Consider the following 138,537-nt stretch of genomic DNA (forward strand, 5'->3'; position numbering starts at 1 on the left):
GGTGTACGTAGGCAAGATAACCTCACAGATTTCTACTAATAAATACATTCTTAAAGTCTGTACTTGCGTCTTATTCAACTCTCCTTCTACAGAGAATATAAGAGGCTAGCATAAGTAACCTGGAAACTGTCCTAAATTACTCTTCAGTAATTCAAGACATTTGCACAGAAACAGGTTTCCTATTCCCAGACCCATTAACAGAGCATAATAGTGTAGGTTGCGAGCGCACTGGATAGCAAGCGATGCTCCAGAGAAGAGGACTGACACTGCCTCCTGTGCATCAAGCCATCTCCTAGGAAACTAGTATTTAATTCATTATCCAAAAACTATTCCCTCACTTTCCTAGAGGCAGGTTAGCCGCATCGTATTTTTCCTCTCTGTGAGGAGGAATACAATTAAGAGGGAATACACTTTACCTAGCAGCCAAATGCCTCCTTTTGCTATTAATACCATTGCTAGCAGCATTACAGTGTCGTGTTGATAGTACCCTGGATCGTGCTGTACTGTATTGCTGTAATACCGTACTGTAATGTCTTGTGACTTTCGATACTTTTTCTTTCAGCCTGCTGTGCATTTTCTACACAAATGGTTTGTTGATCATTTCTTTTCTTCAAATATTGCCATTCTCCATGCCCAAAGAAACACAGCTTCTTTGCTGTTCTATAAGCTGCAGCATTTTCTGTTATTATATACGAAATTACTACTCTACTAGTCAGTCTCCTACTGACCAGTTTTTGAACCTAAATTTTAGATTTGCTCTGTGAATATTGTTTTGCAGTTTTTTCAAAAAAGGATAACGACATTATTCCCATTTAAGCAACAGTACTGAACTTCAATGCTGAGGAAGTTTCACTTTGTACCAGAATGTGTATTATTTTTGGAAACGTACAATTACCTCTATTGAATTTTGTGTGTATTTTTATTGTAAGACCAAAATTTATTAAATAACAGTAATAAATAAAATGAATAAACAAAACAAGTTATTAAAGTCAAAACTGCAGTACTCAAATAAAATAATTTTATTTTTAGAATACATTGCTGTCTAAACAGTTCTGGAAAGTATATCACACATGTAGGGATGTAACACAGAGCAACGAGTAGCATCCTTTCGTGTTCTGCTAAATAGTCTTTGACCAGTTTCAGAAAAGTTCTGCTGTTCAGAGTGAAACTTGACTTCAGATGAGCAAAACATTTACCATCTGCTTGTCTACGTGCTTGTCCCCAGAGTGCCTATGCATGTGAAGTAATGGATTTACATCTGTAATTTTAATTAAACAGGGCCAGGGCCTGTTCTCTGGTCCTGAGTTAACATGCACAGGCCAGCTACATCAACACTGCTTTGCACGTGGCTTTGTATCTCCTTGACTACATCTCTACTGGTACTGGTTATATCTATACAGTAAACTAAAGAAAACCTAAGCAGTGCCTGAGTGTGGTTTGGAAGTTAAAATGGGGCAGGAATCATTTCCAACACACTGTTTTCAGGACTCCACCCATTTTCCATGAAAAGAGTTTATCTGTGCTGACATGAGCCATGCCATGTCAACTGATGTCATCAGAGGAAGGTTCCTGGCTTGTTTGTTTGTTCCCAGATCCTCCTTCTTGCCCTTCTTGAAGATGGATGTGACATTTTCATGTTTGCTGTCAGCAGAGGTCTTCCCTGATTGCCATGCCGTGTTAAAGAAGACAGAGAAAGGCCTGTCAATGAAATTAGCCCATTCCTTCTGCGTCACTGGATTCATCCCATCCCATGGAGCTGAATTTGCTTCAGAATTCCTTCACTGTATCTTCCTCTGCTATGAGTAGTGGTCATTCTCCCACCCTCTGCTACTAGACCCAAGGACCATGAGAGTAGACCTTACCAGTAAGGACTGTGAGAAAAATGTTATTGAACACTTTTGCCTTTTCTGTGTCCTTTGCCACTAGGCGAGCACATTGAGCAGTAAGCCCACATTTTCCTTAGCATTCCTTCTGCTGCTGCTGTACACTAAAAAACTCTTGTTTTCATTCACAGAACTCACTAGTTTCAGCTCCAGCTAACCTCTGGCTTTCCGAACTCCATCCCTACATGCTTAGACAATGTCTCTACATTCCCTCGTGTAATCCATCCCCATTCCCACCTTTTCTGTATTTTGTTTTCATTTGGCTCAAGACGATGGCAGATCTCCTTTCAGGACTGGATAAGATAAAAATGGTCATAGTTACCTGATGTGAAATGTTTAACCGGTACGAACACTCCTAGTACAAATGTGTTCATCCTTTTTTGAAGAGTTTTTAAGCTAGGTCAGGAATCATCAATTCTCCACAGCTAGCATGAGACTTTAATAAATAAACCATTATATGTTCTTTTTGAATCATCAGAACTACAATAATGTCCTTATTTTTCATCTGGGTACAGCTGGTACTACCAGGTGACCCAGTAGTGTCCAGATCTTGGGTTGATGATGGTTGAACCGTGGCCTACATGTTGCTGATGGAGCTGAAGGGTAAGCAGGGAGCTGTTGGTTACCTCTCCTGTGGATTCCAGATGCAGGTCCTGCAGCGTTCAATATTTATTTCCTGCGGGAACACACTTTGTTTACTTAGTTAGGATGGATTTTCCTAGGAAGAGGAGAAGTGCCTTTGATGTTTTCTGTGACAAGTGTTATGCGCGTTATGTTTGGATTGAGTTTTTAGTTAAATGAAATCAGGCAGTGCAGGTTATAAATCATAGCGGTTATAAATCATAGCAGTTATAAATCAATAAAAGCCGTGAAAGTTAGAACAAACTGCCTTGTTCTTATTCCAAAACGTGGAGTTTAAAAGAAAACCACAGTAGCCTAGAAAACATAAAGAAAGGGAGTTAAAAAAATGGCCAACTTTGAAGAGCTTATTGTGGGAACAGACAAGAAAGAAAAACGTGGGAGGGCAAACAGGAAAAAGAGATGTGCAAACCTTTCTAATGACCCAAAGAAAATCAGTCACGCTGCTGGAAATCAAACTCACGTCTCCTAATTCCAAACCTCGTGTTTTACACACTGGACTTATGCACCTCAGAACTGCAGGACTGTGACCAATGTGACAATGTGGCCTGGTAAAAAAAGAGGCATCCACAAACCTGAGCATTTTAATATATTCTTTACATCTGAAAGTATATTCTTCCCGTGAAGCAGTGGATCGCAGCAGAGCTATGACTATGTGCCCTGTTATTTCAGCTGTTAATCAAAGCCTCTGTTCCCTGTACCGGATACCTATCGAGGGTTGCACACAAGGGAGGCTGCTGGAAAGGCTTGAACAGACGCTGCTCTTAATCAGCACCTATTAAGGCTTCTCCCAAGCTCAGTTTGGCTCCTTGGAACATGGGGGAGTCACTTAGCTAGGTCCAGGTCAGGTGCTCGTAGGGATGACGTTTAAACGTAACACATCATAAGTGCTGGTACAGAAACCCACTGTGCTTCAAGGCAGGCAGCCAACTACCATTGCCAACAGCTCACAGCCCCTCGTGGGAGCTTCCATCTGAGTAAATAAGTGGTATTTATCATGAAAGTGAGGTTATGTCTATACTAATAAATTAGTATTCCAAACACAATTCTCTAGCAATTGCATCAATATTACTTAACTCTTTTACTCTTCAAATCCAGGCACCCGTGTCCAAGCTGTATTTTGATTCACTAGTATAAACCCAGGCATAGTCTGAATGTGTACAACTCCTGTCCATTAGTGGTCCCTGGAAGTTTGATGTAATTTTCAATGAAACCCAAAGAATTATTTGTGTTTGAAGAAAAGCATGTGGTGCAGCATCACATGAATATTTCCTTGGATGCATGAATAAGACTAGACAGATAGACTACTGTAACACAAGGATTTCTGTTATGGAGTACTCCAGTGATGCTCTTAGAGCAAGAGATAGCTTCAGGCCATTCTAAATTATTCTACTTGCTCACAGCCTCAAGGCCTGTTCAAAGCCAGAAAACAGAATTGCAGATATGTGCCAGTGCGTCTAGTTAAGTACAAGGAATTGCCTTTTTCTCCTAGCAGTGCCCATAAAATGCTTCTTTAAAAATCAGGAAAACTTTTAAATGTCTTAAATTAAAGCCATTTGGTTTTGGATCCTATCCAACCATTCCAGAAATTTTTCTTAGGTGACACAAGAGAAGGCATTAAGTTTCTAAGGAGTCACTTGAAAAAATGAGTTTGGCAGTAGTTTCAACTATGAGGAGTACTGTAATCTGTGCTATAATCCACACATTTCTTGCACTTAAATTGCTCCCAGGAAATGAAGGACTGTTATCAAATTAGTTGAACGATTCTAGTTTACCTCTTACAAAGTTGTGAGCCAAATTCACCAGCCATGGGAGGTCTCACCTTATCAAGTGCTGGCACAGATGGAGACGGTGCTGATTTCAGTCGTGTGATTACTTCTGGTAAGTCCTTCTTATAAGGACTATAAGACTTCTTATAAGTCTTTAGCTGATAAAATTTCTAGGGAATATCTTAAGAAGAAAAAAAAAAAAGAAAGCGTCAGCAAAGAAAAAATAGCTCAATTTTAGAGTTAGTTAAACCATTTTAAAAATGGTTTTTTTTTGCCCCTGATTCTTCATTTCCAGAAAGACCCCAGCGTTGTGTTAACAGTCCCATCTTCAATATAAAACAGATAGCTCTAGGCAGTAGAAGGGTATGCATGCTACATTTAGCACACTGAGATTTACTTTCCCTCACTTCACCTTCCCTAAAGCAACGGCCTAGAGAGCCTGAAAAAAGAGCATACTTGCATGGATGCAAGTGACAGGCTTATGTTATATGGAATGAATACAAAAATAAAGCTCTATTTTTCTTTTTTTTTTTTTTTTTTTTTTTTTTTGCGAATGATCATTTATAAGAGACAACAGAGGTTAAAAAAAAAACCCAACAAAACAGGAAAGGAACTCAAAGTGATTATATTTTAGGCTGACAGCAAAAATTCACAACCCACAGTGTTTCTATGTGAGACAATAACATCTCTCCCCAGATTATCGATGCTTAGATAGACCACAGACCAAGATTTAAGGAAGTACCATCGTCTCATGGGAAGCTTAAAAAGTGTTTCTCTTTGAGAAGAGTTTGAAAGGTTTCCAACATCCTGATGGCAGGCACATCTCAGACACAACACTACTCCATTTTATTTGAAAAAAACGCACAATTCTATACATTAGGATACAGGCGCAAACCAGCAAACTATTGGTTAAAAATCAAAGAAAGATCTCACTTAATGTCTCCATGACAAAAGCTATTCAAACTGTCTTCAGTGCCAATGCATGAATCCAGGCACTGGAACTTGAGTGTCCACAATACAAAGTTGTTAAAATTGTTCTTGACCTGGTTTTCAACCACACTCAATAATTCTTCTGCAAAGCAATTCCTGGGAATAGTTCAGGAGGTAGCATAGACAAGGGAATATTCCCAACAGAGTTTATGAATAATAAAACCTCCAGTCTTGGAGACAGTTTAGAACTGTGCCAGGTCTCCTCAGGACAGGAAAATGAACCTGGACATTGTTGCTTTGCTAACACTGATGTAAAGTGACAACATTTTGAGCGTACCACCAATGTAGATTTGTTTTCAAGTATTCTGTCTAGGAACTGGCCTTATCTTCCAGTTGTACTGACATAGAGAAAAATTAGCTTTCAGATCCCTGTGAATACGTAAGCAGCATCTGAGAATAGCAGCTAAAGTAGCTGATAGTTAAGACGCTAGTGTTGGAGGAAAAAAGATCTCCTGATCTCGGGGGATATAACTTCATCATTAAGCTAATGTCATTTAACTATGATAAAAAACAACCCTTGTAATTCTCCCACCTGCAGCAGGATTGTATTTCAAAAAGAAGAATCCAGCAGTAGCACATCTGTTAGCATGTAGTAAATAATTTGCTTTCTCCACTGAGTGACAATTACATATTTGTACAGAACTGATTTCCTAGTCAGCCTAGTGAGAGTTCTGTGATTTCCATTATTCATTACTTTTTTGAGCTGTTAGTCAGCAGACAGGAACTCCCATGACTGCCTCCATTTTGAGAAGAAACGAATGATAAAAATGAGATTCTTCATCCTACACACAAAGGCTGTTTTCCCTGAGCACAAGAGGAACAGGACCTTGCTTTTAGTTTCCTCCAGTCATCTTCTCAGCCAGTTTTGCACCCACAAGAGTTCCCTTAGAACGAGGTGCATGACTTCTTTTCATCCTGCTTTTTTCTCCTCATAGGTATACATTCTTTCAAATAGTCTGCATGTCTCTTCAGTTGCAACCAGTCAAAGGGAAACCTCTCACAAACTGTAGCTCATCTCTGCCCTGGCTCCGATAAGTTCTTTGGGCTAAGGGGAGTTGTCTTCTTAATTTCTATAGCTGTCAATCTGTGAAAGAGTTTTACCTGACGCATGTGTTTAAGACAGAAGAAGGCTGAACTATACGTTGTTTTGTTTAAACTGAGTTTGTTATTGTCTGTTGATCAAAGACCCATTCACAGCAACCAATAAACACCTTCTAGTACAAGAAATATTTATGTGCCATTCATTATTTCCTATGTCATGACGCAAGAAAGCCATTGCAAATTTGATGATAGTTCAATTCAATCAATTTTTCACTTTCTGATGGTTAGAAATTCTTCTGAGGAGCGATGTTTTTCTGGAGGACCAGCAATTACCACTTTTAAAGGACTTGATGATGACCCAGCTCTAGACAGCTTGAATTGTATCCTCAGTAACTCAACAAGAGTTGAACCCACAAGTGACATCAACTAAAAAATCATCTGCGAAATTGAACTTCTCCCTGGAAGCGGATCATTCACACAGTAGCCACATTAGCTACGAACTAGCTTCACAAACTGGCAGCAGACAAACCCTTGGAAACATGTCTGACCCTGAAAGCCATGCAGGAATCTGCCAGTGTGAGATTAAGAATATGAATAATGTCTGGAGCATGGGGACTAGGAAGACCTGAAACTCTCCTGATTTGTGTCTGTCTTAAAAGTTAATAATACTAGCGTTCCCAGTAATCAGAAATTGAATGCAACACAAAACCCATCTCATTGCTTTCATGGTCCTAACTTTGTAGCAATTAGCAAGAAATCCTCTGGGCAGGTAAGTCAGCAAGTCCTTTGGCTCCACAGCGAATGCAGGATACCTGCAGAATGGTGTTGGATGTGTGGCAGAATTGTTTAACCTATATGCCTCTAAAGATAGAACACAGATGCTAGATCCTATTTAATAAATGGTCTCCTCTTGCCATATGCTTTATTATCTATGGCATAATGGACACATTTATCCAAAATAATTTAGATGCTGAACTGAGACATCCAAGTCAGGACTGTCATCGTCCCAGGGTCAGAGTGGAGAGAGAGAGCAAGGCAGAAAAGTCACTAGAGAACCAAAATTTTAGATAGGCTTGTCGGGAAGCCTTCCCTGACCACTGGAGGAACTGGAACAACCTGTGTTTGGAACTTAAGTGTCTTTGTTAATTGCTTAAAGATGGGCAGAAAGAAAGTTCTACCCTAGCGTGAGGCTTGAATGGGTGCCCAATAAATAGAAAGGGTTGTTGTATGTTAAGTCACTTAACTTTGTGAACTGTAATGACTATATCTCGACCTGGACTCGACACACACAACTCAGATCCTCCTCGAAAATAAAGGTGTAACTTTCTAATGTCACTGCCCCAATCTTTGTTTAGGGACATTTACTAAGATATTATATTTCCTATGAGAGTACTGAAGAGAATGTACCTCTGAATTCACTTTAGAAATTTCTGGTTTTCCATCCGGTGCATGAGAGCTGTATTCTCTTCAGTTTAAGCCACAGATACCAATGTAGGATTTTCCTTTTTTTAAATTCTTTATACCTATGTTTAAAAAATTACGTGTTACCTAAGTCTCTTTTTGCATCTTCTGAGATTTAGAACTTTGAGTTAAAGAGCTACAGGCTGCACCTTAAATGCAATTGAATACAAATGTCATCTTTGAAATTAGGTCTAATTTTACTTTTGTATTTTTAAACTAAGATTCTAAACTGCTACAGGCAAACGTCTTTTTCACCTAACTTTTTGATTCTATTACTGCTCACATTTTGAAATTGGCCAGTTACAGTTGACTGTATTAGACATACTTGTTTATTGCAAACATATTCTGCTTTTGAAATATAGCTGAAGTCTTCTACTTCAGACTATTATAATTAGCATACAGGACAAAATAAAAAGATAAGTGTATGTCTTATCATTAATAAACAAACTTAAGGATTGTGATTATATTATGTGTATTAATTCTTTAAAATGTAAAATAATGTATAAGGAATGCCTCTAGCTGGTAACTTGTTCCTCAACTTTATGTTGCTAATACATGGAGGCTAAAAGCTGTTTTGATAGACTATGAGATGTTGCATGTTCTTACTTCCTGATTAGTTTACTGCTATTTTTAATATCAAGGTAAGAATTTGCAATCTGTTCTTCTCAATGTTTTGTCTAGGTTTTATTTAGAAAACATTTCTGATAAGAAATTTAATTGCTAGAAAAGAAATGGCAGCTGAGCAAAAATAAGTGCAGAATTACTCAGAACAAACACAGAAGAAAATGGAAGCGGGTATCTACATGCCTGGGAGGTTTTCATCTTTCTTTTTGTCAGCTACAGTCAACTTGTACTACTCCTCGACCATGAAATAATTCTTACCGTAAGCAGGTGGAGAAAGTGGTCAATAATTTGAGTGCTTTGCACAAATTTAAACATATTCATGGCTGATAATGCATTTGAAAGGATCTGTGATCTGCCAGTTCCCTGGAGGTAAAGCACTACCTACAATGAAAAACTTGTTCTTAAAAAAAAAAAAAAAAAAAGTGCAAGGAAATAAAAATAAAATACGTGCAAACTGAACATTTGGGAAAATAGAAATATGTCCAATATGCCTGCAAACCTGTGATTATTTGTATTCTTTAGATTCCTGCTTGGTTTATCAGCAGAGACAATGCTTTGCACTTAGCCATGCAAATTTTCATATCAAGAAACGGCTGCTGTTCGGATGAAGTACTGGAGGAAAAATAATCCGTTCTGTGCCAACTGCAATGTTTGTTTTGGAGTGTACTTCCCAAAAAGCATGTCATTAGCACAGTGAATTAAAGGTGACACTGAGAGGTAGCTGGCAGGGAATTATGCCCTTTTTTTGTAAAAAAAAAAATAAATAAAATCAACAATAGATATATATATTTACTTCCCTTGATGATTTCAGAAGAATGGTATACAATATAAAGTTAGTAAATAACTGACCTTTTTTGAGAACTAACCAATTTTTTCTGACATGTATTATGCTATTTGACTCTCTTAAATTGGCAAAGTGGCTAAGTGTAGGTTTAATAACACCAAAAGAGAAAGGTTATAATTTTCTTTCTTTCCATTTTCCTGTCCCTTTTTCATATTTAAAATGTATTTTTATGCAAATGCTTCTATTTTGTTCAACTGTAGCTTGGCAAGTCTTGTCCAGGCTAGTAATACATCAGCCCTCCTTAGGGAAAAATCTATTTCTGTGGTTTGAAATAGCTCTCACATACGTAGAACTTGGACCTTGTTCTTTCTTTTATGGTATAATATCTTTAAGAGCACAGATGTGGAACTTGACTCACAACATGAAACCAAGAATCAAATTCTGCTTTCTTTTACATCCAGACATCCCAGGAAAGGCAATAGAATGAATTCCATGAGTGAAAGCAAATTTTATCAGGAGCAACTTGTTTTAGGATGGCATTCTGACCTCGCTGGATTATAGCTGGTCCCTCCTCAGATACAGCTAGCACTTGATGGATCATCTAACTCAATTGACAGAGGCTCATGTATTTTGGGAAGTTCCAGAGCTGACCCCTGCAGCTAGCATACTACTGCGTTGCCCGTAATTAAGTGGGAAGACAAGAATGGCAATAAGTGGCACTATTCAAGTTGTAGTCCATTACCACAGTAAGATGCACACACCCCAGTCTCTGGGAAGGAGGTTCTGCTCTAGCTGTCCATGACTAGACGTATGTGCAATATACTGCAGGCTTTCTTGTACAACTTGAACATAACTACCAACAAGCATTGTTATTGTCCACTCTCGCAGGCACAGCTGCGTGTATGGCTACCATTAGTAAGCGTTCTTGCTTTGAACAGTGATTTCAACAGTCAGTTGCTTACGTTACATGTCATTAAAGGCCACAAAGATGATGCGAGGGCTGGAGCACCTCTCCTATGAAGACAGACTGAGAGAGCTGGGATTGTTCAGCCTGGAGAAGAGAAGGCTCCGGGAAGACCTTATAGCGGCCTTCCAGTACCTGAAGGGGGCCTAAAGGAGGGATGGGGAGGGACTCTTTATCAGGGAGTGGAGCGACAGGACAGGGGGTAACAGTTTTAAACTGAAAGAGAGGAGATTTAGATTAGGTATTAGGAAGAAACTCTTTACTGTAACGGTGGTGAGACACTGGAATGAGACACTGGAACAGGTTGCTCAGGGAAGTTGTAGATGCCCCATCTCTGGCAGTGTTCAAGACAAGGCTTTGAGCAAGCTGGTCTAGTGGAAGGTGTCACTGCCCATGGCAGGGGGGTTGGAACAAGATGATCTTTAAGGTCCCTTCCAATCCAAACTATTCTATGATTCTATGATTACATTACTTATGTGTCTCTAAATGCCACACCCAGGGTTTATAGAGTACGGTGGGAGCAAAACGACAATGCCAAGGCAAGCTAAAGGTCCATCAGATGTGGTATTCTTCTTCAGCTGCTGGCCAGGAAGCAGATAATGCCCAGGAAGAAGATAAGCATACAAGCAGGATATAATGATACTTCCCACAAGTAATCTCCCAGATTCTAGCGATTCTTGAGCTAGAGTATTTGTACTCAATAGCACACTGGGTTTTGTTCCATCATTTTGTTGTTTAATCCTATGTACATCTTCACCATGCACTGCCTGCTCTGAGAAGGATTTCCAAAATTTGACTACTTTTTTTTGTCATGAGGACAATTAATGAACAAAACGCTGGTATTAATTCAGCAATTGCCACTTGGCCACGATAATAATCTGAAAGAGAAAATTTATGCTTTGAATAATGACACCATGGCATGACTGTGTTTGTGTTTGTGTGACTTACTAATGCTTGCAAAAATAAATCAAGTTTATTTCAGCAGTTATCATATTTAGTATAAAAAAGGGAATACATTTCTAACCAGGAGGATTCTTCCAGACGAGCAAAATGGACTACATTTAGTGGCATTCCTTAGTCACTAAAAAGTTCAAATGAACCTGAATTACAAAACTAGGAAGAATCAGTATTCTAGCTAAAAGACCATCTTCATTTAATGAGCCATATATCCAAACCATATGAACTTAACAGTGTGGAAAGAGAGCAATCCCTTTGACCGGGACATCCTGCTCCACCTCTGAGGGGAATGGTAGAATGATATCCTTCCACATAATTACAAAAATTTTGAAGCTACTCTGAGAATGGTTGTGTGTAAATGCCCTGTTTATGTCCCATTTATGTCTATCAGATGTCCACATGTGGTACGGAGCTGTAGGTGGGAACAGAGAAGCTGTGTCTATAAAGTTCCTGTCAGTGTTTCTTTGTAGAAAGGCTGTCAATATTTCCTTATAGAAGAAATACGGTATCGCTGCTAAAGATTTTACCGTCTCTGTGTCAGTAATAGCTATTACTAAAGGATGACATTGGCTAAACCTTGAAAGTATGTGGAACAGTATTATCTGGATATTTTCAACTAATTTCTTTAATATTTATCTCGTATCTCCTTAATGGAATACATTACTGGAGTTAACATCATAAAAACAGGAATTAGAAACAGCAAACCAACAGTCCGTGCACAAAACAGCGATCTGCAATATGTGAAAGTTGTTTCTAAAGATGTTTCTAAATAATAATTTTTCCTAAAGAAATTGAAAAGCTGCCATTTCTGATATTGAGCATACTTTTAGTTTTAAAAAGACTATTTTAGAAAATAAAGGGATGGAAGATCAGCATAACTGGCATATGTAGGAGATAAAAATGGAATTTTGACTAGCAGATAATTTCATAGAACAACTTTTAACTTTATTTAAACTAGACTACTTTTAGCAAGCTTTTTCCCTTCTTTAACGAAACAGCTAGAGAGGAAGAGCAGTTAGGGGTCCATTGGACCTTGAGTATTCAGTACTGGCACAATATTAGACACAAATCATTACAGTTTAGCACATCTTTAAACTATCATTATTGCTAGGGACCTCTTTTGAATTATGCTGGGAAAGACATAATATGGTCAGCTATCATTAGATAAAAAGAAGTTGACATAGCTACTGCTTCAAAGTCCCTTTCTGACATCTAAGTGTTGCCAAACGAGCTGAAATGAATGGTCTGCGGGATTATAGGAGTTCCTGGGGAGTTTAAATTTTGAACAAAGAGACAGAAATGTATTCAACATCTAAAAACATTGATATTACTCTACCTTTTGCTTATCTCAATATAAGTTCTGAGGTTTTTGCTACATATCCTGATCAGCTCACAGTGAGCATTTGATGCTTGCTATTTCAAAAGCAAACTCTATGTTTAACACTACACTTGACATTTTACATCCTTGCTGTGTAACTTTAATGAAGAATGTAGACGTTCATATCCAAAAAAGCAACTTGGAAATCTTGCAGTTCGGAGTTTCCCAGCTTCACTAGGCACGTTCCCAGTCAGTCAGGGCGTTTCCTACAGGATCCAAATCAGGCACCGTGTGTGCTGAGAAGTACCGTAGTATAGAGAGCTAGTTACTCATCTCATCTCTAGCCTCTTCTGTGACCTAGTTGGAGAGTGTTCAGAAAAAGGCTTAATAGCTCCCGGAACCTCACGTAAACTCTAAAATATTGAAAAACTAACCAAGAGGCATAAACAAAAACTCAGAATGTTTTAGAAAGTGTTTTATGACTTCAAACAAATACAAGGTAATGGGCTCTAAAACATTGTCCCGGAGGACACTAATCTTAGCCAACATGTTCTTAACCTTTGAAATATTGTTTAGCTGTGCCCATTTAAAAGATTCTCTTTTACTTAAGATTGCTTTTACTAAGATTGCTTCTGTCTTCGCTGTGGTCACACTGCCTCCTTTCTCTACTGAGCAATTTTTGGTTTGTGAGCATTTTATATTTATTGATTTATTGCTTCATACTCCTTAGGTAGCCACACTGGCCTTAGTTGCCCCCTTCCTTCTTAAAACCTTGTTGAGATCAATTTCAATTAAAGATGGGTTTGTGACATAGAATTGTGATCAGGATCTTGATTAGGCAAAGCTTAGACTGTTTGTGTTCAGGTTTCTGGCTTAGGGACTTAACTCTAACCACATCCACTGAAGCCTGTGTCTTCCACTTAAACCTTGTTCTAAAAACTTGACGCTAGACGAATGGAAATTATCATGCAGCATAAACACCAGATGGAGGGATTTACTAAAAATCATAACTATCAGAGTACTTATTTCACTTGCTGCTTCTTTCAGGGTAGAGAGACTACAGAATGCAATGCCCTTGTGTTTGTTCCTTAAATGCAATGCTCTTGTGTTTGTTCCTTAAATTCAGTATTTCTATTTCTGTAGCCTTATTCCCAGTAACAGTCCAATATGTTAAAAAAACAGTGCTGCTGAGACCCAAAAAATAATATTCCTTTGTTTGGGTGTCATACGTAGGTTATCTTCCTCATCATAGTATAGGACCAGTTCTACTTCTTTGCTGTTTCGCTTGTTTTTCATGGCTTTTGAATGAACATTTTGTTGTTCATTGCAGTTTACAAGATGTAGCTCAGCTTTTTTCATTACACTGTATTTTCTCCCTAGTTCTTTTCTAATATTCTGTATGAAATGGCTTTTCATTGGTGGAGACATGAAGCCTCAATGTGTTTTCCTCTTGATGTGAGCTGCAAGCATCACAAAGTTTTGTATTCGGCTTAAAAGAAATTCCATTTTCCATGTTACAGCTAAGCCTCTGAGGAACCTGACCTCAGCTGACTTTAGCAAGTCTTCTAACAAGAGCAAAATGATATTTTTTTTCTAATAGTGTCATTTTACAGATACAGTTTTGAGCAAAGTAAATTACCAGCTTAAAGCTCACAAGTAACGGTATCTCCAACTTCTATGAAGAGGTGAAGAGGCAAGGGATAGGAATCTGTGACTGGCGGTAGGTAAAAGAAGGATGGAACTTAAAGCACTTTTTGTCAGTTCTGAAAGGTTTGTAACACGGACTCAAACCCTTAGCTACAGATTCCTTCTTGTAAAAAAAGCTTTAGCTTTCTATTTATTTATTTTCCATTCAATTGAATCAGCTTGTGATTACTCTATTTAAGTTTAGTGTCTATCATCAAGTCTTCATTGAAGCTTTCACTACTTCCCAGAACTAAGGCTGAAAGAGGATCAGTTCTCATGACTACATTTTATCATGAATAACTGATGTTCTCCATATTCTTCAAAGTCAAAAGTCCCATAAAGAGTACAAATACTACAGGAATTACCTCTTTAATGAGATTGTAGAGGTGGCTACGCTTTGAAACTTTCTTTTCACTTGAAACTGATCGTATAATAGAATCCAAGCATTTCCTTATAAAATGTGCTTTACTTTTCCAGACTGATTTGAGCCAAACGGATTCTACCTTCCACATTTCATTATTTTTATTCCTTTATAGTTTATCACATTACTAATGCATAGTTTTATACTGTCATCTTTGCTCTCATTTCTGTTTTTCCCAAACGGTGCTTTGGAACACATTATAACAATGTGTGCATATGGTGACACAAGACTTTACTGCTGTAGTGTTGGATTGCTTCAAGGTAATCTTAACATGTATTTACAGTCCTTGATGGCATTTTAATCCCTCCAGCATTCCCCTGTGACAAACTGCAAAGAGCAAAGGAAGTTTCCAGATGGTTAGGAGTTTGGTTTCTGTTACTCCATCTTTGATCCATCTTTGATTTAGGGGAAAAGCACTGGCAATGGCTGCAGGGAATATTGAAACAAGACTAAGGCTGGACATTGAGGTTTTGAGGCCTAAATTAAATTTAAGGACTGAGTGTGACTTTCAGCACTATGTAAGTTGTGGGGTGTTCCTGGGACAGGTTCTCAGACCTGGAGCTCCTGTACATTGCATAGGAATTGTCATGAAGTGTTATGTGTCTAAGAGTCAGATTCACAAGAGAACACAAGCTGAGTAGGGGTAATGCATAAGCTACGCAACAAAAAATGTTGAGATGTTGCCATGGTTTAACCCCAGCGGGCAACTAAGCACCACGCAGCTACTTGCTCACCCCACCTCCCCCTCCAGTTGGGATGGGGAAGAGAATTGGAAGAGTAAAAGTAAGAAAACTTGTGGGTTGAGATAAAGACAGTTTGATAGGCAAAACAAAAGCTGCACATACAGGCAAAGCAAAATAAGGAATTCATTCATTACTTCCCATCAGCAGGCAGGTGTTCAGCCATCTCCAGGAAAGCAGGGATTCATCACATGTAATGGTAACTTGGGAAGACACAACTCTGAACATCACCCCCCCCTTCTTTCTTCTTCTCCCAGCTTTATATTGCTGAAGCATGAAGTCGTATGGTGTGGAATTTTACTTTTGGTCAGTTGGGGTCAGCTGTCACGGCTCCATCCCCTCCCAAGCCCTTGTGCAGCCTCAGCCCTCACTGGTGGGGTAGTGTGAGAAGCAGAAAAGGCCTTGGCTCTGTGTAAGCACTGCTCAGCAGTAACTAAAACATCCCTGTATTATCAACACTGTTTTCAGCACAAATCCAAAAATAGCCCCATACCAGCTACTATGAAGAAAATTAACCCAGCCAAAACCATCACAGATGTGCTTCTGAAATTTGTTTCCCCTTGGGTTTAATTATCTCCCTGGAGCTCTGAGATATGTGTTTAAGTGAAACAGAAATTTAGAGATCAAGTCGTCTTCTGATTCCAGGTGCCTTTAAGTAAAGAAAAACTCATTCTTTGAAAAGGAGGTGAGAGTAGAGCCAACCTTCTTAAATAATGGCCTCAATCATTGTTTCATGGTAAAGTTGCACTGTAGGCCTCCCTCTGTCTGGAGAGGTTTCCATTAGGATTTCTTAACTCCCAGGAGAGAGACATGATCAGTAGGCTAATAAGCTTGACAGATTAGGAGACCGTCCCTGTTGATGCTGCTGTCCTGTGGGGCTAAAGGGAGAAAGCAAGATTCTTAAGATGGAGGAGGCAAGGGAGAGGCCTCTCATTTCAGTTGTTGACATTTCCGAATTTTATATTGAAGAATCTCTAGAAAAATTATGGTAACAGGACTAGACCTCAGATTCCTACATACCTCCCAGCTAACTGCTGGGTTATACAGTCAGGTTCCTTCTTCTGGTACCCACTCTAGTGCCAATGCTCTTGGCTGCTTGTTAACCCGATTGCACTAGGGTGCAGGCAGCAGATGATTTAGGAACTCCCTGGGCGTGGATTTGTGTTCAAATGTGCAGATTTGAACCTCCTTGGGGCACATAGAAACTGGAAGCAAGTTTCTCACTTCAGAGGTATTTCAGTCATCACACTTAACTGGATCAGTGGGATCTACCTCTACTCTTCTGCTACCTTACAAAAAAGTGAGCACTGCTCAGCAGGCAATCACCTTCAGCTAGATAATTAGTGTTCTGACCTCCATTTAGCACTTCCCAGTGCCTTTATGGAGATCTGAAATGTTAAATTTAGCAGCTCTGAATCATCCTGCTAGGTAATCTGGAAAAGATATTCTGAACATGGTCCTAAATCCTATATTTGCACTGTGTTCTAAGAGCTACAACACATTAAATGTTTTGCATAATTTTAAATGGATAAATAAATCATCAAATATTGTATGAAAAACACTGGGAAAATAGTTTTGCATCACACTTGACAAAAATATAATCTTTTGAAAAGACTTATTTGTTGATTCAGTCAATCATCCTTGAGTTTCCTAGGTAATAGTCCATTGATAATATCAAGAATGCAAACTTGCATTCCTTTTACAAAAAACCCTGTAAAATGATAATTAGGTAAAACTTAGTTTAATAGTTACTGATTATCATTTATGGCCAATAGATACATACAATTGGCACATTTGCCTCCAGTGGAGAACTTACTTCTTGCTTAAGCATTTTCCAAACCCTGAACAATAACTGTACTGTCCCAAATGTTCACATTTCACATTCAGGTGCAATCTCTTTCTCAAAATGTGGACTACACAATCACTTACCGAACTAATCCCAGCTCTAGAAACCCTGGAGGAGCAGCAGGGATGGTCAGAAAATAACCAAATTCAAATCTCATGAAAACATTCACAATTATTCTCACATTTGTATTCCTCAGACAGCTTATTTGTCTGTTTGACCATCCTATATTGGATGTGAGGGGAAACATAGTGACAAAGGATGAGGAAAAGTCTGAGGTACTTAATACCTTCTTTGCCTCAGTCTTTAGTAGCAAGACCAGTTGCTCTCCGGGTACCCTGCCCCCTGAGCTGGAAGACAGGGACAGGGAGAAGTATTAACTCCCCATAACCCAAGGGTAAACCACCCTTACAGAGAGAAGCCATAACGTTAGCCCAGTTTTACAAACACAAGTGACATACAAAATAATCCACGTCTTTCACTTATTATTGGCAAGACGCCAACTGGAGAAATGCACCCAGTCCTTGGGCATCACCGTTTAAGAGACCGTGGATCAATCTGGGAAGAGTCAAAGAAGAACCAGAAAATAATTGAAAGTTCTAGAAAATGTGGCCTCTGAAGGAAGATTGAATAAGTTGTTTTGGCTGAGTAAAGCAGATTAGAGGAGACTTTATAACAGCATTCAAGTACACAAAAAGCTACTGCAAAGAAAAGAAGTGAAACATCTATTCCTATTCTTTCTTACTCAGGACAGAACAAGAAACAAGGGCTTTAAGCTATAGCAAGGAAGATTTAGATATTAGGGAAATGTTCTTACAGTAAGGCTAGAGAAGCATTGGAATAGGTATTTTAATAGGGTATGAAATCTCCATCTCTGAATGCTTGTAAAAACAGATTAGATTAATAATCTTATCTGAGCAGCGTGGGGGATAACTGATCATGGGTGGTATTGGCCTAGACAACCTCTCAAGATCCCTTACAGCCCTATTTTATGTTCTTGTTTGTACATCAAATTTTATCAATTAGGAGTATGCATTTAAACCTGAACAATAAGGCATCCCATCTGATAACAACACTTATTCAATGGAGGGACACTTGCATAGCACTAGGTTGTGCTCCCGCTTACAAACTAAATCCACAGCAATTCAGGTCACACTCGGGATCACAGTCTGTGTAAATGCCATTCTGGGATACCTTGTTTAATTGGGCTGAACAAAAATCAATTCCCTCTCATCTAGTAACATAATAAAAAATATGAGTGAATGACAAAGAAGATAAATGCAATGTGGTATTTCCACTAATTTTTGGCTGACCAATCATAAGATTTGCATTTCCATTGCACGAAGTTCAAAAATCCATTGTAACATAACTGACAAAACTACAGAGAAAGTACACAACTTTCTTCCATGTACCTTTCTCTTTCCTTCATCTTGTGACAAGGTAATCTGGTAAGGACAGCTTTAGATCTGATATTCGTATTTACATTTTCTAGGTAGTGTACTTATTCAAGACTTGCCTAGAATAATAAGGATCCGTACTGCTCCTTGACATGCTAACTGTATTGTCTCTTGGTAGGTAAGCAGACAGTTCGACAGACCAATGTGAAAATACACTGAAGAAAATGTATATTGTGGAGGAGTAAACATGCATCCTTGTGATAGAGTGGAGGAGCAAACGTGTATCCTTGTGATAGACACCCTGAACATTGGCAACATTGCCTAATACTCTACAGTACAGGCAGGGTGTTTGTGGATGCAGTATTTGGGAAGACTTTGGCTTCATTGTTAGCTTAGCTTTCAGAACATCTTCCACCTCCTACCCCCAACTCCTCAAGCTCACCATTGGCACAGGGAAGTTTTATAAACCACGTGATAGCTGTGTTTTATTGACCAAAACACTGATCCCACGATATTGATCAATTAGTACACCTCAGTATTCTTAGACTGTTGTGGAACAACTCTGTCTTTCAGAGATAGGACGGGATAAATACTTTCTGTCATAACTTTTTCTCCAAATTAATTAAGAATTAGAATTATATTTCCAAATTAGATGAGAATTCTCCATTCACAAACAACAGAAAGTGTCTCTCTTGTTGCATAAATCGACACTTAAACTACTATGCCTTTATGAGTTCAGGGGATTTAAATAATAGTTCCTACATCCCCATTAAAAAAAAAAAAAAAAAAAGGGAAGAGATCTCCTTCCTCCACAGGGGACACTGCTGTCTTTTTAAAACTCCTGGCAAAATATTGACGTGCCCTTGTATTGGTTGTTTCACTAGGACTATAAGTGTCATGGCAGGGAACTGGGAAGGCGATTTGTTTTAGGACTCCATAGTAAGTGTTTCTGTCCTTGTGGGTTCCAGGGCAGGTACTTTGTGGACTTCAATGTCTTTTAGACTGGGACTCGGCAGTGGCATGTCCTCACTTCTGCACTGGCAATAGGCAAAGGTGGGTGAGGAAAAGGGAAATCTAGGGTAAGATGAGGCTTAAACCAAGTTCAAGGAAGACAGAAGATGGTACACAGAAGTCAATGGCACAAGAGTGCACAAGAAGGTATGAGATGTGTCAAGCTACCTCCTCTATACAGGCCTTCAAATGAATTTCATGCTGAAGCAAGTGCAAATTCTACTTGAATTAAAACCTTAAATTTATCATATTTATGCATTGCATATGCACTTAGAATATTAAATCTGCATGATTTTTCCCTGATGTTAGAAGGAGGCTCCACCTTTTCCCAAGTAAGGGTGGGCAAGAGACCTCCTCCTCTGAAAGAAGCATCAAAAGAGGGAAGATCCCGGGTTTTCTCCCAAGAGTAGGAACTGAGTTTGGAAAGCCTTGGATCTCTTATTTGGGCTTGGATCTGCAGGCAGAGCATACAAAGCTTAAGCCAGCAGCTGAGTAACAGGGGTCAGTGGGATGATCTTTATTCCCCTTAGACTACTACAGGAAACGAAGGAACGACTGTGGTAGAGGTGGTGGCGATTGGAAAAGGGTGTCAAATAGTCAAATGCACTTGGAAAGGAATAATCACATGCACCAGTACAGGCTTGCAGCTGACCAGCTGGAAAGCAGTTTGTCAGAAAAACACTCTGTGGTACCTGGCAGACAGCAAAGTGACCATGAGGCAGCTGACCATAACGCTTCCTTGTGGCAAAGAAAGCCAATGGCATCCTGAGCTACATTAGGATGAGCATTGCCCTTAGGTCTAGGGAGATCACCCTTCCCCTCTGCTTAGCTCTGGTGAGACACATCTGGAGTGCTGTGCCCAGTCCTAGGCTACCCAGTACAGGAGAGATGTGGGTATGCTGCTGTGGGTCCAGTGAGAGCCACAGAGATGACTACGGGACCAGAGCATCTGCTATCCAAGGAAAGGCTGAGAAAGCTGGGATTGTTAAGCAAGGAGAAGATGTATACACATATATCAATGTGTACATCAGAGTAATAAAGAAGATGGAGCCAGACACTTCTCAGTGGTATCAAGGGAAAAAACAAGAGGCAATGGGCATAAATTTGAATATAGGAAATTCCACTTAAACATAGAAAAACCCCTTTTTTACTGGGAGTGTCATCAAACACTGGAGCAGGTTGCCCAGAGATGCTTTGAAGTCTCCATCCTTGGAGATATTCAAAGCCTGATTGGACATGGTCCTGGGTGACCTGCTCTATCTGACCCTGCTTTGAGCAGAGGGTGGGACTGGGTGAACTCTAGAGGACCCCTCCACCCTCAGCAATGGTGTGATTCTGTGCTTCTGTGAATTGCACTCCCTGCCACAAGGGTAATGGCTGCATCTTACGTCTTCATTGTCCAGAATTATCCTTGTAGTTAAGCCAATTTGGAAGGCTGACAGTATGAATTTTCCTCTATTTCTTTGTCTACACAATTTAAAATGTGATGTTTCTTCAGTGAAAATACAGAGAATCGAGGGTTGTGTTCACATGGAGCTTAAAATCTGTGAAGAATCTACTTCAGTTCTCATGACTGCAAGGCATCAGTGCAAGGCATCTTCTTGTCCCACATTCACAGGCGACTTCCATCTAAGACATTCTGGTTTTTAAGTGTTTTGTCTGAGTATGGACTGCTTTTAAACTGGGAGAATGTGACCTCTCACATTTTCCTTTGTGCAGAATTTTCATTTCTTTTAGATCTTATCCATGTTCAGAAGGTAAAATAAACAAGAAGTAGCTGAGGTGACAGAATTTAGTTCTGGCCCAGTGGAATCACTTTTGCAGTGTGTCCTTGCAAAAAGCAAATTACAGAGGCACTATTATTGTTGATATTTGCTCTAAATCCTGCAGGCAGGGAGTTGGTTTCTTAGGTGACTTAGTGGTTTGCTGATCCTCTATCCACGTGTTTCCTAAATTTCAGTAAATTAATTGGGAATCGGTTTCTTGGCAGACCTGGAAAAGGTACTTTATTGTAGAATCTTACAGGCACTATCAGATTGTATAGTTTAGATTTTGCTCATGTCTTTGAACTAGTGTTACCAGATAGATTTTACCAGACCTTTAAAATGTGTCTCATCTCAACATTTAGTTTAATTGCAAGATATTTGTCTTCTTCCCTTCTTTAATAATTGTATGTTTTCATACACCACCTTAAATAGCTTAGTAGTATGATAGTTTTAAAATTTATATAGTTTTAAAATTTATATTCTTAGGAATATCTATCTTTAGGGTGTTTTAGTAGCTTTCTTCCATTGCTGTGGGCCAATAATCTGTGTCTTTTTCATTGCAGAGCTGTTTTTAACTTATCATTATGCGCTAATAATTTAAAAACTAGCTGTTACATACTAATGAATAGGTCATACACAATTTTTCTACAAAAATTGTGATATCTGTTATTCAGCAGCCCACATGCTACGCAAGCTTGTGAATGGGGTTGGACCTTAACTCAGACCGCACTCATGTACCGTTGACTCAAATCCACGCTGAGCTATGGCTAACAGAGATCATATGGATATGGCTACAGTGCCTTTCTTGCTCCTGGAAGGAGATCGTACTAGAGTAAGGATCTCCTGTTAAATGTCAGTGGTTTATCTAAAGAGGTCAGGGGGTTACCAGGGCAGTCGCTGCCACCAGGAAGGCCTTAGGACATGGAGTTCTTCAGCCTTGAGACTCTCCTAACTTATCTGAGCAGGTAAGCAGCAGGTGGGGAGGCAAAATTCACATTTACAGATTATTTATGTAGATCGGAACAAGAGCTGCTGCGCTCAGACAAAGCCAAATTTATGAGGTTTTCTGTTTTGCTATCACTACAAAACTTGCTTTTGTACAAGTTGTAGGAAAGTTGTGTTAATTTGTGGAAATTCCATCAGCAACTTATAATGCTTTTCCCATTTCTTACCAACATTATAGAACTGTGTCTGTTCACGTTTTAATGCTGAGTAATCAAAGAACATATTAGTAACTTAAAATATTGGATTATTCATATTGTTCAGATTACTAGGTAGAGTAATGAATTTTTAGAGACTGAAACACAGACCTTGGTTTAATATGTGTAGATGTGCACAAATACAAATGACAACATAATTTTGCGTGGTAGAAAACAACTTCCACATCCTTACATGCTAACAAACTTAGCAACTGCATAACTCCGACTCTGATTTAATATAAAAATCAATGAAAAATATATAGTACTCTTTCAAATATATTGTATTAGATTTACTACTGCAATATATATAAGGAAAAAAATCAGTATTAAAAATTACAAATCTCAGCAAAACTTTGGAAAGTATTTATATTTTTTAAAGATTAAATAATCTATAGATTAGAAAAGGTGAGTAATAGAGACTTGAGGTATTTTTAGCCAAAGCAACCTTGAAAGAGTGAGTTTCTAAGGGCTGGGGATCCACCTACTATTTGCAGGTAGAGTTTGCAACATCAGCAAGAATGTTCTGATAGTTAATAGTGGCTTAAAGGAGGTCTGCGTAACTCAGAAATACCCACCGCTAAATTCTGCAAGTCTCCTTCCAGTCCATGTCCAGCTCCTGTTTGAACGGGAGAAATACATTCTGTTATAGCTACCAAAGCCTGGAAACTGTTGGTTAAATTTGACTTTTTAGACAGTCATTTTACAAAAGTGTATATCCAGCACAATTCCGAACATCTACCTGTGTTAAGAAGATTACAATCTACATGAGACTGGACTTTGTGGCTGTAGTGGAAAAATGGCATTAAATTTTAGATGCTTGGTGATTAAACAAACTATTGTGCAGCATGTGTAGGTGACACACCATAAACAGATTTGTTTTATATGTATTTACACCCACAGATATAAATATAGATATAGACATAGGTGTAGACGTAGGCATAGGCATAGAGAGATACAGCTGAGGGGGGATTTCCTGGTGATAGCACTTCAGAATTAAAATAGAGAAGGAACACATGCAAAGAAAGAAAGAATTTGCTTCCTTGAAAGAGCTTTAGGGGAAAATTCTTAATTTATGAAGGTCTACTAATTCTTATTTCAGGAAAGTTTATTAATTCAGTGTACTAGCAGGTAGGAGAGGAAAGCAGGCACTTCATTTGCGAGTTTTACAGACCAGATTTATGTAACAAAAAGATAATATAATCCAATCGTTTAAAAGGTAGCTTCTAAATTTTGACTCAAAATTGATCCATTACCAATGAATGGAAATTGACATAGAAAATTTGTGTGCTTTTGCTGTAAATATTTAATCAATATAGACCAAGATCGATGCTAAATTGTTAATATTTAGGAATTAGACTTACTGAAATCATCTGCATTAACAGAAAGGGATTGGGAAAATTAAAGAAATGGGCATTTTGGTCATTGCTTTTGGTTTAATACCAAAATAAATATAAGGGAGAAGCAACACGTCTGATTGATAGTATGTATGAGCAAGAAAGCAACGAGCCAGCAGATGGATGAATCATTGCAGAGGCTCTGATAAAAATACACTGACCTCACTCTGACATTCAATCAAAACCCCAGTCTTATATTGTTTGTATGAATTTATCTTCCAAGTGTGGTAATTAAAAAACAAACCCACCGAAGTAACAGATTGATTTTTATGTGGGGTCGTTAATATCTCTGGTCAACTGATTTGTTGTCTTACGTATTAACATATTAACTCACAGATAACAACTTATAAAAGTTTTTTGTATCTATGCATCATATTAAGAAGTTATTTAGAATAGCATTTAAGTGACTCCTCCAGTGCTACTGAGTTCAACCAGAAAAACAAAGCTAGAAATCCATATCTATTTTAAAAATGGTAAAATACATTCTAAGGAGTTATGAATTGAGGTCTTGGGCCTATTATTTGTCCAAGAATCCCTTGTCAACCTAAGCTCTTGTAAGATAAGCCCATCACATGAAACCTAAAATTCAACACCCCATCTCTGGTACCCCGACACAGGTGCCTCAGGATAGCTGATAAAAAACTACACTCAAATTGAGAAGGTGCCTAAAGCTACCTCAGAAGAAACTCATGGAAGTGAAAACCAACCCCTTTTGGAATTTTGACTATCACACCAGAAATTATTTTGGATCTGTCTACATCAGCAAGTAGGGAAGTCCACTGAGACCCAAATTCATCAAGGGTCCACACTATAAATGTTTCAGAGCACTTTTCCTAGGAGTAGGATATCTTGGTCCCTGTGACTGAATGCTCACTAGTGCCTGGAGCATATCAGTAGCACACCTTCCATTTCTGTTCCACCCAAAACAAATTAATTGTGTGTGTGCATGATGAGAATCAGCAGAGTCAATGAGGAAGCTTCAGAGATTCTCTTGCCAAGTGCATTATCAGTATGCGTGAAAACCCCAATGTAGATTCATCCTTCATCTACTGAGGCGCCACGGAGTCTAGACTCTTCTCTTCAGACAAGTTGTATATATTAATTCTTAAAAAGAGCTGCACAAATGGTGGTGACAGTGCCTATCAGAGTAAAGGGCATGGTTTCCATTTCTTAGATGACATGAAGCAGTAGGCTACATTGTGCTCCTCTGCTCATCTCACCTGCTCTCTGATACACTCAGATATGAGTTATTTTACTGCAGTGGCCCAGCTTTACTGGGGGAGAGCAAAACCCTTCTATAAGGCAATATCCTGGCAAAGAGAAACTCAGAGTTAAAAGATTTCATGCTAAAAGGGCAAGATCTCCCCGTTCTTTGGTGAGTAAAAACAATTCCTCCATCCCAACTTAAGAAAAAATGTCAGAAAATTTATTATTGGAGGAGCCAGATTCTGCGTAAATATGTTAAGGAGTGTTCTTTAATTGCCTGCCATATGGGATCCCTCACTGGTTATAAGCTTTCCTTCACGGTTTCCATGATCCTCGTGGAAAGATGGTACGGGGTGTTTAAGATTGAAAAACTTACAGTGTGCCCCAAACCAAACAAACTAGACACTGAAAATTTCATAGCCAAAGTGACAGAGGCTCTCAATAAGTTCAGGCACTATTGGGTTTGGGTACTGTGAGCAATGTTTTGGACTCCAATTCTGGCTGTAGACATACGCATTTAAATGCTGCTTCTGAAAAAAGTGCGTAGTTTAAATTTATAACAGTTATCTTTTGTGAGAATGAATGACGCGTGAAAAATAAAGAATTAGTTTATAATAAGCAATTTTCTTTGCTTGATATTAGACCTTCTATTGCCAAATATAGCAGGGAGGTACAATTGATTTCTTCACTAAGATTTCGTAACAGCAATAGATGTAGTCAAGTATAACTTCTGTAGCTCAATACGCAGTTCACCTTAACCCATGGTTTAATCCAAGAAGTATCCTCAGAGATGTGAGTTACTTCAGGACCCCAGGACCAACTGAGAGCAACTACTGCAGAATCATCAGTGTGTTGAATATGAACACGTGATCACAACGCATCATCTGCTTCAAAATGTGGCAAATAGAAAATGTATTTTTAATCAGGCAATGAAGGGCAACTTTCATGCTGTTGGACCGTAGTTTAGGAAACTACATTAGGAGATTAGTCACATTCATTTCCCACCTAGTGAAGAGGGAGGTTCCTTCTGAGATTGAGTCAGGGTATGTGTAAATGGGGAAGCCTGAGATTACTTTCAAGTTGGGTCTCTGCTGATCAGAACTGAAGCATGCACAGCGTGCTTTAATCCTGCCTCCCTCAGGAGAGAAACCAGGCCATGCAGACTGACAGACATGGACGTATCTGCTGATGAAGGCCCTAGCTAGGGCTATGTGATGATTCACACTCCAAGATCAGTCTACGCAGGCCCTTCCAGCACCCAGATTAGGTCCCTGGTACTGTTTAGTTCTATTTTTTGATACCTTTAATACTGGGCATGGTCTCTCTCACTTCCCTGAATTTCCTGACTCTTCCCACAATTTTCCTCTTTCTCACCGTCTTTGTGGTGCATGGTTTTCCCCTTCATATCCAGACCCGCAGCCCTCCACTCAGGGTATGGCATGGGAAGTGCAGGAGTGTGCAAATGGAGAGCATGGAGGAAGAATAAACAGAGCATTTTTTGCCAGTTGACTGACACTGGCCTCGTACTGTTGACAATGTCTCTTACAAGGTTATCCTTACAAGGCTGCTTCTCCAGAAAGAGAGAGGATTTTCTCTAGAGGAGTTATGAGTAATGCTGAATAGCCTTAAGGAGACACTTCTTCATTTGCTGAGGATAGAACTTCACTAGAAAGATTAACTCCACTTCAATGAAGTGAGCCTTTTTTCTAATTACCTTCTATTTAAATATGGTAAGTTCTTCAAGTCAGGGTCTTCCTTTCATGTCCATAAGCACCAAAAATACTTGGCAGTAGTAGACTAAATACATATCTAGCTTTTATAATCAATATCATAAGCACAGTTAAACTCTGCTTAGTGTTCTGGACTCATTCCTTTTGAAGCCTGCAAAGAATAGATAGACTTATGGTCCGGCCAACCCATGGAATAAACTCCAAGGGTGTGTGGAAGGAGAGAGAATCTGCTCCTTTAAGGGCGTGTGGTCAAGGACCTTTTCAATGCAGAAAGGGGATAGTAAGAAAAGAAGGAAGCCATAAACAAGAACATACGGAGACACGAGGCTGACAGACAAATGTAATGGAGACAAAGACAAGAAACAAACCTGGTCAGTCACAGTAGAAGCTGCAAGCAAACCTGGACGTTGCAAACCTGAGGGTGGAGGATGATGGAGGGTGGTTGATGGAGCTATGCACACTGATGAGGGAATGTGCAGGGGAAGGGGCAGCAGGGAGAACCGAAGCGGAAACTGACAGGATAAAAGGTGCTGTTTCCATGTAAAATGGGGCCGGTCAAAACGCTTGTCTGATGGAGCCCTGCACATTATCAGCACACTCTGTCCTGTCTTCTTGTTACACCCTTGCTTAACTAGCTCTCTGCGCGATCTCACCCTCTGTCCCGTGTGGGTGAGGGCTGTAAGGACTGAGAACCGGCTACTGGCGGGGCTGGTGTGAGCGCGTATGTCTTTTTGCAGCAAGTACTGAGCTAGACCAGCTGGCAAATGGGGCACCCGTGGGGCGGGTAAGAGAGGGTCTGGGGTCCTGACAGGGGTGTTAAATGGACAGGGGGGCCATGCTGGTACATGGGGGATCTGCGACTGTGTGTGAGCCTGGAGAGTGACATGTGTGTGGCCGCAGCGGTGGCCTCCAGTCTGTGCCAGCCCAAGAGGAGGAGGGATGGGGCTGTCTGTGCTTATCTCTGATGGGAGCCCTCCTGTGCGTAGATGCTGTTGAAGGCAGCACCCTGCCTGTGTAGGCGGCCATGCCTGTGTCCTCTGTGTGTCCTTCATGTCTGGGACCCGTGCTCAGCTTCCCTGATGGATGAACCTGCAAAGGGAGAGGGGCAGCCACGTCCCTCAGCCCGGGCAGGGACCCCAGGGCCCCAGGGCACTAGGCTCGGCTCCAGCGGTCAGGCAGGAGGAAGTCCTGGGCCAGGGTTGCTGGAGGTGGTGGCCACTGCTAACCGCCCTTAGCAATAACCACAGTCAATTTTGTAAGGCAAATTTTTGATCATTAAATCTTCTGTCACTCTATGAGAAATAATTACCCTCCCTTGTGGAAGTAGTTTGAGAAATAAGGGTCAATATTAAGGTGCTCTATAAATTATGTGCATTCAAAATTACTTTTGGAATAAAGTCCTTAACCTTTCCAAGAAACATTAGTCCACATAATTTTTATATTTAGAAATAATTATACAGTGTCATATATGTAAGTAAAAAAAAAAAAGTCATTATTTCTACAATAGATCTAATTACAAAAAAGGTTTTATGGAAAATGGAAATGTCAACCTTTAATTAAGATCATGTTGGACTAAAATTCCAAAATGCCTGTTTAATCAAAAGTAAATATCCCCCAATGCAGTGTATTCTGAGAATTTATAGTAAGATATTATAACCAAAACAGGATAGAAAAGGAAAATTACCACATTTTATAAGATTCATTCACTGTTTTTTCTGGTTTTATTAATATTTTGCTGCAATAAATGTTTGCAAAGATTAAATGATCACATGGAAACATACTTTTTTTCTCTTTGTTCTTTGCTTCTAATTTAATTTCAGAGAACTCGTTTCCAGTTGTCCAGACAAAACAGACCAGAAAAAACCTATAAATCCAGGTGTCAGGATGACTATCTTTCTTAGTGTCTTGGCCTACCTGGTGCTATAGTACTTAAAAGTAGCAGAGAAAGTCCCACATTCATCCTACCAAACACTGAGGACCTCATGAACACATTCTAGATTTTCTCTATAGCTACCTAATCCTACAGAATACAGCAATCGCTTCAAACCTGTATTCTTTTGTGAATGAACTAGTGGACCAAGTCTTTAAGAGCTGATCTTGGAATAAATATATTAATCTTGTCTGTCTTTTTGTTACTTGTTTCTTTATAAAATTCTATATTTTTTCAGTGATTATAGATGCACAGGTACAGAGCACCTTTTTGATACGCAAGGACTGTTGCATGAGAAGTAAAGCAGGGATGTGTGTGTGTAAAGATGTTCTGTGATGGTTGGTCTTCATCAGCACAGCTCTTTAGCACTTCAGGACAGAGTGCAAAGCATCAGGGTCCTGGAAGCACATGAGATATTGTTTAATTGAAAACAGTAGTCAGGAATATCAACACTTCCAGGAAAGATTACCGAAATTTGGAGTTCAGAGTAAAGAACAGGCAAGTATCCAAACTTTAGTTAAAAAATTCTGGACCTTTCATTTCTTAGCACTCTAGAAAATCAGATTGGAGGTATATGAAACTGGGGAGTTGAATCTGAGCAGGACTAGTGAATGTATTAATCTCTACTGGTAAGACTGGCTTTCAAGTATCCCAGGCCCTTAAGACCAGTGGGGAAATCTGTAGCAAGGAAGATTTACTCTTGGAGGAGGAGGGCCAGGTTAGGGAATATTTAATCAAATTGGACATACACAAGTCTATGCGGCCTGATGTGATGCAGCCATGAGTGCTTGAAAGCTGGCCAATGTCATTGTAAGGCTACTCTCAATTGCCTTTGAAATGTCATGGCCATCAGGAGAGGATCCTGAGGACAGGAAGGGAGCACATGCCACTTATCTTCAAGAAGGACAAAAGGGAAGATCTGGGGAACTACAGTCTGGGCAGCCTCACATTGATTCTTTGGGAGGTGACAGAGTGGGCATGTTCAAACATATGAAGGACAAGAAGCTGGTTAAGTCTAGTCAGCATGGATTTACAAAGGGGACATCACACCTGGCAAACATGATAGCCCTTTCAATGAAATGACTAGCTCAGTAGCTGTGGGAAGAGCACTGAATTTTATTTATCATGGTTTTTAAAAAGTTTTTGACAGTGCCTCCCATAACATTCTTTTTGACAAACTAGTGAAGTTTGGCCTTCATAAATGAGGTGAACTGTTAGGCTCAAAGAGATCAAAAAGATCAGCAGCATGATGTCCAGCTGGAGGCCATCACCAGTGGTACCCCAGGGGTCCATACCAGGGCCAGTATTGCTCAACGCTGTCATTGAGCTAGATGATGGACAGAGTGCCTCTTCGGTAAGTTTGCGAATGATACAAAACAGGGAGGAGCATCTGATACACTGGAGAGTTGTGCTGACATGGAGAAGGACTTGGTCAGGCTGGAGAAAGGGGCTGATGTGAACCTCATGAAGTTCAACAGGGGGAAATGTTGAATCCTGCTCTTGCAGAGTGTACTGAACGTAACTGGCAGGGGTTGTTGGGAGGATGGGGCCAGGATCTTTTCAGTGGTGCCCAGCAACAGGACAAGAAGTAATGGGCACAAACTTGAACACAGGAAGTTCCACCTAAACATGAGAAGGAACTTCTTCACTTTGAGGGTGGCAGAGCACTGGCACAGGCTGCCCAGAGAGGTGGTGGAGTCTCCATCTCTGGAGACATTCAAAACCCGCCTGGATGCGTTCCTGTGCCACCTGCTGTAGGTGACCCTGCTCTGGCAGGAGGGTTGGACTAGATGATCTCCAGAGGTCCCTTCCAACCCTACCATTCTGTGCTTCTGTGATTCTGTGGGTTTGGTATCAGGGGGAGGGGCTTCAGTGGTGACCTGTGTAGGAGGAGGTCAAAGGCTGCCCTGTGCTGGTCACAGTTTGTTCCAGACAGCTCAGCAACAGAAAAAGTGGACCCACTGTGTGCCAAAACTAGAAACAATCAGATGACTTTCTTAAATATGTTTTTGCAAAGGCACCATAAAGAGCAGTGACCACTAGGAGACATAAGAAAAGTGCCAGGGCGGGAGGGATCCCAGAGCAGGAAATACACTGGATCAGAGGCAGAAGAGACCCATGAGCTGGAGAAATGCCAGGGATAGAGTCCAATTATCTGGACAGCAGCTTTCTAGAGAAGGTCCTGGGGGTCCTAGTGGGCAACAAATTGACCATGAGCCAGCAATGTGTCCTTGTGGCAAAGACCACCAATGGCATTCTGGGCTACACAGGGAAAAGCATTGTCAGCAGGTCGAGGGAGGGCATCCTTTCCCTCTACTCAGCTCTGGTGAGGCCACATCTGAAGTACTTTATCCAGTCCTGGGCTCTCCAGCAAAAGAAAGATACGGGCATACTGGAACAGGTCCAGTGCAGGACCATGAAGATGGTTATGGGCTAGGAACATCTAACATATGAGGATAGGCTGAGAGAACTGAGGTTTAGCCTGGAGAAGAGAAGGCTGGAGGAGACAGGGACTCTCATCAACATATAGAATTACCTGATGGGAGCATGTAAAAAAGTGGGAGCCAGGCTCTTTTCAGTGGTATTCAGTGAAAGCAATGAGACAAATTGGAATACAGAAAATTCCACTTAAACATAGAAAAAAAATATTACTGTGAGAGTGGTGAAACACTGGAACAAGCTGCCAGAGAGGTAACTCAAAGCCTGACTGGGCATGGCCCTGGTGGTCTACTCTAGCAGACACTGCTTTGAGCTGGACTAAATGATCTCCATAAGTTTCTTCCCAGCTCAATGAGTCTGTAATTCTGCGATTATACAGTTAAAGTTATTAAAAAGGCTGGTTCAGTCATTTTGAAAATGTTTGCAAATTTAGGTTGAATGTGCTGTATGTGATTCTTGCTTCTAGACATAGAAAACAAAATCATCAGAGGATAAGGTAGTAAGGTCACCTTTAATGCAACAGCTTAATTTTAGGAACACTTCCATGACGTGGGAGACCTCTGTTCAGTTTCCTCCTCTGCTAAGGTCTGTTGGAACCTACCATAACCTACCGCACAAGAAATTCTCACGGAAATGTCCTTAGGCTTGATTCTGGGATGCATTGCTCTCACTCTATTTTGCTGGAAGCCTTTCATTTTCAGGTTGTGCTGAAACACTAAGCAATATTGAAATAACTTTGTCAGGCAGTTGTTATGAAAGTCATAAGAAAGGAGCTCCATAACTGAGTTTCATTTCCCATTCCAAAGAGCTTTTTTTCCACAAATAAGAGTCCATAAAGGATGACTGGGGATAATCCACTTGATACTCGTCCCAGTAGAATATTCTGCCAGGAGCTCAAAATGCAAGTTTGGCTCGCCCTCACCGAGAAGGAGTAAAATCCGGATGCCACACATATTGGACAAGTTCTCTGACCACTAGATGGCTATTCAAAAGGAGACTGCTTATATTATCACCATCACTATAGATTTAACTTTCCTTTTGTTTGCTTTTCTGTAAAATGCCGAAGAGGACCAGGACACTTAAAGCAGGTCAGGGATTGGACCACTTTTATTGTCCTTAGCAAGAATGGAGGTCTTGTTTTGGCAAGAAAGGATGAAAACAAGCTTGATGACCTTATTTTAAACTTATTTTTATATACTTGAGTGCTGAGTCAGAGTCAGTCGTGAAGGTAACTATAACCTCAGGCTCTGAGTCTATAAATTGCGTTGAATTCACAGAGAATGAAAAAATGAAAAGAAAAAAAAAAACAACAACAAAACAACCCAAACCACAGACCTGTGATTTTCACTCAAGGTTTGTTGAGTGCTGTGGTCAACTGAAATGCTATTTTTCTTTTATGAAAAAAGTTACAACATATGACTGCCATAGCACTTACAATTATGTTGGCCTTGTGTGGAAGCACTGATGGCAATTCCACTTCCATTGACTATAAATTAATCAGTGCAGAAATTGCTGTTCTTTCTTCCTTCACCAAACTAATTTGGAGAGATACTAACAACAGAACATTATGTACTTTTTGCCTTTCCTTTTCTCTTCCCATCTGATGGCATTTGCTCACAACACAGAGAAACGGATTTTCTATTAGCTTCTGCTAAATACATAAGCTATGAAATACGCTAAAAAAGCCATGAAAATCTTAAAGTGAATACAAAGACAGAAAATGTACGACAACAGAATATATGTTTAATTGTATGTGGGCCTTCAGCGATAAAGAAAAGAAACATCATGGTTGGAGTTGCTGATATTTGGCAAGTAGGTCACACAACTGGAATGATAAAAGCACTGGTTATAAGCATAGACAAAATCAGATTATTTGGTGGAGAAGATTGTATTTTATGTCACAGACACCACTGCTGCATTCAGAAAGATATTGGAAATCTAGTCTTAATTTTTCTATTACTTTTACCATGCCAAAAAAATGCATCAGCATTTAATCACATCCCTCTCAGATTACTGAACCTTTCACTGGATGCCCAGCCTCTTGATAGCTTTCTTTGGAGAAGGGGCAGGCAATCTCCTGCACTGATTGCTTTTTGGGTGTCTGCACTAATTCGAGAAGAGCCAAAGAAATTGGTTTTCAAAAATCCAGTCTTGTTGGAAAGGGACATTTTTATCCTCACCTACAGCCGTTCAAGGCACAAAAAATATCCATAATTTTGAGGTTATTGGAGATACTGGCATCTAGTCTGTAACACAGGGCCCAACGTTCTTCCTTGAGATGATACATATTCATCTTTCACCCTGCATTAGTAAGCATACAGACTGGACATAGCCCTAGAGGGCATACGAGAAATGAAAACAAGGACAGGCCATCAAAGGAGGGTCATAAAAGCGTAACTCGGACATTTAGAGATAAAAGCAGGAAGGTCAAATTTCATCTGCAGATAAAAACTAGCTAGATACATAAAGGATAAGAAGAAAGGACTCGACAAGTGTGCTAGTAATAAAAGAAGATTCGGGGAAAATGTGGTGCCTTTTTGAAGTAGGAAGCACCTTGGCAACAATAGTCTGATCAGCCTCACCTCAGTCCCTGGAAAGGTCTTGGGGCATTGTCTTCTTGCAATCCATTTCCAGTTACTCAAAAGACAAGAAGACAGTAAGGTACCAGCAGCCTGAATTTACCAGCTGCAAACCCTGCTTGATCAACGTGATTGTGAGTAGATTAACAGGTGATGATAAATTAAGGGGCTTGGGTGGAGGACTGAACTGTGGGGCTTTAAGCCAGAGGGAAGTTGAGAAGCTTGAGGGCTGAAGCTTCACAAAGTTCAGCAAAAATAAGTTTTGCTCCTTAATAGTAAGGAGCAGAATAATAATAACCCCATAATAATAATAGGTTAGGGAGAAGCTGCAAGTGTAACAGCCTGCTGAAAAGAATCTGGAGTTTACAGTGGATGTGAGATTGTAAATGTTGCAGTCATACTACGTATATACTGAGATTAAAATGAATCTTTCATCTCTCTTCATGAGGTATAGAAAGGAACAGATCGTGGCTTTGGTCATCTCAATGTGAAAGATATTTATTTCATATCTTGCATTTTTTCATTTCCTGTGAACTTTTCATGTCATTGGACAGGTCAGTAATATTTGTATTAACTTTAAAAAGGTAAGTTATCACCAAAACAGCCATCACTTCTAACTTTGCATTTAATATCCACATAAAAAAATGGGAAACGAATTTAATTTACATATTGAAACATACCTTTAAACTAGGAAACTAAACAGTCTTGAGATTCAAAGCCCAACATAGCACAAGTAGCTGCGCGCATATTATTTATCAAAAGTCTCAGGCTCTCAAGAGGAGGTCTGGACTAGACTAAATCCCAAACTGTGCTCAGGAAGTGCTTGGGGCAGTATTGGCTGGTAAAGACTGCCAGGTGTGGTTGTCACAATTAAATAGTTTAGACAGTTGAGTTGCTGTGCCTGTTCCTTTTACTATGCTACTTAATTTACTAATATAGAAGTAGCAAAAGGGGCTGAGAAGGCCCAGTAAAGAGAACAAATCCTACAAGGCAACATGGCAAAACGAAGCTTTAAAAAAATAATAATAAGAGGTCTGTAGCTCAGTGCTACATCTGAAGTATAAAAGACTTTACATTTTTATATAGAAAAGAAACTTTTACTTATGTTTTACAAATACCAAAAGTGATCTGGCAAGATGAAACACTTTCAGGTCATGACATCATGTGACCCAGACAAATTACACCTAATGGCCTCAAATTCAGGGCCAGCAACAAAGACTTAGCACATATCTGAGCAGCATAGAGTGACTGACAGTATACGCTCACGCTTCAACCCTTGCAAGATGTTCAAAGGACAGTCTTAAAAGAGGGCAGATTCAGAAAAAAGGGATCCTTGTGATGTAAGGCTTGTAAAGCATACTCTATCCAGCTAGCCAGAGAGAAGCTATGGAGGTCACTTGTCCTGGATAATGGGTACTTACCCAGTGTGGGAAACAGAGAAGTTTTTCAGTCCTACAGACGAGAGCGTGAGATGGCACAGCTGCTAGAAGTTGAAGGCAGGGCACTTCCCTGAGGATGAAAATTAAACATTGCAACAGTTCATCAAAAGAGTTGGGGGAACATTAAACTCTCACAGAAATATTGAATTTCATTTTAAAAGCCAGCCATTGATCCATCTCCTGGGAGCAATCCTGTAGTCAGTGCTCAGAGCAAGCCTGCGCAGATCACCATGTGGTCCCATGGCAACATTTGAGTTTCTCTGTGCTGAGCTGCCCCGTAAAATGACGTGACACATCAGACTGGGTCAGAGTCCTCAATGTGTGTCCTGTCGTGCCCTGTGCCCAGATATTGGCCAGGAGCCCAATACCAGCCAGTCTCTCTGGAGGCACAACAGTTAAGACAAGTCCCATCTTGGAGCTACATGTGCTGCTAGTGAGAGCATAGAGGCCAATTCTAGCCTGTTTGAAACACTCTTGGTTTGAGGGCATTATAGGCTTCTTTTGAATTTCCTCCCATCGCTGCCTTCACATTATTCTTTGGACAAAAGGACTTCTCAGCTCAAGAAGCTCCCACTTGTCTTCTACTGCATAACTGCTCAGGTTGCATGTGAAAAACAAGCAACCCCTCCTCCCCCACGCCAACCAAATGCTTTTGCGGAGTTTTTGATGGCTAACTGTTGGCAGGGAATTAAAAATGCCCCTACTGTGGCTGTGAAAAAGAGAGTTAGAGTTAACATTTTAATGATTGCTAAGACCTGACAACAATAAAAGGGGATAATTAGCAATAACTTAAAGAGCAGGCTGTTGTTATAAAATGTAATTCCCAAATCCATTTCTCTCTAGTTCTTTTCTGAAATAATAAATGTTTTCTGGTTGTCCAGGCCTAGGCTTCCTAACAGCCCCCAACACACTGTGGGTGTGCTAGGACATTATTAACACCATAAGCAACCTGTTAGTTAAGGTTCCTAGTGAAGGGGTTTGGGCAAACTCAGAGGTTTTCTCTGTATAGTAGATAGTGTGGATTGACTGACATTGCATAAACTGAAGGCCAGCTAACATACACAGTTCAGTTCTCACCCCCACAAAACCAGAAGGTGGACGCATCTGAACTACCCTGGGCATGATCTACAGCATGTGCTAACTCCTGAGCTGGGCCTGGGACTGCTGGGCCCGGGCCGATGCTGAGAAATTAATGGTGAGGAAAATAGTGCCTTGGTGCTTGTGTCCGTGCACCAGCCCTTTTTAAGGACTAAATGCATGTATAGAGGAAGGCAGGGTATCTCAGCAGAATAACACTAACAGCATGAACACAGGTCTACTAAATTACAGTGCTGCAAAAATATCCGCTGTGGCTTTGGAATTACCTTCTCTGGTTGAAAGCAGAGGGACCAAACTTAAAATGTTATTCTGGACAACAAGCTTATTAAGAGGGAAATATATAGTGTGAGCATAATTTTGGTGCTACCCAGCTGTTTCTTTTGCCTTAGTCTTCCATTCTGTGAGTGCTTGTATGCTAATATAACATCATACAATAGGTCAGAAATAGCTTAAGATCTAACTAGTAAAATTGTATGCCATTACACCAATTTTTGATAATAGATGAAGCCTAGAAACAAGAAAAAGAAACAGAAGGCTGAGCAGAGATTTCATACAAATAGAATCCATGCTGCCATATCAAAACCAAGTAGTAAAATAGGATTTCAGTTCAATTGGTTTGTAAATAAAATAATTGCTGGGATACTGGAAATCTGGGATGTCCAAGTAATTGCATGCCTAAACGAGCAAAGAAAAGGGAAAGGATTCAGGCAAAATAACACGTAAGCAGACCCTGGACAAGGAGATGTGGGAGTCTTGCCACCAGCTGGTCAGTTCTGAAGGAGAAGTGATGCCTTTCACAGACGACGCATGTGAGGAGATAAACTGCAGTTGTCTGGAAAATATGAACAAAACATGCCTGCCCAGAAACACAAGCATCAGAATGCCTTGGGGTGTTTGGATGTATGGCTAGTAGCAAAATTAGACAGGCTTCTTGCCCAGCCTGCCCTAGAAGTTATCAAAAGAAGTGATGACTACATCATTTCCACTTATTATTTGACAATCTTCTCTGATTAAATGAAAGAAATCACCAAAGATGTCAAATTCAAACATACAGTGCTTCAGGGCTATTTATGATTTGTACAAACGCCCTCCCCCAGACAAATAACTTTCTTAAATGCAGAGGACATGCAATGGAGGGGATTTGACAGCTCTAACTAGCTTAAACTCTCGTTAGAGAAAGAGTAGACCTCATTGTTTGACTCTAGACAGCTGCTGAAGTGCAGAAATTTCCTGTAAAGTTTGCAATGCGGCAGAAGGAATGCAAATGTTCGTTGGCGTAAACACATTTTCTCAAAATCCCCCAACTCCCCAGATTTCCAATTCCCTTTTAATCCTTCTAAACTCATTACAGGAAACTACTTTCCCGTGGATCAAAAATCGCAAAAATAAAACCAGAACATCTCTGTGGTTATTTCTGTCTACCTTCCCCAAAGACTAATCAGCCTATGAATACTACACATGTTCATCCCAGACAAAGATATACTTCATCAGCTATCATAAAGATGAAACTCCGTTTGAGATGAAGCTGTCTATGCAGGTATTCAGTCTGAGATGAAGATATCTAAATTAATAGGTGTCTATAGGCACATCAAGTGTCTCATTTCTCATTATAGTCAACGGAGGTATTCTCATTGGCGCAGGGAAAGCAATTCAGCTCATCCTTCAGCAGAGACCTAAAATGAAATTCAGCTTCCTAGGCATTGAATGTCAAGTATCATTTCAGGTGTGGTGCGTATATTCTGTGTCCCTCAGTAGGTATCTTGCACATCCCGACGTGTCTGAACTGCCACTAGGGGATGGCATAGAGGCAGCTGAATCCTGCCCATCATGCTTCGTGAGCTAACTCACTCCATTGGCTGTAACGGAAACTTCAACACGTAGAGCACACCTAGAAACCTAAATGGGAGTCTTGAGCTGAATCCTGCCTCCAAAACCTGTTATGGACCCTCTCTAGGTGACAAGAAGCACATGCTGTACACCAGACTATTTGATATTAGCTGACGTGGGTAGATAAAGTTACATTATTTCAGCAGAGAAATTAAGACTAAGTGAGATGATGCAATTGTGTAAATAAATATGTCTGAGTTGGGGTATATCCCATGTTTTATTTTAGGTGCCAGAGGGTTTCAGAAGCTTGTAGAATGCATAGAGCTGGTGAAGCAGAACAAGGTAGAATAACTCAGGTTGGAGAGATCTCAGGAGTCTATAGTCCCATCTCCTGTAGGGTCGGCTATGAGGTCTGACCAGGTTGCCAAGGCCTTATTCCAGTCAGGTTCTGAAAACCTCCAGGGATGGAGACCGCACAACCTCTTTGGGTAATCTGTTGCAAATGAAACAGAACTCCAAATAGTCCTCATTTACTTTGCGTGTGCCTTTGAGAAAGTTGCTTAGAGGTTAATTTTCAGAAACATGTAGCCATTGCATGCAGTCCTGAAGAGGCTGAATAGGAGGAAGGAAAGGATTCAATCAGATATCCACAGACAATGGCAAATTGCAAGGAGTTCTGCCATAAGTGTCATTAATAAGAACAGTCTGGATACTACGTTCCTATTTCAGGACAAGAGATGAGAACAACCTCACAACAGGCCAAGTTATGTATGGCAAGCGGTACATGAGGCCTGACTCCATCTTTGCCCCACAGTTAAGACTGCACAGAGTCCCATTCCGCTCCTCTCAAGAAATTGGACAGCAGATACAGAAAAGTAATGTGGAATTAGAAGAGTGAGAGAGAGACAAAACTAAAAATGAAACAAAAGCTGTAACCAACAATATTTAAAACGAGCTGAATCTTGGACTCTCTCTAGAGTCAACTAAAGCAATTAATTTAGCAAAGAAGGAACTATACCATAACTGAGCAACATATGTGGGCTTACAGTGATGTCCTCTGTAATGGGAATGTTTATTCTGGAATTACTATGTAATATAGCCATTTCTACTCTTGTTCAAGGAAAAGAACATGCAATTTTTAGAAAGAAAAACTACTGAGAAGACCAAAACTCCAGATTTACATCTTTTATTTGTCTACCAGTACTTTCATGAAGAATATTTAGTCATCTGCAGGTGTATTAGATCTTTTCTATTCACAGTAGGTTTTATTATAGGAGCTTGAAATGCGTTTTCAACAAGGACAGTGACACTTAACCGCTACCAAATGGCTTTCTGATATAGGAATAGCTAGTTCCTGTCTCACCTTATATGTTATGTTTAAATTTGCTCATTTATAAGGGCAGAGAAGTATATGGAAAAAAGTCCCTAGTACCAAGAAATATAGTCAGATACATCAGAGAAAAGAGTATATCCAGATAATGAGTTGTGGAGATGGGTTCCTGAGCAAACAACCAGGGACTTTAGAAGTAATTCAGTCAGTTTGAGAAACAAATTGGTTTGGGCACTTTACACCATTATGTAATGGAAAATTTAATTAAAAATTAAGAAACTTGTCCAACCTTTGTATTTCCTGGCCCTAATTTAGCTAGGTCTGTTACAAAACCTTTCTTTTATGAGGGTAAATTACATTCTGTCTGTGAACTATGGAAACATTTCATTCCCACTTCAGCTGTGGAGACAGAAGCACGGTCACCGTCACCTCTGCTTCACTAATGGCTGTGTGCCAAAGGAACATGGAAAACATAAGAAACTCTAGGCCGCATTCTTTTCTCCTCTGCTACAACACCTTAAAAAATAAAGGAATTCTCTATTTGTAAAGGTGGAGAAATTTTTGCGTAGAGCGTGGAAAATGTCAACATTCATAAGAAATACATTTCTTCTCAGACCCTTAAAATCATTCACAAGTTTTTCAATTCATTAAATCTGATGTTACCACTTGCAGAGTGAGCTACATACGTCCAGATCAGTGTGGAATCAACAGCTATTGGTTCTTAGAGTAGTAATTAACATTCATACTAGAATTCCCATCTGGAAGAATATTGTTGCTGTTTACCATTTGAGATCAGTGGATTTTAAGTTAATTTTTACATGAAATGATACAGTACTTTGCTGCAGGCAATACTGATTCGGTACACTGGAGTTTCTTTAAAACTGTCAATTTCCAGAGCACAGAAAACGGACAAGTAATTGAGATACAAGCAAGCACTGATTTTGGAGATCAGTTCTTGGCTTCATAGCTTGTTAGCTGAAGTAAATGAGGAAGAGTTAAGAGAGAAAAGGGGGATAAGAGCTAGGGATATTAATAATATAATAAATAGCATCTCCTAAACTTAAGTTGACCGCTGTTATATAAAAAAAGCGGCTGGCAAATACAACCAGTCCACAACACAGAATGAGTGTGGAATGGGAAGCCGTTCCCCCAAAAGGCACAGCATCTGTTTTCTTATCATCTGTCCTCAGCTACCAGCCGGAGCAGAGAGGTGCTGCAGCTTGCTTCCCGTCCCTATAATGCTTCTGGGATTGTAAAGGTTTGTGTACTCCTACTATTCCAGCACCCAGGACCTCCCTATCACTGCTGCACTTGCTTTTGTCTCCTTCAGGCTGCTTTTTAGCTCACCCAGACCAGGCCTTATGAGCCAGCAGGGATGACAGGGAGGAAGGGGGATTAGATCTGAGAACCTGACTCATGCGAGAGATTAACAAATAAAAAAGTAAAAAAACTGCTCACTGTGTCTTCCAACAAAAGAATAAGGGCTATAAAATAAAACTAGAGTGTGGCTGACCCCCCTCAAAAATGAAAGTAGTTGTTATCAGTGCAAGTAAAAGTCCCTCTGTGAAAGTGATGAAAAGATGTGAATGCTAAATTTCATATAGCTCATAAAAAATTATTAGATACGTCCAAGGAAGTCCATATGTCGGTGAAGGTTTACTAAATACGAATCCACCTCTTCATAAAGAAAGCTTGAGCTGCAGAGTGCTGAAAGTTCAAAAAGCATCCTGATGTCCCTGTACCCTGGGCATCTCCTGATGGCCGTTGGGGATGATGTGACGCCAGATGGGCTGGTGCAGTCACTCTTTCTGTTCTCACGGTCTGTATTGCCCTTATGTTAAAAATTGCTAACGGGCTTCAGACTCCCTCTCTAATGCTCAGAGAGCTGAGCCCTAATAAGTAGCAGAAGATGAAGAGCAAATACACCTCCTGCTTCTAATTTTGCACTGTAGCTGCCGCAGAGGGGACAGAATGTGGCCCAGCATTTCTCCAGTAAGAATAAGAAAAAGGAAATGAACACTTTGACCAGATAGGTTCTTCTGAAAGCAGTCCACTTCAGTGCTTGCGTGAATACTGATGAACACCAAAATGAGTTTCAGCTGCCTTTTCCTGTGGAAAATATCCTGGGATCTTGTATGGGAATGAAAACAAAGAGATCATAGAAATCATAACTGCGTGCAACTAAGTGAAAAACATTGACTTGGGTTAGGTTAGCTATTCAAACATCTGCATAACACCCTCAAACTCTTTGAATGAAATTTGTTTCTTCAAATATTTTGCTGAATATGTTCAGTAAAGATTTAGGAGTCATATGATGGAGATAGCTAAACCTGAGCACATGCCATCTCAAACGATGACTAAAATGTATCTTGTAAAGCCATTAAAGTCTAACAAATGCAAAAAATCCTACATGGGAAAAAATATATTTATGCAAATGTTCCCCAATAAGATGATTTTGCATAAATAGAACCGATGTAACTGAGGTTTTAAAATTACTGTAGCCCACTGAAGAAATCTTTATACTTTGTAATCCTGTTCCAGTAAACTGGATCATTTTGAGCATATGGACAGTTAGATGTGAGATGCTACTGCATGAATTTAAAGGTCACGGCATCATTGGAAAAGTGATTTCCCAGCAATGTGTCCTGTGCCCTTGACTTTATTATGATTTGTCCATTCTTAATGTTTCTGTTTATCAGTTTGGTATCCTTGCTGGCTACATCGTGCATTTTAAAAGCAAACATTACAAATCAAAGGATGATTCTTTGGAAATGGAAATCTGAAAGTTTGAAAGATTTCCTGCCTAAGAGAAAAAAATCACAAAATATCAATTAAGAGTTATTTCGCTTTTACTGTTTAAATATGTCTGCACATATTTAAGTGTAGGATTAATGAATATTGAATCATTTGGCCTCAATTTTCCGTAACTCTTTCCGTTGTAGAAAAGTATGAGAGCTGTATTGATATAGATATGTCTAATCTCCTGAACAAACAAGTAAAATGGCAATTTTGAGGAGGAAAAAAGTGAGTATTTACACAAAATATAAGAGCATCTTTGTCTCTTGTGTACCTGTATTTTTAAGAATACTGATATTAAAAGTGCATAATGTAACTTGTAAAAATGTCAAACTCTGCAGCTTGTAAGTAAAAAAACAACAAAAACTTATGATATTTGTGCCAGTCTTGAAGAAAAAAAGCAAATGAGGGAAGACAGCAAAGTTATACAGTCACATTTTTATAACAAACAATTTTTATTCTCCAGATACTGTTGGGGTGAAAATTTTAAAGCAAGGTTCATACTTAGTGGTTTTTTGGGAAGAAATCAAATAGTTGCCTTGTAAATCAAGAGAGCTAGTTAAATGCCCCCTACTGCTATTCTAATTGCATATTTTGTAATAAATAGTGTACCAGAGAAGTACTTGCAACTTTTGTTATAAATTGCTGTCAAGAGGTTTTATTGTGCAAACGCAGATATAAACTTTAATGGTTACAATGAGAAGACATTTAATTATGTGGTTATATGGTGGTATCTGCACATTTGTGATTGAACACAAAGCTTAACCGTGTATTTTAGCTGGATGCTTTCATTCTGCAAAGTTGTACGGTTCTTGTTAAAAGATAGTGATGATAAAATGCCTTTGTACATGTTTTATAATGAGGAGTTTAACCTGCAGACAACAAATAGATTGAGTAAGTCACATGCAGAGAGTTTAGAACAGAGGTTTGATCCAACCCTACAGGATCTTTAAACTTTCATAGTCCACATAAATGCAGTGATTGGAGTCCTCCGAAGTGTTTGTGAATGCACTCACTTTGGCTGCTGTAAAGAATAAGGCTGAGGCCGGAGGAATCCATGTGCATAGGCACTAGCAGCTATGTCCTACATATATTGCTTTCAAAGCAACCACAGTCTCTAGAATATAAACTTCTATATTTACAACCACTGTTGCCTAGATGCATGCTGTTTGATCTTTTTTCTTCTGAAGTCTACACAGAAGAATGATATTAAAGGTCCATTATCCAATGTAATTTTGCTTCCCCAGTGGTATTTATGATTGTACTGTTATCTCAGCTGTGTTACTGTAAAATTTGGAATAGCTTCAAGGAAATCAGTGCAATTGCTCCAGATTAATGTTGTTATCACTTATATCCAAATGTTGCTTTTAGTCATGTAAGACATTTAACTTCCTTGCACATTGTCATTTCTATGTAGTGGTGAAAAGAAGCCATTATCAAAATAAAGTAATGCCGTGGAGCCTTGGAATGGTCATGAGACAGAGAAGAGATCAGAAATTGAGACATTAGTTCTGGTGACCCTGACATCTTTGCTAGTCATAAGTAGCTCCATCAAATTCAGGTAAGTAACTAGAAGCAGAGTAAAGCTATTGAGTGGGAGTACTCAGGTGTAGTGCAAGTACTCTGCGGTTGCGTGATCTAACAAACCAAAATTCAGCAAAGTTTCTTCAGAGCTTCCAAAACATTGTGGCTCCAGGGTGATAGAATGCTTAGAGTACAACTTTAAGCATAAGAAAAGGAAAAGCAAGGGGACCACACCACTTCTTAAAGTTAGTCAGGTCCTTAAATCCCTTTTTAATTTGGGAATTACATTTTTACTCTGTGTGCGTACACAGAAGGAATGACATGCAGAATGATAATAAATTAGGTAGGCTTGACTGAACTGCTATACAAAATGCGCTAGGCAGCAGGTGGTAACATTCCTATTTCTGCTTCTGTCTGAGTTTAATGTCAGAAGTTGTACATTACATTTTATTAAGACATTGGACAACTACAGACACGCTCCCAGGCATGCAGGAAAAACATTCTGTAATTTGGATTAGCTCATTGGTATATGAAAGGAATTGGAGATGCTCTGTGGTCTTTTTAAAGCTCAGAAAAAACGTGCAAAATGAAGGCTTTCCTAAGCAGAAAGAAAGGATGAAAGATGAACAACCAGCTAGTTGTATAAGGAGCAGACAGTAATTTCTAGGAAGAAACTGCGTATGAAGAAGCGAGCAGGAAGACTACCACAGAAGTGGGAGATCAAGAGCTATGACTTCATGATACACAGACTAGATTGATGAACTGTCTTGCAGAGTGTGAAAACAGGTAGCTGATGGCCAGAAGACGTTTGTCTTCCATCATAACTACTACAACAGGCAGGTAAAAACCTACCATTCCTTTGTACAATCACAATTCAATTTGCTTTAGGTTTCTCTTCATCCCAGCCTTCAGCATGACATACTTCTATTAACTGGGAAGGAGTGGATTAACTTCTGGGTAAAATGGGAGAAGGTACTTTCAAGGGCTGACTCTATCTCTGTACCCGACTTTTCATGTGACCTTGAACGAGACATTCACAGCCAAATTTTCTTCTTACGCTTTACTCACAGTTTACATTAATTTCCACCTTTCCAGGGATGAACTCATTTGGTCTAAATAGTCTTTTATTTTCTATTAGCTCCATTCATCTTAACTGAGCTATTTACAGTGTAAACTTAACTGCTGCTATGCTGGGCAAAACCGGGCTCTCTGCATTGCAGATTTTCATCCACAAAAATGATGGTAGAAATGGCAATCTGACTCAGGGAGATACAGCAAGACTAATTCATTAGAGCCCTTAAAACGCCTTTCATAAATGAGAAAAACCTCTGGGGAATCTGGTGTTAGGTAGATGCAGTAATAGCCTTTTTGCCTCCTAGGTGGAGCTAAAGCACTTGTCTGCTGTACCTTGGCTTGTGGGATGGAGGAAAGCAAGTAACGTGACAAATATCATTGCCTCCTCTTGCATTTCATGATTAGTATTACCTGCAATCTTACACATTCCTAAGAACGTATTTTACAGAATAATATTTTAAAAAGTTTTGTCTCCATTCTGTAAGGACAATCTTTTGTGAGTGGAAATCAGTCTAAAATTTACAAAGCCTTTTTTAACTTCTCTGCAGCCAGGCAGTGCTTCTCACTGGACGTATGTCTCAGCAAGCGCTGCCAGGTATCCAGTTCAGCTTTCTGGAGAATTAACGTTCATTTTTCTTCCCCCTAGTCCTCATAAAGGATAGAAAAAGGACAGCTGGCCCCAGGATAGAGACTAAATGTACAGTCTAGACGAGACCTTATAAAGGAAGACATGCCACAATGTTGAAAGCAAGAAATTTGAAATTGAAGCCTACAAAAAGAAGAGACCATCCTGAGCTGAGTGTACACACAAAAGCAAAGCAAACCTTGCAGCTTTATTGACTTGCAAACAAACACAACCTAACAAAACCTAGCAAAAAAACCCCACAAGAACAAACGCAACAGTGCCATTCACATACACATTCTGTTGCTGGGAAGGTCATACAATGTTAGGAAAAGGGTATTCTTTTTCAGAGCTCTGGTGAAACTTCAGTTGTCATAAGCACATATATAGGCCTGTATCTATCTGTGCAATTCAGTACCAATCAGTATGCTAATTCATGTAATTTTTACAGTCTTGTTTGTGGTGAACATCAGTATGCAGTGCACTCTGCATGCCCACAGCTTGGGGTGAAATAGACTGAGTGAAAAAATGGAGGAGATGTACCAAAAAAAACGCAGGGTGAAAGTGGAAAGGGAAGAGCCAAAAGCTCTTCCTACTGTACAGAAAGACAAAAGACTTACAATAGATGTGTCCAGAGTCTAAGAACATTAAAAAAAAAATAGGAACACCATACCTAAAGAAGATTTTTCACAGTCCAAGAAGAGAAAGAGGATCAAGAGGTGGCTGGTGACCAGTGCACCAGCTGCAGGCTAGTGTCAACTAGCACCTGGGGAAAAGATCTTGACTATCGGGAAGACAAAGTAGTAAGAGAAACTGCTATAGCAAGTTGGCAAAGCAGAGTCACTACAGAAGAGAAGGTCAGATCCTTTTCTCTGGGTTGCTGAGCTTGTGTCTACGCTTTTGGACTCATGGAACAAACAGATCTGAACTGCAGCCAACTAGGCGCTGCTGGATCTTTATGTCTGGCATCTGGCCTGTCTACATTGCTTGTGATTTGAATGGCACTGATTTATTGCAATATCTTACGGTAGTTTTTAATTATTTAATTTGCTGCTTAAGGTGATTTTTAATTATTTAATTCATGTTTGTTGCCTTATGTTGCTGCATATAATAATCTATGACACTGATCCTGCAATGACTTCCTTATTGGTGTGTCTCTTTTCCACTGTGGATCTGCATAAAGGGTCTATGCATGTGATGCAGGCTGTCCTCACTTCTTTGAATTAAGCAATAATTATCTTTAAAAAATAAGCACTGGAATGTATTTTGATTCAGATTTTTAACTCTCTGATACAAATAACCTGCAATACATTTGAACTAATCTACGGAGATCAGTTTAATGCAGCAGAACAGAGTGGAAATTTATTAATGTGAATGTGCGAATGTGGTATATTTGCTTGGTAATGAGTAGAACATGTAGGACAAGTCATCTGCAAATTGATATGTAGACAAATCTGTGTACCCAGAAGTTCTACTTCCTTAGGGGCTTGCAAAAGCAATCCTTTTTTCAAAATACCTTTAATGCCAAGGGTCTTTGTTTACCCCATCCTTATTCTCCCCTGGGGTTTTTCCCTCTTGTCTATAACAGAATCCATATGTCTTAGAGGAACTAAGATTCTTAAATTATTACTTGATAAAGAAAATCAGATATTTATGTTGTGATACCAACCATATGTTATGGAAACTGGAGTATTCGTAAATCAAGCTCCAGGTTTAAAAACGGACATACGTGATGACACCGTAACTACATATGGACTTATACCAAGTTCTCATAAGACAAAATCTTCTGAACAGGTGTAAAATTCTAAAATTCTGGACTGCCATCTATTTTTATTCTGTATCATACTCTGAATCTGGAAACCAATGAAAAACAGGCTATTTTAATGTTTTTTGAGCCCTGTCATTAGAATATGGTCAGTATGTTCATATAGGTATTAAAATGAGATTTTTTGCCAAGGGCATCATCCCTCCTTGAATTTCCTTGTGTGAGGTTGGAGTGACTGTGTGACACTTTGTTTTGATATGGTACAGCACGTTCTATAGGCATACACATCCTGACCCTGCTCATTCAGAGCACTGTATACAGTATGTTTCACAAGTTTAATAGATATGTTTTAAATCCAGACCAGGTTGCTGTCTGGAAACCGAGGCCACAATTTTCCGTGTAAGAGTCATACCTCAACTCCAGACCTTCTAGTTGAGTAATATTATGCCAGAAAACAGGATCACGTGAAATTCAGGCTCCCTCTCACTATTTCAATGTATTTCCTCCTCCAGGCATGCCTAAGTATTGCAAATACACAATCCTGATTAACAGCCAAATTCCATAACAATTCTCTAGTTTATACACCATGGAGTCCTCTGAGAAGTTACTCATACTCTTCAAAGATGGAAATATCCCATGGCCAATAAAACTTGTTAGTATTTTGTAACTGTGTAGTCTACGTTTTGGCATGGCACACAGTATAAAGCAGATTAAAATAAGAAGCATTACATAAGCCTTTAAAGAATATCTACATCGGCCATATCTTGTCATCTTCCTCTGGCAAAATCACTACTGACGTCTTGGCCAGATTCTCAAACACAGCAAATGCAGTTCCTACCATCTGTTAGACCTCATGCCACAGCAGAGAGAAACTCTGTACCCTCATGTTTACTTCACTTGTCCTTCAAAACATCTATGCTTATGTATGCCCAGATGTTTTCTTTGTTGTTTTAATTTAAATTTAATTTAAATATGCTTTCAGAAAAACATGCGCCTGAAGGATCAGAATCACATTAGTGCATTGCATTCGCTGGAATTCAAACAGTTTACATAAAGAGGGAATTTATCCCTGTGCTTTGACAGAGCTGCCATGGAACCAGTTTGCACTTGGAAGAGGGAGTGTCAAGGCACGTTGAAGGCTTAGCTAAGAAACCAAGCCCATGGTCTAACCCATAGCTGAGCACAGCTGAAAATTAATCTTAATTAGGCTGCAATTACTTTATGACAAGATTTGCATCTCAGTTGATGACAGACGGAAACAAACACGGAACTGATGTCCGGGATCACTGGACTATCCAGTCATCATGGCCCATGGATACAGAGGCTTTGGGACTTACTGCAGCTTCTGTGAACTTGAATGCTGCGGCAATTCCTGATGGAGGGAACAGCAAGAAGAAGGTATTCAGAGGCCTTTCTTCATGACTGTTACTTCAACTGAATCTGTAACAAGTTGACATTTAAGTAAAACACCTGTCTTAATAGGAAAAGATATTCCTCCTGTGCTATTGACTAGCTGTTAGGCACCACTCAGTTTAGCAAGACCTTCAAAGAAGAAAGAAAGTGTGATCCATCGGGAATCCAAACCGGTATGAGAAGCAGAGCAAATAGACAGCATGCAGGGACTGAGACCGCTGGGAATGCTGATGTTACAGATTAAAATGCTGCACAATTTTACGAGCTAGAAATCACTTTGGAACACAGATATGTCCATGGAGGATGGAGATCAGAAAATTAAGTTTTAAAACAGTAAATAATAGCTTTACAGTCTTAAGAATGATGCTCAGAACACTGTAACAGTGCTAAAAATGTCTGATGAAAGAGACAACATAGAGATAATTGGGTGGCTGTTTTGCCTTGTCTTTTAAAACTAAAATCAAGAATGAGGAGAGACAGTAGGTATGCTGCAGAGTTGGGCATTCTGGTATCCACATTAAAGATCAAGGATAAAAACTTGATAATAATGGGCTTGGTCATTTTCGAGGTATATTAGCCCAGCTTCTAGGAGAAGCTGTGGGAAGAAAGTGAGCCTTGCCTCCAAGCATCAAAGGGAATTGGCAGGCAAAGATCAAAACAACGGTCAAAATTATGCTGTTGATAAATGGATAAGGTCAAAAGTGAAAAAAAAATCAGGACTAGGAAACAATAAAACTATATGTATGTAATGAAAAAGAAAAAATTTAGGTCAACCTGAACGTATTTTCTGAATTTTTGGAATTTGTTTTTTATTTTTTAATTAAAGAGGGATTTTCTAAGTGTGACAGGCACAGAGTGTTCATGACTATGCTTTTCAGAATAGGACATTCCCACTAGTTCTCAAGGAAGACAGGCCACTTCATCAAAAACTGCTAAAGGAGAAATGAAGAAATCTTGAATAACCTTTGCTGAATACAAGGAAGAGAATATAATGCCTACCTCAGTACACTATGGGATTCTCTGAAAGACATTCATTAATACACTGCATTATATTTTCATCTGTGTTGAGCAGTTCCAGGCAACCCAACAAAGATGGGATACTTCGAATAGTAATATTTCAAACTCCTCGATTGGCCGGAACCTAAGATACAGTATCATATAAAGTTACTTTCTTCTACCAGCAAAGGGGTGCACTGTGGGTGGAAGAGTGCATCTTTAAGAGGATCCAGACAGTAATACTAGTGGATTTAAGAGCCGACAAGATTTAATGGATGCATATTTCATGGCTAGAGACAATATTATGTCCGAAAAGAAACCAGCAGCTATCTTGTAGTTTGACATGAACACCCATAAAGGGAAAAGTGCAAGGTGTGTGAAGAACACTTTTGTCACCCATAGATGGAAACTTTTCGGACTTGAGAGATCACAGCCTATTTTTTAGAAAAGGTTGGGACAGACCTTTACAGCTGGAAGATCAAGAACTACATGGTTACAATTACAAGCCTCAGAGAGCTAAATCTTGCCAGCAAGAACCGTGATAAGGTATTGATGGCAGATTTTACAAAGTGTAGTGTGATGAAGTTTAGCATGAACTATGGGTGACAGTATATGTTAGTATATCGAAATGGATTTAGTACCAAACAGGAATCACAAAATAACTTATGACCCCCCTGGGCTCCCTAGGAGCATCAATAGTCCAAGCGATGGATTTGAACTGTGTATGCTTTCAGCATCTTGAAAGGTATATGAAGCTCATGAGCTTCCTTCAGGTTCTCATGGTACGACTAATTCTAGTTAGGTTTGACCCCAGGAAATAAGAAAACAATAGAGACTGCAATCAAATAAAGGAATGGAAGGATGTAGAAAGACTGGATCCTGGAGGGAGGTTGCAGGACGGAAGAGGGTGGAAGTGCCACTGTGACACCAATTTGTGTACACAGGGTTGATGGAAACCTACTTGCAGCTACACCACCTTACTTAATTTAGTTTTACAAGCACTGATTCCTCTGATGTTATTATTCCCTATGCAGCATACAAAACAGGAACCATGCTGCCCACATACAGATAGAGGAAAATCTCCCAAAAGTCCAAATAGGATACAAAGATCTGAGACCTGACCCTCATATGGGAAAAGAACTGGATGTGGAAAAACTCATCTTCTTCATTGTGATGGAAGACAATGGTTTCAGAGGTACAGGTATGAAATAAGCCAATGGCTACACAATAAATAAGGCAGGGATCCAGCTCAAATGCTAACATTTTCATAAGTGCCTAAGTGAATATAATACATAAAAAAATCCCAGATTAGCACTGTTTGCTATAGCAATGCTATGCATGTAGGGCAGCAGGGATGTACCAATTATGTCTCAAAACTATTACAGCTGCATTTGCTCCACACTGCATGCCAGCTACTAAATATTTTTTCAGCAGGGCTGGTGCATATTGCCTTCATGCACTTCCAGTCCTGGAGCTGGCTCAGTCACTGTGAGCTTGAACACTCCAACGTGCTGCACAAGCAGACGCCTAACTAGCTTTCAGGACAAAATTTGCATTTTCAAAATCATTGCATTTTTTCTTTAAGAGTTACTGGGACAGACTTTCTCATACCTGTGTCATGTAGGAAACTGCAAAAAATTGTGTTTGAGCAAACTAGTAGATGTATCTATTTCTTTTCAAAAGAAAATGATATTCTGTTTTCATGTAAGATGGTACCGCATCCTCCCATGTTGATCCATTATCAAGAAAGAATCTTATTCCTACCTATTGCCCAATGTAACCATTAGATTTTGGAACATATTTAATGGAATATATATAATAGCAGACTACAGTGATCACGATGATTACAATCTTTGAAAAGGATTTTCAAGCTATCTCCAATCTCTATGCCACAAAACACCGATGTAACATGAGACTAATTGAGCAAAACCTTCAGAAGTCAACAACAACAACATCAAAAGCCCTTCCTAGCTAGGCAATTTGTAGGACAGGGCAGTGTTACACCATAGAAATAGTACACTATATGTACATTCCAGCAACAGAGCCAAACGACATATGTCGTAACCAAATGCTGATTGTCAAGTAAGATACCGTAAGACAGAAAACAAGAAGTAGTCACATGCTAGAGGGATTGAACACCTTGAGACTTTTAAAGAGAGATTATTTTTTAGTCTGTTTTACAATTTTCCCCTGGTATAGCAGAGCAATTAAAGAAATTTTGGATGAATTTCGCTGATGTGTATTGAATTAAAGGGCCTTTCTCACTACTGCATTGGTGATGAGAGAAAATAGGTAAGTAATTTAAGTAAGAGCCACTCGCCATATTGGGACATGTGTCTTTTCTGCCTCAGTGAGCATGTGACTTTGCGAAATGCAGATCTTCAGACTCTTCAGTCTTTGTGGAAACTGCCACATGAGTCCAAATCACTAGTTTGAAGAGAATTCACGTATCTTTTCTTTAGTGGAAATTAAGTTGGTGTAAGGAAGGCAGGAAATGTTGTTCAAACCCATCAGGTGATGGTTAGATACTTCTGCATTGTTCTGATTCTGAAAACTGATCTTCAGACTAGAGTAAAAGAAGACTCGTTATTTCAATGCATCTTTCATATTTTTTCTTAAGTTTCTGTTAAGAATCAGTGTTTCTTTTCTTTCTGTCCATTCTACACATACAAGTGTGTGTGTGTGTGTGTACACATTTGTTTTAACTTTGGAAAACAGGGGTTCACAATAAAAACACCTACAGGTCTCCTCAATTAATTTATTTTCGTCTACCTGAGAAAGCCATATGTTATAATCTACAACACTGTCTAAAATCATCGTATGGCACGAGCTTTTCCTTAGGAAAATTATGGCAACAGTCAAATGGAAATAATTCAAATGAAATTATTAGTACTTCAAATCTGAAAAGTTTTAATTGATTTTTTCCCTACTTTTTTATGAGTAATTGTGACTTTTAATGACTGCTTTTAGAATACGAGAATAGTAATTTAGGAACTGCTAATGCTGTTGTTATGAGCAAAGATCCTGAGGATATTGATCTGGGAGTCTAAACACTGACTTGAGACCCAGGACTATGAACTTTACAGTAAGCATATATGCTACAATCTCCTCTAGATGCGTGTTAAGTTGTACTTTTTTATTTTTCCTAAAATGTTCTTCTGGAGGAGGAAGAGGGAATTATTTCTGATGTGTCTGAAAATACTGTTTGTGCAAAGACGTGGACTTAAGGGTACTGAAGGACACAAGTCCAGGTAAAGGCAAGTGTTTGATACATGTTACCTGCTCAGAACTTTGAGCAACCTGGTCCAAGTGAAAGATGCCCCTGCTGGTGGCAGGGAGGTTGAACTAGATGATCTTAAAAACGTCCTTTCTGACCCAAACTATGATTCAGTGATTTGTGAGAAAAGATCTTTCCAATTCCACGGAAGTTCATTTCCCAAATTTACCTTCGTCTCTGAGTCCACGTTAAGCTTGAATTTGCACACAGTTCCTTCAATTGTTGTATTTTAGGATGACAAGGACATCCTTTTTCACTGTAGTCTTTGCAGTTTACCATTTTGCTTATTATATGCTATGCAAAAAGGTGCACTTATTCTTCCTTAAGTACCCTGAGATAAGAATTAACTTCTGTCTCAAAGTCTACCTCCTAGGACTAGCAACTCCTTTATTCTACCTACAAAAATCGAAACAATCTAATACAAACAGCTATTAAAAGCATCTTTTGCTTTTACTCAGAAGTCTCCTGAAGTTGATGGCATGCTATTTGAATGCCTCTCTTAGCATTTTATATTATAGAATGGACCATTCTATGATTCTGTGACCTTGTTTGAGGTGGCAATCAAGTTAAACTCTAGCTATTTTCTAATCAAAGGGCATTTTCATTCATCTTCTAGCTATCCGTCTGGAAGAAAGGAAGTATTCAAGAATGGGCAAAGAAAGAGCTTATCTAAGACAAGTATATTATAACAAAACAAGTAAAGGAGTTTAGGACTTCAGTCTGCTGTAAAAGACTTCAGTTATCTCCTTTGACTGTCATGGTATCTGGGGAGTCAAACAGAGCAAGACTGTAGACAAAAAAAGACACACAGATAAAGGATATGTCTGAACACCCAGATAAGCCAGGATTCAACCATTTTCCATTTACTATCTCCCGACCTCTCACAGTTTTTTTGCACACAAATTCACAGGTAGGTATAGACATTGAGTCAAATCCAGAGATCTCTGGAAAGTGAGCAGCTGAGAACACTTGGCACCTCATCACATGTCTAATATTGCCTTTTGTAAATAGATGGATCAAGCACAGTCAAGGTCAGTGGCTTTTCTGCTCTTCACAGGCATAATGCTGGTTCCCTAGCACAAGAAGAGCAGAGTCAGTGTATTCAAAGCCTTACAGTGGGTACAGAGGCAGAAGGTATACGAAGCCGAACACATGCTCACATACGAGCGGCAGGACTATTATTACATGGGGCACATCTCTTCCCACCCCTCACTTGTTGACCCCCACAATTTCTATATCAGGACAAAGTGAATTTTCTTACAGGAAAATAATATATTAAGATTTATTTTTTTTTCATGTTATCGTGCTCGTTGTTTAAATTATCTGACAAATGGCCTAGTGAACAAGTTGTATAGTGGTAAGTAGTCTTCATTATCCTTCACATTCACCATTTCAGAGACTTTACTTTAAAAGTCACACTTTATTCTGTTATCAGAAGACAAGAAATGTTACGGCTGCTCTCTGTCTTATCCTCATGGCACACCTTGGCTTGAGTTTTATGGGCTTATGGCGATAAACAAAAATGAAGAACTGTTCAGTGTCTATCTGCATTGTTTCAGAAGTCTTGCTGTTGTATGCTCTCTGTCTTTCCTTTCTATTGGCAGAACTGGAACGAGCTATCATGCCAGATAGGGCAAACCTGTCTCAGATTTTGTTTACTACTTGGAGTACAACTTGCATGAATAATACAGTTTGGGAACTATTTAATTCTAATTAAGGCTGATATTTACACATTCCTGTCTGTGGCAGAACTCAGGATGAACCCACTCAAGAAAACAGCATCTGCCAAGTTCAAGCAGACTTTTAGTAGGAACTAAAACTTTTAATGTTCATGAAGGAATATGTGTTTTCCTGTGGTGTCAGAAAATAAACTCCCTTCTTTAGCGAAGCAGGCCTGCAAGAAGGGGACGATACACATATGCCAGTGAATTACACTTCCTTCATCTGCAGTAGTAAACATGCCTGAGAAGTATTGCAAAGAGATAACTTAGGGCAGATTTCATACCTCATGACTTAATTGAAGGCCTCTTCTTCATTCGACCCTAATCTTACATCTATTTCCATGGAGATGCAGGTTTTGACTGCATTCATCCCTGAATACCTTCCACTCCTTTGTTATTAGGCAGGTGTGCAGCGTGCGAGACAACCACCCCAGACACATTCTGAATGTTCACATTGCTCCAATGAACAGGAGCCTTTCTTGATATTTTGTAAGCTGCACTTTCCGGTGAGTCAGCAGGGAGTATCCTTAAACGGATAGCCATGCCAATAAACAAGAGCCTTGACTTACAGACTTTGTCCGTATAGGGTGTGCCATCTCTGAGGACAGTCTAAGAAAGTTCAGAGTAGATGAATGAAAAATGTAATTCTGGTAAAAGCCCTTTTTAATGATTTTTTTTTTTTTGTTCTGCAGGCAAAACTTCACAGCAACTGTATCCGTCATTACTATAGACTTGTTCTTGATTTTTCCCCTCATTAGAGGTAAATATTTTGTACTAAGAAAGGCTCCAGATCCCACTTTCTGACATGAATATAGAAATCTCCCTGGTAATTTCAGGGTAGATTCAGAAAAGAAATTTTAGAGAAGAAGTGATCAATTCCACTTTGGTATAGTTTGCATTCCCTCAACAGTTTATCTTGCAGATTATTATTAGTTAGTTATTAGACTTTACTGACATTTGTAGTTGAGATCTGAACCAGGTGTTTTTAAGACTGTGATTCAAGGTAAATCAGTACAGCACTTTATAAAAAAGATCAAAGCTGAAACTTTAACAGCATGTACTGAATCTGCATTCAGAAACATGAAGATGTCATTACAGAGCACGCAAAGTTTCCCAAGCAGAAGCCACAAAATGAAGACTCCCAGCACACAATACTTGAATGTATACATTTGTATATACTTAAATGTATACTTAGATGTATACATTTAAGTATAAGAAAATACTGTGTTCACTATTTGTCTTCTTTCCCGCGTGCTGTTTGTAAGAAGTTTTGAAGGGTTAACTACACAGTGAGGAGCATGCAGGGAAAGCACGCACACAAGGAGATGCAGGGAAATGTAGCCGGCTGTTGAACGAAGCCTCAAGACATGAGCAGGACCATTACTTGAGGCAGTTTCCCTGCCTAAAACAACAGGAAGCATCATCTACTGGATATTAATTTTTAACAGCAGACCTTTGAAGTGACTTCAAAGACATCAGGTGACTACAACAGATAGAGGAAGCAAAGGGAGAGGCTGACCCTGTGCCACGGGAGAGGATGGGACACAGGGAGGGGTGGGCTGGGGGTTGCAGACAGGAGCCTGGCCAGCCGGCCCGCTCTCCAACTAACACCATGGGCTAACACAACAGCCCCCCTCCAGGACTGTGCTATTGACTGCTTTCAGGAAATCAGTCCACGCCGGTGTGTTTCATAGAGAAAAATGTTCTTAACTGCTGATGGTCTCCACCTCGTGAGAGCGGCACCCCCTGACTTGCCCTGCTTTGAGGCCACGGGGTGAAGGAAGGATCCCGAGGCTCTCAGGAGTAGTAGGAGAGTCAACCAGGCTTAGAAGAGGCTGCTCATCTCCAGGAACTGCATCTGGGGCTAACTGCGAGTTTTCTGTGAGGGCACATTGATAAAACTCTAGCCAAGAGGAAAAACATTTGTTGGTGTAAGTCCGCAACACATCCTTTACATCCCCTAAAACTTATTCTAAGACATCTTTCCACAGAATATTCTTAACACGCAGTGGAAAGCAAGCAATCATTTCCTTCTGTTTCAGAAAACAAAGTTTAATGCAGCTGCAGTATCGCAGTTGGCAATTGCAGAAACACTGGAGATATAATTAAAGGAATTTTCTGAAGGTTTTATCCATTATCTCACAAACCTATGAAAAATCTTGTTATTAGCATAGTTGGCATTAGCAAGCTGCACTTTTGAAAAAAGCAATGCTTAGAAATTTTAACTGCCCAAATTGTTACTCTGATGTGGCTGGAATATCAATAAGGTGCAAAAAGCCTTTCAGAGCATCTAAAACTAAATCTAAATTAATTTCATTTAACTGACGTGTCAACTAACTTATTTAATTAAAGGACCAGAGAAAAAGAAGAGAAAAAGAGAGAAAGGTCTATCTCATGCAGTTCCAGCACAACGCTATTCATTTTCAACTCAGAACAACAGTGTAAACTTTAAGTACTCATTTATTATTTGATTTCCCTCATGTTGCTTTATTTTGTGCTTGGCTGCATAAGAGAGTTTTTAGGGTGTTTTTTTTCTTTTTGGGCGGGGGGGGTGTCTGTAATCATTTTGTGGAACATCTTTGGTGTTCAGTGGAGCAACAGCGGTTCACATATCACAGGCTGAATAACGCTAAACTAAATCAGGAAACATTAAATCTGTCAAAATAAGACCCCAGGGCAAACTTTGTACCCCACGGAGATGGCTTACATAGACATGGTTTGCAGAGGATAAAACAAAGTTATAAAATGCACAGTGCAGCCTGCACGTTCAACCCGAAGGTTACCATAAATAAATCCTGGGCATCCCTTGAGGATACTCTGAAGGAAGACAGATCGCCATGTGAGAAGAATAGCGACAGCTCCGTGGCAACCCCACAACTGCTCCAGCAGAAGGTACAGCTTCAGGCTCCATGCAGGAAGGGGAGAGCTGAGGTTTCCATCTTTCCTCCCTGCGTTAACACCTTTCTGCCTCTGGTGTCACCTGCTGGGGACATGCCCAAAGCTGGGGGTTGCATGCAGGAGTGGGAATGGGACACACCATGGTGGGCTGCTGCACAAAAGTGCAACGCCTTGAGCTTCATCAGAGCCACAAGAATGCTGGAGAGCCATAAAGCAGCCAGCTCTTTGAAAGTGCCCAAAGTCATGGTGCAACAGAAGAGAGTTGGGATCACAGAAGACAGGCCCAAGTGCTGGCAAGCAGGTGGAAAGGCAGCTCCTTTAGCTTTCCTGATAAACTAGGCTTACAGGATAATTCAGGCTGGAACATCAGGAGATCCCCAGTCCAACCTCCTGCCCAAAGCGGGGCCGGTTGTGGTGTCAGGTCAGGCTGCTGAGGGCTTTATCCACTTGGATCTTGCAAACCCCCAAAGATGCAGATGGCACAACCTCTCTGGGCAACCTGCCCTGCAACTGGGCTGTCCTCTTGGAGAAAAAGTTTCTCCTTAAGTCCTGCTTGAACCTCTCTTGTTTCAGTTTATATCCTTTATCCTTTGTCCTCCTTAATTCACACATGTGTTGTGTATTTATTAACCAGCGGTAACACGGTAACACTGTTCTTTGGAAAGCAAAACAAGGAAGGTTTGATGTTAACACTCAGGCTAAATCTTCCTTCATTAATCTCCATGGTTAATAACTACTTTGTGTCTTTAACCTGTTCCACAGAGCAATGATACCAGAGCTGGGAAGGAAACCTATTTTCCATCTCTAACTGGTTTTTTTTGAGATTTAGAAGGTAAATTCCAGTTCAAAACCAAAGATGAAAAGTGAAATCTTTCTAGTTAAATAAGTTTCAAAATTGTATTTACAAATTCATTCCAGTTGATCACGTTTGGCTGTTGTTTATGTTTACACTTTTGCACATGCACTCTTATTTGAAAGCCAGTGTTCATTTTGAACCGGATGGGCTGGATTTTCCACTTCCAGAATGACTGAACGCAGTGGTCAAGCTGCTTTGGAAATTTTTTCTAAATCTTTTCAAGTTGAAAAAGTCACAGAAATAGCTCACTCTGTAGGGGCAAAATGAAAATTAAATGAAAAAGCTTTAATTTCAGAGCATTGGTGTCTCCTTCCAAAAAACTTTTGGCTAAAAAACCCTGGCCAGATATAGTCTGTGCAGTTTGTATTCAGTCCAGTGATGATCTTTTTTTTTCTTTAAGGATTGATTAGATCTTTTCTTTTCAATTTCAATTACCAAGATGCGAGTTAAGATTTACTTATGCAATTACTGATAAAGATAGAGGTGCATTGGTCTAGCTTAATGGCATGATAAACAACGAAACCAGACAAATAGTAAAACTGATAAATAAAAGCCAAAACCAGTTTGATTTTGAGTATTTCTGAGTATTCTGAGTATTTTGAGTATTCTGAGTATTTCAGTATAGCTACTCAGTTCAAAGTTCTTTAAAGAGTGTCGTAATCAGAGCAGTGCTTAGCACTTGATAAAAATCTCTCTTCCGAAGGGTTTCTTACTGGTTGTCTTAAAATGCATCCCCAGACTTTTGCTGCTTCAATGAACCCTGGGTACAATATGCAGCTCTACAACCAAAAGAAATTTGTTACAAAAAAGGAAAAAGAAACCAAAGTTTCTGATTTTGAAAGAAGCTCCAGACCGATGGTCGCGTTTATCGGTGGTAGCCCAGCTCTTCGCAAGGGCGTGTGGCACGTCGTTGTGTAGTCAAGCTTAGCCTCCGGCTTACAGCCGGTATTTCAATCGCTTGTTCAATTAACGCAGCCACTCCCTCAGCATGGCCCAACAAAAACCTCCTTGAAACATCAGGAGCTGCTGGCAGAGGCTTGGTGATTATTTTTACGTCTTTTGTGAAAGCGTCAGTGGGGAGATGAGCTGTGTCTTCCAGGGGCCGGAGATGCTGGTGTCCCTGCAGAGGTTTACCAGCCCCAGCCGCATCCTGTGTCTCCCAGTGAGACGTCTGCATCCCAGCACAGCTCAGCCCTCCTCACTGCTCAGGTCTCAGTCTCTTCACCAGTCGTTAACAAGAGTACTTTGAATTTGGCCCACCTGGAAGCCACTCCACAGAGGAATCTGCCTCTGTCTGTGGCCAGCGAGAGAACACGTGGCTGGTGAAGGAGTACGGTGAAACCCTTCCTGACTCTGAAGAAGGTGTATATGTCTTCCACCATCCTTTCTGGGTGGTTTGTCCAGGAGGCCCCTTCATCCCGCTCGCTTCCATGGGCAGCACCGGCAGCCTGACTCCCCGCAGCGCAGCGTTTGCTTTGCTCTCGGTGGCAGGGGGAGAAGCAGCCACGTGGATCCCTGGCATTTGTCAGCTCGTTTTCCCATCTTGGCAGAAAATTGAAGGGAAAAAAAGATCAAATAGCAGAGTGGAATTAATCCTCTGAATGTTAGGCGACGTTGCTTAAAAAAGACACAAAGAATTACCCTTTTATTGCCACAGTAGATTTCTTAAAGCAAAATCAAACACGCTAATTTAAGAGCACCATTGAAACTAATACAATGATTGTGGAACAAGTCACGTACAAACCTTCTTAGTTAAAATTTCAAAAAGCCGAAGATATTTATGCAGAGCTGTACTGTTGCAAGTGCTGTAAACTACAGTGACTAACGTTAAAAGAGATTTAGACAGCACAGTTGTTCCCATCTTTTTCACCAGCCTATAAAGTTAGACCCAGCCTATTTAAATAAACCTCGTTGTAAGTTACAGAAGTATTTCAGCCAAATGATGAGGCAGGAGAAACTTATTCAGCACTCTGTCCTAAAGGTTATAATGCATATAACTGAGAAAATTAAAAAATGGATACATTAAGGGGCAATTTAGGATCTCTTACCGGCTAGACGAAAGGAAATGAGCCTGCAGCAGCCAGCTGTACAATGGGCACAGGGGAAGTATCGTGACTTGTTCCTGACAAGATGCAGACAGGTAAATGGAAGATTTTATTTTTTCATTTTTGCAGTGGAGTTACTATGTACTGGGAAGAGCAAAAATGGACCAGAAGCCAGATCAGCAAAAGTGCCATGCGCACAACACCCATTTTATTCACATTGATCCAATTTTTTAAGCCTCAAAAGCCAGCCTGGTTTCTGCCTGGCTGGGAAGTCACCGGAGCCCAGTCAGTTGTCAGTATTACAGTTTTCTGATCACTTAAGTTCTGCTTTTAGTCACCCTAGGGGGCCTGGGTCTTGCTTGCAGAGAGAGAATCATCATCTCTCTAATGTCTATGCCTTTAAAGTTTCACAGTTAAGTTTTACTTCATTTATTGCACCCAAGGTACCTGGCTGGTCCGACTGTGCCTCGTCTGTGTGTGTCCCTGGTTGATGCAGAAGGTTTGCACGAAGCTGAGGGAGAACGAGTAGCTCCTTAGGATTACCCTTGTAAGAGCAGCACGGGTGAAGCTGAGCCATCAGGTAGTACAACAAAGAAGGATGAAAAAGAGGTGCCTGTTGATTGAGGCATTTAGTCAGGGGACTAAATTCTGCTTCTTTATTTTAGCTTAGAGGACAAATGGAAGATACAAAAATGCGGTTGCGTGGCTTGTTTTAGAAATCAAGTTTTAGCTGGCTACAGAAGAAAGCTGTGGAAGAACTGCTGAATCTTAATCTCCCAAGTGTGAGTCCAATCCTTCATTTAAAAATACTGCCCGTCCTGAAAATCTGGACTTGGAACTGCCCTCTCTTGGGTGTAAATCAACATGGAAATTGCCTCAGTGTTATTTAGATGTAGCAGCTGTAGGCTCTAGTATTAGCTGGAAGTAATGAATACATTATTAACTGTGGTTTACAGCAAACAGAATACATTCATTCACACTACTTTTATTTTATGATTCATCTGTAGCTTGTCATCTGTACAGGGAATATGCATCATGCACATGAAAAAAACCCAACCCAAAAGATGTTTGACAAAGTCTGTCATCAGGTTCCTCTTTTCTATACCCTTTCTTCTGACGATCATCCTTTTATGCCTGAATCATCGCCATACTGGAAGCAAATTAATTATATGCTTCCCAAGTATCATTTCATGTAATTGATTACTAGCTAAAGTAAACCTCAAAGAACGCTCCGTTCTTAATTTTGGAAGTCAGTAAGGAACCATGTGCAAAACCAGGGCTATTTATTAATACGCCCTTTATTCTGAGGCATTTTACTACCTTGTCAGATCAAACACACAAACATTAAATATTGATTTGATATTTAATAATATAAATATTTTATATATCTATCTATCTCACGGGATATAATCACTTATCATATGAAGACTGCTATCAAACCAATACCTTGGTACTGAACCTCAGACACTGTGCGTGGCTTAAATGTCAGTTTTGTCATCTCTTCTGTGGTTGTGCCTATACTTTTGCCAACGCAAAAGAACAGAGGTAATCCAAGCAGGCTTTGAGCTGTGGCACTTCAGATGCTTCAGCAACCTAATTATAACTGCAAAATTCGCTGTAGCTTGAACATTTCTCTGGAGTACCATTATGCAGTGATGCTGTTTCTATGCTGTACCCATAAATGCATGGGTAGCAGTGTGGGAAGGAAAGGAATTTCTTTCGGGAAATGAGGGAAAACTGAAGACCAGGTCTTTTATCATCATTGCGTGTGTGAAATTTTCATCAGACAAGGAACACTGTGGACCAGACCTGCTTGAGACTTCTCAGAAGTGCTTACAGGAGTAGAGCTATTAACTCACCGTACTGATAAGGTCAGATTCCTGTTTCTTATGGGTTTATGTCACTTTGTGTTTTCCAATGGAGAAATGACAAATCACACAGCTGGTCCCTTCTCCTGTCTCCTCGACACTTCTCCCTGCCACAGCAGTCTCCTCTCACCTGAAAAGGAACATGAAAAATATCAGTGGGGGGAGACTTTGTCGCTTTTTTCCCTTTCTGGGATATTCAGGAAGACGTCTCAATTTCTCAAGCTGCCTACCTGCCAGTAATAGAAATCTCATTGAGGCCTGGTGTGATCACTCATCAACATCAAGAGAAAAAGATTTTGGGACCAGATTTTCTAACTATTTAACCTGACGGTGCACAAGCCAGAACAGGACGCAAGTCTCCTACCTCTAGATTTGAGCTCCACAGGTAAAATAAGAAAACAGAAATAATTATAGGGAGGATAGGGGATACCTATAGAGTGTTTGAGTAGGAGTTCATCCAGTTGCTGGGAAGAATTAAAAATGCCAGGTGAGGTTCCCCTCCTCTGCACGCTGAGCACTGTGCCGGCGCAGCCGCTGCCTCCCCTCGGCGGTGCTCGGCGTGGGCAACCTCAGCTCTCTGCTCCCGTAAAGAACAGAGGGTTGTGGCTTTTCTGATTTTCTAAGCTTCGTCTTTAAAGGCTAAAGACACAGGTAAGCATAGTGCTCTGTGTGAAATACCAGTCTGGGCTTTACAGTATTTTTAGTTGTCACCTGATTTTGTTCATCACTTCAAAGCACTGCAAATTTGGCTTGCTGCTGGCAGGGAATTAACATATGCCAATGTACATTTTGGCTGCCTGGGGCAGATGGAGGGACTGATATCTCTTTCTCTTCACTGATTCTTTTTTCCATCTAATTAAGAGATTTATAGATGTGCATGCAAGTGTTATGGTATAAATGCTTTGACCCATATTTCCTCTCATATTAAAAAAATGTCTAAAGAGTTCAAGGGCATAATGGCTCTTGCTTCTCAAGTAAGAGGGAAAAAAGTATTCAATTACTCGTGAAGGAACACTCTAAAATATGCCTCATGGTATTCTTCTTTAAACTTGAGGTAGCTAAAGTTTGCAAGGTCATGTCTTTTTGCTTCTATAATTTCGGAACCCAAGGCAATTGTGGTAATGGAGTTATTTAAAATTCAAAGGAAGAGGATTTATTAATTAATAAAAGGTGTTTGATATTGGGGAATGAAAAATTAAGATTTTTTTTTTACAAAAAAAAAAGAAACATATTATTCCTGTTCTGACATATATTTAATTTTTATTTAATTTGTGTATTATTCAGACTTTCTAAGATGTGCCATCTAAAGATGACAATACATTCCTGACATTCTTTTGAAAATAACCTCTCCAAGTTGTCCATGTGACCAAAATTCAGTATGTTATTCCCTAGAAAGATGTCTCCTCTGAAGTGCAGACTCAGGTGTGAATCCATTTCTCTTAGTACATGACCAAAGGCATCGTTTCCAAAATCACACGAGTAATTTGCAGGCTTTACACATTTAAAAGTATTTATCTCTCTCCCTTAAAAATCCGTAAAAATTGAGCATGATGAGTCTTTTCAATATATGCTTGTCTGCAAAATATAAGGATAAGTTCAGATACAGTGCCCAACATCCCCTGCCAAAAAAAATCCCCAAACCCAGAAAATTTGTAATGTCAATGATTTTGAAAATGGGACTTCAATTTAGAAATCCCTGCCATGACTTTTAACATTTTGCTTCAAAGCTGAGCATGAGAGATTTATAATACCTGCTGTTGCTTATTTCTTCCTGTTGCTACTAGGTCAGTACAAGCAGGTGTGTGTCAGAGCTCGTGCAACCCTAGTGTAATGCTCACTCTTTTTGAACAGTGTTTGCTCAAGGAAATGCAAATTAAGTAAATGTTGATTGAATTTAAACTGTCAGCTATCAACTTCATTTACTGCTAATCTCTCAAGGTCATGAGATTAACTTTGCTATTAATAAATGATCTGAAAATAATTCAAACAAATTATTGGCTTGCGAACTGAATAAAATATTGCCTGTTAAGCTAAAGATTAGAGACCGTAAATTTTTATCTACTGAGAAAGTAATCTCTTTTGAATTGTAGATCATTGTTGAATGTATTTGATGTCTTTAGAGCTGATCAAGCTGGAAAATAAGTGTGTGTGGGTATGTATATATCTATATTCATAACCTTCAAAATATTAGCTCTGTAACAAGTGACACTCCTCAGGAAAAATATACTTCAGCATAGATTATATTTTAAAAATCCTCACAGAAGGGTGAATGAAATAATGCAATAAATGGGGAGTTAAACAGAAGTCTATGAAAAGCGGGTTTGAAGACCAGTGTAAGCGGTGCAATATGAGCCCAAAGGTTTTCAGCGGAGAGCTAAAACCAATCTGTAGTGCAGAAGCCCCGGTAGAAGAAAAAGTATGAAGACGTATGAGACACAAAGGTGCCCTCTGGTTTACTCTTATTTTCATTGCTTTCTGCCCTCTGGCCACGTCTGTGGGGTGGGTGGGAAAAAAAGGACAGAAACGCTCCAGGCAAACTTTCATTCTCTTTATAATCTCCTAAAGGTTCAATACTTTATTGTTTGGGTAGTTTTATTGCTTTAAGTCCGCACACTGTGTATGACAAAACCATAAGGGAAGCAAGTTCAAAAAAAGTTAATTTGTGGAACATCCATTCTTGAAATCTGCAGAGGGAGGCACACTTCTGTCTTCAGCTTACGTCTTCCCAGCAAGTGAGAAGGATCCGTGATTTGTGATCCTGCCTCTGCCCAATCATTTGAAGCATCGAAGGACGATGGTGTGATCCCTTGGACAATGAAGAGAGGCTCCACTGTGAGTTCCTTGGCTGAAAAGAGATTGTGTACAGTGACATTTCCCCACAATATTCCGCCCACCACTAGGAATTTGCAGTGCAGGGACTGCCTGAGACGGAGGTGGGTGTCAGTGAAATAACTGAAAACCAGCAGTTTACTTACTTCTAAGTAAGACTTACAGATGTTGTAAGGCTTTTTATGTGGGGTGTGAGAACAAAACCTGCTGACAAACAGACTTCTGATCTTCCCAAATCTCTTTTCCTCCAGCTCTTGTGTGTTTTTCCGCAAACCCTTACCCTGCTCAGAAGAGGAGGAAGAGAGGATATGAATCTTGAGGTGTGCACAACACCTCTACAGCACTTCCCTCGCTGACAGGCTTATCAGTGTGAGAATAAGTATGGCAACCACCTGCTTCCTTGTGGCCTACATTGGTCACTGTAATGCTTGTAATGAAGGAAACTACCACGAGTTTCTGAGACCATCCTGACCCCAAGCTCTGGCTGTCTCATTGACTCGTCTGCTTTCAGACTGAGTCCTCTGCATCACTTGGATGCAGGCATCTGCAGATTTCAACAAACTGTAAGAGCCAACTGTCTGTCCCGCCTTAGAAAGCACTGAGATACCTTTATTTTGAGAAGCAAGTCGAACAGAATAATTGTGAAGACCATCGCTGATGGGTCTGAAACTGGCCATTGCACACAAAAAGTAATGGTTCATCTTTGTTTGTTATTTAAGTGTTGACTTAAATAACTAAATTGGCCGAGGGAGCTGGGGTTGTTTAGCCTGGAGGAAAGGAGGCTGAGGGGAGACCTTACCACTCTCTACAACTACCTGAAAGGAGGGTGTAGAGAGGTGGGTGTCGGTCTCCTCTCCCAAGTAGCAGGTGATGGGACAAATTGAAATGGCCTCAAGTTGCGCCAGGGGAGGTTTAGACTGAATATTAGGAAAAATTTTTACACTGAAAGGGTTATCAAGCATTGGAACAGGCTGCCCAGGGAACTGGTCGAGTCACTATCCCTGGAGGTATTTAAAAGATGGGTAGACGTGGTACTTAGAGATATGGTTTAGTGATGTTTTTTTGTCAGAATTAGGTTGATGGTTGGACTAGATGATCCGAAAGGTCCCTTCCAACCTATGATTCTATGACTACATACTTACTTGTGACATTCATCACAATATAGTGACCCGACTACCACTAGCAACTACTTTGAGATAAAAAATAGCTCAATGTCTCAAATACAGTGTGAAAGTTGGTAATTTTTGAGACACATAGGGAACAGCCGTTTATTATATACAAAGATCTGCAGTATCAAAAGTGACAATTTTACAGGCACTTAATAGAAACAAGATTTTCAGTTAGTATCTGCAAGACCCAGTTTACACACCTGGAAATGGACTCTCCAGGTCACTCATATTATTGATAAATTCAAGGCAGTGGAACTGGATGGAGGTAAAACGAGGAGACACTGGTGTCTGCACCCACAGCTGCTCCCGTCTGCGAGAGCAGTGCAGCTCCGGGCTCCCCATCCGCTGAAAGGGGATAACAGCTCTGACTCAGCTATAGGAATTCTTTGAGATGCAAGTAATTCTGCCACAACTCACTCTAATTATTCTTGTTTTCAACAATGTTTTGTCAAAAATTGGCACATTTTAATTTTCAGTAATGAATGGCATGCAAGTTACTTTCCTGTCAGAAATCCCCGACTCATACAGTCATCGGTCTTGTCTTCATTTGGCTATAGGCGCAGCTTCCTACTCAATCCAATTGATATGTCCAGAAAATGAAAAGGTTCAGGTGTTTTTTAATATTTACCTAGCAACGCTGAAGTGCTGCAGACAGAGCTGCTGGGTGGTTAAGTTTAGGTTGGACCGAAATGAGGAAAACAGGAAAGAAAGGAGCAGAGATGGGAATTATCATGACTTCTTGTGTGTGGGAACAGAGACAGGGCTTGAGCTCAATTAACCAAGATGAAGTTTACTTATATTACTACGTAAGTAGAAGTTCCTGTACAAGTAGGAGCCTTGGTATTACGCATACAGGTACATGCATGCGCGTCTGCATGCATACTGCCGCAACCCCAACCCTCAAAGTTTTCATACGTGGTAACTGAGTAACCACCTCACTGGTTTATAACCTTTGTCTTTTTAACTTTTCACTTCCTCTCTTCCTCTTCATTGCCTTCCTTTGTTAAGTCTAATATATATACTTAATGACTGTAAAACATTCAGACTGTAATATAGACTGTAAACATAGACTGTAAATACAGACTGTAAGATGTTCAGAAAGGCTACTATGTTTCCTAGTGGTTTTTCAAAGGCACCGAGCAAATATTCGGGATTCAAAATCAATTTCTCATTAGCCATTCAGTAGCAGCACGCACTCATGCGTGGAGGTGTCTGAAGCGAATTCTCTCAAGCAATGTGATGGAAGAGATTTTTTTTTCCAATACAAGACAAGAAGTAGGCAAAGAGATTTCTGAAGGGTGTTTCGCGTAAATAGGAAGGAGGAAATTAAGGTGGAGATGGAAGGAGGACACAGAGCAGGCTATTGAACCTGATGTCGCTAGCGAGGCAGAATTAACAGGAGGGCAAACAAATCCAGGTGTCAGAGCAAGGAATTGATACAAGGCTCTGAAAGTAAATATGGGATGATAACATAGTTGAACTTACCCTGTTTAACTTTTGATCCAGCTTATTGCTACCTATACGTTATTCCAGAAATTTTACATGACGGTGATGTCGGCTTTGGTCCTTTCTCTGTTGTTGGAGTGGAGCGTTGGTCCCATAGAAGACGCAGCAGATGGGTGAACAGTGATGCTACCACAAAGCAGCTTTGAGACCTCGATTTACAACATTTCACTCAACACATCTGATGTCCGCGTCCTTTAAAAAGATGTTCTAAACTTTGAAATGAAAAATGTTAGTAACAATATAAGCCAGTGAAAACAAGAACTCGGGAATGAGCTGAGCTTTAAAAGAAACATTTTATTTGGTAAAAAATAAAAGTAATAAATTATTTCAAGACAATTTTTGGTTTGTATCTGTACATACACGGTATATCCATAACATAGCTGCTATGTAACCCAGGAATTCCATCTGAGAAAAGGATTTATATGTCAAGTAAAAATTTTTAATGAAACCAGCACAGTCTTTTACACCTGTCAGTACTGAAACCAACTTGATGGAATTCTTTTTTTTTTTTTTTCCTCAAAAATTACCCAGTAATATCTATTCTGGGTCTTGTGTGGTCATAGCACCTCTTACGCCTGTTTTGTATCATCTAGATCAGTGTTTCTCAGCTTTTGTTAATCAAAGAAGACTTGATTATTACTTTTTTTTCCTGCAGCATTGGTGTACCAACTTTCATTTTCAACTGGTAAAAAGTACATTATGAATGTTCACGTATCATTTTATCTTCTGGTTTTACTTTCTTCCTTTGTTGTATGTGGAAATATGCACAAATGCATTTCTGTTTTGTCTGGTTGCGGTTTTTTAGTCACCTGAATTCACTTCTATGTCACCTTTTGAAATCTTATGGATCACCAAGGATCCACAGACCCTGCACTAAGGAAGATTGATCTAAACGCTCAAACCAGAATAATGATATTTTAACACCAGCATATGTGACATTTGGAAGAAACATGCCAGACATGACGTCAAAATACGGTGTTGCCATGGGTCAAAAATTAGACATGGCCCAATGGGAACCATGAAACCGCATATTCAACAGTTTCCCGAAACACATCAGTAAGACTACACTGAGATTTGGACTACAACAAAATCTAACAAAACACATATGCCTGGTGTTATGCTTTATCCAGGGACTGCCTAGTTTAAAAAGCGAAGTATGTGCTTTATGCCTAGTTGTTTCGGTTCTTCAGAGTATTATTCAAGGGCTTGGGAAGCTGCAGAAAATCAGTCTGAATTTTGAGCATGTTGATTGGTAAATGAGGCAAGAACAGACAATGTACAACAGACATATAAAAGTCCTGTATTTGAATGCTAATAAATGAGTAGCATTTATTTCACAAACACAATAAGCACCGGTGCTTCGGCTTTAAAATATTTCTACTTCAACTGTCATAAATTTTGTCTGTTTTGGAGAGAAAAGAAGCCATTTTTCGCCACATGTCATTACATATGGAAGCAACACTATCAAAATAAATATGTATCATGGACCTTTTATCAGAAACAATTATTTTTCCCTCCAACTATCTTTTGCACTTTTCCATTGAATTTTTAGTTAGTGCAACACATGTGGTGGGAGGAAGATGCAGAGTCTTCACAGCAGCTTCTTCTGAAGGGATGTCCAGTCATTTTTAGTAAACCAGATTCTCTTCCAGAAATACGCAAAGATACTTTCAAGATACAAAAAAAAAATGATTTGGGAATGTCGCTCCCTATATCCCCCTAGCTTTTTAGAAATAGGACTTGACCACTTTTTAAGGTGTTACATATATGAAAATTGCTTTTGAATACTGACCTGGAGGGGGGAACATCAGTCTGAGCAAGAAGGCGGTTAAGGGGCTGAAAACTTCACTAGTCAACGCCATCAAAGCAGAAACCCGCACTACTGTCTTTGCTTAACAGCAAAGCAGCTCTGTTCTGAACTGTCCAAGAGCAAATGTTTTCTTCCATCCCGCTTCTCAATACAGAAAACAGTTCTCAGAACATCCAACGTGTCTTGGGCATCACGTCAAAATGTGAAAAAAGGAGACCTAACTGTTAACTCTTAGTTTTGAGTTGAAAATTATGAAAAATTTCAGACCCTATAGAAAGGTACCAAGGTACCTGTAAGCACCTGTATGAAATAAAGAATGAAATGGCAAGACGGCCTTCTGAGCGCTGCAGTCTCCTCTCTTGTCACCGGGGTGCTAATGGAATATGTACTCATGCTCAAAGAGCTTTGAGACTCATGCCTCAAAGACAGAATTGCAGTAACATGTCTCAATTACCCGTGAACTACTGCAGCTTCATGTTGCTCTAACTCTCCTGACTTAAATGAAAACAAACTGAAAAAAAACAACAAACCCACCAACTGCTGTACTGTGCATACAATATTGATATGGGGAATAAATTACAATAAGTACCACAGTAACCATACTGATCTCTCTGCATTACACAGCTGAAAAGCTACTTGTTGGCTGTACAGCTTATCCCATATAATGCTACAAACAACAACAACAACAAAAATATATTTATCATACAGCTTAGTGGGGCCATTTTAAATTTTATTTTTACATTGTCTTGCAACAGATTTTGGTATTATTTCTTTTGTTATGACTTCATATATAAACCACAACATTTCCTAATACATTTCAGAAAGCTGAAAAATAATCTAACAGTTTTTTCTTTGAACAGTGATTTTTCACCTATCAATGCACAAACACCTATTACCTGATAAGCTTTTTGTTTCTCTCAATGTTTGTAATAAATACTACTACCCTCATGTGTCAGACAGCTGGAAATCTAATTTTTCTTAATTTTTAACCTTTCTTTACATCTAGCTCATGGTTGTCACCATGAATAAAGAATGCAGTGCAAGCTCATTCACAAGAGAACAACCAACATTTTGCAATCTGAGAGGTGGTAAGAATTGATTACTGCAAGGCTGAAGAAATTAAGCAATTTATTCACCGGGTATTATGACCGTATGTAGGGGTGGTTTATTTACGATGTGAATTGAATGGGTACCGCATGAGGAGTCCGTATCTCTCAGAAATCTGCTCCGTCCCCTGCTGCCGATGGTGCTCCCAAGGGCCACGCTCAGCACTGCGTAACTCTGATCGGCTTTTGCACGGCCACCCTACCAGACCTATTACAGTGCTGATGGAGTTTTATTTAATGTGGAAACGACACGTCATCTTTTAGGGGTTTCAAAACTCCTAAGCCATTTGGCCAAATGACCATCCTGCATGGTAACAGCTGTTACTTCACGGCCTTACAAAACTGGGAGTGCACTGGGTGTGCGCGGGGTGTAACACACTTGCAACGTGCAGAGCACGTTTAGGACACCTTGCATCTCCTTGGAAAAGCAGAAACACCATGACAAGCTTTGGGAAATGGAAGTTCAAAAAGAGAAACTCCAAAATTGCACATATCCCTTTGCTGATGCAAAGAGCGAGTATCTTTCTTTTTTCCCATATTTTCCTTTCTACTTTGTGAAACAGCTAGGTTCCCACAGAGACATGAGGCAAATCAGACAGGACTGGATAAGCATTGTTTTCCCACCTTTAACACACAGTTCTGGAGGGAAGAAAATAACAGTCCTTGCACCACCTGTGGAGCTCCCCAGTGTGCTCCCCACCTTCCCAACCACAGCTGCAGACAGGGCATTGGGATGCTCTTCCCATAGTATCAGAGCCCCCAAACAGCATTCGGTCTTGCAACAATTCGAAAATAATGGTGTCAGTACATTAACTGCCTGATCCTACTTCCACTGGGGTCTGTGGTGGTCTGTTGCATTCATTTCAATCAACCTTGCTTGGATCAGGCCTTAATGTAGCAACATTCCTATGTGGGGACTCTGAGGAGAGATCTGAAAATGGAAAAAAAAGCTAGTTCTACTGTGATTACTGTTTTGCATTATTAAGTCTATGAGCAGGCTCTTCACTGAAGGCTCTTAAGTGTAGGTACAAAATAGCAGGATATACCTATAAACATAGCTGACTTGGTAAATTAAAATATCTGCCTTCTCAGGACTCTCTAATTAGCAATCTGCTTTGAAAAATACAGTAAAATATCTCCAAACTGTATCAAAACAGATTTTCCAAAGTTTACTACAAAATGAAGAGCACTGTCACTTCAAAACTTGCCTCAAGACCCTTTTTCTCCCTCTCTCATTTCCTTCCCAAAGATAGTACTGCCTACAAGTCTATGTCAGAGCTCATAAGAGTAAAAGGAAAAACTAAAGATCCTCCCAAAAACTACCCACACTGTTTTTGGCACCACCTGCATCTTGATTAAGTTCCTTTGCTGCACTGTAAATTCATGCACCATCCTGAATATCTGTCTGCCCTGCTAAAAAATATTTAGAGTTATAAAAAGTACAGTATTGCATTGCTGTTTGCTGTGTAGCTGTGGAAGTATGTTGCGCCTATACTGAAAATGTACCTGGAGCACTAAGGAGACACTCCTTGGGTCTGAAAATTCTACCTTTGTTAGAACAGAATATTCCAGCATAAATCATAGAATCGCCTAGGTTGGAAGGGACCTTTCAGATCATCTAGTCCAAACATCAACCTAGCTCTGACAAAACCCATCACTAACCCATATCTCTAAGCACTATGTCTACCCATCTTTTAAATACCTCCAGGGATGGTGCCTCAACCACTTCCCTGGGCAGCCTGTTCCAATGCTTGATAACACTTTCAGTGTAAAAATTTTTCTAATATCCAGTCTAAACCTCCCCTGGCGCAACCTGAGGCCATTTCCTCTTGTGAACAAAGTGACCTGCGTTCATCAAGAAATTCATAAAGTCTTTCCTATGGTCACAGGTGATGGGGAGACTGAAACTTTCAGCAGAGGAGTGAGATGCGAGACTTTGCCACTCTGATGAATAAATACCATCCCCACTGCGAATGAGTTACTGCTACGACGCATCAACCTAATAAGGTTGCCTGAGAAACAGTTTGAACAAAAAGCCGTCACTGCTTCACTGAAATCACTGACAATAACTACGGTGAGTTCACAGGAGCCAGAGCAGATTCTTGGTGAGAAGTAGATTTCCATCTGATCTAGTTAAAGATGTCCCTCCTTACTGCAGGGGGGTTGGACTAGATGACCTTAAAAGGTCCCTTCCAACCCAGCACATTCTGTGATTCTATAATTCTATGATTCTATAAACAAATCTCTTCCCAGGGCCACAGGTAGAAGAGACAAATGAACTCAATCTAGCTGGTGCATGAAATGCCTTTGCGGTTTTTCTTTTGAAAGAATAAAGCCAAGTCCTTCCTAGTGGGAGTCCTCCATAGAATGCTGTAGGACCTTTCAGATCTAAGAGTGAAGTGGTCTCCTAAAACATGCACCTGAAACATGAAGACTGTGTGTAAGGATTATAAGCCTTCAGCAATGAATTCTCCCAAATTTCTGACTTTGGAACAAAACTGTTGCAGAGCATCTTGCAGCTAAACGGTTACGGCATTCTCCTAAAAGACAAACTCCACATTCATGAGGGTGTGAGCCAGCTGGATGTTCTGGCTGCACATTGCAGACGAGAAGTGGATGGCATGCTGGTGCCCAAACACCCTGCCTGTGTCTTTTGTAAGCACTAACCTGGCATAGGCACTTAATAGCAGGACATTTTTGATGACTGAGAGGCTTGGATGCACAAAAATGTGTCCCTTAGACTGCAGTTAGGTGCCTAAATACCTTCATTAAGGTTAAACCCTTGCTACTATCACCCTTCCCTGCTACTTTCTTTGGCTTAGCAGAGGTGCTTTATTGTTTGTCGTGGTGACTGTAACAAATCTCATTTTTAGATGCCTAATTGCTCCTGGCCTTGTAATACTCATCCGGACATAAGGCAGCATTGCAGGGTTGAGCTTGCAATCTTCCTCACATGCCTAGTCTAAGCACTTGCAACCTTATTTTAAAAACTAGGTTATTAAAGTCAGAGTTGCAAATATATCTGGCAACTTTTAAAACAGACTGTTGCATGTGAGACTCAAAAACTTACCTGAGAAATGGAAGTCCACGGAAAATTTTTTTTTTTTGAAATACCAAATAGAAAAACATAACAAAAAGCTATTTTTAGAATACATTACAGAATACTGGCATGTTATACAAATGCAATTAACCCATTGAAATTTAAACTAGTTGTAAGTTATGTTCAAGGCACCTTTTTTAGAAATACTTTTTTTAGGGTTCATCCTACGTTCACACTAGTTTAACCATGTAAACAAGTCTGTGAAAGCTCAGGTTAAGGTCACTTTAAGATCTGTGTGCCAAATACTTTAGAAAAATATCATATTACATGGAAAATTCAATAAAGTAAGATAGATCCATCTGCTGCCCAAACAGTTCGATAGATGCTATGGGGTAAATTATTAACAAGATGAAGCCTAAAAGAGGTTCTGAAAAATTAAAGATAAGTAACATGCAATGCATTAACATTTGTGTTTATCGTTTGAAAATGTACATAAATGCTGAAAAAATGCAAGCCACTATTCCTAGTGCTATCCTATTTTTAAAGGGAAGATCTTTGGAAGCAGTATTATTTGAAGTTTAAAAACATCCTCCATCTTTTTTTCCCCACACTTAATCTTACAATATGCTAGTACATACTTTCTTCACAAGGAAAATGTATAAAATTAATCTTACAATATAAACACTATAAACAACTCCCTTGAGGCATCTTCTGGACACAGATTCTCTGTAAAGACTTAAGTATAATAATTCTAGCATAATTATGTAAAAATATGTACATTTATTCCAATGTGCTAGACCCACGAAGAAACCCAAGTAAGCTCTACAAAAGTTGCCCATCAGTCTTGTCCAGTTAAGATTATGTCCAGCTTTGCTACTTGTTTTTGTGTAGGAAAAGTTTCACTTGTTTTTGTGTAGGAAGTTCCCAAACTTTTGCATAAAGCCTCTCAGCTTATTTTCATTAGGCTGCAATGGATGGTAAGCAGTTGAGTTGTATCCGACCATGTGATTACTCCTGCCGTAATTATTCCCTAAGGTCTTGCTTTTGATATCTGAGAGATGTGAACTGCTGTTGGGTGCATTTCCTGCAGGTTGGCTAGCATTTTCCATCTTACAGAATGGCTCAAAGCGACTATAAACACGCCTTTCACTCAAACGAGATCTTAGCTCCTCTTGGCGTTTTGAGCTTGCCAGCTGTGGTGTCACTGAACTTGCTCTTTGAAGAGCAGAAACAGGGGCACTTTCGGGAGTAGTGTTTGTGGTGATTTCCTTTACGTCTTGATACTGAATCTGTTCTGTATTAAATCTTGGGGTAGATGCATCTCCTGCAGTTTCTATGAACTTACTTTCAAGGGGGCACAAGAGAGGGCACTTTTTATTGCTTTCATCAGAGGGAGGTTTTTGAGGTTTTGGTGACTTCGGAGACTTTGGAGACTTTTTGGGGCTCCCAGTGACATCTTCTTTACTTCTGTTCAAGCTACCTTGAGAATTTGATGATGTGTTTCTCTTTCTCCTTGGGGAAGAATCTGTCTTATTCTCAGAAATCTTCGGTTTTTGATTCTCTTCTTCAGAAACCAATGTATCAGAACTACTACACATTCTGTAAAAGGCAGTACCTTTGTTTTTTGACAAGTTTTCCTTCTTGTCTGGTGTGAGATTAAGAAGTGACCGCAATTTCTGGGATCCTTTCTTTAGAAAACTTGGGGAACTCTTACTTTCTTTCTTTGATGTGCAATCCTTACAAGACTCCTCTTTGCTAGCTTCAGTGAGGGCCGCCATAGAGATTGCCTTGCTAGCAGTTGGGCTCTTTAGCTCTCCTTTAAGGTTCTTTTCCTCCTGCGGCAAGTGGTTGGTTACACTGTGCAAACTTTTAGAGCTCTTCAGCGTGTCTTCTGGAAGTTTTGGACTAACTGGCTGCTTAAGTCTATGCCTAGTCAATGTGCTGTAAACATAACTGGATGCATGTTTGTTGGCACCAGGGTCTAGTATGGACTTCGAATTAAACATGGGAAAACTTCTCCTTTTTAGCATATTTTCATTTTGAATGTTCTTCAAATTTTCTGCATGCTTGTCTGCACACAGCGTTGTGTACAAGTAGAGAGATGAGTCGCCTATTGCATTGGAATTTACAGTAGGTTTCGTGTTGTCTGCAATATGAATTCTGTGGTTTTTTGGTGCATCTGATTTAAGTGGGACGTTTGTGTTAAGCTCTTCTAAAATATTATCTGTTCCATTTTCCACACTTGGAGCATGATTAGATGTCCCTTTAGGTGTTGCACTTCCCTCTGACCCAATTATAGTTGAATTTGAAGAACTTGCACAGCTGCTCACTTCCTGCTGTTCAGGTAAAGTTGGCTGAAACACCAGTGATGATCGTAAGCGAGAGTGAGAATACAGCGCATGAGCTTTAATATTTTCAGCTGTGTCATAGCTATCATATCTGTCACCCAAGGCCGACCCATTAGACTCTACTGGATAATCTGATTGATCATTCAAATATGACTTAATTCGCCAATTACGTAGGAATGATTTTGTCGTGTGTTCGAGGGTCGGCATCCTTTGCTGCAGATGGCGGATATGATTATCTGTCCCATTAAAAGACCTCCGTACAATTGAGTTTCTTTCTGCAAGATTTACCTTTGGTCGTGCAAACTGATCGGCAAAACTTTGCTGGGGTGTATTGTAGTTATTTGCATATCCTCCTCGTAATGAAGAAACAATACTAAGGGTATCAGATGTCATTTTCCAAGTATTTGATGGATTGTTGGCTCTATTAATAGCCCTGTTGAGCAATAGGTAAGGTGTCCTTTCTGGCTTCTCCCCAGCATAACTATGTCTCTTCCAGTGCTCATTTTTTTCACTAGGTTGATACTGCTGGATTGAATTTTGCATATTAAAACCTGGATGAAATGGTTGTTTATTATAGGCTTGATTTCTCAACCCATATTTATCTATTTCATTTACTGCGTATCTTCCACGAGTTTTCCAACAAATAGGATCTATATTGTGAACCTTTTCTTGCCTACCGAAGAGGTTTCTTTGGCTAGAAACTGAAGCCAAGGAAGACACCGAGTGTTGGTACGTATCATTATCCCAGAGCGTCCTGCGACTGTTGACCCGCACTAATTCTGGAGCAAATGAACTAGGAACAGAAGAACGGGCATACAGTGTCCTGAACTCTTCATCAAAGGATTCAACGAGCTGTCCTGTGATAACTTGAACCATGCTGAGGTTGGTTTTTTCAAATGACCACATAAAGCTGAAAGAAGAACAAATGACCATTAGAAACAGTTCTGTTGAACTAACATATTACACTGGTCCTTCCCGATATTACACTGGTCCTTCCCGATAAGAAAGCTTTCACACAAACCTGGGTTTTGCACAAATACTTTCTAAATAAATAAATAAATTGTAGGCATGATTCATGTAATTTGGATTGGGAAGGTAATACCAATCGAACTCAGTTGGAGACTCTCCACTGCTTTCAGTGGGAGCAGGAATTAGTCTATAACTACTTAATTGCCCTTATAAAAGGTGGATATTGCAAAAAAGTATTCACAAATGTAGAACAGTGAAGTACAAACACCTAACGGCACAAAATTACCTCTACAAAGACTAAGCCAGGATTGACTAGAGCCACTGAGTCAGAGACTGTTAATGTGTGGTTATGTTGTGAAACAAATACATTTGAAATAATATGCAGAACTGCTTCAACAGTTCTGAATGTACTTCACTCTAAACACATTTTCAGAAAAATGCACCTCAGAATTGTTAAAATGTTTACATTTTCTACTATGCACACCAGATCAGATATGAACATTTCTTTTAATTGAAGTGATGATATACTGATGAAGGAAATTTTCCTTTTTTCTATTGTACTTAGAAAGGCTGAACACATGCTCAAAACTAAGTATCTATAGCTACTTTACAGCTACAGAATGGGATAAAATACATTAACATGTACATTAAGGATGTTTCAACAAGCCTCATAGCATGGTGTCAAAAGCATGCAATTTGTAGATTACAACAAGGAAAAAAAACCCGTTTTGCAATCCTATTTTCATGAAAAAAAAGTGAAAAAATTAATGAACTTATTTTATTTGCGTTTGTCTTCTGTCTGTTAAAAAATATGCTTATTGTATTCATGTAAATAGCTTACTGATTTCCTTTTATTTGTTTTGTTAGTTTTGTATTTTTCAGGAAATAATAGTGTGATGAGATTAAATCAAATCATGATGCATAAGTTTTTTCTATTTATTTTCACAACTAAGAATAATATATTTTTTAATATTTGAAAAACCCCTAAACTTTAAATTGAGTTCAGAGAATAGGAATTCAGAAAGACTCATCTTTCCTGTTATGAATCACTGGATTCTTTTATAAAACAAGCTTAATTTTTACAGAAATTGATGATTCCAGCCCCTGTGGTGCTAGGTCTTAAAGCACTGTTATTTTTCAAAACGAAATGAGAAAAACTATCACATTCTCACAGACTCCGGCACTGTGTGTAGATGTCAAAGCAGGCAAAATCTCCCTAGACTCTCTTACACTGATTCATTTATGAACTTGTCACTTACCTCACTACCATTTATATACATCAGTCTGAACTGGGGCTGGCCGAGTCTCAGAGGAAATAAAAACCCAGATTTTTGAAAGCCTACAGTGGTGGAAATCTATCTAATGGATCTGGCACCTAGGCACTACCTTGGCAGAAACTAATTCAGTAGGCCAAAGGAGAGATGTGTAGCATGAAAAGAAGGAAAATATTTAACAACGTGTGAGATAAAGCTGTCCCTGCTTTAATTTTGGGTTTTTTTTTTTTTTTTTTCTTTTCCCCAGCTCTGCAAGGCTACAAGTTCTTCCAGCCTATGTTTGCACACACACACTGGAAATTAAATGGAAAGTAGAATAAAGAAACGTAACCAAATATAATGAGAGACTATGTCAACTTAACTTGAGCCATTCTGAATTTGACCATGATACACTACAGAGTGCCATAGAATAGGTCTATAATGTTCGGTTTAGAAGATTATTGCGAGGAGGAACTATCCAAGAGAGCTTATAAAATAATTTTGACAGCCTTTCCTGGAGTGAATGTTAAACAAGAATAATTCAGACAATATAAGACAAATCAACATTTTTTTTTAGCAAGTCTTCATCTGTAGCAAAAGCTATATCCTTTATTTCTTATTTGTGAGTATCTCAAAATGGGGCTCCATGTTAGGCTGGTTAGCAGTAAGTATCTATCATAACTTGTTAAATTACAGAAAAGATAATAAAATTTGCCCATGGAGTTCCCTGGCAGAATTTTCAGACATAGAAACAAATTCGCAGTAGGAGAACTACTGAGATGGTAGGTTTTCTATGGACACCCCAGTGACTCATCTTACCTGTAAGAACCATATATGACTTTCTTGCAGTCAACAAGAATAAATTTTTGTTCCATTTTTCCATGGAATTTTGCTCCTGTTTTAGAATAGTAATCTTGTCCTTTTACTGTCCGCACCCTCATGTTCTGAAAAAGACAATTGAAATACTTTAATTGGTATACTATATTCCATATTTAGCATCCAGGGGTTTAAAAGACAGAGGTATAGTAGGAGAAGAGTTATATTGTTGCATATTAATAAACTCTGCAGGGAAGTAAACTCTGATCAAACTTGTCCCCTAGGGACACAAAATGGCAAGTTATTGATTTTTCTTAAAGACTGACGAGATTCCCAAGGCCACAGAAAATTAAATTCTCCTCTTCCATAGCCACCACTCCCAGAAATGAGGTTCTGGCACAAGAAGTCTTCAACAAGAGAAAGAGGTTTTGTACTGTAAAAAAATAATTATTTTCATCATCTGGTGTACAATATTTAGAAGTTTTCCAAGCATCTCAGGTAATCAGAGACAGCACCTAAAGAGCCAGGATCTCTTTTCTTATCATTGAGTAAGGCTGCTTTATCTACAAACACAGATACCCCACTCTAAGATGATCCATTGAATCCACCTGGCACCAGAATCCCTTGCAGTTTTACCATCACTAAGATTTCTCAATCAGCTTTGCACCAGGGGATCAATCACATTTCTAAATTCAGAGATGCTATCACAGCACAAACTCTACACAGCAGTTAGGTTTGAATTCTATTAAGAAGATTTATGTTTTACTTATGCAAACTCAGTAAACTGCACTTGGGAAATTTTCCATGTTGGATGTCAAAAATGTGGTGAATATTTTTCCCAGGCTGTGGATGAAATTGATTCAGTGTCTTTTTTTTTTCCTCTCTCTACTTGTTTTTTTAAGCTCGTAAAAATAATAATTCAAAAGAAGTGCCACAACACCTTGTGGACTGTACTAATAATAATTTTCAAAAAGTTCTTACATGGATGTAGGGAAAAAAATCAAGATGCATTTATCAGAAATTGTCACAGAAAGGTGCTTATTTATAGAAAAAATAAAATTTATATTCAACGCAAACCAACCTACAGCATCTACCTCATGTGGCTGTGAGCTACAAAATGCTTTACAAGACATAAAAATAGCATGGAATATAGCTGTGAATGATCACAATATTTACTGTAGTTTCTAGCCTTGCAATATTTGTTTCAGCAAAGCTAATTTGTGGTAATTTAGAAGTATCCCAGTGGGAGTGAAATCCGTAGTTTAGCACCGTCAGTAAGAAAACAGAATCTATATGATTATTACATAGACTGTATATACGGAAATAGTGGAATATAAGACATGTTAGTACAGAGGAATGTTTTGCTTCATGTGACTGCTATAAGGACAGGTTGAAAATCACAGCAGACGTTCTCTGTAAAGGCCAGATACAGATAGATTAGGGCTGTTCTTGAAGCAAAATGAATTAAGATTGTGTACAGGTAAATTCAGCAAAATCAGGGGGACAAAACAAATAATAGAATAGAATAGAATAGAATAGAATAGAATAGAATAGAATAGAATAGAATAGATAAATAGACTATTTCAGTTTGAAGGAACTGATAACAATCATCTAGTCCAACTGCCTGTCCAACTCAGTGCTGACCCAAAGCTAAAGCATATTGTTAAGGGTATTGTCCAAATGCCTCTTAAACACTAACAGGCTTGGGGCATCGACCAGCTCTCTAGGAAGCTTGGTCCAGTGTTTGACCATCCTCTGGGTACAGAAATGCCCCGTCTAGACCTCCCCTGGCGCAGCTTTGAACCATTCCCGCACGTCCTGTCACTGGATACCAGGGAGAAGAGATTGGCAGCTCCCTCTCCACTTCCCCTCCTCAGGAAGCTGTAGAGGTGTTTAAACTTACAAAAGCATTTAAGACTCCAGTCTATAAAGTATGACTGAATTTGCAATACATAAACCTTTATTGTCTATGGCAGCACTTACGCATTTACCTAAAACATAGAAAGCTCTAATAGATGAAGGTTGTAGGATTTTTAATGACATAGTGTCTACTACAGTCCAATGAACCTTATATTTCCAAACAGAAATTTCAAAAAATTAGGAGAAAATCTCCATAAAATGAAAGCACATTTCCAAATAACACATGCTTTATTCATCACTATATATTTCATTGTTGGCATCTTAAAACTTTTATCAAAAGAAAAATCAAATCAAAGAAGTAGGAGTTACACTTAAAAGCTGCTGAGCCAGCAATTATGGTTTTACTCAAGCTACCCAAGTTCTTTAAGTTATTTATTAGGTGAGTTTTTACTTAGCATTTTTGTCAAGCTGTGTTTGAACAAAAATGCAACTCGGTTAAAATGTACAAAGACAGCATTTAAAATTATTTTTGTTTGTGACCTAACTGTTTTGCAAATGTACTAGAAACATAAACCATAAACTTTATCTCTTAATTTGGCATATCAAATTGATTAAATAAAAGAGGTATCATCTAGAAGTGCTGTAAAATTTTAAAAGGTAAAAATTTTAAAAATGAAAATACAGGTGGATGCTTAGGGCTATTTTCAGAAACAGGTGAAAACCAATCAGTAACAGTAACAACCCGGTTTGCATTACTGAATGGGAGGTTAACATAATTTTGCATCTCTACCTGCTAACCACTTTTTGACAATCTAGCATTGTGTCTTTCAAGTACTCTGCACTCTGATTAGAAGTTTTCTTATCAATGAAAGTCAATTTTCCCACTTTCCAGTACAGTTTTTATTGAACTTTGAACAAGCCAATCCCACTGAAGGAAATTATTGTTTCTCCAGCAGCTACTCAAGCTTTAAGTAAAAGTAATTTAATAAAAAACTTTTATTTGAAAGTGAAATAGTGTGGGAAAAGTAATTCCTGAAAAAGAAAATACTGGAATTTAGCCGTTCTAAAGATTATTAGAATAGCAAACCCTTATTTACTATAAAATAAAATTTTGTGAATTAGTCATAAAATTCACATTTACTTCAATGACTGTTTTACCCAATTTTATATACCATGTAATTATATTTGTATGTCAGATTTATATTTAACTATATTAAATTATATTTATGTCGTCGCAATTTGAAAAAGGTAACTTGAGGGGCAGCTTATACATTTCCAAATCACCATAACAAGTAATGCTGGCCTGAAGACATGCCAGTCGAACACATCAAATCTTACTGAGATAAGGCCTGATCGGTATTGGACAGGATGTCACTTGGGAATCTGGAATGCTGGAGGCACAAGCAAGGCTAATGGCTTGCAAATTACCATACTATATAAAAAAAGCTTTGCCTTAGGTACTCGTAAGTTGAAATACAACTTCAAGTAGGCATATCGAAAGAAAAGGAATAAAATTTACATTAAATTGCTGGGTTTTTTAAAAAAAATCATAGTCACTGCTTCCTCTGTTCTCCTTTTTCTTTTCCTTCTCTTCAGTATTATTCTTCCTGCAGCTTTTCTGTCCTGCTTCCTCAATCCTGCCAACTCATTCGCTGTCTCGGTACATCATCCACTCACAGACGGATCATGGCAGCATCACAAAGGCATGTGCCAGAGATCATGCTCACCCTTCTCACATAACACTTCCTTTTCCTCCACAGCTCATCAGGCATTCTTCATCTACTTCAAACCCTCTAATTAGGTGCCAGGGATGCATACTTTGAATAACCGCTCAAAATACAGACAATATTTGAGGATATATAATAACAATGCGTTCCACTTAGGAGTAGAAGCAGCAAATAGATACGTACTGAACTGCAAGCCCCATTTGGTATGAAATGCTGGGCTTCACCTTCCTACTTGGTTTCATCCTCAGGCTACAGGACTCCCCCGATAACAGTAGCGTGTCACTGATCACTGCAGAAGTGTTATGCATCATTGTGGGTAAAGCAATAATTCCTTTATGAATCCAGAGAGGAAAATCATGGGCAAACTGTAAAATATCACAAAGAATCCCAGCTCGCCCGATGGGACAGACAAAAGTATGTAAGATTGCCCGTAGTGAGTCAAACAGAAAGTCTGGACTTGATGATTTTAAAGGTTGGACTTGATGATCTTAAAGGTCCCTTCCAACCTAGACAAATTCTATGATTCTATGATTCTGCCTGGCCCTGTAACCTTTTTTGTCAGCGACTGCTAATGGATGCATATGGACGATTAATTTAATCAAGAACTTGATGTTTTAGGAGGTTTTTGAAGCTAGACACAGGATCTTCTCCCTCCTTCAAGACCAGGTTGTAGGATACTCAGGGATGTTTAAAACATCCCGTGGCTGCAGTTTTTAAGGATGGCCAACAGGGCTACCCAGGTAAATGGCACCCACCTGACGAACAGGAAACAAGCTCTAACTCCTCTCTTTATGCATGACTGCACCACTCTCTTCCCAGAGAGAGACACATAGCATGATTTAAAATTTTGAAGTATAATCCAACATTACGCATTCATTTTCATCAGTAAGAACCCTCCAATGTGACAGATAAGTACAGTGAATATAATGGTCTCAAACATTTCACTTCAGCACTTTTTATTTGTTGAGTCTGGTTTTATCAGTGTTCAATTACTCACCCTGTTCTTCCTGTCAAGAATATGCACAAAGAAAATGGATGTCTACCTAATACTTATCCTAACAGCTTTAAAGAAAAAAAAGTCACATTTCTCATATTGTTCATCATTACTAAGGTTATTTATTATCCTAGGCCTCTCTTCTTACCAAGAGGTAGTAGTTGCTGTACAAATACTAACAATTTTTCAAGTTCAATTCCATGCTGAATTTGAATCTGATCCAAGGAGCAACCACTGAAGACAAAATCTCAATGACTTCACTGGAGCCTGGGGTTCCTTAGCACATAATTTTACTCACAGGTATGACACCATGCTGTACACCTATTTAATAACCAAACTTGACTTACGCTTGAAAGTACTGGAAAACTTTTGGTGATTTTGATAAAACTGGTGAGAAATAACAGACTGCAATCAGGTCTCAAGAGTAGCTCCTAGTATGCATCTCTATGCATTTAAGCATGCATATCTGTGAGTAGACTGCACAAAAGGAAAGTAAAATCAATTCATTAGTGGTTCTATTCTCTCATTCCTGCAATTCAATAAAAATATTGAGAGGAGTATCAGGGGATAAACGGTTGCTCTCAAATTGCTTTCAATATCCTCCTGTAGCAAGATGATTCTTCATCGTTGCCGGAGAAGTAAAAACAGGTTTCTGCAGAGCATGGAACCTCTGTCACATGCCTCATCTCATATCAAATAAAACACGAAGATCTGCCATCAGCTGAGGAGCTTTGTTGACCTCTTGGGCATTAAACGACATTGCCTACTTTGGCTCTCTGTTTCTAATCCAAAATTAAGTTCTGCATTGAGCATTCTGGTGGTACCGGGGACTGCTGTCTCCGTGCTGCATTTTGCACTGCAAATCTATTTCATAGTTTGCTGCAGCACCTGCCAGTAGCGGGGCGGGGCGGGGGTGGGAAAAAAAGCATCTCTCAAAAAAATTTAGCTATTGGTTTTTGAAAAATCACCTGAAAAAAGTCTGAATCTGTAACAACTCTTCATCTTTCTATGCAAAGGAATTGCTGACTGAACAACAAGTCAGACCAGTGACAAAGTTAATCAAAAGAACCTTAGGTAGAGGAGAAAAAAAGAAACACGTTACTCACTGAGGAAAAATGCAGGACAGTCAGGGAACAGATGAATGAAATCGGGGAAAGCGAAATGGGAAAGTATACGAAAGGAATTGTTTATTTGAATTGAATCCCACTGCTGATGTTAAGGTGAACATTAAGTAAAAACCAACTCACAAGAAGAAATGCTGTAGGAAAGACTGAAAAAGCTCCTAGTAAACCCCTGATTTCATATTCTTCTATACGGAATTTACAAAATAATCACAGAATATATAGCCTATTCATTTTTTTCAGTTACATCTTTCAATAAAGAGGAAACATGCCCTGATACGCAGTCAGACTACAGATGAGGAAAACTGTCTGCACAGACATTTAGTGTAGATTTATGAATGAAATCCTCTTTTTTTCCACACAGAAGACTACTGAACTGTAAATCTGAATTAAAAAATACAGTTTCGCTCATCACTGCATCTCATTTTTTACTGATTCAAAGGAAAAGGAAAAGAGCCAGAGAAGGGGTTTAGTCAGAAGAGCTTTACAGAAACTCCTCATCGTGAGTTCATGGCATGAGGAGCGTCTGCCATACTCCTACAAGACTGAACCAAATCATGCCAGAGAATAAGGAGACCAGTGCTCCTGAGGAAAAGAAACATATCCATACATCTCTGTTCTCTTCCTGCCTTCACTGAACAGAAGGGGAGGACCAAAAGCTGAGAGCACACAACCTTAAAGGTGGTTTGGTTTTTGTGAAAGTGGAGGCAACAGGAAAAAAAGAAAGGGAGAAAACTTCCCCAAAGTTCTTTCATAGTCACCAGCAGTTTCTCTTCATCCTCAAGAAAGGCACAGGAGAATTACTGTGGGAGTAGTAGGCTTCTATTCCCAGAGCAACAGTCACTGGGAGTAGCACTTGGATGAGAAGACCATTAATTTGAACAGCTTTATTACCAGCTAAACTGGAAACCCAGCACACAACTCTGTCTGGCACATATTTTTCATTTTCTGACAAACCTTGAAGTAGTCTGAGTAAACCCTGCAGAGTAAATATGTATTTTATTTCTCCCATCACTATGAAACAGAAACATGCAATACATAATGTCACTGAAGAGGCCAAATCCAAACCCCTCCGATCCACGCTAATCCATACAAAATCCACTCTAATGTATGTACGTTAATTCTTTCAACCACAGTATAAATGCCTGTAGGTCTACAAAAACCATATTAACGAGACAACCTCGATCCCACCCAAAAGAAGTTAAGCTTTCGAAACGGCTGTAGATACACATTGCACAGAATAAATTTGAAAATGCGTACTATGGCATGTTTTGAGGTATCACTTGAAATGCATGCTCCTAATTTCTTTCAGTTTGGGAGGATAAAACTCATGCCATAAAAGGACATGCACCATTTTTGGCAACCTCTATGGCATAGTTAACCCAAACAATCAGCAAATGGTGGTATCTCAAGTTACAGAGTATGGAAATATTGCCTAATACTGACTTCATGAAGGCAATCATGACCAGTCTTTACAGGCCCACAACATATTTTTAATGTTTTCTTTCCAAAAGTTCCCATAGCTCTGTGTGTTAGGCCACCAGAGGGCAATCCCACACACTCATACACAAGAAACAAGCATGGAAAGTGGTGTGGGAATAATTGGACCTAAGTGAACACTCCAGAGCAACTACTGGCATAAAATACCAGTTTGCTCCAAAATTCTAACAAAAAGCTTTCTTTATCCTCACAAATACACCACACCACTATCTGATTTTTGGACTGGGTTCTTAAAATGCATGCTGCTAAGAAGAGCTTTCATAATATTTTTCCCAGGAGCAAATATAGCCTAACTAGTTACAGTAAAAAGGAATTGCAAATGGAACTATATGAAGTTCAGACAAGGCAGGGCTCAGAGCTTTGCAAAGAAACTCTGGCAACATCCTGGGAAGTTCTTCAGTGCTATCTACAGTACAGTAAATCTAGAAGTATTTATGATTCATTTATGTCGGGTCAGTGCAGCTCATGGTTTGTATTCTAATCCCTGTTAAATATCAGGGTGGCATAGGACATCTTGCAAAAAATGTAAACGTTAGTCTTCTTGTTATCTTTCTTAGAGGATAAAATTACATATTTCATGTATAAAAGTAATATTCTAACACATGATGCAGACAGACATGATACTATAGATTTCAGGAAAACTAATAAAATAGAATCTTGGGCCTTTTAAAGTATTTTAATAGTAACTTTAAAGAAAAAGATCATAAAATGAAGTATGCAATTTATTAATTCACATAAGCTTTATGACTCTATTTGCAGATTAAGAGAAAGCGAAAAGGAGCTAAGTTTTTAAAAAATGTGGTATTCTTAAATAGATAATAATGGAAAATTATTTTGTAAGTAATTGTGTAATTCTGTCAAATACTCTTGTTTTGACAGATGAAAAGAATAACAGTATTTCTAAAGAGAAAAATGTTTGTAGAGAAGGTTCTGCTGAGAGCTGACGTATCTATACCTCTTAGTTAATTTGAAAAAGCAGTATTAGATAATCACTTTTTGAATAATAGTCCCTTTTTGGTAGGTTGTGGAGGAATTCGTACTGAATGTTCATGCACAGAAACACAGGAAGCCTTACCCTGAGCCTCTGAACTTGACAGCCTTGTTTCTCTGTCATTTTCAGAAAGTGACTGAAGTTTGACTCATCAAGCAGGAGGTACACTGCAATCCCTCTGGCAGATGCCTCCACGATTTCTCTAAAGATATCCACATCTGTAAACATATCCATAACAATGGCAATGACCTGAATAAAACAGAAAAGGCACAAATTATTGTATTGTATAAACATGTATATAAAACTCTTCACTGAAGCTTGCACTGGGCTGCTAACACACCAATATTTTTTACACATTAAAAAGTTCTAGTATTTTCCATGTGGGACCACTTAACCTGGAAGGCTTTTCAAGAACAGTGGATCTTCTTTTTGAGAAGTCAGGTGATTGCTTGTGTGACATTTGTCACAAGTACCAAAGTCTGGTAAAAGTTGTGTTGTGGGTGTGTGTAACGACTGGTCACATGAGGAAAAAGAAATCCAATGGAAGAGAAGGGAAAGGGAAACAACAATACAAATACAATGGAAAAAAATTAAACCACCAAAATATAACTGCAGTGTGCTTAAAAAAATACAGATAATGTTTTTGTACAAGGGGCTTGTTCATCTTTCATCATCTTCTCTCAAGTCTGAAGAGTGAATAAGCAAGACATTTACAATCTGTACGAGTTAAGGACTTCAGGATCCATACTGATTCAGCTTCTTACTGGGATGAAACTTCTTCAGCTGGTGAGAGCTTGGTTCAAGAATATTAGAGTGCTGAACACCAGCTACTGATGCCCTTCAACCTATGGGGATAACGGAAGTATTTCTAATTGGGAAAAGCAATGTCCTACTAATGGTATTTTGGAGATGATTTACTATTGACCTATCACTAGCAATTTGGGAAGAACTAGTACTGAAGCGTTAGAGGAAATAATAGAGGGAGAACAGGTACCTGTGTAACTTTTAAAGATAATATTCTTACCCACTAGAGTCTTCATGGAAAGTTCAAATGAGATGTTTCAGGTGCAAATTCAAATCAAATAAAGGCTTTCACAGGTATCAGAGCAGGTGATAGTGAGTATGCTTCACCATTTTCACTAATCTATCAACTATCTGTACCTCAACTTTAATGGTGTAACTGTTAAGTTACAATCACTCCTCTTATTTCAGAACTGAAACACTTACCTCACACAAAATTTGGTAAGTAAAAGTTATGCCTCCAGTCAGTCGTCTGAATTTCCTTTTTGAATCTGACCTGCTCAGAACTAAAAGACTCACTTATGCCAAACATGTACCTAAACCATTAGAAATATTAATGAGAGCTTAAATAAAAGTAAAATAACAATGTCATTAGGAAAGGTAAAAAGAGAGCTCCTGAAGTAGTAAAAACGAAAGGACTTGGCCTTACGATAATGTGTTACCTGGCAAGAAAGAGACTCTTTACAAATCCACCAGCCAGAGAGGAACTGAATAGCATGAAATAATTAAATTCTTTCAAAAATCTTAGGTAATATGCCCTTGCACTACCTCATTCATTTTATTGGCTTTCTGAAAATAAAACCTAAATCTGATTTTTAACAGTACAAATTATATTTCTTTATCTAAATTTGAAAGGAAAGACTGAAAACCACAAAAGTTTATCTTGACTCTAAGGACCTCATTGCTTTCAGACTGCACCTTCTGCTTAGTCTTGTTTCCGAGATACACAACGTTAACTGAACATGGCAACCCCATTTATTCATCTGTCTTGTTTCACTTATGTCTGAGCAAAAATCTGCCAAGACAGATCAAGTGTGTTAGGTAAAAAGACCAAAGAAGAAAGTCTGTTCTCAAACAGTTCTGCTTCATTGCCTGTGTCTCCCTCCCTCTGAACTCCCCAATTTCTTCTTAACCTCTCCTTTTCTTCAGATCTTTTAGAAATAAGTGCTCATTACATTCAAGGATCTATTTAAATGTAAGAGAGAAATACTGAATGGATTCATTAGCGTACACTGACATGAATACATGAAATATTCAAAATCAACAGCACAGCCTTCAAAAATCATTCTACCATTTTCCTATAGCAGATATCTAACATGCTAATTTGTCTGCAGCATCTGTGGTTGCAAAGACTAATATACCAGAAATATACAGAAAAAAAAAAAAAAACAACCAACAAGAATGAGTAATAAAAACTAAAACCCAACACTGACTAGAATGGCCATATTTGTCTTTAGAGTGAAAACACATAAGCAACCAGGCCAGTAAGTTGGTGGCGTGCCAGGGATGCACATGCACTACTATGCAGGTATTTTGTAACTTGGGATAAACAAGGAAACCCTCTTTGTCTTCACTAGTAGAATTTTCTTAAACCATTTCGCTTATTAATTTTGGAGTTAATTCTGCAAAGCAAAAAAGTAGTCTTGCAAGAAAAAGGAGGGGTCACCTCCAGAGTTGGAACAGGGATTACAGTTTGAAACCTAAAGGTTGTGCTAGCTGAAAAATCCTCACCAGATTTAAGGACATGTATGCAAAGCCACAGTCATGATCCAACAACCAACGGGACATCCGTTTTTGCATTCCCTGGAAACCAAAGATGACTCTTGTTTTATGCCCTCATTGGCCTGCCCATTCACTCTTAGCGACACTCAATTAATCTAGTCAACACAAACATAATTAGGCTCAATTGCTGGAGGAAGAAGAGTGCCAAATTTGAACAATGCATATGATGTACACTGATAAGTAAAGAGTCATTTACAGTGATAAGGTCGTTTCTGTATCCCGATTTCTATAAATCAGACTGGTTGTTTGATCAAAAACTATAGATTTTGATGCAGAAAGAGTGTATTCCATAAATGTCATAGAATATTCTGGCTTTTAAATATATTAAACTTCCTTTAATTTTTTTTTTTTTTTTTTTTGCGGGGTGTGTGTGTGTGCATGTGTGTTACATTTCCCTATACATCTGCCTACTTTGCAGCAGAAGGGAGTATTGAGCTTGGAGAAAGAAAAAGCCAACGTGGTTTTCGGGGTGCCAGGTTTTGATTAATTGAGGAAACCAGGACTAGGCAGTTATTTCAAAAGAGGTATTCTATAATGTTTATCTATCTTTAATTAAAGCTGTAATAACAGCTGCAGGATTAGTTACGTGCTGCATCACTTTGGAAGAAAAGATTTCACTACTGTGTTTTTACATTCGTTTTCTCAATTGCAGAGCTAATTTCCAAACTGGTACTTGTAAGAAGCAGCCACGTAACAATGAAACCCAGCAAGGAAGAAGAAACTAATAGAATTCAAATTGCAGAAAATAGGTCAGAAAATTGCTTATTCCACAAATTCTGTTTCTTTTGCGTGTAACAACACCATCCCTTGTGTCAAGAAAATCCTCCAAGGCAGAACACTCCAGTGTCGTACAGCGGGCTTCCTTATAAACCGCCATCTGCTTTCCAAAGCAGATTTGTTTTCCAAAATGGAGAGGCCTTCTCAAAAGCAAGCACCAATGGTTTTATAGGAAATACAACGGCCATCCAACCAGGCAGGGGATACCAGATGGGTGAAGCAGTTTTCAGCTGAAAGCACCGGAATTCTGGGACAACTTTCCAAACCTTGAGAAACTGATTATCACCCTGATCAAAAATGACCCTCAGCTGGGAGTAATGAAACATTTTATACTTTCAGGGAGGAGAAAATAGTTGACGGAGCAGAAAGACTGATACTATGCACAGTGAGAGTGAACTACCACCACCAGATTTGGTAATAGAAGAACACATTACAGTGTTCTGAATGTGAAGCCGGCACAGAAAATTATTTTTTACACTAGTTTTCTTCCCCCCAAGTTAAATTTAAATAATCTTAGATTGTCACTACTAATATTTTCGTCTTATCTGAAAATTCTTTTTTTAAAGTGGTGAATGCTTTTTAAGGTTCAAGTTTGGTTTTAATGGCATCCTTACAGAAGAAGCACAAAATTACTCCTAGTAAAACTGATAGTGTTATCAACTTAAATGAAGGCACCAATAGAGCCATAATCTTTTGTTCTTACTACTACCTTGACACCAAGAATATGGCTTCCAATAGAAAAGTAAAGCTTCACACATTAATTTAACATTTTAGAAACAATTAAGTATAGGCAGAAAAGTATAATTTTGTTGAATAGCACTATTTTTATGCAAATATTTTAAAACTCACTTTCTTCAGTAAGCTGATGCATTTTATTTAATTTGCACAATATTGAGCAAAGTGGCATTTAAAAACTCATTATCTCTAAAGTGTCAGATCATTTTAACACAAAGATCTTTTAATTCTTTAAAAGTTTTTAATAATCTCCAAGTTCAGGAAATTACTCACTCCTACTCAAAATACTTGTGACAAGATTCATGAAAGACAGACACACATTATTTTGAAGGTTAAAATAAACAGCTATAGCTGAAATTTCCTGCAAAACTATGCAGACTCTTGCAAAACAGGAGTTTCAGTACACAGTGGGTGACATGACACCACACTGGATATCATGAGACTGTAAATGGAAGCTGATGGTTCTGTTGATCTATCAGTGTTGTAGGGCCAGGTGTTGCTCCTAGGAGTTGCTAGTTTGGGCCCATTCACATGCATTATCTTTGCTCAAACAGTTCTTACCTTCAGAAACTAATTCCATTCAAAGGCTTCTATAGAAAGAAGCCCAGTTCTATAGACAGGCCAGTCCCAACAGTACAAATACATCTATCACTAAACATCTGTGGAGCATGTCCAGGGAGGGGCAGCAAGATGGTCAGGGCTGGCACACTTGTGCATGAAGGAGCTTGGCTTGTTCAGTCCAGGGCAAAGGTGGTTTCAGAGAATCTTAGAGCAGTCCCCAGTGCTTTACAGGGAAGGTCTCAAGGAGATGAAGCCAGGTTCTTCACAGTGGGGGCAGGACAAGAGACAATGGTCAAACTGAAACAAGAGCAGTTCTGACTGAATATAGTTATTCCCACAAGGACAGCCCAGCAGCAGAGCAGGCTGCCCAGAGAGGTTGTTCAGTCTCCATCCTTGGAGGTTTTCAAGACCCAACTGGATAAAGCCCTTAGCAACCTGGTCAGATCCTATCACTAGCTCTGTTTTAAGCAAGAGGTTGGACTGGAGACTTCCTGAGGTCCCTTCCAACTGACCAAGTCTGCAACTGAATGATTCCGCGATCTCCGCTCCCATCATTGCCAAAATCCAAGCAAATTTTGCCATGTTTTGTAGTAATTATAAACTTCGATGTGACGCTTAAAGAAAACAAACAGACACTATAAATAAAGAATACTGAGAAGTAAACCAGTTTTTCAGCTTTACTTCTCCTACTGTTTGTAAGAATTTTGGTAAGATAAATCAATGGATTTTAGTCTTCATATCTCAGTTTTAGGACATCAAAATCAACCCTTTTAATGGGTATATACTCAAATCAAGGCATAGATGTAATGAAAGGCCTTCACTGATAGCGCTCCGTAAGTCTAATTTGTGAACTACTGACAGCTTCCTTATCCCAGTATCTTCACTCCTTTCACAAGCACTAATTACAATTTTTATGGGATATTCTGCAGAGTGTGTCATTTAACACCTCCTTTGCTATAAACAGTAAAAAAGAGGAAACCTCTAATACAACTGCTTCCTTAGGTCAGGCTTTACTAAAGACACCTACCATTACATCAATAACCTAGTAGGGAATAATGCTAAAGACCTACCCTACACTGGAAGAGTACTGATTTCTTGTAACCTATGTGAGGTTTACTTTGGGCATGCTATGACAAAAATCGATATTGCTCTGCCGTATTGTTTTTGAACACCACTACCCTTCCTCACCCCAAGACTGAAGACCCACATTTCAGATAGAAATGTTAACTCTGTGTTTGTTGACCTTCTCCCTGGTACTCCAGTCAAATTCCTTTTCACAGATCTCTGTTTTGGAGAATCTCCTTGTGGCACAGGCTCAGAACTACCTGAATCTGGCATTTCTCAGACAGCAAGCAGGTCATGATGCTCGCAACAGTGCAGAAAGAAGATATGGTACTGCATACCTTGCTGTTAGCAACAGGAGGCAGGCAGCAAACAGACTGGGTGGGTTTCAGGCACCATAAAAGAGAGACAAATTCTGTAATCAATGCAGATAGCCTTCCCACTCGTAAGCTATATAATACATCCCACAAATTATCACGGGGTTTTTCAACTATGTTACACCGTTGTTTATGGTTGAGGGTTTAGATCCAGTTAATGCTTGATGCAATTTGTATTAGCAGATTCCTAATAAATCATCTGATATCCATACTTTATGGCACTGTTGCTAACACCAGGGTGCTTCTAAGATGATACTTCATTAATTTTGTATTGATTTTCAAAATTAAACACAGCTCTAAAATGCTTTGCACAACACATCTTTCCTTTGCAAAACATACTTTGAAACCACCTGATTATCTCAGGTCACCTTCAGCCTGGCTGAATTGCTGAGTTCTCACACAGCAACTCTCGCACATTTGAAGTATTGAGATTAAGTGCCAAAAGAGGAGTATAATATAGAAGAGGGCGCCCTCCTCTATAAACAGAATCTAGATACTGAATACAAATAGTACTCAAACATCTGACCAGAATCCAGTCTCCTACTATCTCTGTAGCAATGTGATGGAACAAATCTCAGATGATTTACACTTACGCAACTTCCATGAAGTTAATGTCACTACTTGTAGTATATTATCACTAAAATTGACTCCCTGAGATCATATTTAATTTATTTAACTTGGATCTGCATTGAGAGAGCAGCAGACCATAACCATACACCGTACTTCGAAATGTTCTTCCATTATTGCATTCTTTAAAAGCAATTTAATTAACTACAGGGTGAAGTCTGGCACTCCACTAACAGGCAGCTACACTCCCTGGGAGGAAGCTCTCCTAACACTCACTGTCCTCTTTGTCGTACTCCAAAAGAACATTTTCACCATCAAAGTGTACAGCTCAGAACTGAATACGTCTTCTGTTCTGATCGCCAAGCCTCAATTTATCATGTCACATACCTCCAACACAACGTAAGCATTTTAAGGTGAAAACTAAGTTTAAATGGAATAAAAATTAACATCAACATGTACATTAGCAGTCTTCAATAACCTCAACAGCTTCTCTCTGTAACAGGATATTAGAAATGCCCAACATCAATGAAAATTCGTAAGAAAAGAGCCACTGTCCAGAAAAGAAAGGTAAACTAAAATGTCTAGAAATGTCCAGTATGGAAAACCAATGCAAACTATTATCAGAAAATTATGAATGCAGGCAAGCACATAAAGCACTACATAAATAGTTCAACTCTGTTTAACTGGGTAGCCCACATGGCAAAACCTCATCTGTTCTGTCCAAGACACGTAAGAAAGACTTGTGGTAAGGAACTTTCTAGCTATCTATAACAGGGAGAAATGTTCTGACTCTGGCAACAAAGAAAAATGTTCTGATTCTGGCAGCAAAGAATGATATGGCAGTGAAAAGAGCAGCTCTGAAGAAGGATGTAATTTAACTTTGAAATATGCTGGGGAAATCCATTTTTTACAATGTACTATCTTCTAATAACTACCCGACAATTCTGCCTTTTGCTCAATTTGGCAACTTCTGTGCAGCTTACCATGTCTCTAGAAAAAGCCGATCAGAAGATCAGGATTAGCTCTTCTACAAATGAAACTAAAACCAACACAAAAGAGAAGTTCTCTGAAGTGCAGATAAGATTGTTTTCTCTGAAAAGTGGACGTACAGTAGTCTTCTGCATTACTGTTTCGAAAGCTATGGCAGGCCAAGCTAGCAAGTCATACAAGTATGGTCTTAAAACGACACCTTCGGCGCTACCTCTTCAAATTCACGCCAACTGGGAATTTTACAGGCGAGTGTCTTGCAAAACATATGGGAGTGAGCTACGCTGATTCTATAAATGTGATCTGTATCTATGGGTTTGGTAGTCATTATTCGGGCTGAAGGATTAGTAAGAACGCAGCTTGAGCTGACCGAATTACAGGAGACACCTCCTCGCTGCGTCTGGCAGCACACGCGGTAATTCCCTTGAAGCTTTACTTCTGCACATACAGAATCGAGTTTCAGCAAGTCACAGAGAACAGATGAGGGAAGGGGATATTCTGGGGATTCTTCACGGGGACTTTCCAAGAAGCTTTTGTAAACCTAGCCCTTGGAAGAAAGGAGCTGCAAAGAAACAGCTGCTGCCCAGCGACTGGCACACCATAGACAAGAAAAGATTTACCTAAATCTGCAAAGAACCGTCACGTGTGATTAAAGCAACAAGCATTCACAATGTTCACGTTTAACACTTTCCTTTCTGTTTGCAATGCTCCCATCAATAAAGAACTAGACCACTTTTGTATTTAACAAGCAAGCTGTCTTCTGTCACTGCGAACAGTCGCGGGCAGAGGTCCTACAGAGAAGCACGTAAGGCAGCACAGAAAATCCTTGGCATGATGCAGGGAACGTGTTTGGGAGCTCGCTCTGCCCTTTCTTCTCTTGCCATTCACGTCGTTGCTCTGTTCTCAGTGGCATGTGTGCTGCAGCTGGTTGGGCAGCAGGATTTTAATATTTGTATTTAGCTCTTCAGAATGTTCTTATTCAGTCATTATTTTGGGAAGCTGCCAAGCTTTTCCTGAGGAAAGCAAACACAAAGGAAATGCCAGGATTTTCTGACAGCCTACGACTAAGCTATACCAGAATGGAAATTCATGACAAAAATAAAAGGTACTTCTCTAGCCTCCGGCTTTCTCTATGATGAATTTCAAAGACTTGCTGCTTCAGAAATAATTTTTTATTTAAAAGAGTATTAACAACTTTAATATGCGGGTTCCAACCAGATCCCTTAATATTTAGGGAATGTTCAGGCTACTTGAATTAATATTATAATGTTATACTTCTTATTTTAAATTTGTTTGTAAGTAGAAGTACTCATTTATTCATGCGTGCATTACTTAGTGAATGCCCCAAAAAAACCAATGTGCAACCATGTGATAAGCCTTAATTACTTGGTTTTTAAGTGCCAATAGTAATTAGAAATAAACTAATAAATTTTACTTTTTGATCTGCCATGCAGGATTGAAAACCTCATATGACAACCTCAGAGACCAGTCTCAGTTTTGAGACTTCTGCCAAATAATTGGAGTACTAGTAAGAGCAGTGGATGCTCCTGGCTAGCTTCTACCTGGCCAAGGGAAGTCTGAGTTGACTACCATACAGTTAAGAACTTTGTCAATACTTGAAACTACGAATAGTTGCTGTGCCTTGCCATGCATAACTAGGAACATGGGAAAAAGCCATCTTAAACTCGGGGGAGGGGGGGCAAAAAATTCAAAGGGACAAAAACATTTTAAAAAATGAACTAAAATTGTCCATTCAAATTGCTCCTGCTTACAAATACTCTTCAAGCCAAGGCAAAGCAGACTGGATGGCAACACTTCTGAGGGCTCTTTCTCAGATTTCCTTCAAGAAATCTTAAAATAATTTGCTGCTTATCAAAGAGTCAAAGTAAATGTCTGATATTTCAGCTAATCTGGATAACAGTTCTTGAAAAGATTTTGGGTTTTTTGCCACCTCTAAGAGTACATTTCGGTGGGGTTTCTCAGACCGGGAATGGAATGAAGTTCTGAGTCAGTCTGCCTTCCCACTGCTCCACTCATTTTCCTCAAGAATCCTGTACAAACACATTGTTAGCACTGAACCCCATTTCCTGAGAGTATACATATTTAAAAACCCTAGACAATGTATAGAAAACCACAATATTAATGAACACTTACAGGCTGTAGACTTTAAACTATAAAAACAAGGAACATTTCTTTAAAGTAGACAACTTTGCTGGCATTTGTTAATTAGACACTTGGAAACAATGAAAGATTCTCTTAGTCAAAGACATATTTATAGGAAGAAGAGATGATTCAGACCCACTTTTCTAGACTGGGAAGAGTAATTTTGCTTTTAAGTTTGCTTATGCAAGAGCTGTGCACTGTTTGTCATCTTTGAGACCTTAACAGTAAACATATGTTTCTGAAGTTAAATGGGAAGAGCTGAATATCTAATATTCATATTTTATATATAAACAACATATTTAAAACATCCTAAGCAGGGTTGAATGCTGCTGCTAGTACATGTGTAATTCAGATTAAAAAAAATCCAATGAAACACAGCTATATTGTTCAATTGTATAATAGTGCCTGAAATCCCTTGTTGTTACTTACAGGAATGAATACATACTGCGGGTACATTGAGCATGTAAGAAAAAAATCAAAAAAGATAGAAAGGCAGGGACTTCATACAGAGATGGAAACAGTGCTTCCATAGTAGACCCTGGAAAATAATGGAAGTAGGTGAAAAGAAATGTTTCAAAAGCAGGAAACACTTATTTTCTAAGTGCAGGGAGATTTGGGTGGATCCAAGTCAGCACCCAAACCTGATATGTTTCAGAGTTGCTTATGATTCAGAAAGACAGACTTTCAAATGCCTACATGCAGTATGTTAACCACAGTCCACGAGGATGTCCTGGTGATGGCATATCAAACATTTCTAGTATGTGAAAAAATAAAAACCTTGTAAGACATGTACCTGTAAGACCATGAGCCTTATACCAGGGGGACCTTGCAGCAAGTAGCAGAACTTCATTAGAAGATTATTTTCTACCATAAAAGACATTGCATCCAAGAGAAAACAAATCTATTTTGGGTGTCAGTGCCCAATTAAACAAAAAGATTTAATTGCTGAATCTCAAATTAGTGGAAGCCTACAGACCAATGAGCGTGACCTGATTATACTTAATACTGAGAAACAAGCCCTAATTATATCATTAATTGTTGGAGGTTAGTCCTCTGTAGACACTCACACCTTTTTCTTCCAAAAGGTACATTTCATAATCCTAAGGAACACTGCTAGTGAAAGCGTCTCAGAAATGTAGAATAAAAAGAGGAATAATAAAAAATCAGAAGTCCTTGCAGAAGACATTGCTACATGTTGTTGTGATTTAACCCAGCAGGCAGCTAAACACCACACAGCCGTTCGCTCATGAACATGGGACGGGGGAGAGAATCGGAAAAAAAAGGTAAAACTCATGGGTTGAGATAAAGACAGTTCAATATGAGAAAAAAGGAAGGGAAAATAATAATAATGATAAAAGAATATACAAAAAAAGTGATGCGCAATACAATTGCTCACCACCCGCTGATCAATGCCCAGCCAGGCCCCGAGCAGCAGCCACCACTCCCAGCCAACTCCCCCCAGTTTTATTGTTCAGCAAGACGTCATATGGTATGGAATAGCCCTTTGGCAAGTTTGGGTCAGCTGTCCCGGCTGTGTGTCCCCCCTCCAGCTTCTTGTGCACCCCCAGCCTCCTCGCTGGCAGGGCAGTATGAGAAGCTGAAAAGTCCTTGACTTAGTGTAAGCACTGCTCAGCAATAAAACATCAGCGTGTTGCCAACATTACTCTCATCCTAAATCCGAAACACAGCACTATACCAGCTACTAGGAAGAAAATTAACCCTATCCCAGCAGAAACCAGTACAGACGTCCACAAAACCGCAACTGAGATTAGAACCAATTCTGGCTAAAAATCTCCCCTAGTTCATAGTATAGCGAAGGCAATCCCAAAGTGGAAAAAGCAGTCCTCAACAGAGGCTTCTGTTAGTATTTGGAAAGAAGTGGGATGATCTCCTTGTCTTATAAGGTTAAGAAACAACATTACAGTCCACTGGAATAGAGTGATATTTTTTACAATAACTGTCATTAACAGACCTGGATAGTTTACACCTAAGATAGTAAAGGAATTCCCTTCCTCTGCAGTTGGTCATTTTTAATTAAACTTTCAGTATCAGGAAAAAGCGCTCAATATTCAAAACCAGCTTGATGGCCAAGTCGGTTGCTCAGCCTGAGTTGTGAAAGGAAAACCAAGACCAGAGTCAATGGATACAGAAATAAGGGCTAATCATATATTTAGGGAAGGGTAAGTGGGAAAAAACATCTTTTCAAATATCACTTGTTTCATCCTTTTTCAAGATTACAGCTTTTGTATTCAGCTTCATACATGTGATTAAGAGTCAGTAATAGACACATGAGGTACGCACACGTAAGGACTGGTTAATGGCCAGATGTTTAAAGCAGTTGTCCTGTGAACACATTTTGATTGCGTGTGAGTATTTCTAGCAGCTTGTAGGACTCAAGGATATTAAAGATTTTCATACTGCTGTCACAAAAGTACAAGCAAAACCACTACAATTTACAGATTATTATGGCCTACTTCTGTTACCTTCCTCCCTCCCTTCTCTCACTGCCTTTCCTTCCCTTTCCTTCCCTCCTCCCTTCCTTCTCTGCTCCCTCCTTTCCTTCTCCCCCTTAATTCCCTCTTTCTCCCTTTCTGTCTCTCCCTCTCTCTTTCAAGAACTTCAAACTCAGTTAAATTTGGGATTGGAAAAAACATACCTGATTTTGGATACTGAATGTGGTCTTAAAATGGGTTCCTATGCATTAAAATATGTACCTTTTTATTGCACATTCTATAACCATATCTTTGTGATATTCACAAAAAGCTTTTGCGTCCTGCCACAGATGCTACTTACTTCACTGACACTAATTTAAAACCCTATAGATGTACCTAAGCCTGTTTAAGGAGCTCAATTCAAGCAGTAATATGGGTAGGGTAAAGCAGAAAAATACAGAGTTCAGGCTGTTTAAAATTACTGGTCACAGGTTGGTGATAGGTCAGTATGCCAATGATCCCCCTGTATAAATAGAAGAGGATGAATAATAAGAAGTTTCCACAGGGTTAAAATCTGAAAAATTATCTCTTCACCTTACATATATCCCACGAGATCATCTTTAAAATTTTTCTGGTTCAGCTACATGACATAGTAAAATGCATTTTTAAGTAAAAATACTATGCCCGGACAAATACCTGTAATAACATCTACGCTGCTAACAAAAGCAACAGCAACGACATCAGATCACCATTCTGCAACAGATATTACAGACATAATGTATGCCTGCGTATGACCATATGGCACATAATTACATCTGAACACCAGGTAAACAACCCAACCAGATGATTTTAACTATTTATTTTTTTAAACATGGTGCCACTTGAGCAAGACCTTCACTGATACTCGAGAGAAGCAGATTACGCCACCTGCTTACAGAGCAGCAACAGCTAATGATGCAACATGTTGCTAATGACTGTGTGCTGGCAGGCTGCATTTCGATTTCGCCTATTTTAAAGACAGATTGTGAAACTAATTAATTAATTATTTACTGCAGAGCACGTTGAGATCCTCAGGTGAAATCCATTACCCTGGCATGTTAGATTATTTACTACAGATTAGATGAAAAAGGAAAAAATAATTGCAGACTAGTCTGAAAGCGTCAGCAGAATGTCCTAAAGATAAGAAAAGATTAATCCAGTTAATAAGTAATTATCTGCAGCTTTTCAGGAAGAAAACAAATTCAAATCTTTATGCACATTACCATATGGAGCAAGGTGTTTGAAATAGTAGGGAAGCAATTAAAAAACCCCTCCTCAAACCTCCTGTGAAGCAAACTGAAACGAAGCAGATAAGTAATTCTACAATTCTCGCAGACCCCAGTGGAGTGGATAGTGAACTGGAACTAAATATGGTAGTAAACAAAAATTTAATGCCTGAATCAAGTGCAGCACATAAAAAACATAAAGAAAGAGAGGAATTACAAGTAAAATTACTACTAGTTGAAAGAATTATAATATCAGTAGCAATATTATACTTTAAAATATTGTATTTTTAAAAAAATATTTCAATTTTGAAACACTCTAAAAGCATTTAAGAGAAACCTGATGGTTCTTGTTCAAAAGTCAGTCTTCCACAGAGAGTGAGGCAGTTGAGGGAGCAGCAAGTCAATGGATAAGAAAGGAAATTAATAGAAACAAGTTTAAAAAATTAAAAGAAACATTTCTTTCTTATTTCTTTCTGCCAGGTTTTTGCTAAACTGATCCCTTAGTCTCTATGTGAGCTGAATTTTGAATGACCATCTCTGTCAAACAACAACAAGCCATTCAGCTTTAGAATGATCTCGGTGACACTTTATTTTTTTGTACGTGCCGTTAGCATCAGCTTTCACTGATCTCCACACAGGTCCTCAACAAGGCCACGGGAGAAGTATTAATTCATCAATTGCAATTTGATACTGCAATTATGCAAAATCGCAGGAAAGATTATTTGGTCTCTGTGATAAAGTCAGATGAGATAATCATAATGCTCTATCTCCAATATCTACTAGTCTTTCCATTTAAATGTAAAAGTTTATTTTTTATGTTTAGAAGTTTATTCAGTGTATTCATAATATTTTCTTAAATCAGACTCCGCTCCCAGGATGAGCAGATGCTCAGCCAGGCTGCAGGACAGAGTTCTGTGATTCAGCCTCCATCGCCTCAGCTGCAGATGGGTACTGTCATCCTACGCTCATGGTCTGCTCCTCTCATTTTTCTCATCCTCACAAGGGTAATGTGAAGCACTCACTCATGAATTAATAAAATCATAGAATCACAGAATGGTTTGGGTTGGAAGGGACCTTAAAGATCATCTAGTTCCAACCCCCCTGTCATGGGCAGGGACACCTCCCACTAGACCAGGCTGCTCAAAGCCCCATCCAGCCTGGCCTTGAACACTTCCAGGGATGGGGCATCCACAGCTTCTCTGGGCAACCTGATCCAGCACCTCACCACCCTCACAGTAAAGAATTTCTTCTTAAAATCTAATCTAAATTTCCCCTCTTTCAGTTTAGAACCTTTACCCCTTGTCCTATTGCTCCATTCCCTCATAAACAGACGCTCCCCATCTGTCCTGTAGGCCCCCTTCAGGTACTGGAAGGCTGCTATAAGGTCTCCCCAGAGCCTTCTCTTCTCCAGGCTGAACAACCCCAACTCTCTCAGCCTGTTTTCATAGCAGAGGTGCTCCAGCCCTCTGATCATCTTCTTGGCCCTCCTCTGGACCCTCTCCAATAGGTCCGTGTCCTTCTTGTGCTGAGGAATCCAAAGCTGAACACAGTATGAACAGTTAATCAAATAAATGAGTTATCAGTGTGTAAGTGAACCCTTCATACTCAATTGAGCTAGTGACCAACGTGGCAAGTTAATATGGTTTTATTAGTGGGCAGAAGAGAAACATGTTATCACAAGTCTTCCATTGTACAACTTCATCGATGTGAGATCATTCCCCTTTCTACAGAATATTCCTCCTGATGTGCCTTGCATGCCAGTTCTCTCACACACACACTCACTCTCTCTCTCCCCTCCATTTGGGTAATGATAATCAAGAGATCTAATCATGAAGCAATGAAGCATGCTAAACACCTGCAAGAAATGCAAAGCTCTGGCTGGGGCAAGGGGGGCTCTCGCAAAACATCACAGCAGGCACCTGGATTTAAGAATGGAAGAAGAAGAAAATCAGTCTCTGTGGCACCTACTGCAGCTCTTCAGTAGCTTTCTTTGAGAGATTCATTGCTTGCTTGTGCCAGTGAGGCCCTTGCAGCCACAAAACATTCCTGTGCTGAACAGATGTATGCCTCAGGGGTATATATCCTAGCAAACACGAGGGGTAGAGGAAGGCTCACTTGTTTTGCTATCAGAAACAGAACCTATCTAATTGTAAGGAACAAAGGCAGAATCACAACTGACCCAACCACCCATGGACTAACATTAAGCCACATTCTGTTGGAAAATATGCTCTTGAAAAATGTGCTAAGCATACTAACAGCTTAATATACTGCATGACTTGAGTTGCTTGAAATAAGGATGGAGATGAGAACCTGAAATACCTCTGTGGAGGAGAGGTGAACATTTTATTCCAAGAACACTTTGGAAAATAACTGCTTCTTGATGCAAACTAGCGCCTTTCAAATAAATATTTGTTCTTATGAAGTACCTCTCTGATCTCAGGAAAGATCTTCCCTTGAGTAACCTGCCCACTCCAAATTCATGCCAATAAAGCTCTCCATACCAGAGAGCGTCCAATAAAGCTCTCCATACCATGCTATGCGTCCTGTGCATGTGTGCATACCTAAACCCCATGCGTTCTGTAACACAGTGTCTATGCGTGCAGGTAGAGGGTTGCATGCACACGCACGTGCACTGACTGAAAAAGAAATATTCTAATATTTGCCTCTTTCCTTAAAATAAAAGATTTCAAACCCGCATTGTATTGACAAGTGTGGAAAAAACAGCAGTCGTTTCAGATGTAATAACAGCATGTCTTCTATCCTTTTCTCTTGCTCACTCAACAATGTGCATATCTTTTGCTGTGCTTCAGAGTCTTTCCTTGTGATTCTGAACCTGCTCTCAGATGTCGGTGCAGTCTGCGCTCACTGAGGGAGATGAGGTGCAGCTGTCAGAAGGAATTTTTCAGGGAGTTTATCATTTTTGGTCAACTGTGACCTGTAGCTGGTAATTAAAACACACTCCAGTCTCTTATCAATCATAAAAAAACACAGTATACATCATCTTAACTGACATGGGAACAATTTTTGCAATGAAACAGGAGTCAGGTATGCAACAGGTAGGACTTTCATGACATTCACATGGGTGACTGAGCATTTGCTGAAATGCAACTGCAATCAGAAACTACTTCAAGTGAACAACAAAAAAGATATTTTCTTGTTTCTCACAGCTGCATAGAGGAATACTGTGAGAAAAAAAAAGAAAAAACACCAGCAGAACATGGGCAGATAATGGGGAAGTGAACAACTCTCTGCTTCATATTTGGATATGACTGAAATATTTCTGCTTGAACCCTCTAAAGCAAACAAACAATCTCATGGCATGAACAAATACACAAAAAGTTTACGCAAAACATAAAGTTTTAAACCATGAGAAGCAGCTGAAAACGTCGATTCCAGCTTAAGCTCTTCAAACTCTGTTCACTACCCCTAATACACGAGTACCCCAAACCATGTATATGTCTTCAGAAATCACTCTCAGCTAATAATCACATTTATAGATGAGGAGTCTGTGTTCTACAAGGAATCTGTATACCGGTCTTCCAAGTCCTAGACCAATGCTTTTAATCACAAGACTTTTATATTCAGCAAAAATAAAAGGATACAAAGAATAACATTTTTTTTTAAAGGGTGTAAAAGGTCTTTGAATTGAGACAAATGCATGGAACTAGAAAAGCATGTGAATCACTCCAAAAAAGCATTTTAGCTAGTTCTAGAAGATATTAGCATAGAAATATATTTTTAATAGACTATTGTTACTTACGGCCTTCCAAATCATCCATGGCATAACTAAAAAAATTAAAACTTACTGAAGTCTGCTACTTCTCTGTCATAAAAGACTCAGAAAAATTACCAGAAAAAATAATCATCTTTTTGAATTCCTATTAAATTACTTACAATAACACTTAAGTACGTATGGAAAGCTTTTCATATGTAAAGCACAAACCATTTCGTAAATGTGGGAACAGCATTATTACATCTATTTTTATCTGGGAAACTGAAAATATAACAGGGTGTGTGCGTGTGCGTGTCACACCGCTGTCCTGTGGCAGGGACATCTGAGTCAGCCCATGGCTAATTAGTTTTGTGACTGGAAACAGTCTAGTCACGCTAACGTGATGCTCTGGGAAGGTGAAAACGCCCTGTTCCTTGTGCATCTCCTCGCTGCGCTTTACCATGCCATGCGGACAAATCCTCAGAGGCTAATGGGCTGTATTTACAGAGACGCCGAGCATCCCGAAGGCCCTCTGAAAGCAATCCCTGCAGCCACGCAGCAGCCCGAGCCTCACCTCGCCCTCCAGTCCTGCATTTAAAATTCTCTTCTGGCTGACTGTCACGTTGAGTGATGAGATACACAAGCAGAAAGCTCTCAGGCAGGTTTGGTCTGGGCTTGCAAAATGGGTTTCTTCAAGCAAACTCCACCATTTAGAGAAAAGTGATTGTACAAAAGAAAAACCAATCTGATCTCCTGAGCGATTACGAATTAGTTACCCAGAAGTGCTGACTGTAAGGGTAGCCCCCGAGTGTTTTAAGGTCAGATTTATTCTTAGTATCAAGTCTTTGAAAACTCAACAGGCTTGTGTTGTGCAGGGAGTCAGATTTCATTATCATAATGGCCCCTTCTGGCACCAAAATCTGTGAATCTCTTAAGTTTTATCAACCTCAGCTGATTTTGTAGTGTGGAAATGGCTGCAAAGATGAATAGGGAGGGCTCCCAAATCTGATGACAAACTATGAGTTTTTAAAGGATACAAATGTTTATTATTGTTTACCCATCTATTTTCCAAAGTAACTTCCAATAAAATTCAATTAGAAAGCTGTATATCCAAGGGAAAGCAATGACGGGGGCCCATGGAGAGGACACGCAAACACAGAACACGCAGCAGCATACAATCAAGTAAAGAAGACTGATTTATACAAAAAAATCGTATTAAAATACCAGAATCGCAGCTAGCCTTGGTGGGGAGATATCGTCGCTACATGAATGAGCTCAAAACTAAAGCCTTGCCGCTGGGATTTTGAGGGAAATGAACCTGCAGCCCAGGGAGCCTCACTGGATGCAGTACAGAAGGCTCATTCACCTCAAAATCCCAGGCACAAAGCACCCAAAAGCATGCCTGAAAACAACCAAGCAAGTAAAAACTGCAAATGAAACACTGAGGGGAACATTTGCTAACTTGAAAACAAACAAGGGTTTCTAGGTTTTGTGGTTTTGAGCAAATTTGAGAAAGGAAAATAAAGAGGGTATAGTTTATTAACACTAAAGTCCCTCCTGGAAAACATACTGACCTTCAGGAGCTGGCCATGACTTTGAAATCAATTAAAAATGTTCTAAGTGAAATGCCATTCTCAATTTTCATAATGCGTTAATGTAGTTAAAGATGTTGATAATTACCATGAAAGAATTTTCACAGACATCATATTCATAGGTGTTCTCCATTTCAGCCTGTGTGGTGCAATACTTACCGTGGCAGCTGCTGACAGCAACCTTTTCAATGAAATTTCAAAGTATGGGGGTGCGTGGTGTGTGTGCATGCTTATTTATACAAATATTATGCAACGTCTTTACTTAGACAATTTTAAAATTATTTAATGTCACTTTTTTCCTTTTTTTATAGGTAAAGAGATTTCCCCTATTTGGTTTATATACTTTACAGTCGTAAGATTGACCAAGCAAGATGCTATATGTTTTACTGTTTCAGGCTATAATCCCATCCAGAGCCACATGCAAGCAAATTAAAAACAAAACCAGAATAGATCAATGCTTGTTACTTACACTGGATTGCTATGGATTTTATTCCTGGCTGTTGAAAAATAGATATGCGATGATGCAAAAATATAATTCAGTGTATTTTTACCGTAACTCGGCACTACAGGATTTAGAGTCAACGGAAGACACTAATTCAGAAAAAATAAATAAGGTACGGGATTATTTTTAATTTGCATGTTACAGTGTTTCCCATATTCCTGAAATTTTCCTCACTAGAGAAGTAGCTTAAAGCCTGGTCAAAGCGATTTCTTGAGCAATTTCTAAATTTTCAAACAGGAGATTATTTAGTGTAATTATCAGTCACATCACCACAGTTAGGACAGCAATGTCTCCCATAGGCATCGACAATATGGGTTTTGTACTTCTGTGCCTTATCAGGGATTTTTTTCCTGAATTTTGTGACACACATTCAGCCAAGACTGATCAAACAGCCTGCCCAAATTTGGACCTATTGAGCAAGGAAAAACTACGCTCAAAGCTATGTCCATTTCTTTTTGTATGCAGTACAGCATGGATCCCCATACACACTGTATGAAAACAAGCAGCTTTGAGTAAGTTCCATTTGGGTTTTTTAAAACTAGAAACTCTATGTGAACATAAGGGTGAACTGAAACACAGCCAACAATGTTATCGTTATTTCTTTAAAACAGAGCAGAAACATTTCTGTATTTGGAATTAAAATGCCACAACTTTTTGTTTCTCATTCAGTATAGTATTTCCACAACAAATGCTAGAATGTTTCAGTCAATGTAATTTGCTGGAAATACCCAAAAAACTTCAAACACCTAGCTTTTTGTGTTCTTTTAAAACTAATTACATGCTATGGAAAAAAGTCTGCCAAAGATCATCTTCTAATGCTGATTTCAGATACATTACTCAGCTTGGTAACTTCAACGCCTGCGCTTAAGTACTATTATTACATATTTCAGAAATTAGATCTTTTCCCTTTTCTAAATATCTGTATTTTTGTTACGCGCAGTCTATAACCTTAAAAATAGACAGATGGGTTATGAACTAGAGAGTAACAAATTAAACTGAAATGCTTTCATCTTTTACTTCATATCTCAAGAGGAACTACTTTGTATAATTAAATGTAGCGAGTCACCTCCCCAGGTAATATAAGAATATATCTCCACAGAATTTAGCAGATTATGAAATTCGGATCCCTAGCATTTTTTGAAACACCACTAACAAAATTCAAAATAAGTACGGCTATCTGTGTGCATACAATTTTGTATCAGCTATGACACTATGTATAGTGTCATAATTGTCCACGAAACTATTTCTCAAGATGTTTTTCTTTTGTTTTCATTTAATTTATGCAGCATTTAAAACCCAAAATCCATAAACTATTTTGGACAGTTCTACCATAACAACTAAATTCCGGATGTTCACTTATTACTGATTTTTTCTTTCGTTTTGCTTTCTTGCATGCCAGCATGCATGAAAAAGTGCACGTGTGCTTTAAATATATATTTTGCAATCCTTTCAAAAGCCTTAGAGTACAAATTGAGAAACTTCTCCATGGAATTTTCCTTCCACTGTGCATGAGCTCAATAAGCATGTGCAATGTGGCAGAGATAATGAAGCCTCTATCCCCAGTCCAAACTCTTCAGGTTTGCTAGCAGAGGACTAAATCATTTTACTTGAGGCCATTTATACAAAGTTAGGGAAAAAAAGTGTTCTTTTGACAGACATTCTATACCGGCAAAAGCTATTCTTGCTCTTTATGCATTAATATGATAAATAAGTCTTGCTCTTGAATTTATTTTTAAAGGACCAGCCCATCCTCTATAACATCCGTGTGTGTGTCCATTCCTTTGGGTTAGAATTCTGTGGGACCTGGTCCTGCACAGGCTTGTTGGGATCAGTACAGGAGAACTGAGCGGTGGAATAGCATCTGGGGAAGGAAAAACCTTCCACCAGTTTCAATGCCTTGCTTAGTTTCAGATATTCAGTTATTCAACACATTTTTTATTCAGAATAAAAAAATTACGGCAGCGTGCTTGGACACATGTTATTCTTTTTTTACTTGCTCACAGTGAATGCAATCTGCAAGTATACTGTGGCACAATTTAAGAGAAAGAGATTATTTAAATATTTAAAATCAGATTCTTCATGATACATGGTCAGATCCCTAGGCATCAATCTTGCAAACACATATGCATGTTAAGTTAATGGAACCTCTCGTGTATATATATTAAAGTATTAAAATCCTCTCAGGATTAGGGATCTAATTTTGTTTCAAGAAAAAAAAAGTATCTTCTTTGAACAAGTATTATTTTTTCCTCCCTCTGCACTTTACTAAATACCAATAAAACTTCCTTTCAAGTTTTATGAGACATATTGTTTGACAAAAGGAGATGAAAATCAATTGTGTATGCAAGTAATTTTTGTAATTAAATAGGCTCCTGTAATTTCTGATACACAAATGCTCTATCTCTAAACTTCATCCTTGATGCCAAAAACTTCAATTTTATTGCAAAATAAAACAGAGCGCAAGTAAGACGGTCCTATTCAGAAAATATACCTCCTCTAACATTTAATCTATTAGATCTACAATTGTTAATAAAAATCAGAAACCTGCCAATAAAATTGAATGCTTTAACTAGCTATTCAAAAGCACTGCTGTATTTCAAACATCATGACTGTTTTATCATTTCTTACCGGTAGAGACAGAGGATGGGGAAAAGATTCGAACTCCCTACTGTAAGCACTTGCTTCAGGTGTGCTGACTGGCATCCTCCAAGGCACCCACATTTCTTTACTGACCTAAGAGGAGGCTCACATTCCTGTATGACACCAGGAACGGCATTCAACAAAGATGCCAAAAGTACCTAGATCAGGCAGTAAATACTCACCTCTGGCTGAGGTGCATGACGAAAGGAGAAAAGGCAGAGAAAAGAGGAGAGAAAGTCCAAGAGGAAGAGCTGGAGTGGCGGGGTGAAGAGGCAGGAGAAGGGAAGAGGAACTAAAACCGAAATGTATAGGTTTCCTATAAGCACGGTCACTTCAGGGGTGAGAGCAGAAATGCTGCCTACAGGCACTGTGCACAACTTTCCTGCCTTACTTCCATCCGCTCGATGCCGATGGAGTTACTTCTGCTCTACACAGGACAGCACAGAGCAGAGCCCAGCTGAATCGAACACTGGCCCATCTGCATTTGTCTTAACCTGTCCCCTTCCACGTGACGCTGTAAGACTTGAGTAACCCAAAGCTGCCAGACTTTTCACCCTGGGTGCTGGCTCCAGCGTGTTATGGTCCCTCAGGAAGGCTGAACAGTGTTTAGTTGCTGCACTGGTTTTTTATTAGAAACCTTATTATTTCCTATTGGAAGCCTTCCAGCAACCGAAAGGACTAGCAGAGATCCCCGCTCCTCTGACGTGCCTCTTTCCCGAGTCCCGAGAACAGCACGTCTTCTCCTTTTTATTCCTCCCGGCTTTGCAAGGCTCTCACGTTTACACAAAAGAGTTTCCTGGGCTCTCAAGAGCTCATTGCAAAGACACTGTTTAACTCCTCTGAACTTCAAGTCAAAGTACCAAGCCCTTCCTCAGGACACAAATCCCGTAACAGGAGATTGCAATCCTGTATCACAGCGCTTAAGATCTGGACTGCGCTTCCAACATTAAATTTGACTTATGCATAAGAAATCGAATCATCTGACTAATTAGATTTCTGGCACAAGTGGCTTACTGTCATTCAATAAGCCATTCAATAAATTCATGAACAAAATAGATGATCATATTACTGCAATCATACAGTGCATCATAAAATCTATCATAAAAATACAACATTACTGCAGAACATATAGTGTTAACACATGAAATAAGGTGATAGCAAATAAATAAATAAATAGAAGAATCAGTCATAATTCCCAGTTTCATCTCTATGATTAGTTTTCTCATTTCAAAAATTTATCCTTTGAGCAAAATAATATAGTTTTTATTACATTTTAAAGCACCTTTCTGTAGTCTCGTAACAGTACATACTACTGTAAGAGTTGGATCCATTGGTGGTTGATATTTTTAGGCCCATCCTCAGCAAAGACAGGTTACAGATCTCTATCAAACAGACACTGCACAGCCACATATACCTGCCTATTATTTAAAAGAAACCCACACCCTTGACAGTGACTTTTCAGGCAATTATTGCGTGCCTGTGCTAATCCACCATGAGGCAGTGCCAAGAAATTATCAGAACAGCAGATAGCTTCAGATATTATTGTGCTCTGTCATGCTGGATGGAGACCTGGTTGCTTTGACAGGCGGCATCCCCCTGGCATTCGAGGGAAATCGGATTTGCCGGCTGACACTGTCACTTCTGTTCCCTGCCTCTGATGTCTCTGATCAGGAGGTACAGCTCACGAGCTCACAGCTTAAAAAGGTCCGTGCCTTGGTGGGCATTTCTTGAGAAAAGTCCCACAGAGAATCAGCAGGCACTTGCTCTTCCGTGATGACTATTTCATCTCATCCTCATTTATATTTCTGGCTTATGGGGCATCAAAAGCCTAGCAGGGAAACACTAACTACAGTACCTTCTGTGGGCTGCTGCCACTCAGATTCACCTGAATTAGAAGGTGATGTCTAGTGCTTTACCTTGTGCTTAAGCCATAAAGGGAGTTTATTGAGCTGAAGTGCAGCCTGCTTGGCAAAGAGTGCCTGCAGCTCCAGGAAACAGCATGAAAATAAGGCCGAGATGTTCTATCTGCTGTTTGAACTGAAGGCACACCCACTTGGCTACCTGAACGCACAATCCTGTGCTACTGTTCAAGCCTGATTGCTAGTGGATGAAGCAGATATCAAAGTTTTCTTTTCATCTTTAAGAGATACGGCGCATAACTTCTCCTATTATCCTATCGCCCAGCTTCATCTCTTACTGTAGGATCGCTGGCAGAAGTGGAAAGGCCTGAGGAGATCTGGTGCTGCAGTTAGCAAAAAAAAATCCTGGATAAAAGACGCACCACAGAAGTTTTCTGAAGGCAGCTTCGTGTCCACCCGCCTTGCTGGGGAGAGCAGGGGTCACCGTAGACCCTGTTTTTGAGGATTCTGTTCTGGTTCCCTCATGTCTTACGTCTTCTGGGCAGTCAGTGCAAGCACACCAGATGCAGAGCCAGAGCTGGTTAAGATAACCCGCTCTTAGCTAAGGTATGAGAACGCCCTGTGTATGTCTTGAAGATACACCCGCTTTATCTGAAGATAAGAAAAGACTTTATGCTTTTACAACTATTTTTTGAAAAGTAAGCACTGCAAAGCTACAGTTATATACTAACGCAAACTTTTTTTGAGAAGTACTGATGTTCCTTCAGAAATTAGTTTTCATAACTATAACACTAAATGCACGATTATGATTTTTTTTATCAACTAAAACCACAGAGACAAGAAAATAAAAGCTTGTTATCTGGCCACTCTCAGGCTTTTGCTTTATAATTGTATCTCTTTTTTAATTGTGATATATATTAATTTAATGTTTTTCTGGCGCAGTGTTCTCACCTATAAAGCTGCACACACTTTGGTCATGTTCTTTGATGGTTAAGGATAAAGGAGAGCATATAAATTCTGAATCTACTGTTTGTACTTCAGTAGTGGTATGTCTGTACTGGCTGGCACCAATCAGGAAGACTAAGACGCCAGTAAAGTATACGATACACAGACATGCAGCAGAACATAATGATATTTACAGCTTCAAAAAACAAACACGCAGGATATGTGAAAAGATGTCAAACAAAGGCAAGGAAAGCAGAGACAGCTAGTTTTGTTGCTTCCACTTCTGTATTTATAATACGAATAACACTACCATAAACTCAACCAGCTGAGTGATCAGCAGACAGTATACGGAAAGATTATTAACTTCGTTGATCAAGCAAGCCATAGCCGGATTTTGCAATTATTTATTTTTAACAGCTGTGTTAAGGTGAGTCATTTTATGGATGTCTGCAGATCCTACTATAAAGTAGCAAGCTCAACTCCAGTTACACCCCATTACTGTTGTGATGGCCATTGCTTCTTTCCTCCCAAAGGTAAATTATGGTAGGATTTTAAAGAGTAAAAGCCCTCTGAGGTCTCAGGCATGCTGACAGCAATTTTTAAAATGTGGACTTTAACTTTTATTGACCAGAATAGAACCTCTTTATTAGAAAATGGTTATAGACATACTTTATCAACAGACTAAAAGGAAAGGTGTAATCGCACTGGTATCGGTGGGAAGGTCTGCACTTCTTTTAGAAAGGTAAATACTAAAGTGTACTTTGACTCCTCTATCACCTGCACTGCAATACTTGCAGGTCTCCTCGGGGAAAATAACACAGCGTTATGCAAATTGTTCTGAAATAATTACAAGTGAGGTAGATACTTTACTTAGATCTGATACATGAGGAAACTTAATCCATTATTGATATCTGCTTCATCCACTAGCAATCAGGCTTGAACAGTAGCACAGGATCATGCCTTCAGGTAGCCAATGGGTGAATTCACCCCTTGAATGCTACTCGGTGACATTCAGTCCCGCTCCTTCCAAACAGGAAAATGGGCAATTCTGAACTGGCAGCTCTCCTTGGATTTTTGTCCTTTTTGTTTTGCTCCACGTCAGCAGTTCTCCACCTTCCATGTAGTTTCTATCAGACTGTATTACACAAATACTGCTGCAGTATTGCAGGTATCTGTATACCAGGCTATGCTCATTTAAAATTCTATCACAGATAGTATAACATTTTAGTTTGCAAATTCTGATACATAACAAACAAATTTAAAGTTTAAAATCACTCAAAATGTGTCCCCCATCGCTCAGAGCATCACTGGATATGTTGGAAAGCTATTAGAGATCAAAAGCTATGCTAAAAAGGCAAAAGATCAAAAAAGGCCTACGGCAATATGAATGTGAAGCGATTAAGCCTATAGTTCTTCAGGCAAGATTGTTCCCTGGCTGAAAAAAATTAGAAAAACTCAGATCTCTTGAGGAGAGAAATTCAGAAGAATAAAACCAGCACTTCAACATTATTAGGGTTTTTTGACAAACCAGAAAAGGAGAGGTACGAAACCCAAATACACTGGACTGGGCACTCAAAGAAGCATTCTGCCTGGGCAAAACTATTTTAAATCAATGGTTTGGTATTTATAGCATATTTTGACCTATAATTGCTTCAGCATGTTGTAGTACACAGTTATTGTTTGATATGATAAAGAACATTTTAACCTACTGAATGTGCAAAAAGCAAAAATGACTTTTTAATAGCACCTTTGTTTTGACTGGCAAAGATTGATTTCAATGAGAGAAAGGGTTTTAATGAAAAAATACTGCTACAAAGCATATGTGTATGCTTACTTCTTATATATATGTGAATGAGACAGACATTAATAAAGAAATACAGCTGCCTGTAAGATCTGGGCTTTAATTTTCCTTACTCCAATTTTAAATCAGGCACGGAGGTGTGATATTTTGAGAACACATTAGCACAGCTGTGACAAAAATGGCAATACCTATAAATTAGTTAATTACATCTTTTAATATAAAATACAAGTATCAAAGATGTTGAAATAGTCTTGCAAGCCTTTGACCTGATAGAAACCTGTGGGCAAAAAACACCGCAACTGATTGATTAAAAATTATTTTACCAGATTCATGCTCCCTAGGCTAGCCCTAGCCTCTGCTTGCTTTTCAGTTTGGGATCGTCCCACCTAATGGGAGGGCTACCAGGAAAAATCGTGGGGTTCATGTTTAGAGCAACTGCATAAAAGAAAGGCATTTCACAGAAGTTGCCAGGCTTTCCCAATTATAAAAGTGCTCGCAGATGCGTCCCATCAATGGCAGCCCTCTCTGCATTATAAGTTCACAGCCGTGACTGCTCTGGGACTACCCTTACACGGAGGGAGCAGGAGGGCAGGGGGAGAAGGGGACAGGGAAGTAAAATAGGGTGAAGACTCCAAAGACAAATCCGAGCAGAAAAAATACCTGAAATAATTACTTGTTGTGAGCAGATGACACAAAATTGATACTGGGTCACACAACAATAGCACCAAGAGCAAAACATGTGTCCTCTTCCAAGGCATGGCATGTGCCCTGTGTGATTAGAAAAGCTGGGACATGACCTCACTCTCTCTAATAAATCTACCAAAAGCTAAAAGTCGTGTTTCACCTGGAAACCATAGGCGTGACTGCCATGCTGGTTTTCAACTAACAAGGAGGTTTACATAACAGGGAGGTATTTAACAGAAGGTGGGTAGAAGTGAATGATAAATGCGCTCTTCAGCGTAGCAGCTGACCCAAAATGCACTTGCTGAAATTCTTGTAGGGTAGAATATTTTGGCAGGGAAAATGTTGCCTATGCAGCTTCAGCTGGGAACTGAGTCTTTCTACTTGTTACTCTCAGCTTAAAAAAGATATCCACTGTTTATCAGACACTCTACAGATAATACAGAAAACTTTTGAGTGGGATGACTACTGCCGTTATCTATTCTCTCTCCCTGAATTTAGCAGATTGCTCTAGCTTTTATGAACAAAAAAATGCAGTCTCTATCTCTCATCTGCTTAGACTGCTGCAATTAATGAGCTAACTGTTTACAGGGGCCCTACAGGAAAGGTGGGGAGAGACTTTTATCAAGGAGTTCAGTGATAAAGACATGGGGTAATGGTTTTAAACTGAAAGAGGGGAGATTTAGATTAGCTATTGGGAAGAAATTCTTTACTGTGAGGGTGGTGAGACACTGGAACAGGTTGCCCAGGGAGGTTGTGGATGCCCCATCCCTGGAAGTGTTCAAGGCCGGGCTGGATGGGGCTCTGAGCAGCCTGGTCTAGCAGGAGGTGTCCCTGCCCATGGCAGGGGGTTGGAACTAGATGGTCTTCAAGGTCCCTTCCAATGCAAACCACAAGCACTGACACTGACACTGACAAGCACTGCCACAAGCACTATCATCCAAATTGAGCACTATAGTGTTCAAAATATATTTAAAATAGTTGGCGAATAGATCATATTGCTGTATTATATGCTGTATTATATTGCTGTATTATACTCGACCAAATGAGATCCATAGTGAATAATCATTTTTTCTGTAGTACAAAACTTCTCACTCCTGCCTGAAACAAACCAGAACAACAACCAAGCAAACAAAAAACCCAGAAGAAAATCTTTTCTGTTTTATATGATTGCAAAATGAGTCAACTGTTTTTGTTTATTTAACTAGGTCCACAACTCTAGAAGACAGCACAGGCATCAGATTTTGTACATAACTCCCTCTTTCTCACGAGAATTCAAAGTAAATCCTTTGTGACTTACTAAAGGTCTACCTACAATGAGTCCAGCAAGACTTAGTAACATGTTACGCTCATTTACATTGTATAACTTAATTCTTTCCCAAGGGTCCAAGTTTTGCAACCCTTTTTCAATAAGAAGTCGAATCATGAGTAATTCATCAAAAACAACTGCCTTTTTTGAGTTTCCAAAACGATAACACACTAACCACCTAAATTTCTAGTTAAGCTTCTAAAAACAAATAAGATTTTAAAGTCTCACAACTATCACTGATTTTACGAACACAGCTTTAAGTCTGCTAGTCTATTTGCATAAAATAAAAACAGTGAAAAGTATTGCATATTTATCAAATAGTGTGCAACTTCGTACATTCCATCAGAAATTCCCTAAAGTATGTCAGGGAAGTCTTTCAGTGTTTTCTGGCGTGTGCTGCAAACCGGCAATCCTTGGTTTGTCTAAACAACATGGTTCTTTAAAAAACAGGTTTGAATTCTCTCCAGGAAGAGCTGATCCTTATTTGGGTATCAATCTAAAAGACTCAGAGCTATGCATTCTCTCTAAACTATGTAGGAATGTCTGGGTGGTGGAGAGAGGAATCCAGTTAATGAAGTAAGAGAAAAACACGCTGCCAGAAAGACCCTTTGGTTCTCTGTCCTGTCCTTTCCCTGTTGCCTCACCCTGTCAGTCACACCTGAGAAGATAGTATGAGCTGCTTCTTGCACACACGTACAAGCCTTAAAACTGACGGTTTTCAGACAACTCTTACGAAAAGTCATATAGCGAGAGGACACTTCATTATTGAAGTCTCCATGTTACTTTATAGTAAGAGAAGGAAGTTTCACATTAACCTGACACAGATGAGTAATCATCTTGATACCATTTCCCAGGTGAATAATCATCTCAGGAAAAACTGCTAAACATTATCAGTTGTGGTTCAGACAGCCCAGTCGGGATGAGTCAGGCTGTAGGAGCACCTCAAGCTTCAGAGAAGCCAGTAACCTGCCAATGATTAAAGGTAGAAACCTCCAAAATGCACGAGAAATAAGGCTACTGGCTTGTTGGCAAATGTCTGTCCGTCATTTAGGTCAGACAGACTTTGCAGTGCTTTTTCCCCACATGGTTATATCAACATCTGAAAAAGACGCATGCCTCCCCAGCGGACACCGCCACGCCAAACAGCCTCCTTGTATGAACACAGGTTATGTTGACAGAGGAGGGTGGTTGGCAAGCTGTATCATTTGGAGATGAGGTCTTGTTACACCAATGGTAAACCCATTTTGTTGACATGTTAGGTTTGACCTAAGGCACTCTGCTAACATCGCTCTGACAGCACACCTATCCCGCAGAAGTGCTGTAGTATAGACTGTAACGTAATGCCATCCTGTGTATGAGACAGTTCCCCTACCCTAATATAGATTAAGAAACATGTATCACAAGCATGGATTCATCTCCTTAAAACGGTTAAAATGGTTAGCTTGGATTTAATAATATTGATCATTTTCTGTAAGAAAAACTCCATTATTAAATTGCCTGTACTTACCACGAAGGCAATGTGCGTAATTTTTATGCAGATTATGCATTTAAGAAACACGTAAGTCAGAAGATTTTCTTACGACACTTTTTCATAGTCACTGTTTTTAGTCTAGAGTAGCATAGCCTTACCAATGGTTTTCCTCTTTAGTCAGGAAAAAATCACTGTCAGCAAGCAAGTTGCTTAATGCTGTTTACAACATGTCTTCTTAAGGTCAAAATTAACATATGTAATGATCATTTTAAGGAGGGACACTGTGATGCATCAAGCATGGAAGAGGTCAAGAGTAAGTCCACTAATAATGTCATCTTATCCTCTGATATCTCCAAATATTCAAAAGAATCTAGGTGTCAACTGACTCAGCCTCCTTCATGAATTTTTGGGATACTACATACATAATAATATTTATCGAATGGGTTCCTCCCTGAGGTGAATCAGTGCAGCTACATTCTCTGCCTTGTCCTTGTAGGAGCTGGTTTCCTACTGCATCGAGTGTTCAGGGAGCCCAGGGAAATCAGTGCCTGAACTCAGGCACTCAGGTTTGGTGCTTAAAGTTTGGTGGTATGAATATGCCCGCCTCCAACAGTCTGCTTATTTTCCCACAGAAGTTTGCCGAAATTCCCAAAGATTTTGCTTGGAGCTGTATTGGTTTAATGTGATTTGCTGAAGAACTCGTTTATTCTTTACAGGCGACTGTTTTTCATGTGTAACCTTTTCCTATTTCCTTCGAATATTCTCATGACTACACATCACCACTGCTACATAACAAAGAACCCTGTTTAATATAACTACATTTTTATAAGTGGCTTAGGAGAAGCAGGTTAGCCTGTTTACAAAGTGTTTGCCTGCTGTAAGCCTGTTTTAAATACCTTACTTAGAAATCCTTTAAACTTTTCTATGCATCTGCAGACAGAAGAGGCTGAACAACACTATGTCTTTTAGATTTAATTGCTGCTTCCTGAAGCTACCAACCCGTATCACCGTATCAAAAGTGTTATGGTTGTTGCTGTTGAGGTTGTGCTGATCAACTAAACAAACCTTTCAGCTGTCAGATGTGACAGTGAAACACACATAACATCCTCTTTATAAACGGGAAGCACCACAAGCACATCAGAGAGCCAATATACTATGCCTTCAACCTCTTTCCAAAGCAGGGTAAGAATCACACCTAGTTTTTCTCCACAGATGCATTCAGAGGAGGCATACTGCTTAAAATGGAGTTTTACAAGGCAGCATCACCAGCTAAAAGAGCTGCTGGAAAGGGACTGGAGTGATGCAGACAGCCAGCGAGGCACAAAAAAGCATGGGAACCAACGAGAAACAGCCTTTCTTCGTGGCATTTCAAGACCATGTAGCAAAACTGAACTAGTCTCGGCAACAGAGTTAAAACTGTGTTTTTGTGGGTTGCCTTACAGTGGGTTCGGTAACTCAGGAGCTGCAGTTGGGAAAGATCAGAGTATCTTGGGCAAGTCACGGTCAAGCCTCACTACACACAAAAGCAGAAAACACCAAATCTCATTCTGAAAGGGACAAAGAGGGAGAGAAATAATTAATTCTCCTCTCCCTTGAGCATACCATTATTCTAGACTGTAAACTGCAGGATAAAAGGCCTAGTGATAATTCTATTATGGCCACAAATTATATGCTTTATCTAAATAGAGGAGAGACACTGTAAAACAACGTCATCCTTCCCTTCCCCACCCTTTTCAGTCCGTTTCTATTGCACACACTTACATGCACACTTCAGCCACTGAAGTGTTTACGTATGCACTCGAGCTAAAGCCCGTCCTATCAATTTAAAGTCCGCAGAGTCAAGCAGAACCCAATTTATTTCCCAGGGCAGAAAGGAGAGTGTGACATACTTGCTAGGAATACTTCTGAAACCTTGTCACATCTGTTTAAAGAGAGGTGGCCCAGGGTCAAACAGAACGGCATATTAAGGCATCTTTTGGTTTTGGTGTTATTTTTTTTTTAACTTGACACTGGGAAGCAACAGACAGTTTGCACATCCAGCACCCTGTCACTGAGGTGTAAGCGGGGTGTACCTTAGGAAACTCCAGATACAAGTGCCCCTAAGTGGAGACAAGTACATTTGGAGACGTGTCCACATTTCTTATAAATTACTCCTTACTCAGAAATCAAGGTAAGGTACCCAACTCAACTCTACTTCCTTGTTGCCTAAACCTCTTTTTTTTTTCCTTCTGTGCTCTCTTTAATACTTTCTGACTAATTTCTGCAAGGACAGGTGGTGTGCAAAATCACAAAACCTGTGACTCTCAAGGTACACGAGTTGCGTGTACACCAAGCTGTTATTTTCTTCTAACAACTGGCTACCATGCCAAACTGATGCATGTTCCTGCTGACACAAGAGAGAAACCTTAGGATATATCCCAAAGTTAGACAGAATTGCATCACTTGAGGGATATTCGACTGAGGTCAAAGAAAAGGTGTGCTTATTATCTATGAATTTCTCATGGACTGGTCAGCATTACAGTAAAATGGTAATTATGCTTCATTAATCCCTCCAATTAATCCCTGAGCCCTTGCAAATAAGGTTAATAACATTGGTGCATGTGATACCAAGGGACCGATCTCAGCCTGGGAAAACCTTTTCTGTTTGAATTGTTAGCAGCCAGACCATTTTTCCTGCCATAAGCGAAAAAAAAAGCCTCTAGTAAAACACCAACTAGATTATTATTGCCACATTTTTTTTTCCCAGTAATATTTTTCATGTTTACCTTTCTTGCATCTCGTATCATCTTCCGAATAGTTTCCTTTATGGTGTAAGGCTGTGCTCGTGGTGGATGAAAAAGCAGATCAATATTCGTGCCACCAGAAATTCCAGGCATCAGGTAGGGCCAACCTAAGTCAAGGTTTGGAGCTTCCACATCTGATTCAATGGGCCAGTAAGTTCCCGAGGAAGAGGTGTCATCAATGGCATGGTTAGAGGAATAAACTGTGTTTTGGGGAAGTTTGTGAACATTGTTCAAAATATAATCAATTTCCTCATCCGCTAGGAACTCTGAGCATCTCTCTTTGGAAAGAAATTCTTTGTAGGCTTCTAAACCTCCTTCAATTAGAGCATCAATAGCTACTCGGTACCATTCCTTGTAATGAGGTTCAATATAGTTGTCTGATCTACATTCATCATGTAAGGATGACAGCAAAGATGAAGTTTCCATTTTCATGTATATTTTGTGTAACGTCTCTTAAACTTCCATTCGTGAGCTGATGAAATGTATCTGTAAAGAGAGGAAAGTAAGAAAACAATCAGAATATTTGTAATGATGTATGACATGTACACAGATATTATTCAAAATAGTTTTCTGGAAACATTGCTTCAGTTTTTCTTTTATTAAAGAGCTAGATAAAGAGCCTCTTCTACATAAGGCAAAGCTAAACGCATGTGAAATTAAGTGATTTGTTGAAGTTTTTCTAATAAAAGCTACAGCAGAGCTCATAATACCCTGAAGATCTGTACCAGTAACAGCAATACACACCCAATGCATGTTCCAATGTGCTACTGTAAGTTGTGCTTCCAAGTTGTCTTTGTAACAACCAGCAGAGTAGTGTTCAGAACACTTCGGAAATCAGTTACATTTACTATTTTTTGATGCATTAATCTTTCTCTGGAACACATAGCTTTTCTCTGGCTCCTTTGAAACCACAGTAACTCAGGTCCTTGTCCTTATCTATCTGTTCTCCCATGCTGATCTAATCCATTTGTTGCTCCCAAGCAGGACCAGCCTACCTCATTTCAGTGAGTTATGAGGAACTCCAGCAAGATTTCTCCTCCCACATCTGGGATCAAACTCTGAATCAGCAATCTGATGTCTAGTTTCCACCCTGCACATTCCTTCTGCCAAAAGGAGCGGCTGCTTTAATCTTACCTTTTTTTTTTTTTTTTCCAAAACATTAATAAGTTGTTTACTGCTGACGATTTATAAATTCATTCTTACCATCTTTTTTTTTTCATTTAACAAGGGCTGAGAGGGTTGGTTCCTGCTGCGACAATTTGAGATGTAAGGTAGAGACAGGACAAATGGCCAACGTTTCTTCTTTCATGTCTGTGCAACCCTACAGGGCTCCAGTAACTCCACCATTTGCCTAAAAACCTAAACTGCAATAAATTTCTGCACTGAGCAGGTAAGCCACAAAAAAAAAAAAAAAAAGGCAGCGGGAGGAGGGTTTTCATGAGTGGCATGAGCATGGCCATGTAAAATAGAAAGGTATTTCTATGGTATTTCATGGTAGCACTGTTTCGTCTTTCATGGCTAGGGCATGAAGCTCAGAAGAAAGACAGCAGAAGTAGGACGGACATCCAATGAAGGCAGAATAGTTACAAAAGGCATATACAAAGTATAGCTTGAAAGTTAACATTGGGTTTCCCTACCGGCCTAATTAATAGCACAGCAGTATAATAGCAAGGAATAGTCATATGGAGCTCTGATTGTATTTGCTGGCATATAAACGTAACACAATTCTCTCTCCACATCAAGACCTTTCAGATATTTTTGCAAAGAGTGCATTCACTTTTCACTGTCTGCTGGGAACAGTTTACATCTGCTTTAAAGGAAATGTAAATTGGCTATATTAACCTGAAGGAATAAAAATCAAAATCTCCACACGCTTACTGATACTCAAAAGTCCAATGAAATGTTCAATGAAACCAAGACTTCTGAGGAACTTGGCAAGTCTGAGGTTAAAAAAGACCAAGAAAAAAAAAATCCAGATCTGAGGCTGGCATCAGCATGTCATATGAAATAATTCCATTTGAATCCTGTCTCTCAGCCAAGTAGCAGGGCAGATCTTCCCAGATAGGACTGCTTTCGAGCCTGGGGGAAAGGAGTGTTTCTGGCTGCTTCCAGAGCAGCTCTTTGTGGTGAACTGGAAAGCAGCAAGCGAAAGGGATCCGATTGCTCTCCCCGCATTGAGAATTACATGTATTCCTCTGACAGATACCCAGGGCTTCATTCTACACTGCTCTCACAAGTAGAAAAAAAAACGTTATAAAATAGGAGTAATATCATTTCACGTTTCCCAGATGAAGATGGTGTAAGGTGACAGAGAACCGACCAGGCGGTACAGGCAAGACAGACTGATTCAAAGGTCAAACTCTTACAGTATTGTAAAATTAAAACTTTTGCATCAGTGTCCCATGGAAGGCAATCATCTGGAACAGGTTTTCAAGACATTTTAGATGAAGAATGAAAAACCACCGAGAGTGCAGAATGCGGAGTTACTCAGCTGAGTCGTTCTGAAGAGTCTGAACACTAATACAGGTGGCTTTCCTGAGAATCTAACACAGCTCTCTTGTAGGGCCCTGCAGGACAAGAAACTCTCTAAACTGTGTAGTAATACAGTCAGTCTTATTATTACTCTTATTTAAGACTAAATCTGATTTTACAAAGGCAAATGAAAGACAGCTCTAAAATTCTTATTACTTCAGAATGGATATACTTCCAAAATAGGAATTTTGCCACAGATTGCATATATACAGTTGAGAAAGACATAAGTGTTTATTTCAAAAGCTTGTCTAAATCCCTTTTTCTTCTTCTCACTCTTTCCTTTGAAAATAATATCAGGGAACAGGGCTACACTTAATATGTAAAGTTGTGCAATATAAAATATTGAATGCTGCGAACAAATAAAAGGCAAAAAATTATTGCATGTGTGTGCTGGCTCACGTGCGTTTTTTTGTTTGGTTTGGTTCTTTTCATTTGCTTTTTGTAATATTGTTTGACTTTTCATTGAAAACAATGAATTAATTAATTGTGGCATAGGTCAAATTCAGTAACTTATGCTCAGACTTATGCTGAAAGCAGGGTATAAATATGCCATAATCTTGGAAAGGTGAGACTTCTAGTGCAGTGTCTTCCAAACAAGAATAGTTATTTTACAGTGAACATCTTTGATGTTGATCTTTGATTTACAAGTGCTGTTTAGAAAAGAAGCTTAAAGCAGCACACATTTATTTAAGAAAGTAACTGTAAAATCTGTCAGCATGAAAATAAATCACAGAACAGATGAGACAAATGAAAAAAATTCTAATTCTGTTTTTTGGAATTAAGGACATCAGCATGTGATAAATTCATGAGAAGAAACAAAAGAAAACTCCCAAATTAAAATGATGGCTTCAGGTATATTTGACAAAAGCTCTAGATGTCTTGACGCAAGTATTTTCCTCCTTAGAAGGTAAGGGCTATTTTGTAGGAAATGTACCTCTGAAACCAATATATTTTGTGATAGAGAGACAGGTTTAGAAAAAATTCTAAAATAAACTTTTTGGTGTCTTCTTCAACTATGTATAATGATTTCCGCATAATCAACTTGATTCTTCAAAGATTCTCCTCAGGTCAACAATTCTATTAGCAAGGTTGTGCAGAATGAGGCCCATCTCTGGAGGCTTCCAGAGCTTTATCAGACTTCATGTACACAATTACAAATTTTACCAGCACAAACAAAGCTGTTGTTCATCCCCTGAGAAATAACCTTGGCTGTTAATCCCACACCAGTGTTATCAGCCATCACCTCTGCTTGGACACAGGGATCAATCACTTAAAACTTTTTTTATTAATGGGCTTATATTGAATATAAACTCCAAGGCGGCTGTTAAAACCGAATCTTTTCCTGAAGAACACAAATTCTGAATCCTGCACTGATGTGATTGTCTTGTCCTTCTATTAACAACGTGCTCGGTCCTTTCCAGTACCATTATCAGGAAAACAGCAAGAAGAGAGCGTTTTCTTTGAAAGAAAAGTAAATGTGCCTTTTTGCTGAAAGAGACTAGAGGGTATCCCAGCTTCCACAAAAGCAGCCAATGACAAATGCCCACTGAAGAAAATGATGCAACATTCTGCGGTGGCTCCAGGAGCACAGTCCTCCAGGCTAGAGCTAAAGACAAGTAACTTCCCTGCCTTACTAATATTCTCAGGATTTGAAAAATTTCCTATTCAGCAGCTTTGGGGAGCAGCTCTAACCTCAGGCTCGTACAGCCGGTCCTTGGCCAGGCCCTGGCCATGGTGCTCTCCTCGGGATGCCCTTATATCTTTTCCAAGGGAAATATGATTGCTTTGACAGTTTCTGCATAAAGTTTCAACCTTGCCACCTCAGTTAAAGGAAATTTAAACCACGGGAACGTCTTGTCGCAGGCCCCTCTCTCAGGGGTGGGTTTTGGGGGCATCCACCTGAGCACCTCTGACCCGCGGCTCTGCTGAGGAGCCTCCCCACTGCTTCAGGGCCTGGTGTGACCAGCCTTTAACACAATAAACAGGCGTTTTACGACAGCTGCCTTCCACCAACCTTTCTATTAAGGAACTGTATCAAGAACAAATAATAATTACCTACAATAAGCAGTGACAGGCAATTATTCCACTGTAAATCAAATTACAGTATTTTCTGTGGATGCAAAGGGCACCAAATTCAAGTGTAAAAAAAAAACCACCACCGCAAGCGTTCCTGCTTCTTTCTTTTAAAAAAAAAAACAACCACCCACCCAAAAACAACAACAAAAAAACCCAAACAACCCAGAAAGTTAACTTTCCGGGCAAAACGGAGGCGACCAGCCCTCCGCTGGCACCTCCACGTGCTCGCGGCACGCCTCAGCCTTGGGGACACCTCACGCCTGTCACCCCCCCACCCCGACCACGGCGGGACCCCCGCGGGCCGCCCCCCACCCTCACCCCCGACCGCCCCTTCTCCCGCCGCCGCCCGGCACCGGCTCCCCCCCGGTGCCCGCCGCCGGAGCCGCCGTCGCCGCCTCCATTTCGCGATCCGCGCCCCCCCACCGTTTCAAACGCCCCGCCGCTCCGCACCCGTCGGGGGGGGCAGCCCCTGCCCGCCCCGGGGGAGACCCACTTACTGCGCCGGTGCCCCGCGGTGGGGTCTGGGCTGCGGAGCTGGACCCGGCTGCCAGCGATCGCGGCGGCGAGTCAGGGCGGCGCAGGGCTCATCGCAGGTACTTCCCGTCGCTCTCAGGCGCGGTGGGTGTGGAAACCAGTTACAACATGTCAGGACGGTGTCGCACCAAACCCGCCGCCGCCGCGGGAGCGGGGCAAGGGCTTGTCTGAACTGGGGAAGCCCGGCCCTTGCGCGGAGCCAAGGGCAGCGCCTTCCCAGGGGCGCGGCGGGCACCCGGCCCGCCCCGGCCCGCCCTGCCCGCCGGGACGGACGGACGGACGGACGGACGGGCGGCAGCCGCGGGGCAGGGGACGGTCTCGGCCCCGGCCCCGGCCCCGGCCCCGGCCCCGGCCCCGGCCCCGGCCGAGCACATCGGCGGCCCCGCGGGGGATCGGGGGCGGGCGGGGGACGGACGGACCCTGGAAGCCGGGTGTGCGTGTGCGTGGGAGATAAAACTCAAAGCAAACGTTAGCTGGAAGAAAAAAAAAAAAAAAAAACAAACCAAAAAAAACCGTCAGCCTGGAGTCACGGTTTCCAGGTTAACTTCGGGGGAGGGAGTCACGGCAAGGGAGCAGTACCCGTTTGAGACCTTTTAAGTTCGGTTGTGTGGATGAGCACCCTTTACGCCGCTCAGTTACTTTAAAACGCTCTGCTTTTGCTCGCGATGTCTCAGGTTAGAGAAACGGACCCAAAGGCAGAGCCCCTCAGCCTGGCTGCGGTTCCGGCTGGGCCTTCCTCCAGCCACCATCCTCCTCCTCGCCCGCCCGACGGCTGGGCACGCCAACGGGGCAGCCCCGCGTTTCGAAACGATTTGGGAGCCCTCTCCAAAAGGCTCTTCCAAAACGCGATCGTCTTCTTGGGAGGATCTCATGCCACTGCCAACAGATCAGTGCGTCACACGTGTGCACGGCTTAAGCGCACCGAGGCTTGAGCACACCAAGTTTTCTTTGTCAGTTTAAATTAATGGCAATAGAAAACTTTTTGTAGGCTTTCTCCATATCATGCATGCCCTGTGGTGCATAACTGCAGGCAACTATTTCATGAGCCATTTAAGACAACGCAGTGTAACCCTGATAATTACGCTTCATCAGCAATAGTTCATCCAGTCTGACTTTAAGCACAATTTTTTTTTCCTACCCATTACTGCCCAATAGTAAGTGCAGGGTATATCCTATTTCTGAGGCTAAGCATGGTTCTACTGTGACTTTTATATGGTTCTCTGAGGAAAAACAAAAAGAAAAAGTAAAAATATGCAATATCTATACAACAATATATGTATATAAATGTATAAGTCTGGTGGCCACTAGGCAGTGAATTTTTCGATACAGTTAATTCAGGTAATGGAATGCACAAGAGGAAATAGTTGTTGTCAATATACTCATGGACTACCCTTTACAATTATAGAATTACCTGGATTAAATGATTAGACTCTTCTCACACCCGAAAAAGAATTTCCCTGGTTTGCGTGATAAATAAGGGGGGAAACTGCTGTAAAAACAACCAAACTTTTAAAATGTACTTAGTACTTTCTATTTAGTTAATACACAGCACTTTTTATTCCATGAAAATGTGTGGTCAGGAAGGAGAACGTGTTTCTGTGGAAACTTGTCCATAAAAAGGTGGGGTCATGTAAATTATTGGAAGAGCAGATCTATTTTCTAAAATTATTTTTGAAAGGGTAGGAAGGTAGATGGATGATCACAAAAGCACATTTGACCTTCACTGAATTGGTAGGACTTCTATTACATAAAGTTTACAAGTATTACTGGGTCTTTCTTTTAGAGAAGTCAGTGGTTGAGTACTGTTGGTTGGTTGAGCATAAACAAAAAGCTGTAATGAGACCAGTAACACCTTTCTCAATAAGGAAATCTGCACGAAAAAAAGGACCTTTTTTTTTTTGCTACATTAGTGTCTGTATAAGAAAAGAGTTTTTTCTGTGCCTTTACAGTGCCCAGCTCAGTGGGAAACCGATCTAATACTGAGATTTTAAGCTACACCCACGCACACATGCAATACAAATGAACAATACAGTATAAAACAGGAACAATAATATTAGTAATAATAAAGCACTATTATTGCTGTTGTTACTAAGGAGAATGATGCGCTCTCTAAGTGGCCAGTACACCATGCTAACTTCAAAATTAATGGGTAAAGAAAGCGTCAAGAAGAGATGAATAAAACTTAAACAGATCTTTTTAACTACTGAGGAAGCCCTTGCATAGAAGATAGAAAAAGGGGGTAGCAAATGATGTTGGAGATTCTTCCACGCAGCTGGGGGCTCCCTGAATTTATCAACTGAAGCCCTCCAATAGCTATACCAGACCAGATATTCCATAAAAACAAGCTTGGATAATGTGTTTTGGAAACCAGCTATCCATAGTCGACTGTCAAAATATAGAACATTTTTACTCCGCAGGTAGTAAACTTCTGGGTGTTGCAGCCACAGGAGGCAGTGGAGGCAGATGGTATGAACAAGCTCAATAGACGGTAAGACAATTTCTTAAACAATAGGTATAAAACTGAATTCTAAAAGGTTGAGGCAGGGATATGCCCTTCAGCACCCTTACTCCTAGAGTTGTGGAGCTGCAGCAGTTTGAGGGGAATGGACTGCAGAAACTGGCCAGGCTCTCATTTACTTAAACAACCTTTCCTTTTTCCATTGGAAATGTAATTTTGGGCAAGAACAGTTGAAGCATCCTATTGACTGGAATAATTTTGTTGAAATCTCACGGATTCATGAAGACTCAAAACTACAAAAAAAGTTCTTATTGTAGACATAGCTTGTTCATGGGCAACTCCCTAAGTTTGATGCCCCCATCTTGATGGGCGTTGGACTAGATGATCTCCAGAGGTTCCTTCCAACCCCTATCATTCTGTGTGATCCTGTGAGTGTAATCAGAAAGAACACTGATTGTCCCAAGTGACCTGGATACTCAGGCGATGGTGCTGATGGATGATCATCTCTGTGACTTCCATCAGTTTCCAGTTGTCAGTTCTGAGACTTTTTTTTGGTGCTGGCAGATCATCTTGCCACGATGATCTAGCTGAATGCAAGCAGAAGATAAAAGATTGTTATCACATATACAATGACACCAGTCCATAAGTTTATGATATGAATAATTATTAAGGATAAATATTTATATGAATGGTACTTATTTTCCTACTGTGTGCTTACTAAGATTTAATTTAGATTTACTAAAGGGGACATTGATTTGGAAGCAACGGGTGTTTATACGATTCATGACATCTATGAGTTGAGTTTTATTAGATTTTAGATGGATGAAGAAAGAGTCCAGTCTTGAAGATTCATACTATTTGCAAATCAAAGGCCATCTCATCTAAGGATAAGCACAGAGAATTCACACACTAATCTTAGAATCAGAGGAAATGTGCCGTTACAGATATGGGTATAAAAGGAGCTGCACTGCATTTATATAAAGCTTTATGAGTACTGATATGAAACCCTCACCTTTCATAAAGTAGCAGAGAGAAAAATGACACAGAAAAGTACAAATTAATATGGAAAAGCAGGTGTCCTACTCTTGGTACACACTTTTTCAAACTAAATAACCATAACATACTCTATGTGGTAGTGTATCCTTAAATCAGAGATACATTAATTTGGTAATAGTGACATACTGGAAATACTGGGGAATGTCCAAACACCAATTAGTTTACCAGTTACTCCCTCAGCTTCTATCAAGAAGTGTCCAGTAGTTGAAACACAAAGAATTAAAGTCAAGATCTTTCATTGAGAGAGTTCCTAACCCATATATGGTGGCCTGGGTATATATGCTATATACTGTATGGTAGATTTTTGTCCTAGGTCAGGTCCTGTGTTAAAGCCTTGTGCAAAACTCCTGAAATGACTTCAGGAAGTTCAGCTGTGAAGAGAATCTGAGGGTTTCATTTAAGGAATATATGGTAAGAGATTAATAAAATTATGCAAAACACATTTTTGAGACACAAGAAAATAATAAAAATCCACCAGTCTTTATTTTCTCCTGTCAATGTATATAACTTAGAGATAGGGTAAAAGAGCAAGGTGAGAGGGATGGTCAAAGGTGAAAACCAGTTTCCATCTGAGGAAGAACCGTGCAGAATGGGACTCCTCAGGTTGGGAACGGAGTTGGTGCCTGAGGCTGCCTGATGTGGTTCATCACAGAACGTGTAGCTCCACTGTAAAACAGGGCTTATACAGCGAAGGAAACTCCTCTCTAATGCTAAGACAACACTGCTGGCTGTGAGATGAGAAGTTCCAAACTGATGGAGGATGAAAAAGTATTCTCCACCACGATACTTCGTTCCTCTCGTTTTCCTCTTCACCGCATGTCTTCATGCGCTGCTAGTTATTGAAGGGCAGATACAGGGCTACATGGACCTTTGCTCTGACGTCATACAGCCGTTCTTGTGCTCCTTCAGCGCATGCTGAGGCCCATGCGTAAAAAAGAGGGAGGGGTACAGTTTCATTACTTCAGATCAGCTTCCCTCTGTGGGTCAGGGAGGCAGCTCCTCTTGATTTTCCTACAGCCTCTTAGACCTCTGTGTGTGCTGTTGGACATGGTTCCATCCCTGCCCCTGGGGAAGGATGTCTGCACAGACAGCAGCAGGTAGCCCAGTTTCTCTGTTTTCTTCATGGCTTTTCAAGTTTCTTAGTGACACAGTTAGGTACCTTCTTCAAGCTTACCTAAACTTTCATATTTTCTGAGGTCTTCTGTGATTTTATGTGTCCTTGTGATTCAGACTCAATCTTTGGAAAGCTTTTTGCCCAGGTGGTATCCATGTGGTTGTCGTAACTTCCAAAATACATACTTCAGGCTGACTCTTGTCATTATTTTTTCTTTTCTCACTCGCTCTTGCTTTAACATCCACCTTTGCCTTACTTTAGAAATAGTAATCATTGTACTATTGCTACTACAAATAGGCAGTAATACAAAATCGACCAGAAAATAAAGCAAAAAGATAAATACATCCATTTTTCCAGTTGGTTGAAAACCTCTCATATCTTGCTCTCAATCTCCCAGGAAACTAAACTTTCTGGAGTATCTGTCTTACTGGGCTTAACCTGTCCTTCTCATCACATCTTCCCAAGGGCTGGTGCACTGGTGAAGTTTGAGTGACAAAATCTTAACCCTGTATTTTGTGATCCCAATTCAGAGCTTAAAGGTTTAAGAGATAAGGGATGAATATGCTTGTCTCTCGAAGCAAGACTTTGGGATGATTCAGAGATCAATAAATTATTTTTACTATTACAGAAACTATTATATACGACTTTGTGTTATGTGTAAGTAAGAATCAAGTTATTAAAAGCTAGCCTTCGACCTAGGATACACCAGCTTGGCCAAGATTTTGAGTACACCAAAGTCCAATTTACTGTTGATACCGGAAAATATCTCTTCCTGTTGAAGCTGTGTCTCAGCAGTATAGACTCCATGAGTATTCAGTTCTCCATAGGAAAGGGTTACGGGATGGCAAGCTGTCCGCTGTTGTTTGATCTGAATTTTTTAATGAACTGCAGATCCAAATCCTGCATTAGACCATGGCCAGAGACCCAAAGCAAGTACACTGGGTTCATGTAGATTCTTGCTACATAGCCATAAGGATCTTCTAGTCAAAAGGAGAATTCGCATTTTCTAGGTTGCTTCTGACTAAGAATGGAGGTGAGCCCTGTAAATAAACGCATAGAAAGAGAAAAATGAAATAGGGCTAGAGGGAACAAATTGTTGCTCTATTTGCACATGGTTTCTTTTCAAAGCTATAACCACTTTGACAGGGCTGTGTTGGCACTTACAAGGACCCACTTTTGGCCTAGCGTTCACCTCTCTGCTTGGAGGCGAGGTTGGCAAAAGGATGAAAGGTCTTTGTCTCCTTCCAATCCCAGAAGTGCCTCAAGCTAGTTTTCCTCCCAGTGCTGGTTACAGTGGATGCTTAGAGCCTTCAGTGATACCTTAGTGTTTACTTGGGTGTTTGTGGTCCTAATGAGCTTTATAAACCCAAGGCCTTCTTGTAACTTTTTTCTAATGCTAAAATTCAGGAAGGATAAAAGGTTTCACAATGCCTTTGGGAGGTCACTGGTGATCAATAGTAATACTGGCAGAAGAAGAAGGGAAAAAGAAACGAAGGGATAGAGCAACTTCTATCAAATAACAAAATCACATAAAAGTCTCAGCAGCATAGAAAGTTATATTAATGTTCCAATATATCAATAACATTATAAGTCTGAATACAGCTACTAGAAATGGCAGGCTTATTCTTTTCTGGGTAGATTAATGAACTGTCAGTGAAGTTACAGCCAAGGAAGTTACCAAGGGTATAAGCTGTAAATAAGTTCTGAAAATATTCCATCCTTAAATACAAGTTTTTCTTGACTGTCCATGTACCTGTCCAGAAAACTCAACCGACCTATGACTGGGGATTGTTTATTGGGTGAATCACACAAAGCAGATGCAGGAGTCCACACATGAGCTCAACAAATGTTTTCCTATGAATTTGGTGCTTTGCAATCAGTGTGAAGTTTTTAACTTCTATGTGCAATTAATGAAACAAACATAATTTACTCTGCATTTATCAAGCTGTCTTCAGAATTAATGTAGAAGTAGTGTTACTGTGACCGTGATAAAGTAAGGATATAGATAATACAGAGTTTTAAGTAGAGGTAATGTTTTTCATCAAATCGGCTAATACTATTTTGAAAAGTAGGCAAGCTTATGAATGCTCGAGCTTCTCTAGGTCTGAAACAGGTGCAGCAAACTTCAAATCTGAGTACAAATTGTGAACGATTGTTCTGAGTTGAATTAGAGAAGTTTCAAGTACAGAAGAGAAAGAACATACAAATGCAGGAGTAGCTACACTAGGTCCATCTAATTCAACATGTCTTTGACAGTGAGTGACTAGAACAAAACATTTAGGCAAAGTTTGTAGTCTCTCATCTTCAGCTGCCAGCCCTTTCAGAGGCATACGCAAGTTGGAGATGACGGATAAAGTATGCTGAAAACCCAAACATAACTGAAATCCCAAGTAGAGAAAAAACAGAGTCACTTGTTTCAGTAAGTTTTTAAAAACTCTTGCTCTGAGGTTGTGGGAGGAAGGAGATACGTTGCGATGGCACTTAAGGCAGTGCTGTCCGTGACAATGAGACAACAAGATGCAACAACCACAAAATGCAGCAAGGGAAGTTCTAATTGGACACCGGAAAAATTCTTCTCTGAGAGGGTGATTAAGCACTGGGATGTGCTTCCCAGACAGCCTGTGGGATACGCCTCCATGGAGATTTTCAAAACATGACTGGACAAGACCTTGGCCATCCTCTTCTCATTTTTCAGTGAGACTAGCTTGAAGCTGAAGGTTGGTTTAACTGGAATTATCTGGTGATAATCAAAATTTTGGTTTTACAAGCCTAAGAGTCTTGTATTATCAGCAGATAAGAGCACCGTAGGAGTTACCTCTGGGAAACTGAAGGGTTTGCCGGTTCAGAAGAGGAGCAACTGAGAAATAGTGAGAAGTAATAGTTTGAGATTATGAAATAATGTTATTACCTGATTGTGTCTACTAATATTATCAGCTATGGAATGGCTAATTTCTCTGATACTTAAAATGGCTTTGGAGCTAAAACAGCAAGAGTAATGGAGATCATTCACTCCCAGCACTGGAGTCTTCAGTTAGCTCCGGTAATGTCCTTAAGGTCTGTCTTGAAATCCTGAAGCCCAGAAATAGGCATTATTTTTACGTACAGGCTTAGATCTGAAACCATAATTCCGTGATGCTATGTGGATTCCTTATGTATGGAGAATACACAGTTATCACTTATGAAGCTGCAAGTCAAGCAAAACAAATGCTGTGAGATTTTACTGGTTATTATTGGAGCATCTCGTGTCAGAGAGAAATTTCATGTCAACTGTTTACAAACAAACAAGCTGAAAAGTTTATGTACTTTATCAATAACATTGATATGGCTGCAAGAGCTTGTGTTGTGCATCAAACCTTGAAATAATTCAACGCTTTGAGTCCTCTGTGATATTTGATGGTTAATCTGAAATAGCCAAATTCCTCAACAGTATTTTAGGCAAAATTTACTCATAAATTCAAACGTTTGTGGATTCTCTTCATTCCCTTCAGCTATCTGAAATGGAAGATTGTTAACCTGTGTGATAAAGGTCCAGAGGTGGATTTGAGCTATCATCTTATGTTTACCAACTATGAGACATCATGTGTCTGCAATTAATTTTGATCAAACAAACACATTAACATTTAAGTGGCAGTCCTAATCTGACGTACTTAATTCGTGAATGAGTAAGGGTAATTCAACTCAGGACAAAAAATAAACAGACTGAGGAGTAATTCAGTAGAAGTGGCTGGGTTATGAACGTGGAAATTGGCAATTGCCGAGAATTAAACTTGCTTTAAAATGGAATCATTTATACAGAAAAAAAATAATAAAAGAAGTTTTTTGTAGCTAGAAAGTATCTATAGTTCAGTCATGCTGAACTAGGAATGTATGGCAAGCTAGAATGAGGCAGGCTATCATAAAAATGTAAGGCAGCACAAAAACCTTCTCAAAATGAAGTAAATGTTATCCTTTCATTTTTTATCAAAGCCTAAGCAACTTCTGAATGAAGTAGCCAAAATGATTTCAACTCTAACAAGGAACTTTGATGACTAACACAGGACCTCAGGCACCTGTGTTGAAAATTGCTCATCAAATAAGCCCTTCTCAACTGTTATTTAAACTGACTCTACAGGGTCTTACTTTTCCATTTTAAAGCTCCAGGGTGCCTGTTGTTTTGTGCCTGTGTACACACAGATCATGGCCCCTCTGGGCACCTTCACATCTAACTCAGAAGCCTAATCAACATCCAGAAGCTTTGAATTGCTCCTCTTGCATCCCACGTGATGCTCAGATCAGAAGGATTTTAGGTACTTAGGTCTTCTGTTGGATCTAGTTCTCTCAGCTAGATTTAAGTTTTCGTTTACTGTGATTTGCAGTGAAATGAAACAAAATGCTCCCATTTTAATTTCCTTCAATCGGCTTTAGTTCAGGCCCTTAATAAACAGCACAAATCTCAGCAGAGACACGAGCATAGCACATCCGAGAAGACGGGTGCGTAAACTGCAGTGAGTAAGGAAGGCTTCCGGTGACCTCAGGAACGTGCAGGGCCGGTGACCTTCCACATCACGAACCAGCATGCAACATGTCCACACCCACAGGAAGAACAACAAATACAAGGTCACGTCCAGTTGCTATTAGGCATGTCCTAGTAGTAGGAAGCAAGAAAACAGCGCTTAGATTTTGATCAATAACCTCAAAATTGGCAGTAACATTAGGCATTTAGTTGCTATATTATTCATAGCAGAAGTACTTTTTTGTGAAGGAGGGTGATAATTGTGGTCTGAATTGGGGAAACTATGTCAGAAGTAACACAGAGTGAGAGACAAAACGATGAATGAGAAGTATCAATACAAGTAATTGCAGACGCGATGAGAACAAAAGCGTTCCTTGAGGGCTATTTTATAGGCAAATGACTTAATAGCCTCCTGTGTAATCTCCCTTATCCCCTTACCTGAAATGTGTGCATGGTTACTGTTGTAACATACCTTCTGAGCAACTTAGTTTTCACTGTAAGAATTTTGCTCCTATCCTTGCTGTCACTCAGTTTCCCGATAAAGCCTTCTATTCCTGAAAAAACCTAAATGTTCATTCTCCTTTCCCTGGTGGGATTCTCCACTTTTGTTGCAAGATATTCCTCCGTAGCCTAATAGAGTGCAAAAATCCACATAGCACTGAGGCTTTGTACTTTGTCTATAAGTTTTGATTTGACTTAACTTCAGATTGGGCATTGCAGAAAGCCAAGTACAGCATGCATCAGTGATATCTATGGTAAGAAGTTCTTTGTGTTTGACTCAATTCTTCTTACTCCGTTGCTAGATAGAAAATAACACAGTGGAGATCATCATGTTGTCGACTTTCACGTAGGAGTCACACTATCCCTAGCAGAAGCCTCAAGAGATTTCTGACAATGCCTGGCTGTAAGGGTGGTCTTGGCCTTTGAGACTGGGAGTAGAAAGACAGGAAGAAAGGAGATTCACACAAGTTTTAAATCTGTGTGGTGTAAAATTAATGTTCTAATTCAGTGTTATAATTCATAACAGCTACTGGAATCTATTTTGTTAGCAAGTACATTCTGGACATGCGTTAACCCGAATGCTGAGAAATGCGTAGGAGCGACTGGCAACTTTGGGGAGAGCTGTCACAGTGGAACTGAGTGATTACTCCCAGGAATTATTGGCAACACAGTAAATGGAAATACATACAATGGAAATACAGCTGAAAATGCAAATAATCCATACTGAGCTTAAAATATTCAGGGTGGAGTTGAAAATATTCAGATCAGCAAATTTAACACAAAAATGAGGGGCATAGAACACGTATTGAAAAGGAAAAGGTTTATTTCATAAGAAAAACTAACTGATTGATTCATGGAACTAAATGAACACATTTGTACAGCGTATGCCGGTGTTCATATCTGGAATATAGTTTGTCTTCAAATTAACATTAGTTATTAAGAGGAGAAACAAAGACTGTAATGCAGGAAAGATTGTAGTGAATTCAGGTCGATATTTTTGGGATCTGTTTACACTGGGCAGCTTTATATTTCAGATATTTCTGCGATATTAAATGACATTTAGGGCTAGTAAACATACTTAAGTCTGAATGCATATGTACTACAGTCTGCGTTAGACACTCCTAAATACAGTGAAAACCATATTCCAATCAATACGGATCTTATTTCTTATCCTTCACCATTTTATCCATCACCCCACCAAGTTTTGCCTAAGCCTTGCCAATGAAACAGCAGATACAATTCACTCTGTTCCTTCTCTCCCAGAAAGAAAGTTGTTTACATTTTATACTACTTGGTTTTGTAGGATTTTCCCCAGGAAGAGTTGGGGGATTTAAAACACAAACAAACAAAACAAACAAACAAACAAAAAACCGTTGTGTTTTTACTAGAAAATTTAAGACTGAAGAGACATGCTTTGCAGCTGAAATGCAAATTGCTAAACATGCATTGGTTGCTATTTTCCGTCCAAAATAATTTTTCAATTTTTGGAATGACCTACAAAAATTCCTTTTCTTGGACACCCACTTTACCCTTTGGCAGAAAGTCAGACTGTTGTGCACATACATTCAAAAGAGCATTGTATTGACCAAGAAATTTCATTTACAACTTTTTGATACCAGTTGGATCTTTTTTGAATGAAAGGTTTTATTATCATAAAATGTCAGAAGTCCTTTTTTCCATTCGTAAATTGATTCCGACTACTTCATGCATTATGCAATTTAATGAACTGCTAAGCTTGTTGATAAGATTGCAGTAACAATAATGAAAACAATAAATTATTTTATCATAATATAAAAGTACTTACACAGGAATCAGTAATACATGGCAAAGATAAAAAGGACAATAAAAATATTTTTTATTACATTGTGTATGAAAACCAGAACTTTCAAACTTTTAAACTGTTTAACTAGTTTAAGCTATAAACTCTTTATGTAATTAAAATAGAGTTGCCTACAGGAAGAAACTGTACCAAAACAGTGATAAGAATTATAAAATCAGGTGCCTAAAACGTAAGGAATGTAAAACTAAAAGCTTCCTGTGAAAATTTCATTCTGCCCCTTTTATGTATACATGTTATCAAACAGCTTTTAGTTACGTGATTGTACAGGTATTGTTTTTTCCAGTCTTTGGGAAATCCTGCCTTATTCAACAAAGGGGTAGTTACTCCATATTTCTTCTTTCTTTAATATTTGGTATCAGATCTTACTTGACGTCCAGATGGCAAATCCTGCATCAAACGTAAGATTATCTAATATCTTCATGGGTGATTGTGCTGTGCTCGCACCATAGCATGTGAATGCTTCATGAAATTAGCTAATCTGTGGTTCCCCACAAAATTAAGTGCTACTCTTACCCTCATTTTATAAGTGGGAAATTGAGACACATGGAGATTAAGGTCAGAATTGTCAAAAGCATCTCCTAATTTTGGATGCTCAACTTGAGATGTCTCGTACTTCATTTTCAAAGCACGTAATATTTTATCACACTTTTTATCTTCAAAGCACAGCTTTAATCAACTTCAAGCGCATCGACTTTTAAGAATAGTATTGTGCCTGTGTCTCAGCCTAGAGAGACCGAGATTGATGTTTAGCAAATGGATTTATAGCTCTGCATCTGAGAGATGAGGTACATTGAGTGTCACAAATATGCCTTGCCAGAAGAGGAAAATGATGCTTCAGTTATGCTCTAGGCTTTGAAAGGGAGTGTGCTGTGATAGTTTTGGGCACACATTTGTTTGTATGGAGTGGTTTATAGAGATAGAGCCACTTGAGCTGAAATGTCCACATGATGCTACACATATTAGGAAACACAAGCTGTCAGATAAGTGGTATCTTTATATCAACGTGGTGACACACCTCTAGTAACAAGTCCCAATTTTCAGATGGATGAATTAGCTCACACACAGGAACTTAATGGCAATAGTTACTTTGTTTTGGAGCCAGCTCACTTGTCTCACTCCACTAACTCTGTAGGCCGCCTATAGAAAGATCAATGCCTGCTCTCCCTAATCATGATTGATGCCATCCCATTGCTCCTGTTTTGTCCCAGCAGCGTGCCTCCCAGTTTTCCATCAGTCTCAAAACTCGTGCCCATCTCTACCATTACAGGTGATCGGAGTACCATCAAGTTTATCTTCTGTCAGTGTGCCTTCTTCTGTTCTGGTCTCAGTTTTCCCCTAATGCTCAGTGGCTTCTTGTTCTAGTCATGTGAAGCAACCGAGTCCAGCCACTGTGCCCCCTCTACCTTCTCTTCCGTTCATCCCTTCCTGCCCATTCTCTCTGGCTCTAACACTGATTCCTTCCCATTGCTGTTCTGAAAGAGCCCATGTGCTTCTACTCACAACTCACTCTGGTTGATCTTCCAGCTGGCCAGCTGGCACGTGAGTTTGGTTTCATCCTTTAGCTGCAGCCTCCTCAGAGGTACTGTGTTGTGGTGAAGCACAGGGAGGCATCTTTTCCTGATGGACAGTGCAAGAACAGATAGGAAGGTAAAAAATGATCAACAAGAAGCGACTGAAATTAGGGTCTTTCCAGGGGAGATGGCAATCAGCAATGTCTGTACCCAGAGATGTTTATGAGACCTCTAAGGAAGACTTCAGAATCACACAAGTG

At 39.6% G+C, this 138,537-nt stretch overlaps 1 protein-coding gene across 1 annotated transcript; it reads right to left on the bottom strand.

Moving 5' to 3' along the window:
- Positions 1-74,679: 74,679 nt before the first annotated feature.
- Positions 74,680-120,595, bottom strand: FAM83B (family with sequence similarity 83 member B). Its single transcript, XM_063331129.1, has 4 exons — positions 120,146-120,595; positions 87,444-87,608; positions 79,170-79,294; positions 74,680-77,038 (listed from the first exon to the last, which is right to left on the bottom strand). Exons 1-4 carry the CDS (start codon positions 120,593-120,595, stop codon positions 74,680-74,682), a joined length of 3,099 nt encoding a protein of 1,032 aa, XP_063187199.1.
- Positions 120,596-138,537: the final 17,942 nt, after the last annotated feature.

This window comes from Chroicocephalus ridibundus, chromosome 3 (genome assembly GCF_963924245.1).
Source record: "Chroicocephalus ridibundus chromosome 3, bChrRid1.1, whole genome shotgun sequence".
NCBI classification, from domain to species: Eukaryota; Metazoa; Chordata; class Aves; order Charadriiformes; family Laridae; genus Chroicocephalus; species Chroicocephalus ridibundus.

Excerpts from the sequence above, each read along its gene's own strand:
- FAM83B (XM_063331129.1), bottom strand. The coding sequence starts at position 120,595 with ATGAAAATGGAAACTTCATCTTTGCTGTCATCCTTACATGATGAATGT. Across the intron at positions 79,295-87,443 it reads GTCAAGTTCAGAGGCTCAGG|AACATGAGGGTGCGGACAGT; the intron begins GTAAGGCTTCCT and ends TGTCTTTTTCAG. Across the intron at positions 77,039-79,169 it reads GTCATATATGGTTCTTACAG|CTTTATGTGGTCATTTGAAA; the intron begins GTAAGATGAGTC and ends TTCTTCTTTCAG.